At 55.9% G+C, this 143,860-nt stretch overlaps 2 protein-coding genes across 2 annotated transcripts; one reads left to right on the top strand and one right to left on the bottom strand.

The window, feature by feature from the left end:
* The first annotated feature begins 1,397 nt into the window (after positions 1-1,397).
* LOC122391014 (14-3-3 protein epsilon-like) lies at positions 1,398-56,769 on the top strand. Its single transcript, XM_043384535.1, has 6 exons — positions 1,398-1,586; positions 14,291-14,490; positions 23,252-23,358; positions 25,104-25,241; positions 52,349-52,563; positions 55,012-56,769. The coding sequence occupies exons 1-6, from the start codon at positions 1,526-1,528 to the stop codon at positions 55,074-55,076; spliced, it is 786 nt and encodes a 261-aa protein (XP_043240470.1). The 5' UTR covers positions 1,398-1,525; the 3' UTR covers positions 55,077-56,769.
* A 903-nt stretch (positions 56,770-57,672) lies between these two features.
* On the bottom strand, positions 57,673-100,937 carry LOC122391228 (protein prickle-like). The gene is made up of 7 exons (XM_043384942.1): positions 100,691-100,937; positions 80,206-80,425; positions 65,209-65,322; positions 62,348-62,488; positions 61,379-61,582; positions 60,620-60,818; positions 57,673-60,051 (listed from the first exon to the last, which is right to left on the bottom strand). Exons 1-7 carry the CDS (start codon positions 100,867-100,869, stop codon positions 57,857-57,859), a joined length of 3,252 nt encoding a protein of 1,083 aa, XP_043240877.1. The 5' UTR covers positions 100,870-100,937; the 3' UTR covers positions 57,673-57,856.
* Between the last annotated feature and the right edge of the window lie 42,923 nt (positions 100,938-143,860).

Genomic DNA, 143,860 nt, shown 5'->3' on the forward strand with positions numbered 1-143,860 from the left:
AGTGTGGACTCTCAGAAGCCTGCTTATGGATCCCGGAGATCAGCGTGGATCACCCCAAATATTTACGTGTACCTATGTGGTGCTTTAGGGCTTTCCGAGCCCAAGGTGGGACCCTCAGAAGCCAGTGTTGGCGGCGGGCGCTAAAAGACTAGGCCCATGGGGTGAGCCTGGAACCCTCATACAACAGTGTGAACCCTCAGGGTCTGTGTCGAGTCCCTAAGGACCCTACGGAGGGACATAAGAAGCATGTGTTGCGGCCCTCGAGGGACACGTGAGTTGTGACCCCACAGATGCCGACTTGGGGTTAGCAAAGTCTGTCGCCTCAAAAGCTCGGCTGAACTAGGTATCAGAGGCTAGTTAAGGTTCCAGAAATTTTCGAAGGCATCCTCAAAGATTCGTGTGGCCCTTCAGAGGCCTACGTACGTATAAGGTCCTCAAAGATCCCTGTATGGGCCCTCAGAGAACATGAATAGGCATTAGTGGGACTCTCAGAGGCCGGTTTGGGCCCTCTGAAAGCTTCTTAGAGCTCAGTGGAGCTCCTTAGGAGCCTGTGTGAAAAGCAAGCTCATGAGCCCTGCGGCACTTGAACGGTACCTACTTGAGCCATGAGACATTTGACGAGAATCGAGAAAGGCCCCGAATATTTCGTGTCACGCTTTGAAAGAAAAGTATGTGTCAGCAGTCCATACCTTATGAAAATCAGCTATAAAATGTAATAAAGAACAAACTAGGAACATGGATTGAACCAAAGCATTGACATTTGCGAGGCTGGAGTTGGAGTCTTCAAGATTTTGGCGGCTCCGACTCGGTCTTAACCGCATGGGCTCCGACCGATAAGGAACATGAAATGAATATATAGGAACATGGAATGAATCACAGCATTTAGGTACATTTCTGAGTCTGAAGTCGGAGTCTTGGAGATTTTGGCGACTGCGACTCCGACTCTGGTTTGAACTGCACGCTCCAACCGAGTCTGACCTCACAGGCATTCTCAGAAAGGTACCCCCATTTTTCCCGACTTCAAAATCTCATCGGATCTGTGTCGATCCCAGGGGGTGCCCGGTCCGAGGTTGGGGGGGGGGGCAAGCTGCCCCGTTGGCCGTTTGCCCCCCCCCCCCGTGGCGACGCTAATGACCTTCTGCCATGTGCTGTGGTCCCAATTTCACGGATGCTGCAATGAAGGAATGTCGGGAATCGTGAAGGAATTCTCTTGGGGATGACCTTGGATCTATTTTACGTCAATTCAAATTAGCAAATATTTCGAGTCGTTGAGTCACAGTTTTGTAGAATTCAGCTGCATGTTGTTTGAAATTAAGTTGTTTATTACACAGTATATTGACTTGAATCGTTGAATTGAATAATCATATGAGTGTTTCGTGATCCCATCTGGCATCTCTATTTGGTAGCCCTTTACGCAAGTTGTGTAGATTGCGGCATCGCCGGTCAATACTTTTGTTTGGTTGTCCGACTTTGTCTTGAAACTTCGAAATAATTGTATTTAGAAGGCATTTTAATTGTTTCCAAGATGGAGAGGGAGGACAGTGTTTATAAAGCGAAGCTAGCCGAGCAAGCGGAGCGCTATGAAGGTTTGTAAACCTCTAGAACGGGCCCTGCGAGGCTTATGCTTTATCTGCGCCATTTACGTATTTTACATTGCTAATGTATTTTCTCGCATTTCTTAGCATATATTTTGCTATTCATATATCAGTTGTAGTATTCTTCTTCGTAGGCCACTCTGGAAATTATTTTTTTGTGAAGAAGCCTAGTACCTCTAGAAAGTGGAAATGATACGTGCTTACACTTAAATCACTTTATTGGTCTACTTGACATTAATATTTGTGTCCTATTTTATGTGTTTGCTTACTTTTTGATGTTCTATTTTGATTTTACAAATGCTGTTTAATTCATTATTCTGTGAGTCGAGGTATTTGCCACAAATTGTTTACCTATTATCAGCCATTGTCTTATTTCGGAAGCGCAATTCAAGACAGGAATTCCCTTTGAGTTCATTTTTGTGTGCATTGATATGTTTGCCTAATGTGTCATTATTTGTGCACTAGGATAATGCCATGGAAAAGCAATGTCAACCAACAATCACAGCTATCTCTCGTTTCGTCTCAAACCATGCAGGTGTATAATGGATCAGCGTTAGGGATCGTTTCAGAATTCCATAAAGAAATTTGGTTTTAGAATAGGATACAAGCTGATTGTAGTACTTGAGTGTTCTTTGATAATATTGCTTCAGTTAATCATTGTTATTCATTTCTCAGTATTTCTTGAAATGAAAACCCACTTTGAAAATTGAACAAATTATTCTGGAAGCAAGCATGTTTTCTTTTCAAGTAGGTACCTATCTATGTAAAATGCATTAAGTTCAGGTAAATTTCTTTGCAGTATTTTGCTTCTGTTTTTTCTTTTAAAGTCAACAATGAGTGACACTTCAACTTGCGATTTTTGCAATGCACTACTGCGTGTTCTTTGCTTGATCACTCTGTTTTGCCAAGACTATGCTGCCATTGTGGTTTTTAATAATCAAGCAGGTACATTTGGATAATCCTCTTTATAGCAATTCCACATTTAGGTATGAACCTACCAGCAGAAGTATTAAATGCATCTGATTTTCAATATTATCATCGCTCCAATGGAGCTATTTAAAGAAAAAGATCCAATCTGCAACAAAATGATTCTTTATAAGCTGTGTTTAAATTATCAGACAACCTTAAAACAAAACAAAGAACATAGCAAATAGCATGTATTAGGTATTCCTTATTAGGTATACTTCATCCATGCAAATAGGTTGCACTATTTGCTTCACCAATGTTGCTAGTTATGACCTCTATTGCCTACTGGTTTGTATTTAAACTGGAATTGATTTATGCACAAACAACTGCAACATGCTGCTCAATTGGTATGCATGCCATTTTGAATGGAGCTATCAGCATCCCCTGCTGGCTTCTTTGATCTATTTAATCATATTAAGTTAAACACTTATTTTTCATTAAATTTTTTAGTGTTTCCAGACCATTGTTTAATTAATTTGTACAGGCATGCCAAGTATAGGTATGTCATATGGTACAGTATAGGTAAGGATAGGTATGTCATATGGATATTCTGACTGACAAGAAAGGCACTACCAAATGATGGACGTTTCATTGTAAGAACAGCTGTGCGAGGTGCTGTACACAGCTGATGGGCATCACAGTCAGGCTAAACCCGTCACTTTCGATTCTCCTTACTACGTTTTAAGAAGCCCAGATACGCTCTGCTTGGTTCCGACTGCGGAGTTCGGCTTGGTTCTCATACTTGCGAAACTTAAGTGTTTTCGTGACCCTTATTCATTGTTTTGATATCTCTAGCGAACCGGCTGACTTTCTCTTCATTTGTAGGTTAACCTTCCACTCTGTTTTCGTTCTCGTCTGCGTATTTCTGCGTAGGAAGGCCGGCCGGCGGGGTGGGCCGCGGAGCTGTTTTTCGCGGTGCACAGTTTCTCCCGGCACCCTGACCTCGGGCCGGGCTGCCTATCCGGACCTGCGAGCACCGTTGCTTCTGTCGCGGCGCCGGCGGGCTCTGTGCGTTTCGTAACCGCTCCGGAGGGCGGCTAACCAGGCCAGCGGGGCAACCAACAGCCCGCCGTCGCGACCGGAACGGGGGTGGGCTTCCTCTCCGCGCGCCGCCGCCTCCTGCCGCCCCCAGGGACTCGCGGCGGAGCACGGGATGCGACAGACTCGGCGGTGGCAGCGCCGACCTCCCCCCTTTGTCCGGCGACACCTCAGGACTGTCCGGGATTCTTTAGTATGGAGACTGCCGCGCCATGTGTCGGCTTCCACACATCAGCGGTAGACAGACCACAAGCTGTCTGGGGAGGGGAGACTGGGTGGCGGCAGCGGTGGCTGAGTTCCGTGCTCCCCGACCGCTGAGTACCGTGCTCCCCGACCGGGCCCCGCGACAGCTGCAGACAGCCTGCAGACAGCTGCAGACAGCTGCAGACAGCTGCAGACCGGGCCCCGCGACAGCTGCAGACAGGCCAGTGTTTGGGCATCCCATTGACGGCGTGTTGATAGGCCTCGTCAGCTGGCGGTGGCGCGTCATGGTTGATGATCGCTGCATTCCTGCCCGCCAGTTGTGACGCTGCCAGGGGTGCAGCCGACCTCATCGCCGAGATCAGATTAGCTGCACTGGATAAACATTTATTTTGCCGGAGTGATGCTCCCACTTGGTGATGAGACGTCAAATCAACTATCGCTTTTGGATGTGTTTGCTGAACAGCTCGTTAAAAATTGACGAGAGCTGATGACGACTGTTTGGATGGCGAAGAATGAGAGGACGATCCACGGCAAGCGGTCTGTCACGGACCTGTGCCATTTGATAACCTCCATGCTGTGTCTACGTATGACAGGTGCGGCCGATCGGAGGTCCGCCTGTGTCGGTGACCGACCGGTCCACCCCCGTCAGTGGGTGTCCTGCTGCTGTCCATCCTGCTCCTGTTCCCTCAGGGACTCCCCGGCCACCGCTGTCACCGCCCCGCACCGACCGAGCCGCCGTCACTCAGCCGTCAGACCGCAGCTGCTTCTGGAGGCTTCCGTGGATTTAGACATCAAAAACACAAACCGGCCCGGTGTGCTCTCTGAGACATTGCTGTTGGTGAATTTACGACACCGCAGCTGCCTCTGTTGTACGCTGTTGGGAATGCACACCTTGTTTGAGGGAGCGGTGCAGACCACAGCTCACCTCACGGGAGTGGCACCGGACAGACCGCAGCTTTCACAGCCCTGTGCAGAACCTGTCCTCGAAGCCTGCAAAGCTCGTTCATCGATCGGCCGGGGGGAGGGGGAGGGTTGCCGTAACGCTTACTCCTCGCTCCGGTAACGGGTGTGACTCAGCTCCGTGATTCAGCGCGCCACGGGGCTCCTGTCGGTCACGCACGCGCTGCGCCCCACCCGAGCTCACCCCCGCCCCTGAGGCACGCACAGCGGCGCCGCGTCTGACGACCGGCCCCACCTGGCCGTCCCGTCAGCGGGCCGGGTCGGCCACGTGGGCCCCCGTCGGACAGCGCCAGGTCGGCGGCGCCGACGGCGGGCTGGGCGGCGGCCAGCTACACGGCTGGGGCGGCCGTGGGGCCGGGCCTCGCCGGCTCCAAGGCAGTCCAAACAGCCGGCCAGGGTCTGCAGAGGGGCTCCGCGGGTCCGAGGCCGCCGGCGCCGGTTAAAAATGGTCACCGCCACCCGGAAGAGCCCGACTGTGGTCCAGAGTAGGGCTGTTCTGATCAACAGCCCGACTGATTGAACCCGCCATTGATTCCGGGGGCTGTGGCGCGACAGAAGCTAGCACGCGCCGAGCCGAGGCCACTCCAAAGTTCCGCGAAGCCAGTCTTCAGATGTGGTCTTTGGTCGAACCAGCGACCGTCTGATGGCTGAAGTTGACGCCGAGTTGGGCGGATCTCCTTGTCGCTCGGGGATCTACAGGGTGTCCCATAAGTTCGTTCTCACCTAAATTTTACGTTTTTAGGCTCTCTTGCTTAAAGGCACGCCGAAATTGGTTCGTAACTGAGCTTACGTGGTTGCCATGGCTGGTAGAAATATGCTCCACAGTAGCTAATTTCTGTAGACAAAATAGTTTTTGCTAGAGAGCCCGCTTCCTACAGAGACGGCTAACGCCTCAACATAGAGGTCTCCGATACGGGTACGTCTCATTATTTAGTCAGCACGTGACCATTCGCGACGATTGAGGGTGATTGAGGCCTACCAGTCTGTAGCCAATGTCCATCGCTAACTGGACGCACAGTCAGCAAGTGATGCCGATGATTTGTCGGGAGTCAATCACTGCAAGTTTATCCTCTTTCCAGTCAGCCCTCAGGAGTGAGCCAAGTGGCCAAAACTGTGTGGCGCCAAAGTGGCCATCAAAAAGGTCAAAGGGTTAGAAAGTTGGTAAGCAGACTTTTCAGGATGGATTACCAGCTGTCTAAGAGTGTTCTTTCGGGGTACATAACTCAATGTGACTTAAGCTTTGCTTACCGGAGGGCACAAAACAGTCAAAAACGTCTTAAAATGGCCAAACATGCGCTTCATTATGCCTGAGGCTAAACAAAACTAGATGGCTGATGACATCAACCAGGTCATCTGGACTAACTAGTCCATGTTCGAGATGAAACACCCGTCCAAACCCGAAAACAACTCCATAAGGGCGAAAGAGGAGGCCTCCGTTTCGTCCCGTTATGTTCCTATGCAAAAGGCAAAGGTCACTGTGTTGTGGGGTTATAGGCGTTCTGGAGTTGACCAAGTTGCAAGTGGCAAACCCAGAAACAGTTTTGGGAAGCAGAATGCTTTTCCAAGAACATCTAGGAGGAGTTTCAGCCCTCAAGCTGAACTCGAACCGCGAGTATGAACACATTTATAGAGGAGAAAATGGCATCCGGGAGGTCGTAGGCCCATCTTCAGGCAAGACAGTGCATCAGTGCACAGGTCAAGCAAAGCTTAAAAGCGGTGCAAGGAGACTGTGACAGGCGTTTGTGGCAAGATCACATGCCAGGCACCTCATCGGATCAAAATTTCATAATAATTTGTTGGTTATGCTGAAATTGAGGCTCGTCGAAGCGTAGCGCTGTTCCAGCCTCGAGGAGCTCACGGCGCATGTCAAGTCAGTCTGGGTTAACTTTAAGCCTGCTATGCAGCCAAACATGCCGGTTGGCATGCCGCAGCATGTATTCATGTGTTTGCCTATTAAATGGGGAGCACATTGAGGGGTCATAAATATATCAAAACGCAATGTACTCTGTTTCACATGCAAACATAATGTGAGAACGAACTTATGGGACACCCTGTAGATTAAGCGCCTTTTGTCGCCGAACGGGTACTGGAGTGAACGGTTTGGCGTCCTCTCGGCCGAGTGACATTGAAATGTATCACCGGGGCTGGTCCGTGTTTCTGTGCAGTTACCGCCGAGCTATTGTTGTATGAGGTGCTAGGACGAGCTGGTCGTGATATACCTAATCCTAGGCAAAGCTCAATCCTCTGAAGACGGCGCCATGATTATCAAGTCTCATCAGTGGGACGTAATGCAACTCTGCATAACGACTGGGCCGCCGGCGATGGGTTCTCAGAGGTAACCGGTCGGATTGCCGTGTGGAAAACTACTCTGGGTTCAGGAGGTACGCTGATGGGCTGAGCCCCGACTGCTCTGTGGTGTTTGGTCTGCTATCTGACCAAGGCCGGGGGCCTCCCGAGCTCGGAGCTGAACCAGGAAAGGCTGCGGGCGGCGGTCCGCGGCTGCGGCCAGACTCGGGCTGCAGCTCTGTCCGTGTACGGGATGGGCCGGGCGGGGCTGCAGAGGCACGCGCTTCTGGCGGCAGCTGCCTCTGCAGTAGGCCCACCCACCCATACACTGGTCCGACTGGGAGAGGTCCTGCGGCAGGCGGCTCTTCAGTTCGGTCGGTGATGCATGAAAACTTGACTCATTGCTCATCGGAACGCTGGTTGCTATGAAATTTAATTGCTGCTGTGTTCTATTGTGCATATATATTCTTATATGTACGATGCACATAGTGTTTGTAGGTTTTCGCACATCCGTTCCTCTGATGCCCATGCCAATAACCAAAGTGCCGCGCCGACGGCCATCAGCGTCAGTGGTGAACAAGAAACACGGTCCAATTTGAGCAATTGTAGGATGAAGCCATTGCAGGACCCAACTAGCTTTGTACAAGATGCCAGAAAAAGATCAAACACTGAGAATGTCATTGTGTGAATGTAAAAATATTTTCTGAATGCTTTCAGTGAATTGCATTGCGGACTGTTGCGATTTATTTGCCTCACGTAAGCTGCTGGTAGCGCTCCAGTAGCCGTGGAATCGGTGTTACCTATGTGACCGCCGTGCCTAGGAATGGGTTACATCACCCGCGGCATGTGCTGCTCGGACTGGGTGCGTGTTTGGCGCCAACCAGTGGGGCAGTGCGGGGTTGGACGACCCAGCCGCGCTCGGCCACCCATTACGAGTTGCGTCAGACGTGTGCCGCTGCCGCTCTTGAGACACGCACAGCTCCTCGGTCACTCCGTGCCGCTCCTGGGACACGCTACATTTTGTGGGCTACATTTTGCCTCTGCCAGGCCAATGTGCCATCCCCTGGCCGTTATGTGCTGCTCTTGGGCTATTCTGAGCCGTGTCTGGACCATTCTGCGCCGCCCGCGATTCGGAGCGTTGACCGCTGCGCGCCGACCATGGCCCCGATCGAAATCACGGCCCGGCCCGGCGCGGCGCGGCCGCTGCACACTGGGCCGATCGCCAGGTCTAGCACGACATGGGTAAAAAAATCGAACGTTGTGTATGTGCAATGAAACCTATACCACTTTGTTCAAAAATGATCATACTACATTGCTGTGGTCTTTGTTTTCCAACACAATTGCTATTTCATGGCGAAAACTCCGCTTAAACACGAACTTCGGAATCGTTTGGACCGAACTCGTCCCCCGCACTCTTCGACAACGTATCTTTGATCCACGAAAACAATCACAATTTGAGGAGGAATTCCACATTAATATACATCAAACGATAGCTCCGGGTCTGCAGAACACACATAACCACATGAAAAAGGCGAGCTCTTACTTGGTTATGATGTATTTGCACCGCAAAGATTTAAAGACGAAAATATAATTTCACATCATTGATGTCACACACAAATAGACTTTTAAAAAAAGTACCGCAGAGTACCGCTTCGAAAATCTCGCTACATGTCAATGAGTCATTGCACTACGAGATCCAACAATCATTTCTTGCGACTTTTTGCGACTTTGGATGTCAGCAGCCAAACTTCAACCCGCGCCGGACCGGTGCTTGGCGTCAAACGCGCCGGGCCGGGAGGTGTTGATTGAACACTCCCCTTCTAACTCGGCTCCTGGGCCACATAGCGACACGTAGTAAGTGACATTTGAAAGAGCGCCCAAAATTCCAGATAGAGTAATTAGTCATTTCTAGGTCAGGTCAAAGGTCACGTCACCAGAGGTCATCAAAGGTAAAATGTTGCATACAACATTTCTCGAAACACCGGCCCTTACCTCGGGGACCAATAGAGCTACATCGTCGCGGAAAAGTGCATTCAATTGCTTTTTTAGCGGTCTTTTTGAAATGAGCCCTCAGATTTGGCTTAACCCTCGCCCCTAGTGGTGTTTGTCCAGCCGCGAACGTATAGAAGGGATCCGTTGGACCCCCTCCCCCCCCCCTGCCGTTTCGCCACTGATCGAGCTAAAGCTTCGCGGAAAAGACGAGCGTGTTGCCCGTGACAAGAGGAAGCTGATGATACCCAATTGTAAGGTCCTAGGTCATCGGTTGACCTTCCAGGTCAGGTCAATGATCCAAAAGTCGGGAAAATCGGGACCTGTCAGAACGTCGTAAACGGTAAAGGGTGGCTGCTATGGGTTTTTTGGGTGCTGATCACGAATATAATGTTATTCATGATCATAGATGATGTCTTCATACATTTAGGCCAGGTCGGGTCAGGTCAGGTCAGGTCAACTAGTAAGGGCTTTGCCGGGTATTTGTAGTAGGTGGCAACCGCCTCTGACACCTTCGTTCGTAACATGTTACCAAGGCACCAAAGCTACATAGTAAATGTTCAAATGGTTTCTAGATTCGAATTCAGCTCCAAAAACTAGCCTATAAACATGTAAAACTCGAAAAAGTGAACCAAGGTCATCAAAGGTCAATGACCTTGCCTGACCTTCCGGTGACCTTGACACCCACCCTTATGCATGGGAGCAACATAATATCTCATGTTTGAACGCTTTAAACCACGAAAAGACTGCAAACTCGCGGCTAATGCGAGCAGACATACGCTGAATCGCGATTCCGGCCAAACATGGTCTCAAAAGAAGGTCACAGGTCAAAGGTCATAAGGTCAGTGTCATGAAATTTTCAGGCTAGCTGTGAAATTAATAATCGCGAGGGTACTGAAAGTTTCGTTGCGATCGGCCGCTTTTTACGCGAATTATTCGCGAAAAACCGAGGGTTCCGTTCGAAGATTCAGGTCCTGTCGCGCTAGAATGGCATATCGGCCCACTGTGCGCTGGTGGGGGCGGCGGCAGATGAACGCTGAACGGCGCGCCTGCAGACGGGCCAGAGTGCAGCGGCCTGCAGACGGCAGCGTGCGCTGACCTGAAGGGCGTTCCCAGCCGGGGAGAGCGGGTCAGGTCGGCGGCCGGTCAGCGGGCTGGTTCGTGTTCGCCGCTCGGTAATATCTAATGGCTCAGGGCGGCACGATGGCGTGTGCTAGTTCCTCCTCTCGTATATCCTATAACCTTGATTGGGTGGTCCGCGCTGTGCGCTCACAGTTTCCGCTCACAGTCTCACACTGTGGTGAGCGTGGGAGCGCCGTGTCCCGACCGGCCCGCTCCCGTCGGCCGCTCGGCTCGGCTCGGCTCGGCTCCAGCGGTGTGAGAAGTCGGGAGGCGGCTCGGGCACGGTCGTGTGCGTCAAACAGTTCGTCTGCGGTCAGTGCGCTGGCGGCCCACATTAGGGTCGCAGCCCGAGAGCGGCGCTGCGGCGGTGGGTGCGATGCTGACGGGTCATGGCGCTGGGTAGATTGGGTGCTCCGCCGCCGAGCCGGGCCCAGCGAGGCCCGTCTCGGGTCGTCAGCTGATCACAGCGCCGCCTGGCGGCTCGGCCGCGCTCTGCGCCGAGTGCCATCTTCTGTGGCTCCAAAATGCATTCTTTTTCTGCCATCCCTGTAAAGTTCTTGCTTTAGTATTGATCGCAAGGGTGACACGTGCTTTTTTGTCACGTGAGCGCAAATTGCTGGCGGTCAAACTGTCATGTAAGCCTCATATTTGTGTGACATTTGGCACGATTGGGCTTTGACACGCCGTGTGGTTCAAAGGGTGACATACCACTGTACCACAGTCATTGACACGTCATCATTGCCGATTTGTACGCTAAAATATTCGACGCGACGCCTTGTAGTGTCAGAACAGGGAAATCCGGTTATATGTTTAAACAAGGAACATACGCATACATGAGGCAGTATTTTTAGGCTGGCTTTTTGACTAACCGTCCCACAAATGTTAGTTGACATGAAAACAAAACAAAACTTCACTGTCGAGCGCGCTGTTGACATTACATATCCATCTGTTTCGGCTTACTTTTTGTTCCGCGCCAATCTGGGCAAACCTCGCTGTGACTGTCGACGGCCCACTACATCTGAATGTGTCGGTGTCGTAGCAGGCGATCGCTTGTAATCGATCCTGGCGTGTCAGCCGACCGGGAGCCGACATGGTTATGCTTCTCCATAAATGAGGCAGGCCTGGCGTGACGATGGTCGGACCAAACCAGACCTGAGCAGTGCGGTCCATCGACACTGTACCTTCCGGGCTGACAGCCTCGTCTCCGGCACGGCGTTGAAAATTCGTGGCGGGGGGGGGGGGGGTGCTGATGCGGGGGAGATTCGACTTGTGCGATGAGCCGGAGCTCCGGTTGGTAGCTACGGAGATCTGACGCGATACGTGCCGTAAAATTGAACCGTTGTGGCGTCTGTGGTCCTCAGTTGACGCAATTTACCTGCCTATGCGAGTCCAATGCTAATTCCTGTTTTTCTACGCCATGATGTCAACCTTGAGCTAACCGAAATATTTTGAGGTTTCAAGGTCACCTCCCGGCCCGATCGATCTATCACTATGTGCGCGGTGTCAAGCGGCGCGTCCCGCTTCCCCCGGCCGCGGCGGCCGGACGCCCGTAATGGTCACAGGACGTCCCGAGCCGTCAGCGCGCAGGAAGCGCCCAATCCCCGCGGGTGGTGGGCGGGCGGGCCACCGGCGTCCCCCACCCTGCGGTTGCCCTTCAGTCGACCCGTGGGTATGTGGTTCAGTGGTACGCTACGGATGGATGCCCCAGTAGGTCGCACTGTGATCAGTCGGACGGTCTCAGATCGGCGTGGATGTCGAACTAATGAAATCTGGAGTGTTTGCGGAAGCACCGCTGATTGATTGCTTTGTGATAGAAGGGCGCTATCGGTTTCTAGAATGGCCAAAGGGCGCCGGTTCGGTTGAGATGAATTCATTGATCGAACCTCTTTGTTCCTCTTGAGCCTTCATTAGAACTGCATTCATTACACATCCCTGACCACGGCCCTAAAGCCAAAGCAAATAGCCGCGCCTATGCGGCTGCTACTCCCGCCGACAGCCGTTTGATACGAGCCACTGCAGGCCAGACCACCGCCGTGCCGTGTTCCGGCAGACCGCGTTTACAGCGCGGCTGACCTCACCGGTAGCGCGAACGGTGCCGGTCTCTGGACCCGCCGCCCGTCGCCCTCTGCCACCAGCAGCGGCTTGCAATTCAAACGGCGCTCGGCCTGCCGGAACCCACACGGTACAGGTGACGGCGTGCCCCTCGGCGGCGTCCGTCCGGCACGGGGCGGGGTTCCGGCCGACGCCGGAAGTGTGTCCGTGACGCGCTCCGGAGCGGCGCCGTGACGCCGTGACGCCGCCTCTGCCGCGGCCGGTCCGTCTCTCCGTTACGGGCGCGGCGCGGCCGGTGGCCGTGACGCGGCTCTCACCGGAGCGTCACGGCCGGCCGGTGTGACGCTGTGACGGTTACCTGCGTCGCACGCGGCGCGGCCCCGATGAGTCACCGCCGTCACAGGGCCACGGCGCACTGTTCGGCCCTTCTCTGGGTCATTCGACGGGCCACCGGCCAATGACGGTTAACTGCGATGCAGGGAAGTGGGAAATCGCCACATGACATGACTTGCTTGGGCTTAGATACATTTAGAACGCCATAGTTAATACCTTTCCGGGAAGACCGAAGGGTGACGATGTCGCATTTTGTATGACTCCTTACGACAATTTTTGTTCCAGGACGTTCTTATTCCTGTTGCATTTTGGAGCTGCTGCCTGGGATCCCGAGCCGTACATGAGCCAGACCTTGTCACCGGTTGCCTAGTTGGGCTCTGTTCGCCTTGAGAGCCGGTAACCTTGGCCTTCACAGCTAGGGGTCTGTCGTTTCGCAGGCGCGCTGTCGGGACGCCGGGGACGTGCGTTCGACGGAGCCGGCACCGGCGCATCCTTGACGATACGTCTGCACGCGAGAGCTGTGAGTCGGGCCCGCTCAGTCCCGGCATCGTCCGTCTGTCCTTGTGCGAGTGCCCGGGTGACCCAGCCGCCACGGATGGCAGACAGTCTGCGCGGCCACAACAAACGTGCGCTATCTGGGCGGGCGCAGTTCGGGGCGGCGGGCCGGAAACTGCCGGCTGGCCGAGCGGGTGACATTGAGACGGATTTCTCCGCGGCTGCACGGGCCTGCGGCGTGCTATTGTTGCTGGAGGCAGCCGCTGAGTCAGCCCTCTCCCTGCAGTGGCCAGTTGTGAGTCATGGCTGCCGTCTGAGCGACTCAGTGGCGTCAGTTTCCGATCTCGGTGCAGCCGCCGGGTTTTTAGATGGCCAGCACTGATGTCCCTGGACGGAGAGAGATGGGGCGGATGTGCGGGGGGGGGGGCTCCCTCCTCCCCTGTCGGCGGCAGGTGCCGTGTTTTCGACACGACTGGCCTGCCCGCTGGTTGTACGGCTCTGTGGTGTAATGAGTGAGACCTTCGTTCGGCTCTGTTTGGCGAGGGGCGGTACTGCCGCGGGGAGGACCGGGCGCAGATCGATGTGGCGTGGCTGTGATAGGACTGAACGGTGGCCCTGTGAACCGGATCCTGATATGGTTTATTTTTAGCAGTGATGGATGGTACCTACTTCATAACGCCATGGTTAGGTATCTCTAAACCTGTAATTAGCCAACCTTGCACAATGCGCCAGGTGCACAACACTACAAATCTTCTTCAGCGACTGGATGGTCCTTGTAGCAGCCTCCTCACAATACCCGGACGTGAGATGCGGGCTGACGTTTAAACTTGTCGCTCTGATAATGATTTACTGACGCCTCGTCTTTTTTTTTACTGGGGACTGACGTTTCGCCAGGCCGTTACTGCAAAAAAGTACTGACGTTTCGCTGTGTCGTTGTGAAAATGTGCTGACGTCTCACCGCGCCGCTGATGCAGTGATGTACTGACGTCTTGATCAACCTCTATCCCAAAGATAGTCTGCTGTGCGTGCTGCTCTCTGACATCTCGCCTTACTTTTATCACAGAAATGGTGGAGGCGATGCGGACACTCGCCTGTCTGTATGAGAGCTGACTGTACATATATGACAGACATACACTGACGTTTCCCCTGCCGTTACAGAGATGGTGGAGGCGATTCAGACGCTCGCCTGTCTTATGGTATCTGACGGTACACATGACAGACATTTGCTGACATCTCCCCTGCCGTTACAGAGATGGTGGAGGCGATGCAGACGCTGGCCTGTCTGGACGTCGAGCTGACGGTCGAGGAGCGCAACCTGCTCTCGGTGGCCTACAAGAACGTGATCGGCGCGCGGCGCGCCTCGTGGCGCATCATCTCCTCCATCGAGCAGAAGGAGGAGACCAAGTCGGCAGAGGAGAAGCTGGAGATGATCCGCTCCTACCGCATCAAGGTACACAGGCTCGGCCGCCGGCCGCGCCTCTGCACTCGCTGGGGCACCGCCGTCAGCGGTAGCTCTTGTGCCATTCCCCCCAGTATAAATGGCGACTTCGCCTGCTTTGGTAGGATTGCCCCCTCCCCAACCCGTATAAGTTGTTACTCTGCTTATTTGGGGGAATTAGTGTTTTCCTTCCTTCTTTGAAACAAAGGAAATCCAAACAGCCACACTTAATCAAGCCAAGCTACCAAACCAGTGAGAAGGAAAACTTTCTAAGATATTCGTTATATATGCTATTGCTGAATCACCTCCAACACATGCTGATTGTCTACTGTTAAGGACAATTCCAGTCAAAATTGAGAAAGGGTGACTGTTTCCAAACATCATACTGCTTACCGCAGGCTTGATCAGTCATTTTTCCTCGCCGAGATCTGCCGGCCACTAACCCTCCTTTTGCAACTCCTGCGCAGTTTGATTGCAATCTTTCCGAGATGTTCTGCGATAGGCGCTGTACAAACGGCGTCATTCGTCTCCACTAACGATGTGCCGTCGGAGCGGCCACACAGCCGACTGCCGTCCGCTTACGTCAGAATTGATCGGCGTCTGCAGATGACCCGACCCGGGACGGTCTGTCAGCCTGGACTGCTGTGTAACGCTATCCTACATGTAACGCTATGCGCAGGGTGGCTTCTTGGTATGTCTTCTGCATACATAGGGGGCATTGGTCCAAACCTGATTGTGCTGGGATCTTTGCTTGGCTCTGATTTAAATGGATTGTTTTTTGCCAACTTGGGTATACACAGTTCAGCTAGAATGAAGTTTATCTTTCGAGTACAGATTGCTGTCATAACTAGTTTGTTGCAATCCTGCAAATAGTTTCTGACTGTGGAGCACGTTTAGTGTTAACAATCTTGTGCATGGTTTGTGTCCTAGTTGGACTAGTTAAACGGCTCAGGCCGAGTCCGGGACACCTATTTCTGTCCGTCTCAAACATGGTCACATCGAGCTGTTAAACCGCTCGCAGACCTTGGGACGGTGCAGCGGTGCTGCTATCGCAACAGCCAGCACTTGGGCCATTCCACACGACACGATCTCAGCTAAGATGCTCAGTCTGATACTTCAGCGACATCGGTAAGGCCGGTTAAGCCCTATTTGAAGTGGCTTACGCCAATTTGCAACCATCAATTCCGAGCGCTGGATGCACGAATGGTTTCGGTTTAGATCGTCTTATGGCGATGGTGGAGTTTGGGGTCAGCGGGTCCGCCGGCTGACCTCTGCAGGCTGCTGTCCTTCGGGAATATTGATCACTTCATGAGGTGCTGAGAGCCGGGGTGGGGTGGGGGGGGGGGGGGGGGGGAGCCCCGCGGCGGCGGCTCAACTCCACGGCGATCGTCACAATAGTGGCACTGGCGACATGTGTGATGTTACGGCCACGGCACGCTATGCCGCCCCGTCCACCCGAGTTAGCTCGTTGTTTACACCGCGCGCCCGGCGTAAAATGGCCCTTATCACAGCTGTTCATCAGTGTGCACTAAATCGGCGCATTCACCCGCCTAAGACCACAGCATTTGGCTGTCAAGGACAGGATTAAGTCTGACTTTGTCCTGATGGCAAGGCGATCTGGAGCCGCCGTGTTGGGAATGCCGTCTGGTGATGTTATTCTCGGCGCCATGTTCGCGGTTCGGCGGTGTAATGCCGATGTGGCGGCGTTCCCCTGTTCTGTCCCGGGCCTCTGATCTGTCTCAGCCCCCTGTGCCGCGCGGGCCGGTCTCTCCGTTTGATGTTCCTCTGTCTGAGGTCGTCTCCGGGCGGAGGACACGTCTCCCGTCTCAGAGCCCACTGATGGGATTCGCCGTCTCGGTCGGCCGAGATCCAATTAGTGTGTGGCGCAGTGGCCGCCGGCACCGGTCTGGTCTGCGCGAGCTCTCTCTCTCTCTCTCTCTCTCTCTCTCTCTCTCTCTCTCTCTCTCTCTCTCTCTCTCTCTCTCTCTCTCTCTCTCTCTCTCTCTCTCACTCACTCACTCCTCACTCACTCACTCACTCACTCACTCACTCACTCACTCACTCACTCACTCACTCACTCACTCACTCACTCACTCACTCACTCACTCACTCACTCACTCACTCACTCACTCACTCACTCACTCTCTCTCTCTCTCTCTCTCTCTCTCTCTCTCTCTCTCCTCCCGTTCTCTTCCCTTCTTGTCTTCTTCTCTCCTTAATCGTCTTTCTTCCTTTCCTCTCCTTTCGCCATCTCCCTTCCTGTCCCCTCCCCGGTCGTTCTCTCATCTTTCTCACCCTCTCCTCCCTCTTGTCCTCCTCCGCTGACATCACTCCTGGCGTTCTCTCTCGTTCCCCGAATCCTGCTCGCTCATCTGTCGATCTGCTATCAACTAAATCCGGATATGGTTGCAGGCCGAACCGTGAAGTCGTGACTGATGTTTAACTCGGTGCACGATTCCTCTGATGTCACCATCCGTCTACTCCGTCGCGCCATCCGTCTACTCCGTCCGGATCCCGCCCCCCGGTGGCTTTTTGTTTCGGCCGGATCGCGTCCAGTCGGGCTGTTAGGCTAATTAGTTTTGTAGTCAGTTGTCACGCTGCCCGCCAGTATCCTCTTAATGAGAATTACACGGGTGGGAGTCCGATGCTACAGGTGCACAATCCGTGCGATGCCATGTCCTGTGTCCGACCGGGCCGGCCAAGGTCAGGGCGCCGTCCAACTAGAGAGCGCGGTGACACGTCACCTGCAATCAGCGTCACCGGATGACTTAATGACGCTATTCCCGGTACGACTGGCCTGTGACACGGACCGCGGGCGGCGCTCAGAGTGTCGGGCCGTGTTTCATGTGGGCGCCTTTCCTGTGAGGAAGTGTGATAGTGTCGCCGGGTGGCGGCTGATCGCCTGGATACCGGGGGCCCGGGCAGGGCGCCGGTCAGTAGCTGAGGTGGCACAGCGTGAGGAGAGGATTCGGGGTTCTCGGTGTTAGGAGAGGGCCGGATTATGTTGTGTCACGGTGTTCGACTATCAGCAGCCAAAGAGGTAGCGCTGGCTACCAATGCTCAATGAGTATTGCTCAATGCCCATGGTCACGTCCAGGAAAGTGACTTCATTTAATAGCCAAGAAAATGCACCGTTCGTTTATTTCTGAAAAGAACAGCATGGTCGTATCCATGGCAGGTGATCAATCCCCACCAATTTGCTATAACAGTATTCAATGTTTTCCTGGAGAGTGCGGTGGAAATATTCCCAGGTGGGCGTTGTTTTTAATGTACGCCCCCGCACCTGGTGCTGCCCAGCCCAGTTTCGGTCTCTGTTCTGGCGGCTGTACCCTCTGAGGACGACCGCGTCGGCCCGGCGGTCTCTGGTAGCATGCCCGCGGCCGTCGGCCTTCATGTGGCCGGCCGGCCGACAGTCAGCCATCGACCGCGGTGCCGCGCCGGAGCCGCAGTTTGAACCGCCGACGGACGGACTGACGACGGGGGGGGGACGACTTCCGGTACCCCCTCTGCCCAGCCGTCTCCCCGGCTCTGCCTACGTCCCAGCTCTGTCCCCAACTCTGCTCCGTCCAATCTCTATCCCCAAACTCTGCCTCCGTCCAATCTCTATTCCCAAACTCTGCCTCCGTCCCAACTCTATCCTCAGACTTTGATCTGTTCCGTCCCCGTCACCAACTCTCTCAGCTGCCCCAGTGCTATTCCAAATCTGTGCGGATTTGCCATTGCTCTGCCTCAGCGCTGTCCTAGCTGGGTCTTCAGCCGTATTGCAACCATGATATCGACCATGGACAGTACACCGGTCGTTACATTGTTTGTCCGAGTGGTGGACTCGGCCGCGCCTTACGATATGCGTGTGTGTACTGATTTAATCTGTGGAACTTCCGAGGCCATTTCAGTCCTCCGATCCGCCGGTGCTGAGCTGACTGCGCTGCTGAGCTGATAGCGCCGATGAGCTGACCGAGTTTTGGGTTAAGCTGAGCTCTCTGAGTGACCCTGTGTTTGAAGTCGAGGTTCAGAGATCTCGCAGAGCTGCTGTCAGTGGTCTGATGTCTGTTTGTGACTGCCACTTTCATCTGGTGAATTTGGGAAGGCCAAGTTAGAATGCTAATTATTTTGATTAAAGACGCATCTCGCTGCTCTGGGCTGCTCAAAGTGGGATTATTCATTACCATCTAACACGGCGTTTGTATGATAAACTAATGCACTAACTATATGACTGATTTAATTATATGCTTCTTGCACATATTGCGCCGTAGATATCCTCATAATTTCACCTCACCAATTTAGCCGTGCACTTATCTACCGGACATGTTATGTAACCCGTCCTGTGGCCTTCTACATAGACTGAAAACCGGCTCTGAATTGCCTGCTAGCCATCATTCGTCTTATATAATGGCGTTGTGACCTTTCTGCCACCCGTCCCTGTGCGGCGTCTGCCCAACATATTGCCAACACGACAAACATTCGCGGGCCTTCTTCGTTCTATGCAAGAACGACTAACTGCTCTGGCCAGTCGGGCGGCACAGGAAAGTGGTGGGCTGTGGCGCACACCGGGTAGGGTTCGGCGCCGTGGGCCGTGGGCGGTGCAACGTTATGGCTCGGCTGGCCTTGCGCTGGCACCATGAGGTGAACGGGTACGTTTGCTTCATTGGGCGCTTCCGCCAGCCCTCAATGCGGATGCCCCCACAGGCTGCGGATAGTTTTGCTTGTCGAACTTCAGTTCATTGAGCTGTTTTGTTATCCTACTGGACTTTTCTCATTTTCTGTTGTTTAATGTTTAGATTTTGAAACAGTTCACCGTTGTTTATGTGTGTACTTTGTTTCATGTCTTGATAGACGTTTGAATCTTCATGAATGTTGATGTAGCTTATCCTCGCAGTGTTTTGGCATTGCAGACAACCCGTTGCATTTTATATATATCACATGTGCGTGTTGTCACAGTGCAGTGGGGCCTGCTCCGCGCTGTCCCTGACATATGCGCTTATGTCATGGCATATGCCCCTACCGGTCTGCCATCACAGTTTAGCTGTGCAATGTGCATGGCTGTACCTCTATTAAGGATACCGTGCAATGAAAAGGACCGGCCTTCTTGCCTTCTTGGCCCTCTGTTCCGCCCGTTCTGACCTAGGCCAGGCAGCTCGGATCGTTTGACAAAATGACCGCACGATATGCATCATACATTCACGTATTGCGGTACCGATTTCGGCCACCATTTGGTCTTGTCGGTAGTCAGGAAATAGATGCGCAGTGTGGACTCCCTCCCCCTATCGTAATCCACTATCTGTTTGGGTCATTGCGAAGCGTAGCTGGCGGCTGTGGCGTGACTCGCCCCCCTCGTATTGACGTCACAGCTGTATAAACTGACTGATGTAACCTTCCACAATGTGCACCAATTATCAACACTGATGAAACGTTCTCGTTACGGAGAGACGCGGTATGTGGCGTGCTCAGACCGCGGTGCAGATTCCTCTCATCGGAATAAGGAGAAAAATGAGGGCACAGCTGGCGTTTCCGCAGTGGCTGGGCGGTGGCCTGTGTCTGGATCCGACTGTACCCACGAGGACAGGGGTACTGGCCGCGGTCTACTGATGGATAGTAGCCGCGTCACTGACCATCAGCGGCCTGTGAGGGACTAGAACGGTACCCACGAGCCACGAGGACCGTCTGAGGTCCACAGATGGACAGTAGCAGCCCGCCAGACCCAGCAGTGGCCTGTGTGTGATTCAGACTGTACCCACGAGGACAGCAGTACCGAGCCATGGTCCCGTACTGGCCAGTACTGTCCGCGGTGAGCCGCTTCACGGCTAATCGGTGGCCGTCTCACCGCGGCCCGGCGCCAGAGGGGGTCAGTGGCGCCCGGAAACTCAGCTCCGACTCTGTCGTGGCCGTGGCAGTGAAGCTGTGGCGAGCTGTGACCGTAATTTAGTCGGGCTGTCCCCCCCCCCCCTCCCCCTCTCCGCGACCCTGGGAGCTCGCCCAGCGACAGGGCTTCGCTGGAGTCGGGCTGCCGTTCGGCGACCCTGAACAGTCCAGTTTTCGTTTTGTTTTACATTAGTGTTACTGCGTAATACTTACATCAGTCGGGCCGAGACAGATTTTATCCGATCAAGGTCGCGAGAGGCGGGGCTTAGAGGTTAACTTGGGCTCGGCTCTGATGTTAACCAATGCTCCGTGACCTAGGAGGTAGTAATGGTCGGTAATATGTAGAAAAGTGTATGCTGTTTTCAAAGACTTGTAAACAAAACACCGAAAGAAAAACAAAACAAGTATGCGGCCTTTGGACTGCTTTTAAAATCATCTCCCTGGCTCGTGGCATCACATGACCGATAGAGCTTGTTATGAGCTTATGACCCAGCAATCTACACGTTCCTTGGGACCTGATGTATATAGCTGGGTTGGTTATTTGCTGAGCTCTCGGGTCTCCTTGGCAGCAGTGTTGCATCAGCCGTGCTCTGGGCGCCGCTCGCTGTCGACTGTCGAGCTCAGAGGTCGTCCCGGCCCGAATCGTTTCCCGTGTCAACAGACCCGGCCGGGCTGCCGGGTCGGACCGTACTGCCGTACTCGCCGTATAGCGAGCTCGTGCGTCACTGCGCTTCCGAGCATCGATCACAGAGTTTATCTGGCGACCCCGACACATGATCTGTCGGCTGCCGCTGACGTCTGTCCACATACGCGGCCGAGCATCAGTGCCGGCCGGCGGGCCGCAGGCGCCCGCTTGTTTGGGGCACTCTGTTTAAAATGGGGAAGCTGCTGGCGGTGCTGCTTTTATGGACTTCAGATGAGGCGGGGTGGGAGTGTAGTGCTTTGGAGCATTTAGAAAACCAGATGATTTGTTTTTCCAGTCATTCGGTACTTGAGGCTCCGACGGAAGTAGCTGATCAACGACATTCTGAGTTGAGTGAGAACTAGCCGTTCCACACAATCGCTCAGTGTCGCTCCACACAGTCGTCGCTGCTCCACCACTGCGGTCACCGGACTCGAACTCCAATAAAACTTTGTAAATAAAACAAACCAGTGGGCCTCTTCGATTGTCTACCCTCATTATTTTTACCAATCAATCACTTGGGTTCAAGGGCGGCCGAGTAAAATCATTAAGTACGCAGAAGACGCTAACAAATACGTAGAAAGGCATTTGAAGGTCACTAGACCAGCCAAAGTGCGGTGGGAGCCGGCGGCCTGTTTTAGTCGGAAGATGCCGCCATATACGCAGAAAGACGCCCGGGACCGGTTTTGCGCCACACCCCCGGTTCTGTCGCCTCTCCGAAGGTCGGTCGAGTCGTTCTCGCCGTTTCCAGCTCCTCCGCGTGCCGATAGTGAGTGATAGCGAGCCGGCGGGCCATGCTACCCTCCTCAGTAAGAGCCTCATGGGCACGGAGGAATGTCCCGGCCCGCGGCTCGGCCACGTGGGACGTCCGGCCGCCCTCCTCTGGCGCGGCGAGCTGCGGAGGCGTAGATAGGGGAAATCGCCTTCGACACTTCGCTGATTCGCTTCAGCGCAATTTGGTGTATTTCAAACTAGGTTGGTGATCGGCTAACTTGTCAGCGTTTGAAACTGGGAAGTCATTCTAAAGGCAGTTATGAGCTAAGAGTTCTGCTTAAATTTGATTTCCGTCGAGTTACCGAGATCTGTGACATTGTTTCTGCATTGGATCTAATCTCGTTGGTTGCAGCTTCCCGTAAATGCGGAAGTCAGTTACTGCTGAAGTGGAATTAGTAATTGGCGCGGCATGACTTCTGGTACCGTGACCCGCATTTTAGCGCCGAGAGCTCGGCCTTTGGACTGATGTTTATTCCCATGACTGCTGTTTATCTGGTGATATGACACTTTGCAGTGTCACTCTTTGAATTTTTATTTGTAGAGGCTTTTATACCTCACAAACTCTGTTCAAATTTAGCATGCCCGTACTCTACCACCCGAGTCCCCGGCGGCGCCTCAGGCTGTATTGTGTTGTTCTTGGTTTGGTTATTTTCAAGCTGTCGTTGCTGGACGCTGTTTGTGCTATGTGAAGATGACATCGTCTGTGTGTCGTCTGTCGTTGTCGGTTATGTTCTGATCCGCCGGCAGGTTTTACATCTGACGTCAGGCCAGTATCCGTTCAGGGAGTGGCCGTGCATCCTCCCCCTGCCCGTCCCACCGCCGGCCCGTCTGCACCAGGACATGAGCTGGGACGTGTATCAATGCTGGAACACAAACGGGTTTTATCTCTCCTCAGGCACACCATGAAACAAATAATCCGAGCTGCCGCGAGACCGCAGTGCAGGACATTTTCCAGGAAACATCACCAAACCCAGCCTGACGGGACATCAGATTTGCATATCTCCACCCAGCCGGGTGCCTTTGATGGTTTATCCATTCAGTCCCGGCAGTGTGCTGTTCTGGAAACTGTGCGCTGTACATCAGGGCTGATTTCCTCGCAGCCAGCCGGGGCTTTGATGTGCTGTCTCGAGGGAGATGTCTCGTGTCTCGCGTGGTCGTGTGGTGCTGGTACTCTGATTTGGTGGTGAGTTTGTCGTGATGTGTGGTCGTGACTGATTGGCTGCGCCGTGACTCACGGGTGGTCGTGCGATTGTGTGACTGCGACTGTGAATCGATTATGAATGTGAATGACTAACTTTGACTCTTACTGTGTGTCGCACATGGCGATCTGTCTCCCTATGGCAATGGCACGCTAGTGTGACGGCGTGTGACATTTTGTGATGCTACTGTGACGTTCGGTGACGCCGCTGTGACGTTTTGTGGCGCCGCTGTGACGCTCCGTGACGCCTCCGTCGCCAGGTGGAGAAGGAACTGAAGGACAAGTGCGGCGAGATCCTGCAGCTTCTCGACTCGCACGTCATCCCGTCGGCCACCACAGAGGAGTCCAAGGTGTTCTTTCACAAGATGTGAGTCACGACGCCCGGGCAGGGAGGGGCTCTCTGTCTGCACAGTGAGTCCACCGTTCAGGGTCCTGCTGCCATTTCTAACAGAGGCGACAGTACGCAGCTGGGTACTGCCGCTCTGCTAGAAATGGTGGGCGCCACCACTTGGGACATATATCACTTGCGGTAAAGGTTTTCGGGCTTAGACGTCGCATCATATAGGCCTGTCCAATATAATGCTATTTCAGAGGCGCTAATTAGTACCCACTGTGTGAACTTTATATTCATACAGAATGGCGCTGTGTACATAATGTTTGCAAATGCTACCAAATAAGGCTTATGACATGGATATTGTTGTCATGTGGTATGCTGCTCGATGGTGCATTGTGATCACCGTATGCACGCAAACAAGGGATGTCCGAGCAAGAACAATAGGTTATTTGTTGTGGCATACATGGTCATTGTATTGCATGGGAACTGACTAGCGGTTCCTGTGCTATTATCACACCCCGTACCCTCACAATATCGGGAAACTCCAACCGGTTTTGTCTCTCCGACATTTTATGTAAGCAGTGCCATTTTCCGACTGTACGTCAGCTCATTTATACGACACTCTGGGTCTTCTACCTTCGTCAAGCCGTTTTCCTTAAATTATTGTTTTTAATTAGTGTCGAACGGTCCGCCGGCCGGTGTTCAATGCCCGTGATTCCCCACTTCTGACGCAGTTTGCCCCAAGTGCGGGTATTCCGCCAGCAGAGCCGTTTTCTGACGCCGGACAGCGGAGCTGCAGGAGTCCCCCTCACGGAACTCTGTGTCTGTTACCACTCTGTAACACGCCCGGTCCAGTATCGAGGTGCTCCCTGTTGGCTGTAGAAATGACGGGCTGCTCCCCCACCTGCCCGAGCTGATGATGACGATAGCCGTGCACCCCAGTATCGTCCCGCCCTCTCACAGAGGGGGCGCGCGGCGCACCTGTGCCCGTTCCACCGGCCCGCCCGGCCGACTGTTCCGACTGTCATCTATCAGTTTCAGCGGCGGTGCCCAGTCATCGTGGACCGGGCGGCGCCCACCGCGGGGAGAGGTGGACGGGGAGCTCGCCGTAGAGGGACAGGGGCGGCGGCCAGGGATCACCATAGTGGGACGAGGCGGCGAACGGGGGTCGCCAAAGAGGGACAGGGGCGTCAGCGACCGAATGTGACAGGACGGGTCGCGGGCGGACACGGAAGGGGGCTGTAGGGCTTGGGATTGATGGCATATTGGGAGTTGATTGGAAGATGTTTATGGTAGGGATTTGTATTTTTGATATTGCGCTTTGTTAGTGCTATTTTCGATCACCCAATGAACCTGTGTCCGCTTAACGTTCAAACAGTCCTCTCATTCACACCCGAATTGTAAAAACGTCTGTTCCCTTGGCGCCAGCAGTTCGTCTGCGGACCACAGTGGCAGTGTTTGCTGGTGCCTTTTTGCCGTCCCAGTGCCCTCCGCCTTAGTGCCGTGCCCGTACCCGTGTGCCGTGACTGAGCTCCGCGGCTCCCGAGCCGACAGCCGCGCCATTGTTTACCCCCCCCCCCCCCCCGTGTGCCCAGCGCCGCTCTGCGGCATGTACAAACCGTTTTTATGTCGACAGGAATGGATCCATGGCCCCGTGTGGCGTGCTTGTGGGTTTTTGCCGGTCGGTTTTTACGGATCGCCGGCTGACAAGGAGTCGGGTTCGGTCGTGTCACTTGGCTGCCTGCTCTGACGGGGCGTGTTTATGTTTGCGTGCGCAGGAAGGGCGACTACCACAGGTACCTGGCCGAGTTCGCCACCGGAAACGAGCGCAAAGACGCCGCCGAGAACTCCCTGCTGGCCTACAAGGCGGCCACGGACATCGCCATGACAGAGCTGCCGCCCACACACCCCATCCGGTGAGATGCTGGGACTAGAGAGATACTGGGGGACCCACTGCCGCCCACACACCCCATCCGGTGAGATACTGGGACTAGAGAGATACTGGGGGACCCACTGCCGCCCACACACCCCATCCGGTGAGATGCTGGGACTAGAGAGATACTGGGGGACCCACTGCCGCCCACACACCCCATCCGGTGAGATACTGGGACTAGAGAGATACTGGGGGGCGGGGCGTGGAGATATAGGAACGGCTGCCGGCCACACACCCCATCCGGTGAGATACTGAGACTAGAGAGATACTGGGGGGCGGGGCGTGGAGATATAGGAACGGCTGCCGGCGACACACCCCATCCGGTGAGATACTGGGGAGGGTACGGGGTGAGATACTGGGGGACCCACTGCCGCCCACACATCCCATCCGGTGAGATGTCTGAGGGCTCTGGTTAGATACCTACTGAGGGATAAAGGGGGTACAGGGAGAGCTGTCACCCAAACATCCCATCCATTGAATTGTAGTAGGTACTGGCGAAATGAAGGAGGCATACAAGCGGGTAGCGTGAGAAGACTTTGTCACCTCGAAAATGCAGGAAGTGTATTACCACACATACACCTCATTTGCTAACAAGGAGACACCATTGTGTTCGGCAAGATATAGCCTGAGACACACCGTGCTTGTGCGTTTCAGGTAGCAAGGGGGACGAACCGGACCGGTAACGCCGTCCCATGTTTGACGAGAATGTCTGTTCGCCTTATATGGCCGGACACGTTCCGACTGACTGCTGTCGTTACTCTTATCAAATGCACAAACTTCTCAAGCGCCACTTGTCACCGTGGTAGGGAGCACTTTCACGAATAGCCCTACATCCGACAAGAAACTTGTCCTCCTCGTTACGCTGCTCGACTTTATGGAGCGAGTAAAGCTGTTTAGTAGTAGTGGTCAACCTTGTCTCAGTGTTATGCGGACAGCAGATCAAGGTTGTCCACTTAGTTAAGGAGGCAGACACGCCAATTTATGGCTCATAAAGCTGACCTGGTGAGTGTTCGGAGAAGGTTGGGATATCTGGCCACTCACTGCTGTACCATTGACGGGTCGGGTCGGCGGATGCGCTGTGCCGCCACAGCGGTGGCCGGGCTGACTGACAGTGCCCCGTGCTGGGCGGACGCGCTGCTCATACCCTCCAGCGGCCCCGTAAGGCGGCCTGTGACCGGCTCTCGCTGTTCTGAGCGGCCCGCTGCAGTGATGGGCGTGATCTCATCAGTGACCTCTCCTCTCCTGGCCCGGGCGCCACCCTTGCCGAGTTGTCCTTGATCCACTGCGGCTCTGCTCCCGGAGTTTGAACAGGGCCGACGGGAGGGAGGGAGGAGCCCCTCCGATCAGAGCTAACGGTACTGATCGTCCCACACCAACCGGGGAGAGGGCGGGTGTATGATATGGAGATTGGCACATAGTTATACTGTATCGATTGCAGTTTTGAGTTGAAAGTCAGCTGATGTCGGATCTGTATAGCTATCCCAATAACAAACTTATTTTTTGTAAATAGTTACGCTATGTCTGCCCTAAAGATGTCTGAATGCGGGATTATTCCGCCACCAACGTTTAGACTCCACACTCCACGCGAACTCCTCTCTTTGTTCCCTCTCCTCACCTCCCGGACCAATGGTCCTTTCCCTTTCTATCGGGCCCATAGCTCAGCCACAGCTATGTTTTCAGTTTCACCGAGTGTCTCACGGGGACGCCCCACCTTCCCACACGGTGTGTGTTGAACCAGCCACAGCTTGGACTGTGTGTCTGCAGTCATATCCCGGGGTGCCCCACCTTCTCACACTAGTAAGTACCGCGCCGGCCACAGGTTGGACTGTGTGTCTGCAGTCATATCCCGGGGTGCCCCACCTTCTCACATGGCGTGTATCTGACTCGGCCTCAGGTATTGGGCAGTGACCCATCCCCTCCGCCAGCCCCAGGGGCCGCTGTCCGAGAACCCACGCGCCGTGCCGCAGCGTCGCCGACCGTGACCTCAGCTCACCTCTTTTTTGCCCCCTGGACGAGTCCGCCTTCAAGTGGTGGGGGGTGTGGTCGCCTGCGACCGCCGTCTGCGGTGGACAGCCGTGGACGGAACGCCAAACGGACTCAACTTGCCTCTCTTCCTCTGCGCGCGGCCGCTGCCGTGGTGGCACGTACTCCATCTACCGACTCTTCCTCGCCGAGGGTCGTCCGTCGCCTGGGCAGCGCTCAATGCCCCCGCGGGCCTGGGAGCCGCGCTCGCAGCGCGGCCCCGGCCCGCTGAGTGATTAGCGCGCCGGCCGCGCCCCCCTCCGTCGCCGGAGGAGGGAGCACCGACGGGGTGGGGACTGGCAGTAGGCGCCGCCTCAAGAATCGCCGCTACCGCAAGAATCGGGCCAGGAGAAGCCACGTGACGCTTGTCTCATGGAATGCCGAAGGTTTGCGCACCAAGGTGCAAGAACTGGGAGGCTGGCTTTCCGCGATTAAAGCAGATGTGGCGGCCATTCAAGAGGCTCAGCTGCCGAAGGCGGTGCCGAGCATACCAGGGTTCCAGCCCCCCGTCGTAGTGCGCAGGGCGCGCGGAAGACAGACCGGCGCGGTGTCGGCGAAGGGAGGAGACGTCGCAGTGTATGTCCGAGCTGGACTGCACTTCTCACCTCTCTCCGACCGGTACCTGGCGGCAGCGGACGACACCACGGAGCTCTGTGGAGTCCGTCTGCTAGGACCGCAGACACTGGATGTGCTCAACATCTACAGACCGCCCATCCGGGCGACGGGTGACGACCGTGAGGACCGCTTCGACCCGCGATGCCTCCCCAACAACAACAAGACCATCATCATCGGCGACATCAACGGCCATCACCCCAGCTGGGACAGGGCCTGCGAAGCGGCCGACGCGGTGGGGGAGAGGATGGCTGACTGGATGGAAGCGGAGGGATGGGTCCCGCTCAACAGCGGAGAACCCACCTTCGCGAGCTACCGATCAGGTGCTCAGACGGCCCCAGACCTCGCCGCGTGCAGTGCCCCCCTGGCCCGCAGGGCAGTGTGGTCTCTCGGCCCTGACCTTGGGAGCGACCACCTTCCCATGGTGGTGGAGGTGAGGTCCGAGACGGCGCCCCCCAGGAGGGTCCGCAAGACCAAGTGGGCGTTCCATAAGGCGGAGTGGCAGGCGTTCGCGGCCGACTGCGAGCAGTCGCTGGCCGAACTGGAGCCGGACCTGACGACTCAGGTATTGGCGGACCGGTTCGAGTCGGCGCTGCAACGGGCTGCAGTGCGCCACATCCCGCGAGGCGCCAGGGCGGATCCTCGCCCGTGGGCCTTGGACCCCGACCTCCAGGAGGCGATCATAGAACGGCGCGCGGCGCGCGCGGCCCTGCGCGATGGTGACACACCGTCCCGGGAGCGCTGGATCGCGGCCAAGCGACGCGCGGCCGAACTGGAGAAGAAGGCCACCATCGCACACTTCAAGGACTTCGTCTCCACCACCTTGAACAGGCCAGCCAACGTCGGCAGGGTCCACAAGACGCTGAAGAAGTGGGAGCGATGTTGTGACGATGAGCCCAGGGACGGCCAAGCGATGCTGAAGGGAGACCGCCTCATCGTAACTGACCGCGATAAGGCAGAGGCCTTCGTCCAAGAGTATGCGAGGGTCTCGAAGCAGGTGCGTGTAGCGCGGGAGGGCTGATAGGAAAGTGGGAAAAGTGGAAAAGTGAAGTTGAAGGGTGAAATTGTAGTTAGAAATGAAGAAAACCGCCACCTTTCGTCAGTACTCCCTCGATAGACGGTCAAAGAGGAAAATGAGAAGATATAATAGAGGAAGAACAAAGATCGAGAAAAGATAGAAAGTGATGAAAGTCCTCCCTTGCAGACAATATTGCATCTGGTGAAAGTCGATGCTTTATGTTATTTGAGGCTGGTCATTCTGGTACATTGAATCGGCTTTGCGAGGTTGAATGTCCTGTTTATGCTTAATTTCCTTATGCCCTCGAGTGTCATTTCATACGATCAATCCGGCTGAGTTTAGCACACCTCTTACTGGTCCTTAACCTAAGATTCATTCGTCCCCATTCATTATGCCCTTTCACGTCTCCCATTCTAGTTTCGTTTGTGCTACCCCCGAAAGTCTCCCTCCAGTAGTGCCGGTGACCAAATGAAAGATTGACTCCCAAGCTGGATAAATGTCCATTAAACTGCATACATTCTCGCTAACAGGGTCTTAAGTGTCGTCTTCTGTCTGCTATCCGCCATCTAACAAAGAAGCTAAATAAAAACTCACCGGAGGCTACCCTGCTGTCCCATCCCGGGCCTTCCTCAATTTAGGGCCCGTCGGCCTGCCGAGTCACCACTAACACAACAACATACCCTGTACCACGTCACTCGACGTCACCACATCTCGGCCTAACTTTTACGGGGGAGCCCGTCGACTCCGAGGACTTAACGCTGCGTACCCCGCTGGCTACGACTTACCGGCCTCACTAACTTTTACAGGGGCTCAACTACCTTGACTACCAAAATTATCGGAACTACCTACATACCTCTCAATACTTCGTTTGCTTACCCTGCAACTCCAACTCAATCCACCTTTCCACCTACTGACAAACCTACCGACGTCACTACCTCACGACACTACGCTACGGCCCCTACTCTCGGTCGAAATAAGACGTGCAGACATTGTTGACACCGCCCTGACAATACAGACCTCTCGCTGTACGCACTCAACTGTACAAAAGCCATGTTGGTAGAAATATCGACATAGAAGCCGGGCACACAAGCCGTCTAACCTCAAAAAAAAAACAATTGCCCGTACGATAACAAAAAAAAAGAAACTTCCCGCCTCAACCTACTCTCGACTCCCTTACATTTCCCGAGGAATTCCTACCCATCGCATCAACAACACATCGCCTCGGACTACCTGCCCTATTCCTACTTCGCACTCGTATCCCTTTCCTCACGTCCACTGTATGATCGTAATAGCATAAAACAACGGTTTAACTGAGTAATCATTTCCCGACAAGGCTAACATCCTACTTTAACCCTGCTCAAAGCAACACCTGGCGCTCTTTAACCGTTCACGGAAATTACTTCGTAAAATTATATCCTCAATTATCTCATTCTAAACAACTAACGTTCTTAGCTCACAAAATACGGCTCGGTCAAGGCGAGCACTCACAAGTTCAGCTGCGCGTTATCATTCCTATCTTGATCTTACTGAACCCATACTTTCCTTATTCAACGGAAATCAACGACTATTAATGGGAAGACTGATGGATAATATATTTAGTACCGGGGGTCTAGATTGGGGCTCACCTTCGGACAGGGTACGGCGAGAACTGATCACCAGTAACTCACCGGGGCTAGGTTGGACGCATGGACGGGTTACGACAAGAACTGATCACCAGTAACTCGTCGGGGCGTAGGATGAGCGAATGGACGGGGCACGACAAGAACTGATCACCAGTAACTCGTCGGGGCTTAGGATGAGCGAATGGACGGGGTACGACAAGAACTGATCACCAGTAACTCGTCGGGGCTTAGGATGAGCGAATGGACGGGTACGACAAGAACTGATCACCAGTAACTCGTCGGGGCGTAGGATGAGCGTTTGGACGGGTACGACAAGAACTGATCACCAGTAACTCGTCGGGGCTTAGGATGAGCGAATGGACGGGTACGACAAGAACTGATCACCAGTAACTCGTCGGGGCGTAGGATGAGCGTTTGGACGGGTACGACAAGAACTGATCACCAGTAACTCGTCGGGGCTTAGGATGAGCGTTTGGACGGGGTACGACAAGAACTGATCACCAGTAACTCGTCGGGGCGTAGGATGAGCGTTTGGACGGGGTACGACAAGAACTGATCACCAGTAACTCGTCGGGGCTTAGGATGAGCGAATGGAAGGAATGCAGGGCATATTTTAGTCGTTGATCCCATAAACAAACGAACGGATGTACATCCTAATATCTTTAATCATACTTCCCGGATCCTATCCTGATATCTATGTACTTGGAAGACCTTCGGAGAATTTACAGAAGACCTTCTACTGATTCCGGAACACCGTAACATTACAATGAAAGAAAATCACTCACCTTTCTGGAACCCCTCCGGGCCAGCTCCTCAGCCTCCGACCAGTGCGCGGATGAGTCAGTGTTCGCAGCTACCGTCTTTCTCTGCTGTCGCCCATAATTCTCCCCTGTCCCGATCGTCCCGATTTACCCTCGTGTTCTCCCTCTCTTTCCGTCCCTTCATTTCGTACTGATAACTTCCTACCCTTTCCCGAAATTTCCCTCAAGACTCTTTGTGAAAATAACAGATTGATATATTTGTGAAGCAAAGCAAAGCGAGCAAACGTTAACAATATAACAGAAAAGAAATGGTACGTTTCTCCGCCAACGACGATAAGTCAATAGTGAGCATTTTCCTTTACAACTGATATCCTACTCTGGTTTGCTAATTGTTGCATAACATTTAATCATTCGAAGATTTCCTAACCAACAAAGCTAAACAGATCTTATCATATTACGCGTTCCGGAAACTAAGCCAGTTTCAATCATTGGAAACAGAATATTATCTACGCTGTATGTGCCAGTTTTCTCGCCAACCCACTGAGGTTCTGATTCCTAACGAAAAGTTCTGCCTTTTCCGTAGTAGCTTCTTCCATAGATTAAATCATTTCCCAAGTTACGACGCATTTGCCGAATAATAACCAATCAGGCAAAATCCACACACAATATTCCTAAAAACAGCTTTGGTAACCTGCGTCCAGCCTGTACGGTATTGATATTTAGCTGTATTCGTTACGTGGTTAATTCATAATATAAATTTCTTAAACCCCGTTTAATTTACCCCACCCAGCCGCCAGGATAATCTCAGGGAACTTACATGGTGGGATCGGGCGTGTGTCACTCGGCCGGAGTCCCCCAGGGATCTGTCTGTCAGCCTCCGGCGGCGAGCACTCCTCCGCCGCTCTGATGCGTCATTACCAACTCTTCTCTGATTGGTCCGCTCCCAGGGTACCGTCTGGGATGCAATTTATGTCTTGAAATTTTACTGGTTTCTTGAAGTTCTCTTGTATATTAGCTACGATTTGACGTCCAGTGTTGGTTGTAACCTTTTACTTGCATGTTTTCAACGTCCCCTTCCATTGCTGATGGATTTTGCGACCTCGATCCTGTGCTGTCCCCTGGTGACCATTTGGGGCTCTTCGGGGAGGGGTTGATGACGTACCCTCGCGGCTCCGCCCCTGGGTCGTTGGAGACAGTCACTCGGCTCGGATAAAGCTGCTGAATCTGCGGCGACGGCGGCCGGCCGTTGCTGACTCAGTTGTGGATGAGTCGCAGTGAGGGCAGGCATGTGGCGATGACAGCGGACTGTGGTCATTACGCCACAGCAGCTCATTCGGGGCTGTGAGGTGCCTCTGTCGCTCATCCTGCGGGGTTACTGAGGACGGTAGTCCGTTCTAGACGAGAATTTGCTGACGCTACGGCGGCGGCGGCCAACCGGCTCTCTGTCCCGCCGGCGCTGACACTGGTGGGGATGAGGTGTTGGGATGGAAGGCTTGTGACCAGTGTGCCACGGTATGATGACTGCTGCTGCTGAGTATGGGGAGGGGAGTATGGCGGGCGGCTGGGTCCCGATCTGAAAAATGTTAAGACGTCCCAAGATGTAGCCTTGCTACATCTTCAAACTCTTCCTGACTAAGCTGCGTCCTCGCAGCTTGCAATCAAAGAAACCTTCCCCTGAATCAACCCCTTTTAAAGCAACTTCCAAAACCCGTCCAAGCTGTCAACAGTTCTATCACAGTTACAACATTACGACAGTTCAACAGTGTTTAAAGCAAGTTGAAAATTTCCCTTACTTCAGCATCGCAAACATACACTCGCCTGCGTCTTCCAGACATCTGCGCTCATCGGTGTCGGCTCGGTTCCCGAGTCGATCGAGAGATGGTTCGACTGAAGACCGGTTGCAGGCGTCGGTGCTGTTGATATTGAAGTTGTAGCTGGGTTTGACCATCAACCTTTGGCCTATGGCGTCACAGAAGTGGATGCCGTCGAAGTAGGCCAAGTGAGGTCGTTCATCAGCTCCACACGATTTGAGACCGATACTGTTAAAGCGAAGAACCGGTGTCGTGCGTCAGCCCGTGACGACCGCCAAGAGACTACACCGTTGTAAGCCGTTAATGAGAGCGAAGGCGGCGTCAGCGTGACCATCCGGGTCCAGCAGAAGAAGCAGAAGCGTAGCAAGGTCGTCCACCAGCTCGAGCAGCAGAAGCAGCAACAGCGAAGCAGGGTTGTCTACCAGCACGAAACCCAGCTCGGAACAGTCGGAAGCATGACGAAGCAGTGAAGCAAGGCGTTCACCAGCTCGAACGGTCGTGCCGTAGCTAGCGCTCGCCTCCTGCGCTGCAGAGGGCGACGTGCCAGCAGCGGGCTCGGCAGAGGTCAGCGCCGACGATATAGGCGGGGCAGCCAGCCTCCAGCCTCCCAGACGGCCACTGGGTCGGGCCATGCAGCAGAAGTCGTTCAGCGCAGCGGCTGGCTCGTGCAGATACGTGGGGTGGGTGGTGGGTGTGGGTTAGCATTGCGGCCTTGGGGTTGGGTCGGGGACAGCCGCTTCAATTACTTTACATAAGGTAGGACTAGGATAAATAACACGACCTTCGCCGGGGGACTGGGAAGGAACGAATAGCTTTAAGGACATGTAGGAATTTCCAAGTGAAGGATCCATAATGCCATCTCATTCTGCTCCTCTACCTAACTTGGGACGGATTATAGCCAGGTGGGATATATGCGATCAAGGAATACGATCATAGGCACAGAAAGGATTTTGTCCGGGTTCGGAGGGAGAGGATACTTGCAGTAGTTGTAGTTAACACGAGGGAAATATTGACTGAGTAATTGGGATGTGGCAATTGACAGTTCCGGACCAGAGTACGGAACCGGACCATTTGGGGTAAGGCCCGCAACCCCCGCCAGGCAATTCCTTGCTCAACAAGGTTCTTGAATAGACGATTTACTGGTTTTCCCCGTGACTGCCCATAACATTTAAATTCCTTTTTCTTCCTTCATCTACTTCACATCTCCTTCCCTTTACATAGTGACCATCAATTCTTCAACTTGTCTTTTGATCTCTTCAATATCCCGGCGCACCGCTTCCTCGGTTGTTCGCAGCTCCTGCAGCTTGTCATGATCATTCTTCTTCGCTTCATTCATCTGCTCCAGTTTCTCCGTTAACCGTTCGATCCTGCTTTCCACATCGTTCTTCCCGTTCCCACGTGTGATGACGCTGGTACGGTTTGCTCCATTTGTCCACGCTCCCCGCCTTCCAAAGATGATTTACCTATCTCCTATAGGAATTCCTGCAGTATCTACTGTCTCGCCATTTACTTTCGTCCTACAAAACTTTCCCCTAAAGATGAGTATAGAGAAAATGGCATTTCCCTTACTTTACATCCCAAACCCTTGCACTTATCAAAGAAGCTTAACTGGTCGGGTTAGAGAGGACGACGTCAGGTCCTCGATGCACATCAAGCCAACCATTCCTAGAGATAGCACCTTGTTCCTTTTCCGATCCTGCCTGTTAAAAAAAAATCCAACTGTTTAAACTAATACTGAAGCTGATAGTTCTGCATGTCTGATGATCGATATCCGGGTTTTCATGGTCGTTGAAGTCCTCCATTGTCTTCCTCAAATTCCTGCTCATCTAAAAGCTTGACTTTGCCCATCTGAATTTCTCAATTCTTTTGCCATTGTCACATACTCTCTTCTCAACCTTCATGCTCGTTTCAACCAACTCTTCTCACAACTCCAGAAGCCTCCCGTTCCCTTTGAATGGTTTAAGCGTTTCCTCCATAGCGGTTCATTGGTCTCCCTAAAGCAGCTCGACACTTCCTCTCCCTTTTAACCAACTCCTCTCCATCTTTCGAATCGCTCCAGAAGTGTCCTCGGCAATGAATTAACGAACGCATCTCAATGAACGCATCCCTTACAATAAGAAAAAAAAATTATGGATACCGCGTGCCCAACATTAATCCCAAAAGCCCGTACTGTCTAAATCGATTCGCACTAGCAGATGATCCTTCAGAAATCCGACTTTCCGCTCCACTTGACATTGCGCTATTACATCTTGCCCGTCTAACTCCACTGCTTAAAACGAGAAATTTCTAACCCGACCAGCCGAACGTATATAAAATACGTCATGATGCTCTTGCTACAACCGTCTTCCCTTTCTAAACATATTAACTTCCAAAGTTCTGTTCGTACAAGTTAATCCTTTCAACAAGTCATATGCCGTGCCTTCTTGGGCAGCCCCGTCTCATCAATCAGTTCTCAAACTATCTTCGAATTCAATTAAGCTCAAACAATTTTCTTCTGGAGAACCCCGGGAACCCCGGCCAACGACAACTAACGGAAACGGACGGGGAGGAATTGATGGCGGCTGGGTGCCCCAACCCAAAATATTCCCTTCCAATGCTCAATTGCTCAGTGCCAACCGAATCCCTCTTTATACCCAACATAATAACTCCTACGGCAAACCCTTCTACAACAACATAAAACAACGAGTTCTGCTTGCAAAGCGAATCCTACTTATGCCCTCGACACACGTGAGAGGGAAACGTCCTACTTCACCTAACCATCCTCCCTACCAACTTAACATATAACTTCCTATTTTGTATGGGTCCGTGCGGCTTGCGCCAATCTACCAACTAAGACAATGACCAGAAAGCCCAAAGCCCCACGTTGGGCGCCAAATATTGTAGCGCGGGAGGGCTGATAGGAAAGTGGGAAAAGTGGAAAAGTGAAGTTGAAGTATGAAATTATAGTTAGAAATGAAGAAAACCGCCACCTTCCGTCAGTACTCCCTCGATAGACGGTCAAAGAGGGAAATGAGAAGATATAATAGAGGAAGAACAAAGATCGAGAAAAGATAGAAAGTGATGAAAGTCCTCCCTTGCAGACAATATTGCATCGGGTGAAAGTCGATGCTTTATGTTATTTGAGGCTGGTCATTCTGGTACATTGAATCGGCTTTGCGAGGTTGAATGTCCTGTTTATGCTTAATTTCCTTATGCCCTCGAGTGTCATTTCATACGATCAATCCGGCTGAGTTTAGCACACCTCTTACTGGTCCTTAACCTAAGATTCATTCGTCCCCATTCATTATGCCCTTTCACGTCTCCCATTCTAGTTTCGTTTGTGCTACCCCCGAAAGTCTCCCTCCAGTAGTGCCGGTGACCAAATGAAAGATTGACTCCCAAGCTGGATAAATGTCCATTAAACTGCATACATTCTCGCTAACAGGGTCTTAAGTGTCGTCTTGTGTCTGCTATCCGCCATCTAACAAAGAAGCTAAATAAAAACTCACCGGAGGCTACCCTGCTGTCCCATCCCGGGCCTTCCTCAATTTAGGGCCCGTCGGCCTGCCGAGTCACCACTAACACAACAACATACCCTGTACCACGTCACTCGACGTCACCACATCTCGGCCTAACTTTTACGGGGGAGCCCGTCGACTCCGAGGACTTAATGCTGCGTACCCCGCTGGCTACGACTTACCGGCCTCACTAACTTTTACAGGGGCTCAACTACCTTGACTACCAAAATTATCGGAACTACCTACATACCTCTCAATACTTCGTTTGCTTACCCTGCAACTCCAACTCAATCCACCTTTCCACCTACTGACAAACCTACCGACGTCACTACCTCACGACACTACGCTACGGCCCCTACTCTCGGTCGAAATAAGACGTGCAGACATTGTTGACACCGCCCTGACAATACAGACCTCTCGCTGTACGCACTCAACTGTACAAAAGCCTTGGTAGAAATATCGACATAGAAGCCGGGCACACAAGCCGTGTAACCTCGAAAAAAAAACAATTGCCCGTACGATAAAAAAAAAAAGAAAACTTCCCGCCTCAACCTACTCTCGACTCCCTTACATTTCCCGAGGAATTCCTACCCATCGCGTCAATAACATCTCGCCTCGTACTACCTGCCCTATTCCTACTTTGCACTCGTATCCCTTTCCTCACGTCCACTGTATGATCGTAATAGCATAAAACAACGGTTTAACTGAGTAATCATTTCCCGACAAGGCTAACATCCTACTTTAACCCTGCTCAAAGCAACACCTGGCGCTCTTTAACCGTTCACGGAAATTACTTCGTAAAATTATATCCTCAATTATCTCATTCTAAACAACTAACGTTCTTAGCTCACAAAATACGGCTCGGTCAAGGCGAGCACTCACAAGTTCAGCTGCGCGTTATCATTCCTATCTTGATCTTACTGAACCCATACTTTCCTTATTCAACGGAAATCAACGACTATTAATGGGAAGACTGATGGATAATATATTTAGTACCGGGGGTCTAGATTGGGGCTCACCTTCGGACAGGGTACGGCGAGAACTGATCACCAGTAACTCACCGGGGCTAGGTTGGACGCATGGACGGGTTACGACAAGAACTGATCACCAGTAACTCGTCGGGGCGTAGGATGAGCGAATGGACGGGGCACGACAAGAACTGATCACCAGTAACTCGTCGGGGCTTAGGATGAGCGAATGGACGGGGTACGACAAGAACTGATCACCAGTAACTCGTCGGGGCTTAGGATGAGCGAATGGACGGGTACGACAAGAACTGATCACCAGTAACTCGTCGGGGCGTAGGATGAGCGTTTGGACGGGTACGACAAGAACTGATCACCAGTAACTCGTCGGGGCTTAGGATGAGCGTTTGGACGGGGTACGACAAGAACTGATCACCAGTAACTCGTCGGGGCGTAGGATGAGCGTTTGGACGGGGTACGACAAGAACTGATCACCAGTAACTCGTCGGGGCTTAGGATGAGCGAATGGAAGGAATGCAGGGCATATTTTAGTCGTTGATCCCATAAACAAACGAACGGATGTACATCCTAATATCTTTAATCATACTTCCCGGATCCTATCCTGATATCTATGTACTTGGAAGACCTTCGGAGAATTTACAGAAGACCTTCTACTGATTCCGGAACACCGTAACATTACAATGAAAGAAAATCACTCACCTTTCTGGAACCCCTCCGGGCCAGCTCCTCAGCCTCCGACCAGTGCGCGGATGAGTCAGTGTTCGCAGCTACCGTCTTTCTCTGCTGTCGCCCATAATTCTCCCCTGTCCCGATCGTCCCGATTTACCCTCGTGTTCTCCCTCTCTTTCCGTCCCTTCATTTCGTACTGATAACTTCCTACCCTTTCCCGAAATTTCCCTCAAGACTCTTTGTGAAAATAACAGATTGATATATTTGTGAAGCAAAGCAAAGCGAGCAAACGTTAACAATATAACAGAAAAGAAATGGTACGTTTCTCCGCCAACGACGATAAGTCAATAGTGAGCATTTTCCTTTACAACTGATATCCTACTCTGGTTTGCTAATTGTTGCATAACATTTAATCATTCGAAGATTTCCTAACCAACAAAGCTAAACAGATCTTATCATATTACGCGTTCCGGAAACTAAGCCAGTTTCAATCATTGGAAACAGAATATTATCTACGCTGTATGTGCCAGTTTTCTCGCCAACCCACTGAGGTTCTGATTCCTAACGAAAAGTTCTGCCTTTTCCGTAGTAGCTTCTTCCATAGATTAAATCATTTCCCAAGTTACGACGCATTTGCCGAATAATAACCAATCAGGCAAAATCCACACACAATATTCCTAAAAACAGCTTTGGTAACCTGCGTCCAGCCTGTACGGTATTGATATTTAGCTGTATTCGTTACGTGGTTAATTCATAATATAAATTTCTTAAACCCCGTTTAATTTACCCCACCCAGCCGCCAGGATAATCTCAGGGAACTTACATGGTGGGATCGGGCGTGTGTCACTCGGCCGGAGTCCCCCAGGGATCTGTCTGTCCGCCTCCGGTGGCGAGCGCTCCTCCGCCGCTCTGATGCGTCATTACCAACTCTTCTCTGATTGGTCCGCTCCCAGGGTACCGTCTGGGATGCAATTTATGTCTTGAAATTTTACTGGTTTCTTGAAGTTCTCTTGTATATTAGCTACGATTTGACGTCCAGTGTTGGTTGTAACCTTTTACTTGCATGTTTTCAACGTCCCCTTCCATTGCTGATGGATTTTGCGACCTCGATCCTGTGCTGTCCCCTGGTGACCATTTGGGGCTCTTCGGGGAGGGGTTGATGACGTACCCTCGCGGCTCCGCCCCTGGGTCGTTGGAGACAGTCACTCGGCTCGGATAAAGCTGCTGAATCTGCGGCGACGGCGGCCGGCCGTTGCTGACTCAGTTGTGGATGAGTCGCAGTGAGGGCAGGCATGTGGCGATGACAGCGGACTGTGGTCATTACGCCACAGCAGCTCATTCGGGGCTGTGAGGTGCCTCTGTCGCTCATCCTGCGGGGTTACTGAGGACGGTAGTCCGTTCTAGACGAGAATTTGCTGACGCTACGGCGGCGGCGGCCAACCGGCTCTCTGTCCCGCCGGCGCTGACACTGGTGGGGATGAGGTGTTGGGATGGAAGGCTTGTGACCAGTGTGCCACGGTATGATGACTGCTGCTGCTGAGTATGGGGAGGGGAGTATGGCGGGCGGCTGGGTCCCGATCTGAAAAAATGTTAAGACGTCCCAAGATGTAGCCTTGCTACATGCGCATACCGAAGCTGGACCGCGATACCAAGAGGCAGCTTCGGAAAGAGCACCGCTCCTGCCGCGGGTGCGGCGATCGACGAGAAGGAGCATGCGGTCCCTTCAGCCTGCAGGACCTGGTCAGAGAGCTCAGCGGACTCCAGCTCAAGAAGGCCCCCGGACCAGACGGCATCTCGAACGAGATGCTCCGACATCTAGGACCGGTGGCTCGCAAGGTCCTGCTGACCATCATCAACATGTCGTGGCGGACCGCAGAGGTCCCCAGGCAGTGGCGACAAGCGACGGTGGTCCCCATCCCCAAGGCGGGGAAGGACAAGCGACTCACCGCGAGCTACCGCCCCATCGCTCTGACCTCGCACGTCGGCAAGCTGGCTGAGCGACTCATCAAGCGACGTCTCACCTTCCTGGCCGAGTCCCGCGGACTGGTCCCACCGGAGCAGGTCGGCTTCAGGGCTGGCCGATCGGTCGAGGATAGCATCGCCAGGCTCGTCCAGCAGGTGCAAGACGGATGGAATCGGCCCAAGTCCAGACGTGCAGACCCACCAGAAGGCACCACCGCCCAGAAGTACGTGCTGGTCGCGTATGACTTCGCGCGCGCCTATGACGTGGTGGACCATCGCCTCCTACGTCTGAGACTGCTAGAGCTGGGACTCCCGCGCTGCATGGTGCAGTGGACGTGGCAGTGGCTCCGAGACCGGCAAGTCGCCGTCGAGGTGAACGGAGCGAAGAGTGGCGAACGGGTGTTTCGGGCGGGCCTACCGCAAGGTAGCGTCCTGTCCCCGCTCTTGTTCTTGTTGTGGGCGGCACCCCTCGCACACTCCCTCAAGGCCATCCAAGGATGTACACCGTACATGTACGCCGACGACACTGCAACCCTGTGCGCGGGTGCGAGTATCGAGACGGCCAGACACCGAGCCCAGCAAGCCGCTGACACGCTGACAAGATGGGCCAGGACATCAAAGATGGTCGTCTCGGGAGAGAAAACCCAGGTCCTGGTGCTCTCGCAGTGGCCGAAGGACGCAGTGGACCTGTCCATCAGGGTGGCTGGAGCGAGAGTTGAGGCCCGCGAGACTCTCAACCTGCTCGGAGTAACGCTGGATCGCCTCCTCCACTTCGGCCCGCACTGCAAGAGGATGCGACAGAGAACCCGACCGAGACTGCAACACCTCAGGAGACTGACGGGCAGGGACTGGGGGCTGGAAGAGCGGCAACTCCGCATCGTGGCCAACGGCTACGTCAGAGGCGCGCTGGAGCACGCCGCCGCAGCGTGGCTACCGGCCGCGTCCCCCTCCCACGTGGAAGTACTGGAGAGGGAGATGAGGGAGGCCGCCCGCGTCATAACGGGCTGCACGCGCTCAACCCCCACCGAAGCCCTGATGGCGGAGGCAGGACTGGCTCCGGTGACGGCCCGGAAAACCACCCTGGCGGCGCGATTCCTCGCGAAGGCAAGAGCCCTCCCAGAAGAGGACCCACTACGCCGAGTAGCGGACGCGACCGTCAACCCACGGTTGAAGGCGGTGACGGGCTGGCGCACGGTGGGTCTGGAGGCCTGGCACATGGCAGGTGTCGTGGCCCCGATCGAGCCGGTGCTGCCGCCCAGCGTCGCCCCGTGGGAAGAGGCCCCCCCGGTGGTCTTTGACCTGGGGATAGGAGCCACACCCCCCTCCGGAGCGTCCGCGGAGACCCGCCGACAGGCGGCCGCCCTGCACCTGGCGTCCCTCCCCCAGTGCGCGACCTGGGCCTGGACGGACGGATCCGCCACGGGAGGAGTGCTGGACGGTGGAGCGGGCGGCTATATCGAGTGGCCAGACGGGGAGAGCCACGAGCTCCGCGCACCAGCGGGCAAGCTCTGCTCGAGTTACCGAGCGGAGATGGTGGCACTCCGCGAGACACTAAACTACATCGGCAACCACACTGATCATGAGGAGGACCCCATCATACTGTGTACCGACTCGCAAGCAGCTCTATCTGCCCTACGGAGTGGCCCGGCCGAGCAAAGGACGCAGCTGAACCGAGCTGTCTGGGACGCTCTGGCCCGGGTGTCCGACAATGGAGAGCGGCAAGTGCGCCTACAATGGGTCCCGTCCCACTGCGGGCTGCCTGGGAATGAGATGGCCGACAGCCTAGCCTAGGAGGCGGCATCTCTCCCCCAAGAGCAGGTACCGGTGGACATGCGCACAGTGCATAGAGCAGCGGCGCGAGCGGCGGACGCTCGCACACGAGAGCAGCGACCCCCAGGCTGGTTCCGAACCCTGATGGGGACAACGCGCCCACCCACAGTGTCTGGCCTGGACCGTCTGACGGCTATCGACGTCCACCAGCTGAGAGCCGGACACTGGTCAGGGTCGCAACAATACCTACATCGCATCGGCAAGAGCCCCACACGGCAGTGCGACGCCTGCAATGAACGAGCATGCGGCGGAGCCCTCTGCCCACTCTGTAAGGAGGAAGCCGACACCCCAGATCACATTCTGTTGCGGTGCCCAGCGCAGATGGGGCTTCGGTTCCGCCTGACGGGAAGCATACACGCCCCAACCAGAGAGACTACAAGGAGCACAAGCTACATCGCGGCCGTGGCGGCCGCGCGCAGAGGGATGCTAAGCCGCGAGGCTTCGCGTCGCTAGACGCCGAGAGGACAAACAACAACAACAACAACAACCGTGACATTTCGGACACGATACGGGCTGACAGGGCGGCGTTTCGCCGCGCGCTGACATACACAGCAGAGACGTCCTCTTGTTTCACGGCGTGTCCAGCTCGACTCGGCTCGGCTCGGCTCTACTCGGCTCAGCGCCGTCCGTTGCTGGGTGGCAACGGAAGCCATTGCAGGCACAGCGTTGTGCCGCCATGACGCAAGTTACCGGCCTCAGATATGGACAGTTTTGTCGGGACTGTCGTGTGGGCGAACAGTCGTGACAAGCCTTCATTCAGGTCGAGGATTAGAGGCCCGACTTTCACTGGAAATTGCGCTCCGCCGATTTTTCTGAGTCTTTGTGACCAATGTTGTTTGTGGTGACTGGCGGAGTGGTTCAAAAATGCTCGCCATGAGGTAGTGCGCGGTGCGCCTGGTTTGTTGTGATATCCCTGCAGAGCCCCTCGGCAGAGGCACGGCAGGCCCACAGGACGTCGCTCTTTACCATCGCACACTCGGCGCACTACGCGTCCTTGTATCACAAGTACCCATCAACCTTTCTTTCTGATCGGAACGACCGTGACATTTACCAAATTAGCAGCCTCTGGGGCCAAAGACCGACTGCGCTCCAAGCTCGAACTCTGCGACAGTGCTGGCTCTAGGTGGTTGGGTGGCGATGGGTCGCTGGGAGGTGTTTGATACAGCACGCTTCTGCTATAAACTCTTTACAGTTGGGCTCTGCTCTGAACCCAATTCCTTAACCCTCGCCCGTAAACGGTGTTTTGCCACCTTCGCCCATGCAGGGGGGGGGGGGTTGGTGCGACCCCCCCTGGCGTTTGAAAACGGAGCGTCGTAGAGCTTAGCGGAAAAGACCAACGGATTGCTCTCAACGAGATCTCGCGATTGGTGGTATATTTTTTGGTCCTAGGTCAACAATTGACCTACTTACGACCGGTCAAAGGTCAAATTTTCGGAAAAATCTAACTTTTTCAGATTTCCGCGCCGAATGCGGCAAAACGGTAAGAGATATCGACTTGAAACCTTCACTATCGTGATCCTTGATCAATTCTCTATCGTTTGGTGTGTATTTCGATGTCATAACTCTAAAAATGATGCGTTGGGAGCATCGGAAGTCTGCAAGGTCATTTGTGCATTGGGTCACGTCAGGCGTGTGACGTCACTGACCTGACCCTGACCCAAAATGAACTACAAGAAACAACCGACGATGCCTGAAATGGATATCAAATTCGAATTCAGGGCATCAAAATACCCCGAAAAGGCATACAAGTGCAAGAAGTCATTACAGGTCAACCGAGGTCACTGACCTGACCTTGACCTTTAGTAACCTTGAAAAGGTCAACGGACATTGTGCCAATGTCAAATCATCCAGTTATGATTCTAAAACAATCCATCAGTGTGTCAGGTCAGTCGGCATTTATACCAATGTGAAGCAATCTCCAATTTAGCGTAAATCTGGCCGGAGGTTGTTCCCTTTATGACGTCATAACTCCGTGACCTGACATGACCTTGACAAAAAAAATACCAAAAGTTGCGCAAAGGATGCCCCATAGGGTACTGAAAATTTGAGCAGGCTATCTGAAACGGTTCGGCGTGTAACTAAGAAAACCCTCAGGGGGGGGGGGGTTGCACCAACCCCCCCCCCCTACATGGGCGAGGGTTAAATGAGCTACATGGTAAGCAGCTTTACTGGCTAAAGCAGCTTTTCTTCCTTTGCAGCGTGATTTGGTGGTGATTTACTCACTTCCTTGGTGTGGAATAATCCAGAAACACCAGTCCTTTCCTGCTTCCCATGACACATCGCTGGCACTACCGGCGGTAAACTGGTCAGTTGGCCATCTCACTAGGGGGCTGGATGGAGGATCGGGCGTCGACTGTTATCAGGTAGGGCCGGAACTCGCCGGTGTGGCGAATTTTCACCTGCCGCCTCTGAAAGTCGTGCCATAATGGACCGAGGGTTATAAAGGTCACCCATGGATTCCTCGCTGAAAGTCGGGACACGGCCAGTCGCTTAACCCCGCTCCGTACCGGGAAGCTGGGTGAACTTTATCCCGGCTGTATGGCTGACTGGCCTGATTGAGGCGCAGCTCTGAGAAGCGCTCTGAGGTGCTGAGCAGGCCGAGCGCGGCCACTCCCGGATCCGTCAGCTGGCCCGGGGAAGGGGAGGGTGGGGAGGCGGCAGCCGAACCTCCGGCAGGGGTGCATCAGGTGAACCCAAACACCGCCCCGGTCACAGCTCTGAACTGTGGAACGTTGACGTAGTCGGGATGGTTTGTCCTTTGTATATGATGCGTCGAGCTCAGGTGGATGATGATTTGCAGCTTGTTTGGTTCTAATGGAATGTGTTCTGATAAGGGAGCGATAAGATTGCCTGAATTGTAGCATTATTTCTGGGTTGATTTGTGGCTTTTATGAGTTCCATTAGGCTCGTTATATGGTGTCATTATGTTATTGTGGTGCTGTAGTCAGTGTTTATCCCGGCTGACCCAACGATGCCATGATTTTGACTCATAATTTTATTACACTTGACAATTCGTCTTTAGCTGCACCTCAGTATCTCCTAACAGCAGTCTGCGCGGCCACTGAGCTGCTCCAAGAGGACTTTAAGACGGCTGCACTGGGACGACTGGGAGTAGCTGGGACGGCGGAGGCAGCAGATACCACTGTCCGACCAAGTCGAACCATATCGGATTGTATAAGCGGCGGCCGGTCTGACAGCTAGTGGACGATGATCTAAAAAACCGCCCTCCTGACAGCCGGTCATGACGGATGGCGCTGTCCCACCTGCTGACAGCAGCGCGGCCGACGGGTCACGCGACTCAGCTGACGAGAGGTGACCTCTTTTCGGCAAGTTTGAGCCGATGATTACATAACATAACATAACATATATTGATTGCAACAACAGGCCACTGGTGCCCAACATGGCTGCAACATATGATACATCAAAACAAGAACACTAGCGTCATGGTAAGAACGTCATGACTTCATCTCCTTTCACATCAGTATCATTCACAGGTACATATTTCAGATCATATGCACAACGGACACCATATCATTTCAATTTTATCTAATCGTCAATTGTGTCAAAAATGGTACCACGCTCTATGAAGTAAAGGTCAATAGAATGTTTAAACTCGTTAAGTGAATTACTTGCAATGACCCAGGATGGCAGATTATTCCACAGGTCAATTACTCTGTGTGTAAAAAATGATTGCCGTAGTGCTGTTCTCGCTGACTTTTTAACTAATTTACAACTATGACCTCTAGTTTGATTCGAATTAATTGTAAACATATTTGTGAAATTTAATTTATCTAGTCCAGCGTATATCTTAAAAAGTTCAATTAAATCGCCTCTAATTCTGCGATAATGCAGAGAAAACATATTTATCGAAATCAGTATTTCTTTATTACTCTTTTTCTCTAAGCCAATTATCATCTTAGTTGCTCTTCTTTGGATTCTTTCTAACGATCTTTCATCTTTTTTGAAGGAAGAGTAACACGCTTGCCTGCAATATTCCAAATGTGTTCGTATGAATGCACAGTAGAGCCTTTTCATTACATCTTTGCTTTTGTAACGAACATTTCTTTGTATTGCCCCCAACATTTTCAGAGCTTTCTTTCGTGCTTCCTTGCAATGGTGACTAAATTTCAAATCATCCGTTATCAAAACACCCAAATATTTTTCCTCATGGACGACTTGTAAGATATTTCCATTTAGATTATACGTGTAGCATTCTTTCGCCCCTAAGTTGAGAACTTTGCACTTATTAATGTTAAACTCCATCTGCCATTCTTCCGTCCACTTGGAAAGGGCATTTAAATCTGCTTGGAGCAGTGCCTTGTCATCAGCTGATTTGATTACTTTTGCAAGTTTAATGTCATCAGCAAATTTCCACAGTTTGCTTGTAAGATTACAATCTATCTGGTTTATAAAAATAATAAACAATAAAGGAGCAAGAACTGTGCCTTGTGGAACGCCACTTTTAACTTCAACCCAAGCAGCTTGTTGACCATTTAGCACCACTCTTTGTCTTCGACCCAGCAACCAAGTCTCTATCCATCGAAGGATAGAACCACCCAACCCATGATTTTCGAGCGAAACTAACAGTCTTCTATGCGGAACTTTATCAAAGGCTTTACAAAAATCTAAATATATGACAGATATATTATTGCCTTTATCTAAATGATCTGTAGCAAACTCAAGGAACTCTATTAAATTTGTTAAGCATGAGCGTCCAGTCCTAAATCCATGCTGAGAAGGCAACAATAGGTCTTCTTGCTCTAAGTAAATTACAATGTGGTGTTTAATTATTTTCTCCAATACTTTACACACTATAGAAGTTAATTAAACTTACTGGCCTATAATTACCTATTCTTGTTTTATCCCCTCCTTTAAATATTGGTACTACATTTGCACACTTCCAGCCGTTAGGGATGACCCCAACCTTTAAAGAGTGTTCAAATATAATTTGTAGTGGCAGTGCTAGTTCTTTTGCTGCTTCTTTAATAATTCTGGCATGAATATTATCAGGTCCACATGCCTTATTTTCTTTGACACTAAGCAATTGTTTTAACACGTCATCGACGTTTAGAGTAATAGTGTCCAATTTCCCGTGTGCATTTCCATTACTTTTTATCTTTGGAATGTTTATGAGATCTTCGTCCGTGAATACCGATGAAAATTTCTCATTGAAAGCCTTGGCTTTCAGAACATCATCACGGTACACTTCTCCATTCTTTTCAATTGTCCCGATTCGCGGATCATTTCTGTTAAATTTATAAAAACTGAAGAACTTTTTTAGGTCTCCTTTACATTCTTCTGCCAATCTTATCTCCGCCGCTCGCTTAGCTTTCCGAATAACTCTCTTAAATCTCTTTCGAGCTGCAAAGTAGCTACTCTTATTGTTAGCCGAGGGAGTTGTTTTAAAGATATAAAATGCATTTTTCTTTTCAGCAAAATTGTGTTGCACTTCATGGTTAAACCATAAAGGTTTTGGAGATTTCATTGCACCCATACTTCTCATCGGAATGAACCGATCCTGAGCTTCAGCTAACGTCGATTTGAAAGGCCAGGAAAGATTAGGCCAGATTAGGCCAGGCCAGGAACTGTGATCGTCGGCGTATTACGTTGCCCTTTTGCGTATTACGCATGTGTCAGATGCGTAGCGCCCCGTGGGGAGGGGAGGGACGCCGCCGCCTCGCACCCGGTGACGGTTTGTGATTTTTGTCGAAACTCGACGTCCGCCGTGGGTTTGAAGGTGTCGGGTGACGCACGGCGGCGGGCGGTGACCGCGGACGGCGCGGAAAGGGCAGCGTGCGCGTGGCGTGAGTGTGCGCCCGGGGAAGTGTCGGTGAGGGGTCGGTCGGCGGGGGAGCGGCCTGTCTGCCCTGAGCTGCGCCGCGCGGGGCCGGCTCTGACAGGCCGGCGGGGAGCGGCGCTGAACCGAGCTCAGACGTCATCGCCGCTACTGACCGCTGAGCCGTCTGTATCAGCTCCGTGAACGTGGCCTTGCACGTGAGCGGTAAAGACTTGGCCATGTGTGTTGGCGACACTCACACTGTCCTGAGCCCGGTCTTGCCGACCCCAGCGCCGACCTTCCTCCTCTCTCAGCAGCAGACCACGGCCCTCAGCGGCCCCGACCCGCCCGGCAGCAGGGTAGGCGTGACCCGGGGCTCGCCGAACATTGCCTCATGACCTGGTCCGGGATTAGAGCTGCTCGTGTCACACACTGATCGCTGATCAGCGTGGCGATATCTCGCCAGTCGTGATGACGGGAGTCGACTTCCGCGCCGTGTGTCAGGCCGACCCGGCTCGGTGACGGCTGCCAGTCTCTCCGGGACAGGTCTCCAGGCGTGGTTTTCTCGAGTTGCGTGAGACGTTTCTGGAAATTGATGGCTTGTGCCAACTACGTCAGAGAGGCCGCCCGGGCGTTCCGAGAATTGCGGAAAGACTAGGCGACAGTGTTCGTGTTGTTTGGATGATAAGAACTGGTAAATATTGAGGAAAGTTAAGTGGATGTCAATCGGCCATTGTTTTCTAGCTAGAAGTGAAAAGCGGAGGGAAGTTGAGCTGGCATTATGGCTGATGTGACGACAAGGTCATGACTGGGTACGTACCGGGTCCAGGAAGGACAGCCGGTGAAATTAGGGAAGCCCAAGCGAGCCTGACTGTTTTCCGGCGGCCGCTCTGACCGGTCGGGCGGCTCCTGACGGCGGACCAGCCGCTCACAGAGCTGACCGGTCACTAGTCCAGCCGCTCACAGAGCTGACCGGTCAGTACGTATGTACAGCCGCTCACAGAGCTGAGTGACCGGTCACTGGTCAGTACAGCCGCTCACAGAGCTGAGACCGGTCACTGGTCAGTACAGCCGCTCACAGAGCTGACCGGTCACTAGTCCAGCCGCTCACAGAGCTGACCGGTCACTGGTCCAGCCGCTCATAGAGCTGGCCGGTCACTGGTCCAGCCGCTCACAGAGCTGACCGGTCACTGGTCCAGCCGCTCATAGAGCTGGCCGGTCACTGGTCCAGCCGCTCACAGAGCTGACCGGTCACTGGTCCAGCCGCTCATAGAGCTGGCCGGTCACTAGTCCAGCCGCTCACAGAGCTGACCGGTCAGTACAGCCGCTCACAGAGCTGACCCGGTCAGTACAGCCACCCACAGAGCTGACTGGTCAGTATATACAGCCGCTCACAGAGCTGACCGGTCAGTACAGCCGCTCACAGAGCTGACCCGGTCAGTACAGCCACCCACAGAGCTGACTGGTCAGTATATACAGCCGCTCACAGAGCTGACCGGTCAGTAGAGCCGTTCACAGAGCTGACCGGTCAGTACAGCCGCTCACAGAGTTGGCCGGTCACTGGTCCAGCCGCCCACAGAGCTGACCGGTCAGTACTTACAGTCGCTCATAGAGCTGACCGGTCAGTACTTACAGCCGCTCGCAGCGCTGACCGGCGGTCACGGTCGGCGTTAGGTCAGGGGGTCCACAATTTACGTAACCCGCGGAAGCCAAACATCATGTAAACATTGTTCTGGCGGGGAACTGTGTAGTGTGTACTGTTCAGTAAGCCTCTCATGGGAACGGAATAATAATGAGAAGGCAGCAGCTTCCGATACGGCTCGATATTAACCATATCATGGGTCGATGATCATGTTCTCAGCGTTCATGATATTCATACGTGGCCTTTGCCGAGTTGCCGTGTTTTGTGAACAAATAACATGCTGCGCGCTGTTGCGTGGGATCGACCACTGGGTCCCTGGGCCCGATCATGATTCGCCGGTGAAAGTCGGCAGATAAGGGCAGCTGTAGCTAGTGTGGCTCAGAGTGCACGATCACGCCCGTGGGCAGCGCTCGTCTGCACTGAGCCTGCATCCAGTACATTGTTGTACCCGACTTCACTGACAATGCTGGCGATGCGGGCGGGCGCTCCCAGTTCACCTGGTGAGACTGGTGTCGGCCGGCCGGGCCTGCTGTTTGGGCTGCTGACCTCAGGTGACCCCAGCGGCCCGCGGCCGGAGAGGAGTATCATATCCATTGGGTGTGGCCGCCAGGGGCCCCGACCGAGCGCCGGGCGGCAGCAGGGTATCACGTGACGTGCCACTGTGTATCGCTGGGGGCCGGACGGGGCGGGAAGGGGGGGGGGGGCACGTAACATGACAGCGGCCACAGTGAACTCCAGCGCCCCTCCCCGTCCCCGGGGGCCGGCTGGAGGCCCCTGACACGCCGCGGGGCGTGCCGGCCGCGGCCGGAGCGGTGTTAACATTGCTCAGCATAGCGCGTCATGCAGATTAGCGGAGATTGCGGACGTTTGTTGTCATTGGACGGTGGGGCGTTGCTGTAAACCGCACCAAATTGCGCACCATTGTCGGGTGCCAGAATGTTTGGTGCTGCGCTGCATTTTTTAGGTGTTTCAGCCAACTATTTGACGTTCAAATGTGGCTTGGGTACGTGTAGGGTTTTCACTTCGCTGGAGGTGTGCCGCATTTTAGCTGCTGTACCTATAGACGTTCATGTTTCGTGTATAGTGTATACTGAATATGTTTCAAACGGGCCTCTTACTAAACAAAGTAAACGCTCCTTTGTCATTGTGAGATATGTGTGCATGCTATTTGAGTCATTAGTCGGTTAAACAATACACAACCGACCTTCGTAACCTAGGGAAAAATATTAGCATCACCTCGCTTACCTTGAAATTCTATGCCGTTCCGCGTATGTTTTTAGAGTTTTCGGTTCTGAAGGACAGCCCTCGCTAACCCTTCCCCTCTTTTACCTATCACTCCTCACTTTTGTGATAAGTTTCGCTGAAAATGTGGCGGCCACCCATCGTAATGACGTGCCGTTACCGTTCTGCTGAGGAAGATTTTGTCACTGAATTTGGGCCAGCACCGCTCGGGAAGGTCAGGCATTGGCAATATCCAGGAAAACAGCGCCCTCGCCACCCCTTCGGCACCGGAATGCAACCGTTGGTGTCAACTGGCCGGCGCGGTGCCGTCTCTACCCCATGGCAACGGGCCGGCCGCCGGCGTGTCACCGTTAGCGCCGTGCGTGAGACCGAGTGATGCTGCCGGCGGGACCGTTTTCCTCCACTGCCGGCCGGCCGTGCCACGTTGGCACCTCGGTGGTGTCATGTGGGTTGTAAGCTCCTCTGTCTGTCGCGTGCCACCACAGCGGGTTGTAACGATGCCCTAACACAGCAGAGTGAGGGAAGGGACTCTTGACGCTCATCCCATAACTACAGGATGCAGGAATCGGCGCTATGTGCCGACCCTTTGTGTCCGCCGGCAGTGAGGTCGGCGGGTGACCTCGGCTGCTGATCTATCGCGGACATTTTTGTGATTGCTGTGGCGTGATGGCGGGCCGTGCACGCCACTCTGTGGGGCCCGGTAGCATGACACACGCGGTATGCGGCGGGTGGTGCGCCGCCGACCGCCGAACCGTGCATGAACAGACGGAATTCAGACCGCCAGTGTAGGTCGCCCTGTCATGGATGGTTTCATTATTTTTATTTTCGCTGGCCATTGTATGCGGTATGTCGGCGGAGTTCAGAATGTGGGCCGGTCGTTGTGTGTCAGTGTTCTAAAATTGGATATTGGTTGGGTGTGCCGATAAAGAAAAAAATCCTAGGATGAGAAAAAAAAAGAAAGTAAATAACTGCAGTATTTTTGCAAAATGGTGTAATGCCAATTTTTATGCTAATTGATAAACCAGGATTTCATGTCAGGATCTTGACAGGGTGTGGAACAAAAGGATGTGGGTGCATCAACTGTCAAGTGACAAGTGAACTGGCTGTTGGGAATACATGAAACTCTTTTCAGAGATGAAGTAAAGTCGGTCATTCATATTTTAGGGATGAAAATATTTTCCCCATTAGGTGTGATTTGCCACCAAAAAGGCTGAAAAATGAAACACTGTTGTGTGTTGGTGTTCAGCTCGGTTTCGGTTCACCCCAGCGTATACCCTGCGTGTCGGCTCGTCGATGTTCCTGTGCCGCATGACCTCGGTCAGCCTCGAACGCTAGGAAGTAAATGTGAACAGGCTATTACAGTTTACAGGCTATGACAATGACATGGCTTGAAACATTTTGTTTATCTAACCTGCTCTGTGATGAGGATGTAAACGTCCAACACTCGTTTACCTGCCGGAATAAATCTGTTAGAATGTCTATGTTTAGGCTGTGCTGTCGCTCTTATCGCTGCCTTGCTTCTGGTCTTGTTCATACGTGGCTTGTTCCAGTAGTTCACTGTTTCTCCACTTCGCTGTGCTCCCTCAACTACTGTCGCCCAGCCCGCGCCGCCCCTGACCGCTCTCCCCCTCTCCGTGCAGGCTGGGTCTGGCGCTCAACTTCTCCGTGTTCTACTACGAGATCCTCAACTCTCCGGACCGGGCGTGCCGGCTGGCCAAGGCGGCGTTTGACGACGCCATCACTGAGCTGGACCGGCTCTCCGAGGAGAACTACAAGGACTCCACGCTCATCATGCAGCTGCTGCGCGACAACCTGACGCTGTGGACGTCCGACATGCAGACAGACGGAAAGGAAGGTGAGACTGGGAGGAGACGGGGGGGGGGGGGGAGGAGTGGAGAAAGAAGAGGGGAGATGGATGACGGAAAGGGAGAGGAAGGGAGAGCTGAGGATAAGAGACTGGTAGCTGGCAAAGGAGCGAGGGTACGGGGCAGGCTGGAAGCAGGTGAGTTGTGATGGTTGTGAGAGACGGTCGACGGGTTTGAAGGCAATGAGGTGGTGTCCAGTAACTTGCGATAGTATTGTTCATTTCTGACTGTCCTCTTGATGTGTAATTAGTAAGTACCCGTCAAATGAGATTTGGTTGTCTGGGCGTGGTGAGTCCCGGTTTTCGTTTTGATAGAAGCTTAGGTAATACATTAGGAGTTACGTTCACGCTTACGTGTAGGTTGTACGTCAGCTGACTGTCATGAGGCAAGTGTTATACAACTAGTATGACGCCGGTCTAATTCCTGGTAAAGTTATGTAAATGACTGGGGTGGAGTGGAGGGATCCACCGCCGGCCCCCGGTAGGGGGCCGTGCTCCCCCTGCCGGACCCCGTGCACCCCCTGCCGGCGATCTGGCTCCCCTGCCCGTACCCCGTGCTCCCCTGCCCGTACCCCGTGCTCCCCTGCCCGTACCCCGTGCTCCCCTGCCGTGCCCCGTGCTCCCCCTCCCGGGGACCTGGCTCCCCTACCCGGACCCCGTGCTCCCCCTGCCGGGGACCTGGCTCCCCTTTGACCCGCCGGACGCCGAGCACCTGTGCCTTGTTGGCTACCCTCGCTTATGCGACATTCTACGGTATTCTATGGCATTCTACAATGCTTCACGGTAAATGTCAGAGAATCGACAGCCCCCGGTGCTGTTGTGCTCCACTTTCTGTTATACAACAGCGCTTATATAAGCCATGTTTCTAGTCAGACGGTGGAAAGCTGTTGTTTCCTATTTCTTATCTGGGTTATTGCTCTGTCGTCACGGTATCTGGCCGAGTTTTGCGCTATCGCCGCTAATATCTCAATAGCATTGCACCCTTGCACCACCACCGGGCACTTTCGATTTCGATATTCCCGTATAAGCGTTGTGACAGGACTTTAACGCCACTGTCACGTGCGTGCACCCAAATCACACAGGCTCCTCCGATCCTGAACTCCGATATTGGCCCACTGGTCGTGAGGTTCTTATGTGAGGAAAGTGGACACCACTGCCAGACCCCTGGTGGCCACTGGACGAACTGATCCCGCCACGTCAGGTCCTGATCACCCGACTTTTATGCTCCTGGCTCTAAACATTTCTGTCCTGTTTTCCTGCTATATTTATGCAAAGATGCATGTGTGTATTATATTCATTATTATTGAGTTTTACCTGATCCTATCATAGTTGTTGAATTTCCAGGAATATGCAATGCCAAATCATCATGCACAGTGTAAATTGCACACCATTTAGGGAACTACTTACCAGGAAAATCAAACAGTTATAGAGTGAGGCAAGATGTGCTTATTAGTACCTTTGACAAAACCGTCTCCAATTAACGCATAGCTATGACGAAAAGTTTTCTGGATACCAGTAACATATGTAAAACCAAAATAGCGCTGCCGTTTTTTTTTTTCTAGTGACCACGTCTCGTAGCGGCTGCTCCTCGAAACTGTCACCAGGCAATTCCGCTATAAATAACTTGGCTTTATGCGACCCTCCTTTGGCCTGGGGCTGTGATCAATGTCTCCAGCGTTATTAATCATGGACGGCGGCCGAGGCTTTTAAGACCGAGACGGCACGGTACTGCCAGCCTTTTGTCGTGTTGTTCCGTCTCGCTGGCTTTTTTTTGTCCAATCAATACCCAATCACTAGGTGGCACTGTCCTCTGGGCCGGTCGCGCTCTTTTTCCGTCGTCGGAGGACGTTGACCGGTGCGTTTTTCCCGTGTGTGCTGTCTCCGGGCCGTACCCAGCCGGGCTTGTTAGTGTTGGCGTCGTGTTCCTTATTGTGTGTGTCAGAGACCGGAGGCGTCGGATGGTAGTTCCTTGTTACATCTGTCCTGGACTCACCATTGATCTGCCCCGGCCTACCATTTGGTGTCTCATTGTTAGAAATCCGCTTTGAACGTGGTTGTTAGTTCATTCGACGCTCACAGGCTATTGTGGGTAGCTGGGGTGCTGTGCTATACGCTGGACTCCCAGTCCTTGTTATACCTGAATTAGTACCACGGCTGCCTGTGCTAATACTGACGCTCGCACATTGCTCACTGCCATTGACACCTGCTGTTGTATTTGACCAGTAATTGGCAGTGTGCTGTTTTTGTACCACATTTCGTTAATGTGCCGTTGACTATCGGTCGCTAGTGTTGGTGCCTTTGTACCCCAGCTAGCCTTCTGTCTGAACAGACTGGCAGGCGCAGTTTGTCCTGTTACTCCCGTCCTGTTTGACCCCAGCGACCGTGTTCGGTCAGATATCCGCGTGGCCCCGCTGTCACGATGTACCCCGTCCGTTCCAGGCGAGGCCGGTACCGGTGAGGAGGCGCCCGCCGTCCAGGACGTCGAGGAACAGGACGTGGCGTAACCGGCCGGCCGGCTGCGCTGCGTCGGCGCCGGCCAGCGCCCAGTTCAGTATTGTTGCGGTCACAGACACTCAGACACACAGGCATACATACAGACGGTTTTCACACACGCCTCACCCGGCACACTCGGCGCGCCGGGGGGCCGGCGGCGACCAGCCGCCGATCGCTACAACCGCGCCGGGAGTCTGCGGGACAATTTTTTAGTCGGATGGTTAGTTGGGCCGGTGCACTGTGCGCCGGCTTTGCGCGTCGCCCGTTGTGTCAATCAATTTTCACTTCATTTCTCATTGTCATTGCGTCGTGTCCCCGCGCGGCGGGGCGCTGCTTCGTCTGACCATTTGGCGGTGTGCCGCGCGGCGCCTGGGCGGTGTGCCCCGCCGGCCGGGCTGACCCGGCGGCGGCGGGGCCCCGCTCCGGCGCCTGCCGGCCAGCCGCCGGCCTGTGATGTCTTGTGCGCCGTGCGTGTGTTTTTTATTATGATTTGTTGGGTGGCGGCGCGGCTGTCGCGCTGCTCTCGTTACCCGCGCGCTGCGCGTGCGTTCCTAGTTATGTTTGTAGTGCTGGTGGTAGGCGCGCGCGGGTTTGTATCTCTGGGTTTCTGCCGCCCCCGCCTCTGCGCCGCCGGGTCTGGGTATACTCACCGCCGGATGACCCGGTCAGGTCACCAAAGTCAGCAGTGGGTGACCTTCAGTGTCTGCGGGTGGACCCTTTGGCCATCACGGCGTCAGGCCCGGTAACTCAGCGTTCTTTATGGGGGCATCAAGGCAGCTCAATGCGTCGGAAACCTGCTTAAATGTAACGCTTATTCCACGAGAAACCCAGGGTATGGTAGCACTTCAGTCGGAAAAGTATGCCGTCTTCGGCCACCGGGCGGTCCCAGGGCGGCACTGGCCTGCCCTCTGGTGGCGGCGGCGGCCTCTCTGTGCCTGTGTTCCTATCGGCGGCGTGGGGTGTCGCGTCGACCGTCCTCACGCCGTCTCACTGCCCAGCTCTCTGACCTCTCCTCCTCCACTCCTCTCTCCGCTGCTCTGCCCGCTCTCCCCCCCACCCACCCCTCGCCGGCGCTCCGGCCGGGCCCGCGCGCGGCCCTCGGCTCGTCGTTTGATCTCTTGTTGACATTCCATGCGGCGGCGCCGTGTGGTGCCGCGCGCCACTCTTCGTGATCTCGTGCTACTCGGGTGTCGGCTGTTGGGTTTTGCGCGGTCGGCGTGCGCTGTTGCCTCACTGGCTGTTGCCTCACCGTGTCTCCGTGGCTGTCTCTCACTGTCCCACCATGCCTCACCGGGTGTCTCTGCCTCACAGTATTTACAGACCGGCTCTGTCTCACCGTATCCGTGCTCTCTGTGGTCCGTCTCATTCCTGTCATTTGCTCAGCGGTTCTCACTTTAAACGGCTCTTTGTGGGTGTGATGGTACGGTTTACACGACGCCCCGGGCAGAGAGAATTCGATAACAATCGGTATTTATTCAGTCGTAGCTCTCAGTGTTTGAGGATATTCTGTCGGAGGTACTCGGGATTGGTGTGCCAGCTCTGATCCATCGCTGGCCAGGCGGCGGCAGACTGGCAGACGTGCCCGAAGACAGACAGACAGACTGGCTTTAACGGGCGGGACCCTGCACGCGTCCGACCTTGTTCTGTTTGCCTCAGCCGAGGTACCCTCATTGTCTTTGGAAATAAATTATTGTTTAAACAACGGCCAGTGCTTTGCAATAGGAGACCGAGTTGGGATGGAGGGAGCTGTCAGACATGAGCTGAAACTGGCGGTGTGCTCGGACGAGAGAGCGGGTACTGGTGGCGACCACTAGTGGACGAGAGTGCGCGTGGTGCGGTGTAAGATAACTGTATATCGTGGTCATCTCAAATGACAGCGGCAACCAATCACAGTTTCTCGATGCGGCAACATTTGGTGCTGAATGCCAAACACTGACGCGAATCCACCTGGGTTCCTTACAAGGGCGGCGCCACCGGGGGGGGGGGGGGGGGGGGGGGCAGTGGGGGCAGACTGCCCCCACTGACAGGAGGCCGTGGGGGCAAGACTATGTTTTTGCCCCCACAAAATTTGGCTGATGTTGAAAAGGGAACAGAAGACCTGTGCAATATTCATGATAGGATGGGATGTGATGATGCACACAAGGCTACAAAACTATAATAATTTTGAATGGCAACATCTAGGGGCAAGGTGTTCTTGGATTCTCCAGATCGGAGTATCAGACAACAGTCGGGTCACCTCAAGCTTGCCCCCACTGGCGAAAATTCGTGGCGCCGCCACTGGTTCCTTAGCACCCATTTATGTCATTAGTTTCCAAACCGATTTGTCTGATAGAGCGGATTGAATGTTTCACATCGATCTCAAACCATGGCCTGACTGCGGTCGATGGCGCACCGTATACCGCTGCCCTTCAGCGACGCGACTTCGTGCCCCGCTCAGGGTTCGAACCCGGCTGGCTGGGTCAAGGAGCAAAGTCCTTACCCCATAGGCCAGATTGCTCTCCGTGGTAGGGGTTTCATGACCAGACACTTAAGTGGCACAGTGGCACACGTTTCGCTTTAGCCGTTATGCCCGCATTGCGAGCTCGCCAATACACCAACACACCAATCTTATGAGTCAATACTGTATTCAAATGTAACACATTGGCAGAAGGCATCCGAGTAGAGGCCATGCGGCTAAAATCTGCAATACATAACGCACAATATCAAACAACATTCCTGCAACACGGGATCTCGGTTTGGCCGTGGTTTGTACAGACAGCGCCGGCAGCGCCCCTGGCGGCCGCCGCTGGTATCACGACACGATGCACTTTTCCTTGTCCTCTCGGTGCCGGCGCCGGCCGCCGCCGCTGCTCGCCTGCCGCTGGCGCGCGTACGCCAGCGAGTCGTTGGGCACGTACGAGATGCGCACGCCGCCGTACGCTCTCCGCGGCGGCAGCTCGTACGGGAAGTCGTCCTCGCTGCTGGACGAGCTGCACGTGCTGCACGAGCTGTGCCGGTCGTCCTCGATGGGCGCCGCCGCCGGCGCCGTGAACACGTCGCGCGCGCGCGGGTGCGCCGGCGCCGGCCGTGCGCGCGGGAACGTGCCGTGGCGGCGGCGCGCACCGCCGGCCGGGCTGCCCGAGCTGTCGGTGCTCGTGTTGGGCGCGTCGTCGCCCTCCGGCGGAGACGCCTCTCGCACCTGGCTCGGGTCGAAGCGCACGCTGCGGCTGCGCGCGCCGCTGCCGGACGGCGTGCGACCCTCGCGCAGGTGGCGCGCGCTCAGGCTGGACTTGTGCGGCTGTCGGCCGGCGGCGGACGGCGAGGCCGGCGCGGCGTCGGCCGCCTCCCGGCGCAGGTCGGGCAGGGAGGCGTGCCGGCCGGCCTCGGCGCGCAGGCTGCTGCTGCGGCGCACCTGGCGCTCGGCGCTGCTGCCGAGCTCGCGCAGCAGCCGGTCGCGCAGCTCGCGGCGCACGATCTCGCCGAGCCGCTCGGCGTCCACGTCTGTGAGGCTGATCTCTCGGAGCACCTCGACGCTGCGCTCGGCCACCACCTGTTCGAGGTTCTTCTGGTGCAGGATGCGCTCCAAGCTCCGCTCCGAGCCGAGCCGCTCGTCCCGCAGCGCCGTGTCCAGCGCCTTGTCACTGGCCGACCGGCCGGCCCGGTAGGCGCCCTCCGGGGACGCGCCGGGTGATGCGCCGGCCGAGGCGGCAGGTGCGGATGCCGCAGCTGCCGCTGACGGGGAGGAAGACGTGGCGGAAGACGAGGTGGGCGGCGCGCCTCCCTCGGAGGGGCTGAACGGCGCCAGCGGCCTGCGGCCCAGTTTGGGCGAGTGCTGCAGCGCCTTGCGGCCCATGATGGGCGAGGCTCGCCGCGCCCCGGGGCTGCCCAGCGGGGTGGGCTCGCCGCGCGGCCGGTGCACGGGCGAGGCGGACGGCGCCGGAGACGGCACCGGCGCGTCGTTCACCTGCGAGGCCGCCGAGCCGGTGCGCGGCACGCCGCTGTCCACGCTCGAGTCGGCCGAGAAGGCGCCGCCGGCGGCCAGCTCCGCGGCGGCGCGGGACACCACGGCCGCGCTGTACGCCGGGTCGCTGGTCGGCAGCCCGTGCCCGTGCCCGTGACGCTGATCGTGCCCGTGCCTCTGATCGTGCCCGTGCCCGGACTCGGGCGGCGGTGGAAGACCGATGTTCCCCTCGGAGGTGGGCGGCAGGCCGTAGCCACCCATCCCGGGAGTGGGCCGCACGCCGTACGTCGGCCCGATAGAAGAGCAGGTCCGGCCGTAGCCGGGGACGGGGCCGCGGCCGGGCTCCGCCGAGCACGCCCGGCCGTAGCCCGGCTCGGGGCTGCGGCCGTAGCCGTGCTCGGCGCCGCCCATCAGCCGGCCGTGACCCTGGTCGTGCCCGGCCGCCCGGCCGTACCCCAGCTCGGCCGAGGGCGGCGTGCGGCCGTATCCCGGCTCGGTGGAGGCGGACCGTACTCCGTAAGTGGGCTCCGCGGGCCGGGGCGTCCGGCCGTACGCTGGCTCGGTACCGGCGGAGCGCGCCCCGTACCCTGGCTCCGGGCCGGCAGAGCGCGCCCCGTACCCTGGCTCGGTACCGGCAGAGCGCGCCCCGTAGCTGAGCTCGGTGCCGGCAGAGCGCGCCCCGTAGCTGAGCTCGGCGCCGGCCTTGCCCGCTCCGTAGCTGGCCGTCTCGGTGGTCTGGGTGCCCGTCGTCTCCGGCGGCCGGCCCCGCTCGTCCAGGGAGAGCGCCTCCAGCATACAGTCGGCGGCCGGCGACTTTGGGGACGAGTAGAGCGCCTCGGCCTCGGGGGGCGGCGGCGGCGCGGCGGTGGCGCCCTCTGCGTCCGCAGCGGACACCGCCGGCGCCTCGCCGCGGCTGCACGGGATCGAGCAGAAGATGGCGCCGCGGCGCGGCAGGAACGGCCGGCCCAGCAGCGACGTGCGGCAGAACTGGCACGAGAAACAGTCGCGCGTGGCGTGCCAGTGCTGACCCTCGTGCGTCATTTGACCTGGGGACGGACACTTCAGTCAGTTTCGGCAGCTACATTTCACATACAGACGTCCGAATCGCTATGTGAAAGCAGCTCGGTTTTACACCACACTAGCTACCGTATCAACCGGCCATCGACACCCAAATAAATGACATCGTAAACGGACGCACAAAAACGTGCACAGAGCGTACAACACCGGCAGCACCGGCGCCTTTCTGGTGGGCACATCGGTGACACTATCAGCCCGCTGTTAGTACTCCCGGGGTGTGTAAAAAGCCGCCCAACCGGTCTGAAATGTCACCTTTCGTTCAGCGAAGACGCACCTGGACCTTTCGTCATAAAACATAGCTTCTAGGAAGAAGCTGGCAACTAGGAAAACGTAGCTTCTGAATAAGTCTGCCGCCAAACTGGGCTATCTAAATACACTGATTCAATAGCAACAAACATGAAAGACATACGGCGTGGAAGGTGCTTGTGAGCATGCGTCAGACATGACACAGCTGCCGACCCCCGCACTATCCAAAGGACACTATAAATCCCGCTCCCCACCCGCAGCCCATCTCAATTCGTCTCTCCCTCTACCCACCTTGGTCGACGCCGATGGACTCTCCGCAGGCGTCGCAGTACTCGGCGAACATGGCGTCGAAGCAGCCCAGGCAGTAGGGCCGGCCCTCGCGCATAATGTACCGCTGGCCGCCCAGCTGCTGGTCGCACTCGAAACACGCAAAGTGCTTCATGTGCCACGCGCGGCCCTCTGCTTCTGTGCACTCGTCCGCAAGGATTATCTGCCGGAGGAAGGGGTCGGGTCGGAACAGAGCTGCCAGTTTATACACCAGACAAACACACTGACCGTCTGTGAGCATTATTGTCAACGCGAAGTCGTTTGTAAGCTCCAAAAACTACATTAGGTGACAGTAACAAACCCAAACATCTGGTACATGCGGCAGTTCAGCAGACGTTTTCGTGTCAGGGACAGCTAACAAGACACTGATAGCACAGAGCGAGATTTCAAGGCACGAGCGAAGGACAAGATCAGGTACATGTGGCTAAAAAGCGTATATAGTCAGAAATGCGGCCCTCGTACTTATCCCGCGGAAAATCTCACCAAGGACATGTGTAGTTTGACACGCGACGTGTGAAAATCCATCAGACAATCAAACGCATGACATCGAGGATAAGAGAAACCGCTCGAGCGCGCACGCAAGGCCTCCGTATCTGATGCGGGCCTCAGAGCAGGACCTCCCGGAGGACGGGCTCCCGGAGGACGGGCTCCCGGAGGAGCGCCTCCCGGAGGACCGACTCCCGAAGGACGGGGTCGCGGAGGACAGACTCCAACTTTCCTCACCTCGTCACAGGCGGCGCAGCGCGGCTTCAGGCTCTCGGCGTGGTGGCGGCCGCAGAACATGCGGCCCTCCTTGAAGAAGTAGATCATGTCGACGAGCAGCTCGCGGCACACGCAGCACGTGAAGCAGGCCGGGTGCCACGAGACGTTCGGCCCGGCGCGGGACGCCTGAACGCACATATCGGCGCCAGAGAACGGCTCCGAACACTGCCGGGAGCAGACACAGGGGCGGGTCAGTTATAGGTAAGATAGGGAACAATGAGTCACGGGCCAGTGACGGAACACCGAGTCACAGGTCAGTCACAGCGACCGGCAGCGGGAGCGAAAGGGTAGCCCGTGCCGGCAGCTCGTCATACGGCATAAGTCCGAGAGAAGTTCCAATAGCCAATTATTTATGAAGATCCGAACAAGCTACCAAACCCGATCATCTATCTGCGAGAAGTGCAAAACGGCACCCACAATCAGCCGCTGACACTAATGCTCGTCCGCCAACGGTACTCGGCGCCATGAACAAACACCGGTGTAGCATAAATCTCCGGGCGCATAAACACGCCACAGCGGCGGCCATTACTACCTGAATTACATACATATCGATTGCCGGATTAAAGCCCGCTCCACAGCCAACAAACAAGTGCCGGCCCGGCTCTCGCCGGTGCACAGGCTGGTCCGGGGACGGGAGGGTATCGGATAGAGATGGTGCTGACGATCAGGAGCTCGGCTGGGGAGCTGAGTCAGGGGCCGTGTCAGGGTGTCAGGAGCTGTGTCAGGAGCTGTGTCAGGAGCCGCGTTACTCCCATTGGCGCAGTAGACCGGCGTCTGCAGAGTGAGCGGCAGTTGGCGGGCCGTGTCAGAGGTTAGTGTCAGGATTAGGAGCTGTGTCAGTTGTGTCAGGACTAAGAGCTGTGTCAGGAGTAGTCTCAAAACTAGAGCTGTGTCAGGAGTTGTGTCAGGATTAGGAGCCGCGTTACTCACGCTGGCGCAGTGAACCGGCGTCTGCAGGGTGGGCGGCAGCTGGCGGGCCGTCCCGCGGCCCAGCGCCTCCCGTTTACGCTGAGCAGAGAACAGCCGCAGCTCCCGCTTCTCGTCCTCGGAGAGACTGTTACAGTACCGCACCTGGAGACACACAGACATACAAACGGGAGTTAGTTCTCGTCTCCTGAGAGACTATGACAGTACTGCACCTGGCGACACACAGACAAACGTGAGTTAACCGGGTGACACACCGGCTATGTATTGCGAGCACTATGTAGAGCACCTTGGTGACGGAAACACTACAGGTCCACACATCAAAGATCAGCGACTTCATATTGCCTAATCCAAAACCTACTGTGGGCTGATTGAGGGAGTCGATCTGAGCTTGGCCTAAAATTAGTCCTATTTGATAAGCCGTCACTGAGCTCTCTATTGAGCTGACATTCATTTGCATTTAGGTAATCTCCTATTTCGCATAACTCTGTGGAAGCTGTGAAAGGCCCTTTCGAGCGTACGCGAGTGATTATCCCGTGGTCGAGATTACACCGTCAGTGAAGACGTCATTTATGAAAGCACCCCACGGCCCACAAGGTCCGTCGAGGATCGGGGAGCGGCACCTATAGCACCGTCCCGACGGCCTACACTGGGCAGACACAGACATCAACCAGTGACACATAACGCCCAGGCGCCGCCTTATGACAACCACGCGACCAGACAGACACCTGTGCCGCCGCGGCGCTTATTCAGGCCGGGCACGAGCGGCGCTCTCCTTATGGCCTTGATAAGCCTTGTACGCTCGGCGTGAACACCTCTTAGCGTGTTACAGCGGCTCCGCCAATGCGGCCATATAAAGCACGGCTCACACTAGTCTGGTGGGCTGGAGTGGACCCCACACTGGGCCCACTGAGTGGCCCGTGTTTAGAGATCCGATGCCGGGCCGCGAGTGTGGCGGGCCCTCCCCGCCTGGTGCCACCCTGGCTGTGCGCTCGGCGAATATGCTGCCCGCGCGGTCGGACAGTCCCTCCGCGCCTCGCACCGGGCCCTGGCTGTGTGTGTCCTATGGCGGGGGGAGGATGGCAACAGGCCGGACCCGCCTGCCCGTATACCGAGCCTAGCCGAATACAACGTTCCCCAGCAGAGCCCGTAGACCTGCATGCAGTCCTCCCGCCTCGCCCCGCGGCCGGCTCGCACGCCGCGGCCGGTCCGTGTCGACCTCTGCAGTCCTCCCGCCTCGTGCCGTGGCCGACCCGTGTCGCCTGCCGTGGCCGACCCGTGTCGCCTGCCGTGGCCGGCCCGTGTCGCCCGCCGTGGCCGGCCCGTGTCGCCCGCCCGGCCGGTCCGGCACGTCCCGGTCGTGTTCTGACGCGCCGATACCATCCGAACACGCAGTATTCGTCTGAACCGGTTCCGTTCGGCGCGGCGGCGGGCTGGTCCTGGACGGCTGTCGGCCCCGACAGTCAGGCGTGACTGTCGGGGCCTCCCACTCCTCCCCACTAGGTGTCCTATGTCTGACTCGTGCACAGTTAATTCGTCCGGTCCCTGTCTGACCTCTTGTCCGGGTCTATCGTGCCATGTCACATCCTGCTGCAACCTGGCCGTCACCTGTCCTGTACGAGTATTCAGCCACCGGTCTATGTATAATGAGCGGTTCGAACACGACCCTCCGCAGCATGAGCGGGCTACCGACAAATATGATGACGTGCTCAGCTTGTTAGCCGTTCTCAAAAAGCTTGCCCAATACGACCTCTTAACGACCCCTGGACACATGATTCACAGCTTAACGACACCAAAATATCGGCATATTAATGAGGGAGCATGTCGGTGCACAAGGAAAAAGAAACCAAACAAAATCCGATACGTCAGCGTGGCCGTGAGTCGTGACCTCCAAGGTCGCCATCTTGCCGATGAAGTGATTTGCCATTGGCACGGCTGATCACGGGCCGTTTCGGTGAGAGCGGGCCGCCGTTCCGGGTCGACTGCGGTATTACGCGCCGCTCCGGGCGGCCGTCACGCAAACAGCGCCGGGCAGCCGCGCGCGAGCTCGGCCCATTTGGCCGGGCAATCGCGCGGCGGCGGCCACACTCGGCGACTGACCGTCCGACCTCGATACGGCCCGAGAGAGAATGTGAGCGAGCGCGGGCGGCAGCTCTCACACGTCCCCGACACGCAGCGGCCGACTCCGCGCCCTCTCACAAAACCCACAGCCGTCATGGAGGCCGCGCCGCGGCGCCGCCCCCGTACTCCCTAGTCCGCTCACGCTTCGGTGAGTGACCAACTGACCAGCTAAACGCTTTGTCTGCTGTGACAATTAACAGGCGGCTTTATGGCGCATTGAACACAGGAAAACCGGCTATAAAACGGCCGAGTGCGGCGCCGCGCGGCCGGCCGGTCGGCAGTTCCTCCCGCTCCGCGGCTCACACATGAACGCTAGACAGCTACACAGCACGCCAGAGAGCGCTAAGACGTTTGTGTTTGCACAGCGAACAATGCAGCACGCTTTCCGCGTGATTCCACGACGCTGACTCCATCACAGACGACACAGTCCGGCGGGGAGGGGCGGGCGGCGGGACGGGGCAGGGGACGCCGCGACACCGAAATTCCGCGACGATTCGCGCCGCCCAGTGATATGCCGCGTACGAAACATTCCGCAGCGCCGCTGGAGTCCGCAGGATAACACCGAACAGGGCAGAACCGCGTACGGAACGCGACAGGAACGCTGCGAGCCGCCACCGAGCAAACCGGCGGCCTAATGGGACTTGGGAGCTATCAGCCTTAGTGCCGACCTGGGCCGGTGGTTCTGCGGCGTCGGTGTGGTGACGAGTGGTGACCGGTACCGGTCACCACCCGGCGACAGTTCTCACCTCATTATCGTGCGGCGGGAGCTGCGTGATGAGCTGCTTCACACGGTACTTCTCGCCCACCGAGTTGACGTAGGGCACCTTGTCCTCTGGCAGTGCGCAGAAGTACAGGTGCACCTGAAACGGGACAGAGTCGTTACCGTGGGCTGCTGGCGTGGAACCGTGCAGACACAAAAGGGGCCGACCGACCGCCGCGGTCCAGAATACGGATACGGCGATCGGCGCGGCTCCCAGGCGGCGATAAACATATGCAGCGAGGTGACCAAATGTGGCGCAGACCGTGAGACTTATGGCGCGGCTCAGACGGCCGGGAAGGACCGGTGGCGTCCCCCGATCAGCAGGAGACAGGTCTCCGCCCCCAGACGGCGACTTCAGAGGGACCCTGCCGCCAGCCGTGCACTTCCCAGAACATAAACGTATACCCAACAACCCCAGAACAGCTCCTGAACTACAAACAGATGATCTTCAGATCGGTATGACGCCGCCCCGGAATGCCCTCCCGGCGGATCCTGACTCCATGTGACACCTCTGCTGAACACTGACCCTATGTGACACCCCTGCTGACACTGACTCTGGCTGACACCTCGGCGGGCCGCGCGCGGTAAGGGCAGCTGACAGCGAACAGCGGCCCCGCACACCAAGATGACAGGTCTGAGTGTGACCCGCGGCGCGTCTCGCCTATACCGAAATAACACCCCGAGACAGAAGCACTGCCCCTGCCGCGGCGGAGCGCCGACACTCGCACCGGGGACGGTCCTCTCTCACAACCGTCACAGCCCTCTCCGCCACCCGGAGACAATCGTGACAGCTCCGCCAGTTCCCACCACCTCCTCCCGCGTCTCCCGGTGACTCGCAGTCATGAATAATTCGCACGGGACACAGCGCCGCCGCCACCGCCACTAAAGCCGTCCTACCGTCTCCAGAAATTGCCCGAGGCTAAGTTACGGGATCATTCGTCATTCTGACGGTGGCAGCCACTGGCAGCTTTGCGGCAGCTCTAAGGCAGCTCCACAGAAGCTCTTGGGGTCTAGAGACGGCTCGGGGCGGCTCGGGCGGCTCAAGGCGTCTGAGAAGGCGCCAAGTTGGGCCCGGCCGCCGTGGTGTGAGCCGGCGGCTGCTTAGGCCACGACTCGCAGTCCATCATAGGCAGAGAGCTGTGCCGCCCCCGAGCCACTGGCGAGAGACGGATGTGATTGGAGAGGCGCACTGCCCGGCTGACACGGGAGTCGACCGGGCGGGCCGGGGAGGGGCCGGGAGGGACTGGGGAGGGGCCGAAAGATGGAAGGAGGGCGGACCGCCCGCTCCTGAACCGCGCGCAGCCGCACACCTATGATTTGTCGGCCCGTTATAGCTGGAGGAGCAGCTGGCGGCGACAGGGGACTCCGATCGACCCGAGCTCGCGTCGACCGGCTGACACCATCCTCTCCGCACCCCGGCGCGGAGCGGACCTCGGTGGGCGGCCAGCTCCGTGCAAAAGTGGCCACTCCATCACACTGCAACGTCACCTCAGCAGAAACGAGCAGCACGTGAGACAACACTCGGCCGCTCCTGACACCACTGTGTCCACAATAGGCGGCCACTCAAAAAGCGTCGACAGCTTTTTGTATGCTCGTTCGTGCGCCGCCCGTTTAAACACGGATTGAAAGCGCTCCAAACTGACGAAGCACGCGGCCGCAGAGTGCGACACGAGTCACTCCGCCGGACACTGCACGGTTGTTTGTGCAGACTGATCCAGCGACGCTTGACAACAGACAATTACACCGGGTCACCGGCATTCCGCGCGGCCTTTGCAGTCACGAGAGCAGCCGCCGCCAATTGTCTCAAACCGCTCTTTTATGTAACAAATTTGGGCTGGCACGCGCCCGGTGGAGTATTTCGAGCGGTCGCGTCTGTCGTCGCACGTGAGCTCGTAAAGGTGACCTGCACCGGACGAGCAGCTCTGGTAACCAGGGGCTCCCCACGGACCCAGACACGGCACGGGCTCCAGTGGTGTTGGTCGACCTGTTACCACGCGTGGCACGGACCACCGCGGACGCGTGCGCTCCAAAACCGCACATCATCGCAGTCGGCCGAGCTGGAGCGCCGAAAACGTCTGGTTGTGTTCACGGCACATTACAACAATGCTGAGAACCGAGGGCTTTTCTAATATCCGAGAAACATCCGTGCTCGCCGTCAGGCCACTCTGGTTCCACCAGATTCGCCTAACGCCAGCCAACGTCAGCCCGCCCAAACGGCCGTCATTCAAGCTCCTAGACCAGCCGGGGGCATCCGTCTATCCAGGGGCAGCTCGGAGACGGCCCCGGTGTGTGTAAGTCGCGCCACCCGCCGGGCGCGGCATAGCTATTCAAATCGACACCGGAGCGGCCGCGGTGATCGCGCATACGTCCCGAAGGCGCCGCGGGACACCGGATTCCTGTGTCTTTACGCGCGCGCGCCTATTCCGGGGCGGAGTCGGGGACGAGTCAGGGAGTCTGTAGGCTGAGTCAGGTGTGTCGAATGACTCAAATCAGGAGAGAGGCGAGGCGCTCCATGGGGCAATATTGAATTCTGCGAGGACTTATAGGATTCGAGGAATGATCGTGAAGCGAACTCGGGGTGAGAGAGGGCTCGGTCAGAGGCCAGGTGCCACAGACACTGAGGGCAGTGGAGAAGGTCGGCACCGTTTGTTCCCAGGGTACAGACGACTGGCTCCTGCCGCACCTGGTATTCACAGCAGACACTAAAACGACCGATAAAAATGCTATCGTGCATCATTTCACTAGACTTAGAACGAATTCACAGCGAGTACAGATGCTTGCTGTGCATGCTTTGAAAAAAAATGTTGCGGGATGGGACGAGCCATGGGAAACGAAGTCCAGAGAAAGCAAAAGTCAGTGAACTATCGATGTCTAGCGGGACCAACGGATTACGAATGCACGGCCTCCAAACCGGAATCCAGCGACCACCTCAGTGCAGCGGCCGACGGCCGGCCGCACCGTGGCCGAAAAAAATGGTCACAGAGAAAGCAGTTCCCATGAGGATAAAAATTCCGGATCAATGCTCAGTCCAAATGTCACAACTACAAGGACGTGAGCCCGATCTCCAGACAGAGCGGCCGTATGGCGATGCTCTGAGAGGCGACAGGATCAGTGTACGGGTGACTCACCGCGTTCCGGCGCCTGCATCGCATAGCGACGCATCCAAGGGCCGCTACCCGGTATGTCTTACGACAGTTTCCCCATGACGTGTCCTGCTGATGTGATTTGGTGTAGGTGGCGGAAGGTCGCACCTCTACGGGCTTAGTCACCCACACAGCCAGTTCTCGTACAGTCTGACCTCCGTGACTTGGCCACTTTGGTGGCTATAAGAGTAACGAACTCTACGTGTGCCTGCCGCCATGGAAGACCCGGCACTCAGTACGTCATCAGGGGACCGTTCCCGTACCCTGGGAGGCTGAGAGCCGGGACGGCCGCGGTCCCTCACATCACGGCTCGAATGTCGCGATCCCGGCTAAGCTGCCCTATCCTCCGCGCCGTCAGGTCTCACCGGCCGCCGAGCCGGCGCGTCCCGCGCCGCTGTGTGCGCTCAGCTCAGCGCCGCGGCACGCCGACAGGCACGCCCCAGATGAGTAATCCCGCTCTCCGGCCGCCGGCGACCTCCCGAGGCCGTGGGAGGGCGGCCGCCGCTTCCCTGAGGTGCGCACCACCTCTGGAAGGATCCACTGCACTGCGGGGCTGCAGGGGTGCTCACTGCTCAGGGATTCCAGGAACATCGTGCATGTAGCGATGGGATTGGGAGCGCTTATGTGCAGTGCCAGGGAGCTCTGAGTGCATAAAGGCTGCAGGAGGAATCTGAGAACGTAACGCTGCTTCGTAATCTGTGTGTAAATCCTCGTAAGTAGAGAGTTACAATGCCCTGCGCGATTTTGAGCTCGACAACCTTCCGACTTCGTCCTCCAGACGACCTCAGGAGGTCTACAAATGACGCTGTAAGACATCACCACTGGGACCCGCCCTACTCGCTCTGAGATGGATTTCCGACAGTAGAGTAGGGACAGAACAGGCCGGGGGAGGAGCTGTCCGTGTCCCGGGGGACCTGTCGTTGTCCGGACCGCCGACCGCGGCCAGAGCCGCCGTGATAGGGGCACGCCCGGCCCGACCGCCGCCGCCTGCGGTCAGGGTGGTCATTATGGGCCGTGTTGCGTATTTTACATGTATTTAGTGGTGCTGTTTCAGTACGATGGCGGCGCGGTAGGGCAGTAGCGGCGCATTAGCTGGAAGGACAGATTGGTGACGAGGGCCAGGAGGAAGGATCATGGCGGACCGATGATGTTTTGGTCCTCAGTGTGCTTGATGTTTGAAGCAGAATATGTTTGGATGAGTGATGAATAGACCGGCTGTTTCCTCCAAATCTTTTTACGTGCTCGGGCCTTGCTGACTCTGATTCCCCGACATTTTGGTGCCGTGAAACCCGAGGATTTGGTTGGAAAGGTCACAGCCAAGGTCAATCACGATGTCTGAGGAAAGAGCAAGAAAGGCAGCTAAAGGGTGGCTTACCCGTGCTGGTAAGAAGCTGCAGGATCTGCTTTCTGTTCCAGCTGAAAACAGGAAGTCTGAGTGGCGGCTGGAAGCGTCTAGTGCGCTCACAGAGTTCGGCAAGAGGTTGGATGCGTTTGACATTGCGCAGACAGCTGTTGAGGCAGTGATAGATGAGGATAGCCTCTATGATGACATTGAGAAATCTGGCCTCTTCCGCGATGAGCAGATTAGGCATCAAACGCGTCTCAGCCTGGCAGTTTCTGATGCTGAAGCTGCAAGTGAGAGTGATGGAACTCAGGCCGCAAAGGTGAAGCTGCCAAAACTGGACCTGCCTGATTTCGATGGGCGGGTGGACAAGTGGCTCTATTTTTGGGAGTCGTTTGATGCATGCGTCAATCAGTCTGCACTACCTGAGGTGCAAAAGTTCTCTTACCTTAGAGCTCTGCTGAAAGGCGAAGCAGCTCGCTCAGTAGCAGGACTGAAAGTGGCTGCATCAAGCTATGCTGCAGCTGTCGAGATTTTGAAGCAAAGGTATGGGCGGCCCGAGAAGCAGATCTTTCATCATGTGCAGGGGCTGCTGAATCCTGAGGGCGGTGACCTTGGTGCCCTCCAGGACTCCCTAATGGCTCACATTCGTAGCCTGGAGTCTCTCGGTGTAGACAGGGACAGGTATGGGGTGGTGCTAACACCTCTAGTGCTCTCCAAGCTACCAGAAGAGGTGCGGCTCGAATGGGCGAGAACCTCTGAAGGGAAAGAAGGGGATCTTACACACCTGCTGACCTTCCTGAATGATGAAATAAGTCGTCGTGAGAGATCTGGACATTGTATGGAGCTGGCGGGTGTACCAGCTGCTGTTCCTGCCCTCTCTGGGACAGGCGCGACTCCAAGAAGGTCATCTCGGCAAGCTCCTGAGGCTCGTGGCCCAGCTGCTCCTGCCACCGGCTCATCTTCAAGGAGCTCGAGGGATCACAGCCTCCGTCAACCTGCTGCAGCTGCCCTGGCTGCTCCCACCAGGGAGGCAGTGGCCTGCTGCGGCTTCTGCCAGCGTCAGCATCGAACAGATAGGTGCCCAGACTGGCTGATGCTCAGACGCAGAGACAGGTTCCAACAAGTCAAAGTAAGTGGACTCTGTTTTGCTTGTCTGGGGTCAAGGCACAGTGCTCGAACGTGTAAAGCCAGGTGTGCACAGTGTAAGGGGAGACACCATGTGACATGCTGTCTGCAACTGGAGAACTCTGATGATGTGGATGCAAAACCTGCTGCCAGTGTGGCTGTTGGGGGAGTGGGTTCAGGGGTAGGGTTTGTGGGCCCCAGTCCCTCCCAGGGTGCGTCCTGTGTGACCAACCCTGCACCCAGTGTGGGTTTTGGCGGAGGAGGTACTAGAAGGGAGGGGTCAGGGGTGGGACCCTACCCTGGGATGGGCCCCAGTCCTCCGCCAGGGATGTCCCTGTCATGTAACACCGGTGGGAAGTGTACATTCTTACCAACTGCCACTGTTGATGTCATGTCTGAGTCTGGGCCTGTGAAGGCTCAGCTGATATTTGACTCTGGCTCTGACCGGACCTATGTCTCTGAGCGGCTGATGAAGAAGGTGTCTGGTCAGTGGAAGGGTACTGTTGAAATGACCTATGCTGCCTTTGGGGGTGGAAAGTCGAGTGGTGTATGTAACATGTATGAGCTTGAACTGACTGGTGCCAATCTGTCTGTGCCTGTACTGCAAAGGATCCAGGCTGTGGAGGTGCCCGTGATCAGTGCTCCTCTGATGCGTCCAACTGTGGAGGCGCATCTCCTTCAGTCCTTCCGACACGTGGAGATGGCTGACGACTTCTCGGCTGAGACCCCACTCCAGATCGACATCTTGATTGGTCAGGACTGCTACTGGTCTTTGGTGAGAACAGGGCTGATCAGGAGCCCAGAGGGACTAGTAGCTCAGGAGACGGCATTTGGTTGGGTACTGTCTGGCCTGGCTGAAGGGTCTTCTGGTGTCACTGGGCGAGGAATTCCTACCTGTCAACTGCTGACAGTCACTGATGTGCCTGGGTCGCTGAGGAACTTGTGGTCACTGGAGGGCTTTGGTATTGATGACAGTCCCTGTGCTGAGTCCAGTGTACTAACCGAGTTCACAGACAGTGTCCGCCAGTGTGATGATGGTAGATATGAGGTTGAACTACCGTGGCGGAAGGATGGGTCAGTGTCCCTCCTACAGGATAACCGTGGCGTCGCTGAGTCGCGCCTGGCCAGCCTCTCTCGTAAACTGAACAGAGATCCTGGTCTGAAGGGCAAGTATGATGCTGTCCTCCAGGATATGGAGGAGCAGGGGGTGATTCATGAGGTTCCCCCAGAGGAGATGGCGACTGACAATCCTGTCTTTTACCTGCCCCACAGGCCAGTGGTTAAAGCAGGGAGCACCACCACCAAGGTGCGTCCCGTTTTCGACGCTTCAGCGAAAGGCTCCAATGGTCTGTCTCTGAATGACTGTGTAGAGATCGGGCCTCCGCTGACCCCCAATGTGCTGGATGTTCTGCTGCGCTTCAGGAGATGGAAGTTCGGCATCTCTGCTGACATTGTGAAAGCCTTCCTGCAGATCCGGCTGGCTGAGAAGGATCGGGATGTGCACCGATTCCTGTGGGATAGGAATGGTCAGGTCAGAGTGATGCGCTTTGAAAGGGTCACCTTCGGTCTGGGGTGCAGTCCCTTCCTGTTGAATGCCACGATACAGCACCATCTGTCGCAGTATGAGCAGTCCCCTCTCATATGTGAAATGAGAGAGAACTTCTACGTTGATGACTGGCTCTCTGGCTCCGACAGCGAGGTGAAGGCGCAGGAGATGCTGCGCGAGGCGACCTCAGTCATGAAGGCTGCCAGCATGGAGCTTGCGAAGTGCCGCTCCAACTCCACAGTCCGGTTCAGTGAGCTGGAGGGTGGGTCTGTTGATGAGAGTGTCAAGGTGTTAGGCGTCACATGGCGCCCGGATGATGACACGTTCTCGTTTGTCGGCCAGCGTCTTCCTGACGGTGTGGTGCCGACAAAGCGTCTGGTGCTGAGCCTGATAGCGAGGATGTTCGACCCGCTTGGGTTTCTGACACCCTTTTCCATGGTTGCCAAGTGTCTCTTCCAGGAGTTGTGGGAGAAAAGGCTGGATTGGGACGATCCCCTGCCAGCTGACTGTTCTGAACTGTTCTGCAGATGGATGGCTGACTGTCAGCTTCTCGAGCGGGTGAAGGTTCCCCGCTGCTTCACAGCTGGAACTGCCGCCGACTGGACCTCATCGGATGTCAAGGAGCTGCATGTCTTTGCTGATGCCTCTCCTAAGGCGTACGGCGCAGCCGTATACATCAGAGTCCTGCAGTCTGACGGTACGTTTTCGGTGTCCCTAGTGATGTCGAAGGGACGTGTGGCACCCCTGAAGCGGTTGACTCTTCCGCGGCTCGAGCTGCTGGGCTGTGTGATGGCAGCTCGCCTGATCCAGCATGTTCGCAAGGCTCTGCATTTGCCTGCAGACACTCGCTGTGTTTGCTGGAGCGATTCCATGATAGCTCTGGGCTGGATCAGAGGGCGCCCACAGCGGTGGAAACAATTCGTGGCGAATCGGGTGCGAGAGATCCAGGATCTGACGAGTGTGGAGTCCTGGTTCCACTGTCGGAGTAGTGACAACCCGTCAGATCTGACCACTCGGGGTGTTCTTGCGGAGGCGCTGATGACATCGATCTGGTTCCAGGGGCCACAGTGGCTCACGCAGCCTCCTGATGCGGGTGCTGAGACGGTGCCTTCGGCTCTCGGCCTCACTGACTCTGACGTAGGCCCTGCCGAGGAAGACCCTTCAGTGGCCGCAGCTGACGCCGCAGATGAGACGGCGACTACTGAGACGCTCAGTGCACCAGGCGAGGTCTGCTCTCAGGAAGCAGGCCTTCTGGTGGGCCCAACAGGTGATGAGTCAGCCGGTGATGGGCGGTCGTCCTGTCTGGATGTGACAAGATTCGGGTCGTTTTCTAAGGCCACCCGTGTCATCGGGTGGATGGCGAGGTTTGTACGTAACGCTCGCCGTCACGATCGATGTGCTGAATCCGATCTCACTTCTGACGAGCTCGCGAGTGCGAGAGTGATGCTGTTTCGTCTGGTGCAGGCGGATAGCTTTCCTCGTGAGATTGAGACATTGAGGCAGGGGAAGGCGATTCCTGCCAGCTCTCCCATTTACCGACTTTCGCCCTTCCTGGCAGATGACGGATTGCTGCATGTTGGTGGTCGCTTGCAGTTTTCCGAACTGTCATTTGAAGCCAAGCACCCTGTTATCCTACCCAAAGGGCACCTGGCTGGCCTCCTGGTTCAGGAGCAGCATCTTACGATGTGTCATGCCGGTGTCGCAACGTTGATGACCGCTGTGCGGTCGGAGTTTTGGGTAGTTGGTCTGCGGACCATTGCGCGTCGTGTGGTAAGAGGCTGTATCGCCTGCCGCCGGCAGGATGCCCCGGCGTGCTCAGAGCGCACCGCCCCTCTGCCTGAGGACAGAGTGACTCGGTCCCCGCCGTTTGCTGTGTGTGGTGTTGATTTCGCGGGACCTGTTTTTTCCGTGGACTCTCCACGGAAGAAACTGTACATATGTTTGTTTACGTGCGCAGTGACCCGCGCGGTGCATTTAGAACTGACCGATTCTCTTTCCCTGGAAAGTTTTGTGATGGCCCTCCGTCGATTCGCTGCTAGGAGAGGGGTGCCATCAATCGTCTATTCGGACAACGCGCGCACCTTTGTCGGCGCGGATGTTCTTCTGAGGCGGTGCTTCGGACGGCTCGCACCGCAGTGGAAGTTCATCGCTCCTCTCTCCCCATGGTGGGGAGGATGGTGGGAGAGGCTGGTCAGGTCAGTTAAGACTGCGCTGCGTAAGACACTCGGTACGCGATGCCTGACTCGCATCGAACTCGAGACCGTCCTGTGTGAAGTGGAGGCCTGTGTGAACTCACGACCGCTCACCTTCCAAGGTGATACCGTAGACTGTCCCGGACCACTCACTCCGAACCATTTTCTGAGTGGACACAGCGTGGGGTTCCAGGCCAAGATCGCAGAAAGCCCGACATCTGTGAATCCTCGAGCGCTGTCTGAGAGGGCACGCATTTGTGAAATGCGTTTGAACAAATTCTGGGATGTGTGGACCAATGACTATCTCCGCAACCTGCCGCCGGCAGTGCGCGGCAAAGCTCATGGTGACCTGACGACTGGCTCGTTAGTCCTGGTCCATGAGGAGAAGACCCCTCGGCTCTTATGGGAGACGGGAGTCGTCACCCGTCTGTTCCCTGGTCGAGACGGACGGGTCAGATCCGCTGAGGTGCGAACTGGTAGGGGTCTCAAAACCAGAGCCGTACAGCGACTCCACTGCCTTGAGCTTGCTCCGTCCTATTCCTCTCCTTAGACTAGAATGTGTAGGCACGCTTGGTATTGCCGCTTTTCGTTTGATTCGATGCATTCGCGTTTGATCTGTTGGAGTACACTGGTTCATTTCATATGTTGTCGTGACGTACCATGCGCGTCTGTTGACCTTTGCTGACATAAGTTAGTTGGCTCAGGTATTAGGTACGTACCTGCGCCAAGGCGGCCGGGGAGAGTGTTGCGTATTTTACATGTATTTAGTGGTGCTGTTTCAGTACGATGGCGGCGCGGTAGGGCAGTAGCGGCGCATTAGCTGGAAGGACAGATTGGTGACGAGGGCCAGGAGGAAGGATCATGGCGGACCGATGATGTTTTGGTCCTCAGTGTGCTTGATGTTTGAAGCAGAATATGTTTGGATGAGTGATGAATAGACCGGCTGTTTCCTCCAAATCTTTTTACGTGCTCGGGCCTTGCTGACTCTGATTCCCCGACAGGCCGGTTGGCGGTGCGTCCCACGGCGGTCACGGCGGTCAGGGGTGGTCAGGGGTGGTCGGGGGTCCCGGCGGCTGCGGTCCGCGGGGCCAAAGGGCTGCGGCCGGGCCGGGGCGGGGCTGAGGGGTGGGTCGGTTCGCAGAGACCACCAATCGTCGCTGCCCGGAGGCCTCATTACAGGAGGGAGGACACGCCACGAGGTACCCGGGCGTGTGTGACCGAACTGCGGACACGGTTAGACGGGAGACCGAGAAACCATGCAAACGGACGCCGTCGAATTATCGAGAACGGCCCCAACAGTGGAGGAAAGAAAAGGGAAATACCCACGGGCTGGCGGAATGACTTCATGGTGAGCACAAAGCTGCGCGTCGAAAGGGATTATCACTTCATGCGCAGATGTTGGTGGGAATCAATTCGGTTTCATAGCAAAATAACGGTTTCTGGCGAAACTCCGGTTTTACCAGGTGAGGGTATTAATTTAATTAGAAGGTGATTACCAAGCCTGCAGATGTAGATGATTTGATTTAGGCGTGTTGAAAGTGCTCAGCTCTACCGTAGCCGTACAATGTTCCACCCACTCGCAATTCGCCTGCACGTCACGTTTCGCAACATTTCGCCGCAAACCGGACGAGACAGCGCAATTACGCAACGTGCACCGCATACGGGTCGGGCGCCACTCTCTGCTCATAATAAAGATGCATGTCGCCGTTTGGCGAGCAAACAACAGCCGCGCGACGACGCTGTCCGCCACTCGGAAGACATTTCTCACGCCCGAGGAGCGCTGTGGGACGGCTGTGGACGCCGGACCGAGTCCAGACACCCAGACACCACGGCGTGCAGCGCCGGGTCGGGCCGCGCCGCGCCGCGCCGGGCCAGGGGTCAGCGGCGATTGCAGCGCCGTGACCTCGCCGGCTGGGCCCGCCCAGTAATACTCGCTGCCGGGCATCACAAACCAGCGTCGACAAGCCGGGCTAATTGCCGGCGCGCCGAAGGTCTCCTCCGGGAGGGGCGCGGCCGTCCCTGGCCGGTCGCCGGCAGGCAGCCCCTTTGAGGTGCGGTGCCCGGTTTACGGGAAGGCGGGCCGACAGAGTGAGAGCACAATGCGCACCAGGCCCTAATGTGCGCGCCGAGAGGGCCGGCAGCGGCGGCGCCGTCGACGCCTCGTTTGAGGAACATCCCTATCGCGGCTGAGCTGTGTAAAAACTGCGCCCGGGGCCTGGAGGCCGGCCGAGAGCGGCGAGAATTCCTGGCGATGACTTATTGCGGAGGGGCGCTGTTCGGCCCGCCGCCGGCGCCGGTCAGCCGCGCCGAACAAAGGAGTGGCGTGCGGCGGACGGCCGCGGCCGGCGGCGGCGCTGCGGAGAGCGCTGTGCACCGGCGAGCGCCGGTCCTCCGCGGCTACAGCGCTGCACCTCACACGGCACTACGCTCAGCGGCCTCAGGATCCAGATTTCCTCTCCAACCGTCACATTATTTCCCAAATTTGTCTTCAAGAAGCATCCCGAACATCCGCTGCCCTCTGTGGCCAGCCCCGTCCTTCATTCCTTCATTCCACGTCCCTCAGACTTCATCCCCCGTTCTCATCCCTCAGCCGGTTCGCCAAGACCACCTGGTAGGGTAAACCAAAACAGATCGAGCCCGATCCATGCGAAAACAAGTTTAATGAGAGCAGCCTGGTGCATATCGGAATTATGCGATCTTAAAACAGACTTCAGCAGGACACGGGACACATCCTCGCGCTATCCACGCCGTCAATAAGGTAAACAAGACGGTCGTGCAAGGCTCACGTCTTCTGTGCTCACCCGTTGAGCGGTCCGCGCGCCTGGGTGATGGATCACCGTCCGACCACATCCGAGCAGCGACGGATGGCGCGTCACTGGCGCCGCCGCTGTGGAGTGACGTCTGTCGGTCGGAACGTCAGACACCGGAGCGATGCAGGTGGAGACAGACGTCAGATACCGGAGCGGGGCTCGGTGAAGACGTCAACACCGGCTGACGGACAGTTGGCCGCCTGACCGCGGTCCGGGAATCACTCGGACAGCTGACCGCGGTCCGAGGGTCTCGGCCGTCCATCACGATCACTCCAGGAATCCGGTGAACGGGTTTCAGCCCGATTGAACACGCCCCGTTTCTGGATCGCTGAGCTGCGAGAATTTAAACCGCAATCGCTCGATAAAGTGGGGCCATAACACTCGAATAAAATTCCGGCTCGATAAGATACCACTCCGCATCAGTAACGCACCAGTGAACTCACAGCGATCAGTTCAGGTGTGGCAGCCTAACACAGAAGGTTTACATCACGCCCTGCACGTCACCGCGAGTTGGCCGGCCGGCAGTGAGGCCGTCCACAGTCCTGGCTTCATTACTGCGCACTGTGGGCGGCGGCCTCCGTCTGAAGTATGGGGTGGTCCGCGCGGCTACACCCATTACCGAGCCTTCGGCCGCCGGCCCAGCTCAGTCCAGCCTAGCCCAGCTCTGCCCAGTGCAGCTCTCCGGGACGGGCGGCGGCCGAGAGGAGAGGAACGCTGCCCACCAGGCCGCCGTCCCAGACCACTCGAACGCCGCCCGACCGGAGGGCGTCTCTCCGCCTTTACTGCACACCTACGGCCGAACACGAGCGGCCCAGGTGATAAAAACATTCCTAATGCCTTTACGGCATGACAGCTCCAGTGCACTTCGGCGGAGCCTTTGATAGATGAAAAGGGTTAGGCCAGTACGGTAATTAGTGTTTACGATTATCGTAAACGACCTTCGACCGTCAATCCGTTGACAGTTAGGCGGGCGGCGGACCGGAAAGTTTGAACGGAATCTGCCGGGCCATGTCAGTCACCTGTCAACTGGTTCACAGAGCACAAAGGGCGGCCGGGGGAGGCCGACCGCTCCCAGCGAATTCACACCTGACCTTATCGGTCCCTGGGCCGACCCCCGACCGGCAATACAGGCCGCCCGGTGCGCCGGTCCGCTCGTATCGGCCCATCGGAGGAGACACTGACACCGCACGCCACCAGCACGTGCCGCGCAAAAACCGGAGCAGCGGGTGACACAGCCGACCGACTGCAGGCACCCAGAGAGCAGCTCCGAGCTGGGGTCAGATTCTGCGGGCGCTGGGTGGGAGATGGCCCGGAGCTGGGCTAGCCCAGCCGCCGAGGCACCAGCGGCCGCCGTACCGACGCCGAAATTTGACGGAGCCGCTCGTAAATTGTGCCGCTCCAGCCAGCCGAGCCCGGACGAGGCCGCGATGAGGCCATCTTTCCAGCTAATTCCTGCCATAAAGTCAAAAGCGGCCGGCCGGATGGCTATCCTGGCCGCGGCCGAAAAGGTGGAACGATCGGCCCGCCGCGGCGGTCCCCGATACGTGTCCGGTTCGGGCGGACTGACCCAATGGTGGGCTGTCGTCCGCCGTCCGCACCCATCCATCTCTCCAGTGTCCGGGACGGACAGACGGACGGACAGTCTTCTGCAGCTCCGCCCCGAGACCGCTGGTCAGGGGCTGTTTGAACGCCACACAGGTGTTCCCAGGACAGAACAGGCTATCGAGAGAGCATCGCACGCCAAACACGTAAAAGACAACATCGATTCCGCCGGAACGACAGGCGCGTACAGAACGCCCGAAAACGACCTGAAATCGGTCTAGATTTCCAGCGGAATCGGTGTTTTCTGGGTGTGCGCCGGACGCGTGATTAGCATATTCGGAGCGCCGGCGTACCCGCGGCTATGTGCTCGGTGGCTCTATCTGCGGATCAGAGGAGGCGCGCTCGGGCCCGGTCCGAGCGGAGCGGTCGTCTCGGACAATGTCATGCCGGCTGTCGCACCGAGCCATTGTCGGTGTGTGATGACATGATACCGCGATACAGGAGAGCGATACACCGACCCGGTGCGCTCTGAGAAAGTCGTCCGCTCACCTTCAGAACTGGGTGACAGAGCTGGGAGACAGCATTCAGTCCCCAAGCAACTACAGCTCAACGGTTTAAAATGGTGCTCGTATAGTGTCAGAGGATAATGAACTCAGCCTAAGCCTCAAGTCTTTGTGCGAAAACAAGTGGAAGAACACGGATTTTCAGTTTGTTGACCTGACCTGAACAGCGCCTCAACATACGACGCAAAAAGGCCGACTGAGCACAGCCCGGACACGGAAGCTGTGCGCCGCGGCGGCACGGCCGAGCGTAATACCGAGTACAGGCTGAGTACGGGCCACTGAGTGAACCGGGCCGGCACGCCACCGCCCGGAAGGGGACCGCGCTCCGCACGCCCTCAGCCAGCCCCGAACACCTGCACTTAACCAGCCGAAACTACCGCCTCAAATCCCGACAACTATGCTCAAAACACCGCCGGAATTCAGACCACTAGCCTTGCAGTCGCCACAAAACAAAATACTCGCTGCCTGAGAAACATACCTGAGCGCGCGCGTCATGTAACATTTAGTCCTGTTGACGCCCGAGTCATGCTTGGTTCCGCTGGTACGGCAATGCGGATTCAAACCTGGGTTCCTGGTCAAAGTAATCTTGTGTCTGCCCTCTAATAATGCACGCCGAGCCTCAGTCGCCCTTACAAGCCGCCCCGTACCCATAACTGTGCAGTGTGCACTGTGCAGTCCCCTATTATCTCAGTGCGCCGGCAGCCGTCCCCGACTGACCTGTTCGGGTTTGAGGCCGCTCGGCACCCAGGTGTACTCCTCCAGCGCGCAGCCCGAGTCGTCGTCGCTCTGGCTGTGCCGCTGCGGGTCGCTGCTGCGGCCCGGCAGGATCTTGGCCAGGGGGCTGGGCGCCGCCGGCACGGGCGGCAGCTCGCCCATCGCCGCCGGACTGCACTGCGAGTGGTCCTCCCGTGGACATTTACAGTTGCGGCACACTTTCCTGCGGACACAGAGAACGGGAACGTCAGAGAGGCGCGGGCACGGAAACACGGCGACACCGGCCGCTAGACGGGGGGTTTACTACAGCGGCGCTGTAACTGGTACTGGCAATAAAACTCTGTATTACAATAGCGACATTACAATACCTGCCACCAGCATAAGTGAGACGTTCAGTAATAAGCGCGTGATTGCTCCCCTGAAGGTAATTTAACACCTCCGGACTCTTGCGCAACCGTTTTGAAATACGTAGAAGCGTGGTGCTGGCGCTACTTTCTACCAGCGGGAGGCGGCCATCCGGCTGGTAATGGGGCACGAGCAGACTGGGTTTGACGGTGCGTGCGCAGTCCGTCGGCGGCGCTCGGACCGGATAATGTCTGTCTGCAGTATACGGCGACGGGTTACACCAGGGGGAGAAGCAGAGCCTGCGCAGCACCGGGCGAGGGTGAGCCCACACCTGCGTCCTACCAGCACCGGGCCGCCTCCTCCGCCGGCCAGCGCGCTCCCACACCGGGCTCAGAGAGCAGGGGAGAGAATATTTACTGCCGCCGGTAATGTATTCAGCGGTTTTTGTTCCTCGCAGCGGTCATTGCTCCTGATTAAGCCCTTCTCTGCGCCGGGCTTCCGGAGCCGTATCCTGAGCTCGGAGCCGACGCTCAGGGCGGTCCGCCAGCTCCCCGGTCTCCGGAGTCGTGCACAAGTCGCACTACTAGACCGAGCACCGTTTTTACCTGTGGCTACTCGCTCTGACAGGAAAATCATACGCCGGCCAGCCGGCGGCGTGCCGTTTTTGCCAGAGCACGGCGTCACGCCAGGCCGCTACCCCTCTCCCCGTCCCTCATCCCTCCTCCAAACGACGGACGTGTCTATTGAGCGGGGGCAGCGGTAATCGGTCGAGCGGGAGAGTTTTATCGAGAGCAGTTCTTTGCGCGGGAAGTGAATGGGCTCCCCGGACCGGTAGCCAGCTCATGGGTCGGATCATGGCCCGGCCGGCGTCTCTCGGACCGCGAGACCCGCCCGGCAGACAATGGGCGCCGTCCGCGCACCGCGCCGCCTCCCCAGGCCGGTAGCGCCGCGGTTTGTCGGTACAAACGCGCCCAGCAGCCGCCAGAGGCGAGCTGATGGCCATCTCCAACACCAGACGGCGTCAAAAAACCGGCCCCATATTGTATTCAACGTCGCCTTGTCTCTGTCTTCCAGGAACAAAAGGCTGCCATGGCGACTCGCGGCGAACAAAAGAGCGCTGTGACAATTAATGTGCCGACTGGTCCGATGCGATGGCTCGAGCACTCGAGCCGTATCCGAATTCACCGCATCTGCGCCAGTTTCGTCACCGTCGCTAAGAGCGCGGCTGCGGGAGCCGGCCGGCGCTTGGTCGGCCAAGCGTTTTATTAATTGGCCGTGTCTCCTAAACGACGCGCCGTTAAATGAGGTGTGGATAAACGAGCCATGTGGCGACGGACGGTGATGGAAGAGCCGACCAGACGAGCTAGCCAGCCAACCGATAGCCGACCAGCTAGCCAGCTAACCGACCGAAGACCAGCCGCAGCCAACGGGCCGACCGTGCCACCGAAGACCAGACGCAACCGAGGCTACCAGCCGATATCCGACCAGCCGGCGCCAGCCAGCCCACGCCGACCAGGACCATCCGTTCGACCAACGCGACGTGCACTGTCCATCGGGACCCACTGGAACGCGATCGGTCTCGCAGATTGGTTCAGTTGGGCATCCTCGAACACTCGCAGACAGACCATCACTCTGGGATCGGTATCGGCAACAAATGACCACCAGCAGAGGGAATAACTGGGAGGAAACACATCGATCGAGTGGGCTCCAGAGCGCCCTTCTCCGTCTCGAGGAGGAAGGACACGAAGTCGGTGGCGGCCACAGTCGGGACAGGAGCGATGTGAGCGGGCTCACAAGGTCCGGGCAGGCGACAGCCACCGCTACTGAGCGGATATGGGTGGAGCGGTGAGAGAGGGGACGGGGAATGGCAGGGGAGATGTCACACGACCGGGGCACGACCTCACCACCGTGGTCGGACACCATAATGACCGGTGAGCGGCTGACAAATGACAGACAGTGTCTGACGAATGGCGGACAAACGGCCGTCAAATGGCAGAGCCAAGGGTGGCGAACGACGGACGAGCGGGACGGCAGTCCTCGAGCTGGGTAGTGGGTGGTTCTACGAGTCAGCAATTAGCACCAGTTTCCTCACTAAACTTCACACTGGCTCTGAGGTCCTGGCGCCCCATGAACCAGGCAATCGATCAGTGGGATTCAGACATCCCTGATCGAGGCAAAAACAAAATGACAATGTAGTGACTTATTGACGCGGACGAAACACCAATAGCAAACGATATTAATCGCATATGTTTTGTATCATCGATCCACTCAATGTCAAGACGGATGAAAGATATCATCGGAAACACATTATATGTCGTATGACTTCCTTTCACTGAGGGAGTTAAAAACTCATGCTACGACGGCAAGTCGTCGCTTTTTTTCTTCCCACCACGACCCACCACCTCCCGACAATGGCTCATGGTTCGAAGTGTTCTGCGTCGATAATTTTCGGTCGGTCCGCATTTCACCTTCAAGGGCAGCGGCCGGTCCTGATTTGGGAGTGAAGCCATTAATAGTTGTCTAATGATGGCCTGCTGGCAGTGAAGGGTTGGCCGGAGCTCGGAGGGCAGGCACGGGTATGCCGTCCGTCTGTCGGAGGGTGCCTCGGAAGATATCTACCAGATACTGTTCACTGGCTGAGGTTTCTGTCCACTACTGGCCAAGTCTGGTAGCGAAGTGAACAGCTTGTGGCCTCCATACGGTGAAAAATGTACATATCACTTAGCACTAAAGTCAGAAAATGTATGAATTTTCTAAGCATCTAATCGGTTCAGTGTCCTTTGTCTGCGCTACTCTGGCCGATAAGAAAACACCCGCCGTGTCGAAAGGCGGCGTCCGATCAAAACAGCGGCCGTCAGACCGTCAGCAATCAGGACGGGACAGGGCAGCGCGCGTGCTGCCGCAGGGCACTGCCGCGGCCCGCTGGACCACCCGCGACGGTCCATCGCCGCCCCAGGGACAGCCGCCGCCGCCTCTGGAGTCCCGCACCCGGCCGGTGAGAGGGTTAGAGCGGGTCACAGCCCCGACAGGTGGGAGGGCTTCGAGAAACGACCAGAGGAGAAAAGTACAGGCTGCGCCCGAGCTCCATTTCCAATTCTAAGAGGGTGACTGAACAAGGATAGAAACTGGACGCGCTGGCGGAGGATCACGTTTTTTCCTCGGCGCTGAATCGGATTTATACCGGTTCAGTGTGCGTGAATTGGCCAGTGTAATCGCCACTCACCAGGGGTCATTGAGGAAAGGACCCGTCGTGCTCCAGAAAACAATGACACTCAAGGACAACACAGACCAGCGTTGGAGTCCGTGCGCTCGCCGACTCAGCAAAAGGACCGTTCGGCGAGGTCAGGCGGATCAGCGGGGTCCGGCGGGTCGTGGGCCCGGTCAGCATTGCCTCACAGGTCGGCCAGCGGGCCCACGGCTGGACGGCGAGTCCCACGGGCCCGGCTGACGGCACCCCCGCGGCGGGTCAATCATACGCCCCCGTGCGCCGGCCGCCGCCGGTCAAGCCATGAATTTTTCGACTGTGTGAGATGATGAATGGTTCCAATGAAGTGATATCACGGGAGTGGATCGGAGTTTGCCGCTGACCGGCGTGGGACGCGCGGCGCACACGCGGCGCGGCGCGGAGGAGAAAGTCCCCGCCCGGCACGGGGAGGAGGGAGGCGGACGGAACACAGGGTGTGACTTAACATCACACCGCGACAGCCCATGGTCCGACTTGACCAGAGGCACAACACCAGTACAACACCATACAGGCCGCCACACGACCCGAGCTGGCCGGGTCGACATACTCTGCAGTTTCAGCCTTACACGTTCCCGACCGGACCGCGATCGAGCCGTTCGGTAAGTGACTCGGCTGGGCGGGTATTGAACCGCACACCGCACGCCAGAGCCAGAGGTTTCGAATTACGCGACATCGCATCTCTGAGGTATCCTGTGACTTCGATTCCCGATCGCCGCCCCGATAGACGCAGGTGATGAACGCAGAGCTCCGAGGAGCGTCCGTGACGCATTCAATCGGGGGCCGGCGCGCCTGGGACACCGCCACGGCGGCCGACGCTCCGCACGCCAATTGGAATTCAGTGTGTGCGTTCGGTGTTCGGTACTAATATCACGCCGCCGCGGCGCCTGTCCACATATGGTATGTTTCATTTCGCATAGGACGCCCCGGAGTTCGGGCCATTTCCATACAGACGTTGGACGTGATTTATTTTAGAGAAACGGCGGCGCCGTGCCGAACGGTATGGCTACGTGTTTGGAAACGAACAATGCTTTTCAGTCTCCTGACATGAAAAAACGAGCGCAGCTCAGTTAACGATTAGTTTTGCCGTTTACAAATGAATTTGGAAGTTGGAGCTTTTCAGGTCACCAGCACACAGCATACCAGTAAAACGCCTTTTGGGCGAAGAACGAGCGAGCGAGATAGTGAGCCCTGCACGTGCGCAAGGGCGAGAGGGTACTTCCAACAGGCTTGTGCAAAGCACCCTTCTAACCGGTCGCTAGCGGTGTGCCAAATTTGAACGCAATCGGCCCAGCCGTTCCTGAGATCTGGAAGCGGCATTCTGCACGTGCGCACGTGCAAGCGGGGTCCAAACTGACTTTTGCACGGCACCCTACTAACTGGTCCCCAACCGTGTACCAAATTTGAGCGCAATCGGCCCAGCCGTTCTCGAGATCTGGGAGCGCCCCCTGCACGTGCGCACGTGCTGTAGCACCCCAACCTTAACACATGCAGATGAATTATCTGATGGAGACCTAACTGTGTACCGAGTTTCAATTCAATCGGCCCAACCGTTGTGCCGTTATTGAGGTTGCAATTTTGGGGTTCTTAAAAAATGTCCAACTTTACCACGCGCCACGTGCGGTGGTTGGCAAGAACGCATGGTGGCCATCACACCACAGAACTTTTACGTCCAAGTGACATTCAGTAAAGAAGACCGCTTGTGAATCGGATGTCCCGTTCCTAAGATATTAGCTTTTGAAAAGCGTCCCCACGGCCGGCCGGCCGGCCGCTCATACACTGTAAAAAAAGTTTAGCACCATAGAGGTACTTTTCATTTGACTAATTTTCAGTACCCTAGCGGTGCTAAGCTAAGCATTTTATTCGTACTTAACTGAGATCTAGTTTAGTATCGAGGTGCTAATATAAGTACACATATTTGTTTAGCACCCGTGTACTAATTGTAGTACCCTACACCTGCTAGACCAATTTTCAGTACCCTAGCGGTGCTAAACTTTAAAAGGTGCTAAGAATAGCATGCAGTTAGTACCTTCCGTACTCACATATGAACCGTTTTAGCGCTATTGTTACCCCACGACAAGTAGAATAATGCTAACGAAAGCAATGGGGCTGAAAGTAGAATATCTATACTAGTTAAAGCTGCTGCATGAAAAGTTCGCAAAAACTGCTTTCTTTAGCAGCATATACTTTCACTAGTTACTGCAAAAAGGACTCATCAATTACCAAAAAGGAAATTGTAAAAAGCCGAAAAGGCGTGCAAAAAACGGTTATATCCTAGATCAGTGATAACTAGTCTCAATAATTGTGTTTCGCATTCTGCAATATTCCCGTGTAAGTGCATCTTTCAAGCATCCAAAACATTCTAAAAAAGAAAAATAATAATAGAACATTTATTAACACTTCATATCATCTGCATGAAAAACAAGTGTAAATATACACACAAAACAAACGCACGGGAAAGAACGAAAGGTCGCTCATATACCTGCTCACTCGCAGTATGAGTGACCGACGATTAACGCGAGATCGACTGGGGGAGGCGGGGGGGGGGGGGGTCGCTGAACCGACGTTCCGTTCATGGCCATGAGTTCGACCCCATCCACGACCAGACGCCGTTTAGTGGCAGACGGTACCGGAGACCCCGTGTTGTTGTCGTAGTTGTCCTCCATTGATAAGTGACAGTCGACGGAAGAACTGACCAGGCCCCATGTCTGGAGCAAAAAAAAAAAACTGGATCAGTTCCAATTTTTTTTTAGCTATTTTCACAAACAACACAACTTTCCTTTCAGACAAGAAGCGCGATTTGCCAAAGTCGGAATATGAAGCACTTAAACAATATAAGATAATGTCGAAAGATATAATGTGTCAGACTCACCAATGTCGGTCAACGTCGGTGTCGGTGGCATGTGTCGGTGGCGTATGCTCATGTACCACCCGGCCCCGGAGCACTTCACTTCACTTCACTGCACTGCTGCACTGCTGCACTGCACTTCCCTCCACCTCACTGCATTCCGGAGCAGGGGCATGCACTCCCATGCCACGCACAACGGATTCCACCGATAATAGCTGATTTAAGCTATCATTCCAGAGCTATCACTCGGTGGCATGTGCCCGGAGCACTTCACTTCACTTCATTTCACTTCATCCCGGAGCACGTGCACACACTCCCACCACGCGACCAACGGACTGCACTAAAATGGCGCAACACCTGGCCGGAAACAGCTGGCACGCGCATGCGCATATCGCTCTGCGCCGTCAAAACGTGCTAGTGTAAGACTCCCAGGGATTTGTAAAGAATGGCTTAGCTACTTCCTTTGGCGCCAATTTCAAATTTAAGCATCTTTGGTTCCTCTGTAAGCATGTCCGGTTCTTTTGTGATACTAACGTAAGCACCATATTCAGCATTACCAACTTCTAAAACACTTAAAATGGTTCTAATTAGAAATCCAGCTTGAAAGAGCACTCACTGATGCACTGGGTACTAGCAGAAGTAGACGTTAAGCTCAGTAGAAGAATAGGTGATCTAAACTTATAATATTTCATGGGAATGCTAGCTATCATTAGCACAGTATTAGCACCATGCTTCTTTGTAAATACGTCGTAGGGTTCTTTTGACGCTAAAAGGTGCTACGAATAGCAGCCGTTAGTACCCCAAATGCTAAACTTTTTTTACAGTGTACTCGGGATTTTCCCTTAATTCAGTATGAACTCGCTCGCTCGCTGCGCTCGCTCGCTCGTAACAAGGGCGTTTGTTCATGCATTGTAGATTGAGCGAAGAAGTCTTTCTTTGGTACCTATCACAAATACAAACAAAAGTCGTAATAAAATATCAAAGCCGTATATCATAGATCAGATAAGGATGCCTATTAGGTAAAATTAAATGAACATGATTTTTGGTGGCTAAAATATTTGTCTTACGTGCGCTCAGCATCTCTGACATAGTAAGTGGACACTGACAATATATATGTATGCCATTTTTAGGTGCACAAACGTGAACATTGGCGCCTTGCATCGGCCTGCAGTTACAATCACATGAGGCTTCTGTCCAGCCATAAACAGGGCAGACCTCAAACGAGTCACAGCGTGTGGCAGCACATACCGTAAAATTCCCACTACAAGGCGGATAATGGTCTCCTCACAGTCTGACAACGTGCAAAACCTTTGTGAATGACAAATTCTTTGGTGGACCAGCACTATAAAAACAACCGAACGACAAATTGTTCGGCTCGGGAATCCAGAGAACGGTAAAATAAGTCTTGACAAAACGGTTTCCTGGTAAGTCACACTAAAAATACACAATTGTAAAACGTCCCAAACAATGCACCTTATCCGTGGCCCCAAATAAGCAATAGTTCGATCTCCGCTGTACGATTCCCACGGCCGACAGCGCATTCCCACATTAGACTGATATTGTGATCGGTCGGTGACGGACACATTCCAGCCGGGCCGATCAGATGAGCAATCCATCAGATGTCCCAGCCGAGGCAAAGCCGCCTCTCCGCCAGTTTTTATCCCGCCCATCCGATGTGGCCAATAAGCAGCCGCATGTCATCCCCAGGCAAATATATTGAGAAGAGTTGATTGACATCACGGCAGTCACGAAAAAATCAGCGCCTTTATGCGACATAGCTGCGTAAAACATAAGTGAAACAAGTCGATAAAATGGATCAAACATTTCACATGGCATCTCGCTTTACCAAGAAACGACTAATTTAAATCACCACACTGTTCGACCGACGCATAAGTTCCAACACTCAAATATCTAACTATAATAACTAAATTAGCCTATGACTAAACGTTCCAGTGGTGCTCTGGCCGTGTCAGTTTTCAGCAGAGACCCATTTTCGGGAGTAATCTGGCCGTGTTCCGCCACGGTGGACGACACCTACATTCCGGCGGTCGCGTTATGTGGCCCGCGTGTGTGTGCCTGGGTGTTCTGTTTGTACTGGGTGACGGAGACGACCACGGCCCGGCGACACGACTCACAAAAACGGCGGCAGGGTAACGGGGACCGACGGCGACTCTGATTTACCGCCGGCGGTCACACCGCTCACCGGCCCACGCGGCGCGCACACGGGCGGAGCGCACTGCCGGCCGCGACAGGGTGAGGCGCGCAACACCACCGGGGCAATGGGGTGGGAGGCAGCAGAGATGTCCTGAACACACTCCGTGATTCATATGCCCGGCGTGACTAGAAATGGCACTGAGTAGAGGTGCAGAAAAGAGACATCAACGTATGAGCCTTCAGCTTGAACGGCAGTCGTTCGGTCGTACAGGCCAGGTCATCGCAAGTTGGCACAGTCAGGAATAATCTGATGTCATAAAGCGGACACGTTTTATGAGCCAGCTCGCCATATACATACATACCTAGATGAGTGAAATGTCCTCGCGCCCGTGCACCATCAGCCGCGGACGAAACCGGAATACCAATGCCGGATCCAGAGCGCCCCGCGTGACCCCCTCCCCTCACACAGCCACCAGGAACCCGGTCGGAGCGCGTCCCTAATGCATTGGCACTATGTTCAATCAGCACGACACGCGCGACACTGGTTCGTACAGCGCTGGTGATAAGGCCCGCCCCGGCGAGCGGCGGCACCCGCCCGCCCGCCCGGCGGCCGGCCGAACACCGTCCGACACTCAGCCCCACACAGCCGACATGCAACGCCATATGGGACAGCGCAGGATAATGCCGAGTCCGGTACAGGCCCGGCACAGGCCGTTCGTGTGCGATCGCTGTTTTATTCCATGGTCGACGCGTCATGAACAGGCCGGGAGCTGTGCCGGTGGCCGGTCCGGCACTCTGACCGCGCTGCGGGATACCCGCCGGCGTCAGCAGGGCGCCAGCATAGAGTGAAAAGTCTGATCAGTTTTTGGCGTGAGCTGTATGCAGTTCGCAGTGAACTGACAAGTGTGTCGATCGGGTAAATTTACAGGCCCGGATGCCGGCTATGAACCAGACATGGGCTCAGAGAGCTGGTCAAGGATGAATGAGTGAGCAGTCCATTGAGGCTTTGGACGCCGCCCTGGCTGGATACTGCATAGTGAACTGGCAACCATCCAGAATTGGCAGTCACCAGGGCGATAACAGACCGATCCTAAATGACGTCACCACACTTCACAGATCCAGTAGCCACACCTCAGTTTTACGGAAAAACATACACAAGCACTCCAGTGATGTGGAACGGATTGGAGAGGTTATGGAATCAGCGATTACACCTAAGCCGACAAAAATGGTCGGGTAAAAATTACCCGCACGAGCCCAGAATGGCGTCAGAGACAACATCCGTTCCAGTCACGTCACCCTCTCCAATGACGTAGCAGCAGCGGTCCGCCTTCTGACGTCAGGGCACCATCAGTGACACAAGTGCTCCATCACTGACCCAGGAACGCCATCAGCGACACAGGTGCTCCACCAGTGACCCAGGTACGCCATCAGTGACCTATCCTCTCCAATGACGTAGTAGCAGCAGCGGTCCGCCTTCTGACGTCAGGGCACCATCAGTGACACAAGTGCTCCATCACTGACACAGGAACGCCATCAGCGACACAGGTGCTCCACCAGTGACCCAGGTACGCCATCAGTGACCTCACAGTGACGTCACCGGAACACATCATTAGCGTCACGGGATGGTGACGTGGGCGGCGGTGGGCCGGCTAATGGCTGCGCGCCGACAGGCTCGGGTCATTTGCAAGGGCCACTCGGGCCGGCCTAATCACATTTTCATCGGGCCGACTGGGCGCGCGGCGGTTGAATGATGGTGTTTTGGCGTGGAGGTACGCGACCCGCACCTGTTCGACGTCCCAGGTCACCTGTTCAGGTCAGTGACAGGTCACCTGTCCGGGTCAGCGTTATCTGTTCAGCGCGACACGGAGGCGGGGCGAGACAACGCGGTTAGCCAACGGCGAAGAACCTCATCAGCTGATAACTGACCTCGGCATCGTCAGTTGACGCGCTGAGAGACACTCGGTGTCAGCTGATTCGTGACCGGTATAACCTCGGACGACCAGCCGGCCAGCGGCAGGCGGCGGTGCTTCAATAGTGGCGCGCGTGAGCCCTTTGCGGCGCGTCAGAGGGACACCGCCGCCGGTTTCAGCACTCACGACGCCGAGAAATCGGCGGAGGGCTGCGGCGAACGGTGGCGACCTCGACAGCCGCTCTCGCCGCCTCTCGGCCCTCTCTCTGGCCACTCGCTGACCTCAGAGGGACCTCTCTCTCACGATCTCTGTGTAAAAATGTGCCTCTGCGGCGGCGGGCCGGCTGACGCCGCAGCTCATGACTGCAGGTGGCACCAGATACGGCCACCAGTCCACGGTAAAAATACCTCATCGGCGGCGGGGTAATTAATTGGACCCGTTGACATGTCTCATTAACGATCACGTGTAACCGATTTGTTAGCGGAAAGAATGCGGGATGAATTATAGAAACAATCCGCGACAGATTGGATTGTGACAGATGGATATTAATGCCTGATGTCGCATTACACAAGCTCCGTTTTATCATTGATCCTGAGCAGGTGGTTGGTGTGATAACCCTTGTGCCTACCCAGCACACCTGGGGAATTCGAAAGAGTTGGTTAGCGCCTTTATCCGTAATAACATCGATACTCAACTTTCCCGCTGAGCTCATCAGCTTCTCAAACGAATCGATCAGTTTGTATCTGCACTGCATGACCGATAAATATCCGTAACGAGGATCGAAGAGTGCACTCTGACACCCAACAACCTCACACAAGAGGCGGCGGCCCATAGACCTGAGCACTGCAGTCGTAACCCGATGGCACCGTGTGCACTGTGCAGACTGTGCATTGTGTGCAGTGAGTCAGTGCATTGGTGCATCAGCCCGCACCTCTCGTCCCCGGTCGGTCATCCACCGCCGCCGCTCCCGACCCGGTGTTGCCTTGGACGCCGCCACCATTCCCAGTCCGGTGCCTCCCCAGACGCCGCCGCCGTTCGGGGGCCGTTTACGACGCCTGCTGGCTACCGCTCGGACGCGAACAAAGGGAGCTGGCCGGCCGGCGGCGCTGTGTCGATACCCGCGGCACCTGGGCAGCCGTGAATCACCAGGTATCGGCTCCGCCCCCGGCGGCCCCTCCCGCTGGGCCGGACCCGGTAAGGCCTGCAACAGGTCGGCAAAGTGATGGACACCATCACCGACCGCCCTACTGGAGCGCCAGACAGGCACTCGGCAACAGCGGAGCTCTGTTCCAAAATGGCACACTCAGAAGGTAGTGAGTAGGACAGGTCACACAGAGCTGAGTGATGACCCACGATAGACTAACGGACGACGGTCAAGGTGGTGACTGTTAGCCACCTGCAGCTAAAATGAACTTGGCATGCATCTGCAGACTTCAGCCTCACTGCTGACATGATTCGTGAACAATGCCAGACACTCACTCGCAGCTGAAACGACCGTAGCAGCCGTCAGACTCGGCCGGAGGGTATTCCAGCGACTCCAGCGCAGGCGGCCGACGGCCGGGTCGCCGCCGCTCGATGGGCCATTCCGGGCACCTGAGCCGTACTATAATCCCGTCACGCGTCTCACATACCCGCCGGCAGTCGATAGCACATGCATATTCCAGCCGATTACAGGATGAGCACAGCCGACCGCACTAAATTCACTGGCCGTCAGCGCGGTATTTCAGCCGCTGAAAGCACTGCAAATACGAGGGGGTATCGAAAAGTTCTGATCATCACCATGAATTAGATGTGATAGAAATTTGATTTTTTTACATGATGTTCATTACTCCTTTACAAGTCACCACACACGACCGCAAACTTATTGCATCGTTTCTTGAGCTGCCTCAGGCGGTCATTGTAGGACCTTCGCACTGTCCCGTAAATCACTGCTCCACCTCATCAATGACGTCATTTCTGTCCTTAAATCACCGGCCATACTGTGGATTCTTCATCTCCCGTAATAATTAAGAGTCAGTTAACACCCGGTCAGGTGAATTTCTTAGATGCGGTAGGATTTAATGTCCACATCATGTTGTTTCTTCAATCGCAGCTCAGGAAGAATGGGCGGGGGCGCTGTCGGTGCGGATAAAGCATCTTTCTTGGGCTTTTTGGCGGCGATTCTGCTTGAGGCCATCTCGCAACTTCTTCCAAAGTGTGCAGTAGTGCTTGCTTATCATTATCCGACCATCATCAAGACAGTCGGTAATGACTATCCTACGCCAGATCCACAACACTGATAGCATTGACCTTCCATATCGGCTTCTGCATCTTCGCCTTTTAAGAAGGACAGATGTGCCGTGCTTTAACTTCTTGATCATCTTTTTGTCTCTGGATCATACACATAGACCCAGTATTTGTCACAAGTCATCAAATGATCGAAGATTTCTTCAATTTCCTAAAAAAAGACCTAGCTTTCATTTCGAAAGGCCAAGACACATTATTCTCTTGAACAAAGTAGACACACGAACTTCTAAGCGGGCTGACTCCTTTATCGGCTATAGTTCTTCGCTGATAATATTTTCAGGTACTGCCAGCATTGAGACCTTTCTGTTGCACAATCATCCGATTGTGCCACACGACGATCTGTAAGGATGAGGTCCTCCACTTCCTTCACAGTCACCACCTTGTCAGTCACTGGTAGTCACTCACTTCTAGACTCCCCTGCAAGGGCCATGCAACCAAGTTGAAAATTATTTCTTCATTTTCGGTAAGTGCATGAGATGGGCTTTCCTCGCCATAAACTAATTTCACGTTCTTGATGTATTTTCTCAGTGTGATACCGTTTCAAATGCATTAGTTGGATGACAGTTCGGTCCTCAATGGGCCCAATACTCATCGTTTTTACTTCTAAGTCTCTCCTACATAAGATAAAACCACTTCTCAGGATTCTCTTTGCGGGAGCATTGTTCTTAAGAACCAAATATAATACCAACCAAAAATCATCAAAATCGGTCTATATCTTCTATGTGATGATCAGAACTTTTCGATACCCCCTCGTATATAGCCCAGTGTCTTCAGTTCCATCATCCTCGCCATGGTTTACGGAGTAGTTCGCTCGTGTCTGCTTCACTGGGTGGTTGGCTGGGACTGCTGCCCCGTTCTCCGGCACACATCACATGCAGATGCTCCAAGCGATAGTGTCGGCGTTTATCCATCCGAACGCCGCGCCTGCTCGAATAATCCCACAAATATTCGGGCACATCCCACCACGAAAAACGGCCCTGGGACAGGCCGGTCGGGTCGGTGGCTGTACCGGCCGGTGGGCGTCTCAGCGGGCCACCTCGAACGTCAAACATGCGCCGTTTTTGTCTGGGTCGCCTCCTGCGCGTCGCCGCGGCCGGGGGTCGGCCGAGGTCGGGTGGGTCTGACCTGGGCGGGGGCGGCGCCGCAGGGGAGGGTGCCGGCCGCCCTCCCGGCCCTCTCTCCCTGCCCTCCGAGCGGCGCGGCCCTGTCAGCGCCGACAGCCGCTCCGCTCCATCGACTGAGCAAACATGAAATGCTAATTCGACGTCGGCGAGCGGCCGAGCTGACATTGTTTTTTGGCCGGCGCGCGCAGCTCCGAAACAAATGAGGCGCAGCGCGCGGGAGGCGGCCCTGCCGCGCCGGTGAGCGGGGCGGCCAGGGCGGCCGTGTGAGGACCAATGGGAGCGGAATGGTGTCTGTATGCAGACCAGGTCCGCCCAGCACCAGCCGAGCTCCTCCCGTGACTCAATGGTGACCCCGGCGGTATGTACCACCGCCCGCCGCCCTGGCTCAGTCTAGGTCCCTTAGTTTCCTCTCACCCTCAGTCCCCGTCCCATACAACCTCAGCCTCCTCCCCAGACGAGCCAACAGGTTCCACTCGGACAGACCCGTCACCAGTCCGTGACCACAGATCAAACGAGGCGGCACACGATGGCGGGGACCGAGTGCCGTCCAGTGGAGTAGCGTTACGTCACAGCGTCACGAGGGACGCGTCACGTCCGGTCAGAGGGGAGGAGCGATGTACGTGACGGTGATAACACGGCTGACTGCAGGACGACGACGGAACAGGGGGAAGGACTGCAGCAGCGAGTCGCAGGTGTCTGGGTCAGTGGCCAATGAGACATTGCTAAGAGAGCACAAGCAAGCATAAGGACACATGGTGTTTTGACTTTTACTGATTGGATTCGTTTCACCATGCGGTAGGTATGCAAAATGTCTGATCGGTACCGTTGGAACATCACGAACAGAATCTTGTTTGCATTTGTAATCTTACACTGGCCTTATTAGCGAGGCTGAAAGAAGTTCATTGACACTAGGATCCGTCTTGGACCCGAACCTGCTAATCTTATGTAAGAACAGTGTCTAGCTGTAGAATCGTAACATAGTAACCAGCTCAAACGGCTCAATCCAACAAAGTCAGCACAGCATCCGCCTGAACGCCTCAGAAATGCCAGTTCAACGCGCTTGCACGGCCGTGTCGCTGCGCTAGCCTAAAACATCACAACCAGTTTATCTGCATAGATATTCGCCGTACATGAAAACCGCCACCGATTCGGGCCAGCTGAGTCAGCGAGTTAGCACTCTGAGCAAACCAGACAGCGAGCTGTCGCAGCGCCGGCACGCGAGCGGGGACCGGCAGCCGCCGCAATCGCGCCAGGAAATCAAAATAAACGCCGCCGTCTGCGCCCCCACCGCCGCCACACAATGCTAAGATCGACTTCACGAAACGACCCAAAAGTGTCCGTTGATAGTATTGCCCATCGTAGCTAATGCGTAATTGTGACAAGTTGTCCGGAAAACCCGGCCAGGTCTGCACGTTCGGAGCGAACACCTCGCGGCGCCGAGCGCAGTGCTGACGCCACCCCCAGTCACCAGTTCCCGGGAACGTGTACCGCCACAGGCTCGGTCAGCCTGCAGACAGGACTGGGCCGGCGCGGCGACCCGCACCTCCGCCCGGCGATCGGACCCAGAGCGGCCGCTGGATGCAGCCTCCTCGGCTGATACGCAGTCCAGCTGCATGAGGGGACAGGACCGCTTCGAAACATATCACCTGTCTCTAAAGGCTAGCAAATTTGAAACGGCCTATTCAGAGAATATCTCCTGTCACCCAGAGTACATCTTTTCTTATTCAAAGAAACCTTACTCATCAAAAGAGCACCCTGCTTCACCTATCATCTTGCTGAGAGGACCTCCTTTACCAAGAGGTCATCTCACTTCACCCAAGGTACATCTCACTTCGCCCGCTGTCCGTCTCCGCTGCCCCCGAGGCCGTGAGAGTCCGCTGGCGACTAATCGGCGCCGCGTGTCGCGACTCGGCCGTCCTCACATTCCAGTTGGCTAACGATCCTGTTGACGGCCGGTGCCCGGTTGTTTTCGTTTGTGTTGCCCGTTGGGACGGCCCGCGACATGTCGCTGAGGGCCGGTATCGGCCGCGGATCGGTCGACGGGGCCGCTCGGGGTATAGGGGGATGTGGACTCGGGGATTGGACGCTTGAATGCTCGAGATCGGAGCTGCTGGCGGATCTCACCGGCCCACTCACATGCGGGGCTGATTGTCTATAGTCCAGCAGCTGCCAACAGCTCCCTGACTGTCTTCCAACGTCCACAGCCTACCTCTACCGCCTCCTAAGTCCTAGCGTCCACCGTCCACCGTCCACCGTCCACCGTCCACCGCCCACCGTCCACCGCCCACCGTCCACCGTCCACCGTCCACCGTCCACTGTCCACCGCCCACCGTCCACCGTCCACCGACCACCGTCCACCGTCCACCGTCCAACCACCGTCCACCGCCCACCGCCCGCCATTCACCGTCCAGCGATGCAGCCAGTCAGGCGACCGGCCAACACGCGCGATGACAATGACAAATACAACGGGCCGGACAACAAAGGCGCTGACAAAGCCGACAATGGCGCACGTTTACGGCTCAATTTCAAGGGCATTTGTATTCATTTGGCGCCGGCTGACACGGGTAATGCCTTCCCGGACAGGTATGTAAACAGACGTGGACACCGAATTTGCCGCTCACTGGGCGGCCATCAACACAATGAAAATGGCACACATCGAGCGCTTAGTTACACCACGACTAATGCACAGGATTATCCCGAAGTTCTCCCGGCACACGAGGCTCTACCACCCCTGCCTCTGCGCAGCCCTGGTACGCCGAGGGGCCGACTCAGTACAAACAGGACGGTCATGCCCGGACTGCGCCCGGCCGCGCCTCGAGGCACGGCCTCCCAGCCGTGTGTTGACCCGGTGCAAAATCCGACGGCCGCCCTCGCCACGCCGTGTTGACCGCCGCAGGGCCTCCGAGACGGCACGACGCACGGTGACCTGCGCGTGTGCGGCGCACGCAAACGCGTATGTGTGCGTGTGGACACAGCTTGTGTATCCGGTGTACACCTAAACGGTTTACCGAAACGCAAAATGTTAATGAGACATTAATCTCACGGGAAAAGGAGGGTTTGCGAAGTCAATGACCGTAGCGGTCCCCTTGTTAAAAGTTCTTACAACATTTACCAACAAACGGCAGTATCTCTACTGCTAAATGACGCGCTGCCAAACATTGAAACCCATTCAAAATTGTGTGGATTAGAGACCTCTGTCTACTGCAGAGCGCTATTTCTGGCTCCCGTCCCCACCAATCTCTCCCTGTTTCCGGTGCTCTCTCCACAGACGTTGTCTGCTTCCGGCAGCGCGCTCCACAGCCGCCGTCTTTCGGCATGTGTTTGTATGTGTGTGTGCGTGACGGATCGGCCGCCGCGGCCGGTCGGCGCCGGACAATGCACGCTCTGTCGGCCGGCGGCGGTGGCGGCGCACAGGCGCGCCACGTCTGTCGACGGCGGCGCGGCGCACGCTCCGCCGCCGTCTCTGAACGGCGCCTAACGACGCGGTCACACCCAACAAAGACAGGTGGGTACGCACGTCACACAGGGACCAGCCGGGAGCGGACGGACCTCTGCAGGGCCGACGGAGGCTGACGACCGCGCGGGGACGCGCTGAGGAGCTACACACCGGAACCGCACGGCGTCACATGTGTGAGAGGCGGGAGCAGCTCACAGGGACGTTACGAACGTTAGCTTCCGCGGACAGCGCGGGGACACGTCTGAGAGACGGAACGGAACTGATCATATTGGACCACGAGACGTGAAGATGCGACCCGCAAGAAAGGTGTGACAGATATCGTCATATTTTACGTGTAGGATAATGCCTTTAATAGTAATCATAAACACAAAACATCAAACGTGAGTAATGCAATGCTGCTTTTGTGATTAGACTTCTACATCTGGCTTATATTGAGCGGTATTTCAGCCAATATCTCTGATTCTAGCCTATGACGTCAGTATGCTTTTAGCTGTCGATTTTCTCTCGTTTGGCCGCCTATCTGCTGTCGCGTGTCTGATCAGGGCTCCTCTATATGCGGAGTGGCGGCGCTGGCCCAGCCCCGGGGCGCCTCCTCGCGGGCCAATACCGGCGGCGATCGATATCGGTCCTCTCCCCATACGGAGGACGGCCGTCAGTCAGCGTTTCTGAGCAGCCTTCACAAGGCAAAATGGCACTGATGTGTTCGACGGAACTTCTCGGAATTTAATGGGCTTCGCGGTAAAATATCAATGTAGGAGCTAAGTGATTTGAACGTCAGCCAGGCGACATTATGTTCCTTGTGGCATTGATACAGTACATTCAGAAATAAATACACGAAATGATAATTGGGTTACATTCCCGCTAACTACGCACCTGCTCCAGCCGTGTGCCGGGAGGCAGCTGAGGTAGGCCACCCCAGATTTTCCCGTACACGAAAAGACCTGATTTCGACACAGTCCAAACAGGAACACAGCGGTTATCACTAATTCACGCTGCACAACACCGTGCGTCCCTGCTTTCATCAGCATTAACACGACTTTAAGGTATTTCGAAACGTATCATTGTCTCATCATATCTCAGCAGAAACGTAACTTGCGGAAGACTTTATGTCAACAAGAGTCTTAGTAATACTCTGGTGAGCGCAGACTGGTGATGGCTAATCCGCCCTGGCCAGTGATTTCCTGCCGTTAATAATCGTCACCTCGCTGCTTAGCATTCGCATTCCTATGACCTTCCTTTAACCAGACACAAATAAATTAGCTCTCCGATGTTAAGCGGCAAATGATGGCGCTGAGTTGCATTTCGTGACCGAGCTGCTCAGCGCCGGCTGTGCGGCCATACGTCCTCCTGACGTCACCGCCGCCCAGCCGCCCGTCCCTCCCTGACCCCCGCGGCGGACCGGCCGCCCCAGAATCCCACCACGTGACGTCATTGCAGCGCCGGGCTGATCCCTCAGCGGACGACCTTCCGACGGGACAGAGGAGGACCGCGGCCGATCGCCCACAAAGCGGCACAATCAGCTCGCTCTGTACGGCGCGCCTGCTATGCCAATAACTCAGCGGACCGATTCAGTGTCTGACGGCGCTGCGAATCGCCGTCTGCCGCTGACGGCTGCGGCCGTGGGACGGTCACGGTTCACAGACGGCGCGCGTGCATGCTGCAGCTCAGCCGTGGCGCGCACCGCAGCCGCCGGCGCTCGGCTAAACGGGCTACAAATGCGCACACAACGGCCGCCAATACCCCCTGCCGGGCGCGGCGGGCGGCGCCGGCCGATTTTATAGACGCCGATAGCCAGACGATACCGGTGTGCAAGTCACTCGGCCGGCCGGCCAGCAAACAGCGGCGGCCCGGCTCTGCAGCGGTTTTATGCCACTTTGACAGGGTCTTTATCGGTGATCGGGCCAATCACAGCCCACCGGGGGTCCCGAGCGGACTGAGTGCCTCCGACAGCGCCCCGCGCGGCCGACAGCGAGCCGTACCGGCCGGGCCGGCGCCGCTCCCCAGCCGGCGTCACACGAGCGTGCAGCGCCGCGCCAATTATCTCCGTCATCGCAGAGATGATAGCGGCCAGCGGGGCCGGCCGATTGAAACATTCGTCATCGCCCGGCACGCCGCCGTTCGGCCCGTCCGGAGCCTATACAGCGGCGGAGGCGCGGCCGGCCGGCTGGCTGGTGTTACCGTCCACTGCCCGACTGCAGTCTCCGATAGTGTTATGTTCGCCGAGTGCAGTCTCCGGCGGCCGGCCGGTCGGCGCGGCGCGGGGCCTCGCCGGGCGGGGTTCGCGTGCTCAGACCACCGCTCGGCTCTCACCGTCCGTCGGCAGGCTCCACCCATCTCCAGATAGGCGATCGGCGTGCGCGAGCCCAAGACACCAAGGGCAATTCGGCACGTGGCCTGACGGACAAAAAACGCCCGCTTGTTGGCGGTTCGTGCCGATCGGACGCGGCGGCAAGCCTCGTCACCGACCACCCCCGCGGAACGTCACGAGCCGCGCACGGCCGCACTGGCCGCCGGGAGGTCACGATGACGGGGCAGCCGAGCTGCTCGCCGTCCGGCCGTGTTTACGCCGTCCCCGAGCCAGCAAACACACGGCCGCCGACTCTCTTTTCTCCGCGCTCTGCCGGCGGCGGCGCAGCGCGGCCGCCATTACCGCCGCGCCGCCAGATGAGAGTGGCGTGATTTCCAGACTATAATTTCCTGGGACGGCGGAGCGGCCGGCCGGCGGCGGCGGACGGTGCTGCACCGGGCCCTCGCTGGCCGGCCGGCCGCCCAGCCACGCCAATAAAACCATATTCTGTCCGGCATGCGGCCGGAGTCCGGACGGCGCGGCGCGCTGCGCCCGGAGCCGGCAGCGCCGGGTCAGCGGGTCAGCTCGCCGATCAGCCGGGTCAGCTCGCCGATCAGCGGTGCCGACTCACACCGGACCACGGAGCGAGCAGGCCGCCGATTAGCCGATTTCCATACAATGCGGGCCGCGCCGGCCGCGTCTGCATGCCAACTGCGTAACAACATTATTACTGAGTCGATCAATCAGCAACACAAAGCCGGCCGAAGGCTGTCCACATACCGCTTACACCGACAAACGACATCGCGGCGGAACGCAGCTGTCGCGCTGGTACTTACTCTTGTACTGTCATCGACGCCTCGCTGCGCGCGTCCAATCCGCGCAGCGTCTGGATCTTGGTGCGCTTCCCATAGAGCTGTTTGTAGTATTTGTACTGGTCGCCATACACAAAGCACACTTTCCACCACTGGCGGCACATGAGCCGGTTGCCGTCTTTCGGCGACGGTTTGGCCGCCATCGCGAGGCCTGGGAACACTCCGGCTGCAGCCTGGAAAAAGTCGGCGTCGTTCCATCAAACTGCCGGGTGACGGGAGTGGCGGCGGCCTGCTGAGGTGACAGACCCGGGCGGGTGTCTCCGGCGGCCGCCACCACACCTATCACTCCATCGGAGCTGGCCGGCACCGCGGCCGGCACACAGAGATGTCCTACCGTTGCTGAATTATTTGTGAGCTCGCCGGCGCGCAGATCGGTGTAAATCTGGCTGTGCCAGACGACACATACAGGCCGAAAAAAACAACATTCCACCGGCGTGACATCACAGCAGCTCTGAGCGGGCTCCCGCGCCCTGCCGTGGCAGCACGGACTCAGTCCGCGCGTCAGGGGCGTTCCTTTGGTAATGGAGCAGGCAGACGGCGCTCACACACACGGTAAATATGTTGTTCCGCTCAGCAGAACAAACCGGCAACAGACGGGATTATTTGTACCGAGAAGAGGGTAGCTGAAAGCCGGCCGCTCAGTGATAGATGGTGGCGTAAATTTCTGTCCAACAAACAGCTCCATCATGAAGCAGGTGCCGGCTGACGCACGCACGGCGTACGGCATACGGAACTGAAGGACGACGCGCGGCGCTTTTCATGAACTGGGAAACGGTTTGTTCGGGTCAAAACAAATCGCCAGTCATGGCACGGCTGCGGCAGAAAACGGCGGCAGAAGCTGGGCTTCTGAATGGACCGTAATTAATACATTTATCAAAGCGACCACCGTGTCCATTGGTGGCATCGCGTGGATGGTCTTGTAATTTGGTGGCTTTGGATAAAACGGAAGGAGATTTTAGCGAAAATGTTGCCCTTAAACGTAGGTACTTTTAACTCCATTCAACTGTCTGCCAAAATATAGAGCCATGAACCTCTGTATAGCTCGTTATAGAGGTCTATGATAGACTGAAAACATCACACCGGTGGTAAATTTCAATCAAAAGCCAAAGAAGCATATCCACGGAATTTATAAAAAAAAAAAAAACATTTTTTAAGGAAGAAGAGCTAGGTAATGACTACTAACCTCGGTCTCTCCACAGCTCCACCAATCACTCCCACTGGGTTCCGCGCACCTGCGGGTGCCACAGCACGTCTCTCGCACCAGGGGCGGCGGATTCCGGGGGGCAGGGTGGGCAGCTGCCCACCCTGAAAAATCTCAGGGTGGGCAAAACTATCTTTTTGCCCACCCTGTTCTGGGTGGAGGCCCTTTGTTCAGAATAGAGGGCCTGCGGCCCTCTATTCCGCTTTTTTTAGGACCAGCCATGCTTGAAAGAGGCTAAAGGCTTCCGTGCAAAAATGTCACTTTCATGCAAAAGAAGGTTCCCTGAGGGTCTACAATGTTAAGACGAGGCTCTGTCGTGCCAGGAGGCCCTCCTAGTCCCTGCAAAGAGAGGCCATTCCAGAAACGGAGGATGAACTATGTGTACGCAGGAGGTCCCCGTGCACATGGGAGGCCCTCCATGTACAGAGGAGGCGCGTAGTATACAGAGGAGGCCCCCTGAACGGATGAGGAACTAAACGTACGCAGGAGGCCCCCGTGCACATGTTAAGCCCTCTATCTAAAGCGGAAGCGTGTCGGATACAGAAGAGGCCCCCGTTCACATGGGAGGCCCTCCATGCACAGAGAAGGCTTCAAGGCGCGTAGTATATAGAGGAGGCCCTTCCGAGTACAGAGGAGGCCCCTGAACGGAGGAGAAACGAAACGTACGCAGGAGGCCCCCGTGCACATGGAATAATGGGTTATTAACCTGATCACCTCACTCGACGTTTTGTAGTTTCCACTAATTATTTCAGTCCTCCGTCCTCGGAGATCAGGCAACTGTTGTATTACTGCTTGTATTAAGCAAAATATAACTACAATTTTGAATTTTGTTTTCGTTGAGTTGGCAGGCGGGAAATATATGCTTGTAGATGTAGAGTAGATTATGCTAGTTGGGTGCATGGGCGTCGCCACCGGGGGAGCCAGCAGGGGCCGGGCATCCCCACTTTGCTTGAGTGTGTGTGTGTGTGTGTGGGGGGGGGGGGGGCTGGCCCTCCCAACTTTTTCGGGTTCTGATAATCAGAGCGACACCAATGAACTGACTATCCGAACAGAAGCCAAGTGCTTGCCTTTTTCATGACGATTTTTTAAAGAAACGCATGGGGAAGGGACAATCTCACTTATACAGGGTGAGCCATAAAGATTTACCCATCGATAAATTCACTTTATTTCCAAACGGGTTGGCGTAGGTATGCCATCTTTTGCATATATGTCGCAAATTTGTCTCCAATCCTGACAGTGTAGCTCATTTTGTATATGCTCGTCCACTGTCTCTGCTACGCTCCTGAAATGCGAGGTCGTCTTAACGCACATCCGCCGCCCCTGAAATTCAGGAATCCCCACTGAGTGTTGGCTGCTGAACACTCCTTGGTCTAAAGAATGCTGGGCAAAATTTATCTCCGACTTAAGCCCCACGGGCTTCGCAAACTGAAATATCCTGAAAACCCGACTCTACCGAGTCCCTGAAACACCGCAAATGACATACGGCGCAGCATTGTTATAGCATGGGTGATCGAGGAAAATAAGTGAAAAGACGGTGCGGCGGCCGCGTGCCATAGTGCTCTTGCGTCTCGGGCGCGTAACATAAGAAGAATGCAAGCATACAGAAAACAGACTACATTTATTAGTTAGGAGATGACGTTGTTATATGTATGTAAAAGATGACATAGCTATGTCAGCGCGCCTTGAAACAAAGTTAAATTTTCGATGGGTAAATCTTCATGGCTCACCCTGTACTTCAGTCTGCTAATGTTGTCTCCCCCCCCCTCCCAGGGCCTCGTCTAACATGTTAACGGGGGGGGGGGGCAAAATCCTCGCAGTTACCGGCCTGCCCCCTCCCCCAGTCGGAGCAAAAATGCTACCACTGGAGGGCCGGCAAAAGCGAAAAGGCAAACGAACTTTTACTGCGAGTTGTCAGTGCACATAACAGCAAATACGTAAACGAAACATGGATGCGATGTGAGCGCATTGATATAGGTGCCCGATTACCTGTGGCTGTTTTCACTTGTTTATTTTGTTAACCCGAAACCATTTTTTTTCGCTCAGCAATGCGTTACATTTCGTCTTTTCGGCGACCGACCTCCGTGTCCCGGATATTCTCCTTTACGTATCAATCTATTGTTTCCGTCCCCGGGGCGTCAAGCTGTTGTTTCTACCAATCGTCGTCCTCACTACGCGACGTCCAGCTTATGGCTGGACGGCTATCCGTGTGCGGCGAGAATAGTTCCTAATCGTAATGAAGCAGGCTCCCATTCTGGGTGATCGTAAGCGCATCTTGGTGGTCTGTCTCTAGGGACGGGAACGTATAGTAACATTAACTGACATCTGGGTTATCTAAAGAAGTCGACGTGGGGTTTCGGAAGGCATGTCAGCCACTTAGGGTCCCAACCGGCCTAAATTGCACTACTACACTGGTCCCTGATTGTCTCAGACTAAAGCCTCTGACAGCCAAGTTTGTGTCCACGGTAATTACGGAGAATTCACCTGAGAAGCCATCAGTCTCCAAGTTACCACACAGGCATTGTCCTGGTCTGAGGGGGCCCTACGTGGGAAAAATACGGTCTCCACTCATACTTGACCCTCAAAGCCTGGTATGGATCATCAGAGACCGGTATGGGACACCAGAGGCTGACGTGCGTCCAGAAGCTGGCATTGGCCCTCAGAGCTCGGCACCGGACGCTCAGAAGTCGGCGGGGGCCATCAGAAACCGATGTGGTTCGCAAAAAATATGCGTGCGGGCCCTCGGCATCAGGGCAGGAGCCGCCCGCCAGCCGGCGAAGGCCCGCAGAGGTAGTCTGGGACACTCAATAATCTAGGTACTTGGGACCTCAGATACCAGTGTAGGGTCGTCGGAGAATGGCGCAGGGTCTTATATGGTCCTTACTCCTTACAAACCGGCATAGGCTCTCAGAGGTCGGCGTGGTGCCCAAAAAGGCCAGTGAGGCTCTTCTCCGTCAGGAAACTACGTGGGGCTCCCAAAGGCTGGCATGAGCCCTCAGCTATCAGTTGGCCAACAGACTACAGAGGCTGATTTGGAGCCGACAGAGATCATAGTGGGCTCCTCCGATTTTCAACTCCGATTCTCCGATTGATCGATTGATCCGATTGATTTTGAACTCCGAATTTAAACTCCGATTAAAGCCTGAAACAGACTCTTTCCGCAGTCAGGAAATCGCATGCGAGAGCCTATTCAAATACATGGAAGCACGCTCGCATCAATCGCACGCACCTCCCGGATGCGATTGATGCGGGAAGAATTATAACGCATTTGAATAGGCTCTCGCATGCGATTTTCTGAACGCGGAAAGAGTCTGTTTCAGCCTTAACGGGAGGCTAAAATGGCAAAAAAGACCGACTTAAAAGAAAAGGTGTTGTGGGTTAAAAAAAACTACGGTTTCTTTCTTTGTATTATTATTACTGTCTGGTGTGGCAATGTGAGGAAGTTACAAACTAATGTAAAAACATGGATCGGATGGCCTATGTTCTTTCTTTTTTTTTAGATAAAAAAGTTAATGGTGGCATGACTGTGATGAAAAATAAGTGGCCTAAATCCGGTGAGAAAACAGGACTTGGAGGTACCGTAAAGTGGGGCTATTTGAGACAGTGGGGCTATTTGAGACAGTACTGCAGTGGTTTAGTAAAATTGTTGTACCATGAAAACCGTTTGATATATTTGTATCATTTTTTTCTCAGGCTGATGTGGAATTGAACGATGAATGCCATGGATAAGGTGTTTTGAAAATTTTGAAAAGTTTTGAAAGAAATTTGGCATTAAATGAGAAATACAGTCTAAAAACACAATTTAACCCTCGCCCGTATTGGTGTTTTTCCAGCCGCGAACTATAAGGGGGGGGGGGTCCTTGCCGTTTCGCCCCTGATTGAGCTAGAGCTTCGCGGAAAAAAACGAGCTTGTTGCGCGTGACGAGAGGAAGCCGATGATACCCAATTTTAAGGTCCTAGGTCATCGGTTGACCTTCCAGGTCAGGTCAATGACCCAAAAGTCGGGAAAATCGGGACCTGTTAGAAAGTCGTAATGCGTGGCTGCTATGGGGTTTTTCGGGGTGCTGATCACGAATATCGTGTTAGTTTTGATCACAGATGATGTCTTCATGCATTTAGGCCAGGTCGGGTCAGGTCAGGTCAGGTCAACCAGTAAGGGTATTCGTAGTATGTGGCAACCGCCTCAGACAGCTTCGTAACATGTTACGAAGGTGCCAAAACTACTTCGTAAATGTTCATATGGTTGCTAAATTCGAATTCAGCTCCAAAAACTGGCCTAGAAACATGTAAAACTCGAAAAAGTGAACCGAGGTCATCAAAGGTCAGTGACCTGACCTGACCTTCCGGTGACCTTGACACCCACCCTAATGCATGGGAGCAACATCATATCCCATGTTTGAACGCTTAAAACCACGAAAAGACTGCAAACGCGCGGCTAATGCGAGCCGACATACGCCGAATCGCGATTCCGGCCAAACATGGTCTCGAAAAGTAGGCCACAGGTCAAAGGTCGTTAGGGTCAGGGTCATGAAATTTTCAGGGGCGGTGTAAAATTGATTAACGCGAGGGTACTGAAAGTTTCGTCGCGATCGGCCGCTTTTTACGCGAGTTATTCGCGAAAAACCGAGGGGGGGTCCGTTCGACCCCCCTATACGGGCGAGGGTTAAGTTATACAGAAAGCACACTTATCTGCAGTTTAACATGGTTGAAGTTTTAAGAACTTTGCAACCGAATATATCGTAACTAACGTTATACTTATGGGTTAAGTACATTTTTTCATGAAGACATCATGTGTTGTTAAAGGGACTATCCCACCTTCTAAAATGTTGTTAAAACCAGTTAAATTGTGCCCGACTTTATAGATTGGATGACCAGGAACACGGTTCTGGCATTCATTTTTCATTAAACATCTTAGGCTTCCCATATTCCAAACACAAACTTTCAAATATGTGACGTCACAGCCCAAAATTACCTCCTTCCCCAGGCCACATTACTGTCATAAAGCTGATTCTTTTTACTCTGTAGGCACCACAACAAAGTTCAGACCAAGTTTTAAGCGATTTTTCAACGAACAAACCCATTTAAATCAGAATGACTAAACGAGGTGACGTCACACTAACGGTCGCTCCATGTTGAAGATATGGCCTTGCACAAGGCCCATTTTCAAATGAAGGGAACGAATTTCTTCAACACCAAGAGGCCGCGGGGGTTGCAACCTAGATAGATAGTGGTTTCTGAACCTCGCCGCAAACTTGGCTATCTCAACTCAAACCCCATGTTAAAGGTGGGATAGTCCCTTTAAGGGTAGTGACGATTGTGTAACCCAATGTCTCAGAATCTTGATGATACCCAAATCGTCAAACTTCAACATATGCCAAATACAGCTGATGGTTGTGATGTCAAGGCCCTAAAACAGGTGATATTATGATGCATCCGAAAAGACATTACCGCTATCTGATAAAAGTGCATCAAACGTTCGACCTAATAAACACCTGTGAATCGGCCATGGGTTCATGGTACTTTAAAGCAGCAAGCAATATTAACACATTGTCACGTTATGACCATCCAGCTTGTGACGATATTAGTTACTCTTATGAATATGTGCATAAAATATGTTTCATCAGTCACTGACGTGGTCGGCAATCGATCCATGTCTACTATGGTTGACGAGAAGGCGCCATTAAGGTTATTTGACATACATACGTACTGTTAGGTCAGCCTTCAATGTACGTGCTTAATGCAGTGCGGTAACCGGCCCTTTGATACAACATGCAGTGATCGAGGAAAATCGGTATAAAATCAAAACCGTTTGACCTTTTTTCTGTCATTTCTTCACAGGTTGATGTGAAATGGAACAATCGATCATGCAGGCCATTCATTCAACCATTTTGGAAACTGTTCTCTCTTTTTTGATGCATTACGGTGTGTTTAATGCAGTAGCGAGCCTGTCTCAAAAAGCCCCACCAACTTTCGACCTATATGTTTTACGCCGCCAAAGTTAAACATAACAACTTGATTTGAAAACTTTCACTGTCGTTGACTAGAAAATAGTCCTATATTATCATCCTTTGATTTTCAAAGCATAGGGTCACATCATATTATGACAGCCCAAGCATATATTAATGCAATTTTTTAGCAGACCGAAGTGCTATGTCCAACGAAAAACGAAAAATTTGATTATAAGGGTGATGTGACTGTATTTGAAAGAAATACTTTTTGCTAGCAGTATCAACATTTAATTTCCAATCGCATAGCAGTAAAAGAATTATCCCTAGCTTGACCGATTTTCTTCAATTTCCTTGCAACTAAAACTGTCTCAAATAGCCCCACACTATGGGGCTATTTGAGACAGGTTTCAAATACTAAAAAACTAAAAAAAAAAATTAAAAAAATTTCAACTAAAAAAATATATATATTTATTTATTGCTACTAGTTGAACCAAAATCAGCCTATCTGAAAGCAGTTGCAGAGAACTACGTTTTTGCAAGTTACATGCTATGAGAAATATCAACCGTTTTGAAGGGAGAGGCCAAAAACGGTAAAATCCGTTTCAAATAGCCCCACTTTACGGTACCCTAGGCTTGGCTCCTTGAGTCTCTGCCCCCCTCCCCCTCCACCACTCGAAAATCGGTGGCGACGTCACTGGTTAGATGATATACGTTTACCCCTCCGTCCATTCACTCACCAGATCTATAGGAGGCCCCTATACACAAAAGGCCCTTTTTCACCAGGAGGCCCCCACGATATCTTGCCCACCCTCTCCGAAATGCAATCCGCCGGCACTGTCTCGCACACGCCGCGCGCCGGCAGGCGGCACCACGCTCCGTGTCTCGCCACGTTCGGCTCGGTACTGGAGGCCAGGCGGCGGCGCAGCGCCCGCCAGGCCGGTCCACCGGCGGCGCGCGGGGGAGGCCTTCGCCGCGCCGCCGTCCGCCGCTGGCCGAGCAGCCGGCTCACACCGCCGCCAGCAGATGGTCCCGAGATGTTCCTTCACGGACAATCAGGCCGGCCGACGGCCCTGATTGGATTATCACGGCGTTTCTTGCGATCAGACTGCTTTCTATGTCGATAAGACCGTGAACGTCCCGGGCGAGGAGCTGGACGTAATGGTGAGCTATTGTTTGGCCAGAGGGACCGTCGCTCGGCGTCCGAGGCCCGCATGCGAACCGGCTAATGAGCAGGAAGTGCAGCCGATGGCGCGGACCGTGCCTCGGATCGGTCACAGGCTGATGTGCGCTCTCTCATACCGTCGGAATATTCAGCGGCAGAGCCGTCCGGCTTCCATCATCATCCATAACTTCCGTGGAGGAGGTAGGACGCCGTCGCGATGATGGGTCTATCGGATTTCGCTCTATCCGTATTCTAAAACATGCGTCTTGATGCCGTAGTTACATCGTAGCAAACTGCATTCCGTAGTAGATCGCAAGGGACTCTTCAGGCGAGGTTAGTCACCCCGGCAGCCGGCAGCGACCACCTCCACCCTCGCTGCAGTCTTACCCAGAACGGCAATTACCAAATCCCGCCGCCTCGCCAGCTGCACGCTCTGAAACTCATCATCATCAGCGGGAGGGCTCGGAGCGGCGCGGGCAACATAACGCCGGTATGACCCGCCGAGTCTAGCTGAGTTTGTCAGTTTCATTGCCGCGGGTCGGAGGCAGTGCACACTCACCCCACACTCGCCACACCACCCACTCACCATACGTCTGACCCGCGGGCGCCGAGGTGTGCCGCTGAGCAGAGATGGACTCTGTCAGTGCGACACAGATAAAGGTCTCCCAGGACAGCCGTCAGCGTCACGAAGATGAAAACTCGACGACCAAAGCTCAGTGATGAGCTGCAGGAATCAAGACATAAGTTTTACAGCAAATTGAATGGAACCCAGAGACAAAAGTGGCTTATCGAAAGCATCCTGTCCTTGGGTGTTGTGAGCTTAAAATCGCAAACACATTTCTACTTATTGTGTATTTTTCGCAAACTAATCCAACTGGTTCAGAAAGTAAACAAGGAGCATACTCTGCTTACTTTTCCGTTTCACAGGTCTTTGTCTAATTTATCGTAGCCGACCAGGAGCAGACGGTTGCCAGCTGGCGGTCACGATCATTGGGGCGGCGGCGGCTTGCTGGAGGGGCAGGGTTTGGCCGCCAGACAGGAGCGCAGTGGCAGAGCTGACAGGTGGTGGCGCTGCGAGGTCGCCCCGGGGCTCGTATCGCCGGGCCTCTGGGACAGCTGGCAGTCGGGGCAGGGACTATAGGAAGGAGGAGCGCCGCAGGGACTGGGAAGGAGGAGCGCCGCAGGGACTAGGAAGGAGGAGCGCCGCAGGGACTGGGAAGGAGGAGCGCCGCAGGGACTGGGAAGGAGGAGCGCCGCAGGGACTAGGAAGGAGGAGCGCCGCGCACCGCAACATGTGGGTTAGACGGAAATCATCACAGATAACAGACGCGACGCGCAACGGAAACTGTACGAAGAAAGTGGTTTGCCGGCCCCTGAATTGCAGCTGGTTGTGCAACCTGGATAAATGAATGGAGGCACTCCTTACGTGTGTTTTACATACGCCCTCGTATTCACATTGCGCAATCGTTCCATGGACTCATGGCTATTATGATTCACATGTCATAATGACGAGAGAGATGATAAAAACACAGGCACGCACATAACATTCCATTCAGTCTGCGTCCGACAGCCAGCTAACCGCTGCTATACTGGTTTGTTATCAGGTGATCTCGAAGGTTTGCTCTAAACTGCCGCGGTCCCATATCTCGGAGACATTGCGGCAGGGTATTATACTCCGCGACGGCGGCGAACAGAAACCGCCGGCGGCCAGACTCAGAGCGTATCGCGGGCCTGTGGAGCTGGCCGGCCTGCCTGGTGTCACGGTGGTGAACATCACCGCGCGTCACCAGACTGCCGTGCAGCTGCTCTGGCTGGCCGGTGGACAGCATCTGCTTCAACAGGGTCATCGAGTGGTACCTGTACATGTTGGCGGCTGACATCCACCTCAGGTCCCTCAGTACGTCACTAATATGGTCGTATTTCCGACGTCCCGAGATGACACGTGCGCCAAAGTTCAGCAGCTTCTGCAGTCGAGCTGTCTGGGTGATGCCGCATACACCGTACACACTAATACAGTATCGTATGGCGGATAGCACGAGCGACTGTACAATGGTGATGAGCGTGTTTTGGGGGAGGGCGTGTCTGCTGTGGCTCAGTCCACTGAGTAAGCCAGTACAGCGCCGCACCACATCGCTGACATGCGCCGAGAACGTCATACTCCGGTCGAAAATCACGCCTAGGTTTTTGACCGTGCTCGATTCCGTAATAGTGGCGCCCATGAACTCCACCTGTATCTCGGGCATCGCACGGAGGTTCGGTCCAGTGCCCATGACAATGAGCTGGGTTTTGTTCGCATTCACCTTAAGTCCATTTTTCCGAAACCAAAGTGATAGAGCTGCCAGATCTAACTCTAAGTTGCGGACCATCGCGCCACTATCTCGGGGACTCCCAAACACCGCCATCTGTACATCGTCGGCATATTGCACTAAGCACCTGTCGTGCGCGACGTCTGCGTCCAGGTACAGGGGCATGTCTGCCGCATAGATGGTATACATGAGGGGCCCCAAGGCGGACCCCTGGTAGGTTCCAATGGGGTTTAACAACGGCTGGGAGAGCGTGCGACCTCTCTCGGGCGAGCAAATGACAACCTGTTGGTAGTGGTCTGCCAGATAGCTGTCGAACCAGCGTGTGTCCACATTATACTGCTGTAGCTTGATGAGCAGACGGTCATGCGGGATCACATCAAAGCATTTCGACATGTCTAACAGGCACAGTAGCGCCACCTGTCGGCTGTCCATCGCCTCGAATATGCGGTCGGTCATGGTTAACAGCGCCGTGTCGGTAGAGTGCAATGTCCTGAACCCATGCTGGCAGGATGGGAATAAGTGGTGGGTTGTAAAGTACGTGTACAGCTGCTCGTACACAATACGCTCGGTTATCTTGGCTATGGTTGGGAGAATAGAGATAGGGCGGTAGTTGGATGTCTCAGTGGATTTGGGTGTCTTTTGGATAGGATGAATGTAAGTAAGTTTCCAAGAACTAGGCACAGTGTGGGAAGCCAGACTGGAATTCACAATATGGGTGAGTACATGACAGATGTACGGCATGCACAGCTTCACGAACCGAACACACAGACCGTCTGCACCAGATGCTGAGCTGTTGCTCATCTGCGCCACTGTCATCGCCAGTCTCTCCGGCGTCACCGTGTGCACCGTAAACCGGCCGGTAGTCACGCGCGGCAGGCGCACCGGCAGCTCAGGCCCGGATGAGTCCACCTGGCGAGCGGTCCGCGTACCAACACTCGCGAAGTAATTGTTCATCGTGTCGGCGTCGGCAGTGGGCATAGGCCTGGATGGCTGCTTAGCCGAGATCACAGGCCGGATGGTGCGCCACAGCGAGCTCCGTCCCGCTGCCGCGATGCGCCGTTGTAGCTCCTCGCTGGTGTCTCGGCGGATGGCTGCCTTGACACGACGGTTCAGGTCCTTGTAGAGTGCCCTGTTACCGTCACGGAGAGCGGAGCGCCGCCGGCTCATCAGCTCCTTCGTAGCGTCGGTCACAGGCGGAGCGGTGGGATTGCGAGCCCTGGAGCGCTTGGCAGGAGCGAGCCTGTCAATAATCGGCAATGTCACACTAACAAAATAGTCCCACTGCGCCTCTGGGTCGGCACTCTCAAACACTGGAGTCCAGTCGGAGCTCTCCAGGAGCCTGCCAGCCTCAACTACGTCTAGTTTACGCCAGCACCTTGCCGTAAGGCTACAGTGCACCGGTCGAAAGGTCGGCACCGTCACGATCGCTCGCGTCCACCGGTGAGGGCTGAAGTCGCAGTGAAGTGACCCAGAGCGCACAACACTGCCGTTGCTGCAGATCACGTCGATTGTGGATCCCGACGGCTCGTAGGTTGGACCACGAATATGCTGCTGCAGTGAGTAGGTGGAGAGCAGCTCCCTGAACCTGTTGGATGCGGTGCTATTGTTGTTGTCGGCCATGTTGATGTTGACGTCGCCGGTCAGGAGTATGAGTCCGCTGCGCCGGGTCAGGATATGCTGCACCTGCCGCTCCAGCTCGTCTAGGTCGGCAGAGATGCGAGCAGTTGTCTGTACTGGAGGTCTGTACAGAGAGCACAGCATCGCCTTCCGCTTGCCCACGCGGATCTGGACCCATAGTGTCTCCAGCTTAGATCCCTCAGTTTGACAGTCCGGGCTGTCAATCACCGTCACATCGAGGGCGTCGCGCACCAGCACAGCGACTCCGCCGTATCCACGTCCGTCCGGCCTGTCATTCCGTAGAATACGATAACCGGGGACGGGAATCAGTCGGTTGGGTGTGGCTGGCTTAAGCCACGTCTCACTCAGTGAAATAGAGTCAAAACCATGTTGTTCGATATCGTAGCGTAGTTCCAGTAGATGTGGCTTCATCGACTGCACGTTAATCGCGGCCACATACAGTTGCTCCGAGCGTGGTCGCGTCCTCCATAGCTGGCCTCCTCTGGAGCCGCGCTTGCGGCTTCTCACCCCTCGCCGGGTAGAGCTGGACGCGCCTCTGTCCTCCGCCCTCTGTCCAGCCGCCGGCGCGAACGAGGTCACCGGCCGGCCAGTGCGCTCCGCGGCCGGCCGCGGACGGGCGGGCCGGGTCTGTGCTACGTGTCGCGGCAGCTGCGCGTCTCCGGCTGGATAGCCGGAGCGACCGGCCTCCGGACCAGGGCGTGTCCGGGCGTACGGAGCAGGAGCCGGCGTCGCCGCAAGCAGCAGCAGTCGAACGACCGCCAGCGACACCAGGCACCAGAGCAGGTCAGGATGCATCGCAGTGTCAATCCAATCGTCAGGTGACTGGGTCCCAACTCGGGACGCGTCGCAGTGCGCACGCACCACGCCACTCGCTCGCACTCAAAACATTCACTCGCAAACACTCGGATGAGGTTTACACGCACACTTGACAGGTGAAAGAAATCACCGTCGGACGAGGGGAGGAGCGAGTCCCGCGCACGTCCGGCCGCTGGCGCCGCGCAGCAGAGACTGTGATCAGAGACGGCGATCGTCAACAAAGCCATCCATAAAGGCTGGGGGCCGGCTGCCAGTTCATTCATTCAGCGATTGAGCGGAAGTCGACACGCATCACGCGAGCACGCATTAACCACGTGACGGCCCATTCCAACAAAACCTATAGATCCTAACCATGACAGGAAATGCAGCCTTTTAAGCCGCAGACACGCAACGCTTTGTTCACTAGCCTTGACCAGGTCAGACAGTCTCAGACATGAATGAAGCGACGCACTATAAAGTCGAGGGTTCAACCGTCACCATTGCCTCCTGCCAGCTCAGACCACGAGTGTGAGAAGCGAGTTCGCCGCCTCCTTCGAGGAGCCGTGGGAGGGGAGCACGTTCAGGAACTCCCTGCGGGGAGACCATCCTACATGAGACGAGCAGATCAGTTACTCTGATGGCGGTAAACATGGGTGAAACACGCAGCAGTTCAGCTAGGCCGCCGTGTGTGGCATCCTCAAGTGGTCCCGTGGGTAGTTTGAACGTTCCCAGTGCACTCGGTATGGTGCGCAGGCTGGGCCAGGTGGGCTCGGTACACGGTCGTTCTGACGTAACTCGGGCGTTCGGACCCGTTTCGGGGCCGTCCCGGCTATTTCAGTATGTGTGAGCTCAGGCGCGTGGGCTGCCCACACCTCCACCGCTCGGCTGAGATGCGGCGCCGATCTGTGCGCGGGGGAGGGGCGGCGGCGACCGCCCGCCGGCGCACGTATCGCGTTCGACGCTGTCACACCGGAGACGGATGGTGGCCCCTCTCACGTTGTCGTGGTGACATCTCGACAGTCTGCGCCAATGACGGACGAGCACCGGCCGCCCATACATCTGCATCTGCTCAGCACTCCGCAGCCGGAGCCGGAGAGGACGAGCGTGAGGGGACAATTAGCCGGGCGACCACACCTGCCGCGGACCAAACAACGGGCCGCAGCCACAGACAGACGGGGCTGCGTGTCACACGGACACAGCCATGGGCTGAGCCCGCACTTACAAACAGGAAAGAGGGGCCACGACGTCTTAGAGGAGTTTTCAAGCCGTCCAGTAAATACTTCATAGGTTTAGGGGATTTCGTTTCGGGGCACGTGTCGAAACAGAGAAAAGATATAATTCCTAAGTCCTGCTGATACCTTATCAGTAGGACAATTTGTCGCCAAATGACTAAAAGAACTTCGAGACTATCTGCCCAAAACGAAACGGATTTAGCGACAGGGCATACGGCGGTATGCCATTCAACTGGAAAGGCCGGTATACGCTGGAAGCGTTTAAGCAGAAGTTACACCGCTCTTTAGCAGGCTGGCCTTATAGGGGATCAGTGGGTACCGCGCTCGGCCCGACGGACGTCACACTTCAAAGGCGCAGGGCTAGACGTCAAGAGCAATGGTCGGCACTAATCTCGAATAGTAATGCACGCTGAAACCCTAAATGGCTTGACCGATTTACTCCGGTTTGGACTTCAAAGGCTTAGCTGGAGAACAGCTAAAGCCAAAGGCGTACGCACGACAAATGCATTCAGAATATTCACTTTCAAATAGGGTCAGCCCCTTCCAGAGATCTCTCCTTTACATCAAAAGTGACCCAACACTGTAAAGTTACGTTCGATAAAGGATGTCACTGGAGTATAATTAGCGACTCTATGTTGTTACTTCATGCCATAGGTACAAGTGGTGATACATGGTGGCACATTATCACTTCACGTGAAAATTACAGAATTTGCAAAACACATTTGAGCTTCCAGGACCGCAGGTAAACCTGACACCCGTCTGCCGACCAAGAGACAAGGCGTTGAAAAATAATCGCCACAGAAGGGACGGAGGTCGGGCTGTCCAAGGATTGATAGTCATGGATAAACCGTCAGCAAAGTTAAGCTGACATATCTGACCGGTGCGTCCCTCCGTTCCCCAAAGACAAACAATGGGACGTCGGCACGATGTTTATCGTTCAATGCCAGCGGTGAGGGAGATGGAGACACTCGATAAGACGCCGCACAGCCCGCTGGTAGCCGCCTGGACTCGTCAGCAGCAGTGTTTTACCTTTGACACATACACGGATGTGTTACAACGACTCACGTTAATGGGTTTTTGGAATCATAGCGGCCGCCACGCGGCAGATTTCGGCGCCGATATTTCCTAACCGTATTGCAAGTTGAAACATTCTTTACAATGGGCACACGCAACAGGCTTCTGAACGAGGTCTGTTGGTCGTAATGGCTCGTGCCCGATGTACTGAGCGTCCGCAATCCAGGCCGGGCAATATAGCGCCGGTGGAAATCCGCCGGCGAGGCCGCGCGATGTCCGGAAATGAGGTGACAGACAGCGGACACGCGGAGCGCCGGCCGACGGATATTGCAGCCGACCCAGCGGCCATCGCTGTCAACTAGCCGTCCGACCGCCGTCTGGCCGCCGACAGCCCGCCGACTCCACCGTCTGACCGAGTGACATTCGCGCCGTTTTCCGGTCTCGTTCGAGCGGCGCTCGAGCTGCGAGTGGCCGCCGGCTGTGAGTTCTGTCTGACAGTGAGGGTGGGAGAAGCCTCCATCTCCCAGATCCCGAGACGGGACGAGCCGTCAGAGTGAGACTGCTATCGGTAACGGGACCGATCAGCCTCCGGCCCCAGGCGTCGGAACGGAACGCGCGCGCGAGCACACATATTCCGTATGCATTAATCTGCCTCTTATGCATATGCAGAGTGACATTTAAATATTGGCCGCGGCAGTGGTGTCGGTCGTGGTGGCGGAGCGGCACTCGGAGAGGGCCGGGTCGGGTCGGCCAGTCGGTCGGAAAGGGTCGGTGCGGCGGGGTCGGAACGGGTCGGGCCGGGTCGCAGATCTCTCCCCCGCCTGTGACCGCTCAGAGGGCCTGTATAAGACCAGCCGCGGGCCAGACTGGGAGGCTGAACGGACAGGAAGCGGGTGGTTATCCCTGGTTATACACGGCCGAGCCCCAGGGCAGGCAGATGCTCGCTGGAAGCTGAAGAAGTGGCCGGCAGGGTCGCGCAGCTGTTACCGGCTGAGCCGCCACGCTACCCACACCACCGCCGCAGTCAAATTAACTGGGGCTTTCATGGCGTGTAATCGTGACAGCCCACACGGCTCGGTCGGAGACTGGGCCCGTTTCGGCGTTCCCATTTAATTGGGACTCCGCCCAGCGAGAGGAGCGATCGACCGCCCCACGTCCGCCGGCCGCGCCCGTCCGCCCTGTCCCCGACCCAGCCGACCCGGTGTTATTCCTTCTCCGTCTCAGAGCGGCGCTAATCGGAGCTGAATCGGTGCCGCGCACGCCTTCCAGTTCCATTCTAATTGAGGACTCGCTATGGAACGCGCTCAGATATTGACGTGTTTGTTATTGGTCACGCATGATCTAACTTGACACCGCGGCCCGAGGGAGATGTCGCCTGGGTCCCGGCGGGGCGGGGACGGGGGCGGGGGCGGGGGCGGCCCGATCCGATCAGAGATACACCACCCCTCCGTCGTGGGCGGCGGCTGTAAGCGCGCCGCGGGGACCGGATGGAAATAAAAAGCGCGCCGGCCGGGGACGGATCAGGAGCAGGGCTCGGTCACCGCCGGCCGCGGGAGGCGTCTGTTTTCATGTGCGCCGAATATCTATCAGCGATCGGGTCGGCGGAGGTGGGCCGGCGGCGGCGACCCGCCTAATCACGCCGGCGCTGAGCATCCACTTAGTGCGCCAGCCGCCCCCGCGCGGCAGAGCGGAGCGCGCGCGGCCGGAATGTAAGGAGCCCCGGGGACAGCGCGCGACGCTGACAGACTAGAGGCCGAGTTCCGTCGTCATTCAGGACTTGATCCCGCCTGTAACATATTTATACCACCATCCCCCACACAGCAGCCAGCCCGGGGCTGAAATTCCGACCCCATCAGCACACAGACTCACTCTCGCGCTCGATCCGAGTTTCCTCCCGTCAATGGACCACAATCACAACGTACCCAGCTTTCATCCAGACCAATTATTAGAAATCGGGAGCATTAACGGTGTCGGGCATCATTAATTCTGCGGGGCTGATATCGGGGGGCACGGGGTCAGTGTGGGATCGAGTGGCCCAGATTCCGGCGGCCGGCCCGGCGAGTGGGCGGCCCCCTCGGACCGAGGAGCGCCACAGAGCGGGCTGGGCCGGCCGAACGGACGCACCGAGTGGCCGAGACGCACCGCCGCCTCCAGTCTCATCTGCTGAGCGCCCACCTAATAACGGGTAAACCGAAATCAATTAACGGAGGCGCCGCTGTAAATCGCCGCAGAGAGACTGCCGGGGCGCTTTCGTGTCAGCCGGGGCGGCCATTTTCGGTCCGGGTGGCGACCCGTTCCGACCCGGGCACGAGAGACGCCGCCGCCGCTCCGCCGGAGCCGGGTACTCATTACCCGGTGGCTTTTGTTCGCTGCGGTAATGGCTGACCTCCGGGAGCCCGCCGAAGGACGGTTGCAAAATGGAGACGCTCCTCTCGGCTCCCCGGCGGAAGCGCCCGCGGGATCGTCATTAGCGGGCGCGCACCGCCACCGGCCGACCAGCGGAGGGCGGCGCGGTCAAACGAGAGCGTCCGGCGCGCGGCCGCTCTCGATCAGACGATTGGATCAGCCGCCACGAACAGGGAAAGTAATTTACGTTTTCTCCGAACAATAACTCAGCTTAATTTCGGACTGGGCCAGATATGATCTAGATCTGACAGCTCCAAGGGCTTTTAAAGCGTTTAGCGTCGAAAACACGTGTTCGTTCACCATGCCCTATAAATACATTTTGAGAAGATGCCACTGAGGTATTTTGACATGCATTCAGTTATAAATGAGATATCTCTATTTGTGTGGTGATTGAAGGAAGAAGAAAAGATATCTAAGGTGATGTCAGTGAAATCGGTTTCCGTTTGGTGAAGCCCAAACTGCGTCAATTCGTTTAGCAGTCTTGCACAAAAATAAATGGCACATAATGGAGACCAGGTAAAGCTTATGCATAGAAACCAACACTATTGAACAGTTCCGCTCGTACGCACATGTATTACATAAATCGCTTAAGCCCTTAGGGAATGACAAACCTGAGATTGTATCTCTCAAGGTCTGAGCCCCTACAACTGATAATTGGCCGAGATCAGATATCATTTGACCGCAGCTCTACCCACTTATGGCACATAAAGTGCAGGCAGTGCTCATGTACTACATAAAGCCACGCACACAATTATGCATAGTAGCCGCACGTGTAGTAACTCATGCCTTATAATCGCACACGTGCACTGGCCACCGCCGGGGGCTGCCACTGTCCTGATACGAGCGGTAGCGGGGAAGGTTTATTGGCCGCTGAGGGGCAGCGTTTAGCGGCGGGTCGGCGGGGGTGCGTCTCAGTCGACTGGACGCCCGATGGACGGTCAGAGACCAGTATCGGTCCGCGTTATCGTCCCGCCGCGAGCCGACAGAGGTGCCGCGCCGCCGGTCTGATCCGACCCGATCAGAACCAATGGCGCGCGGCGGCACCCAATAACCGCGCCGCTCATCAGCCGCGCGGTAACGGAGACCGGTAACGGCGTGATGGTAACGGCTGATCGACCGGGAACGGCGTGATGGTAACGGCTGATTGACTGGTAACGACTTTATGGTAGGTAACGGTAGTTCAGGCCGGAACTATACTCGCGAGATTGGGTGTAGAGCAAGATCTGAATCGGTCGATGCCCACTCATTGAAATCTACCCATCATATTGCTTCTATCATAACCCACCTCTGAGGTGAAATACAAATATACTCAAGAAGTGCTTTGGACCTTTTGGTGGTCCACACGACAACCGTCTAGTATCTATCCCAACACCCTGCTACCCGCCCCGTGAGCCGCCCGTGCCGTGTGCCAGCCAGTGAGTTACCACCGACCACCGGCGCCGCTCCCCGGCAGCCGCCACCGCCGCCTTTCAGCGGCTGCACACCGCCTCTTAAGCCGGGCGACCGGCACGCCATTTAGCCGGCATTCACACAGTCACATTCATCAAACGGCCGGTTCCTCTCGGGAAGCCACGGCAGCGACTTGTGGTGAGCGCATGCCGGCTCTCTGGTCGTCTCACGGAGGCGGGGATTTCAATGGGGCTGCCTCTAAAGCCGTCCAGTAATCTATGAAGGTCCAGCGGGTAGAGACAGTGAGGGTCATTAGGCGTCACCCCTCTGTCACCCAGCAGAGGCGGTGACATCCACATCCCGCTGAGCTGAGCCATCGTCCTCCGTCGGTCATCACTCTACTCACAGCCTGTCGGCTCTCTCTACTCACGTACTGTCTGTTCTGTACGATCCGCTCCACCGTCACCGCATCAGCCACCGGCACGGTGGCAGCAGCGGACCAGGCACGGAGTCGCTTACCTGGAACAAATAAACGAGATGTTATCAGGCGGACGTAAAACGTGCAGTTTATGCAGCGTTCTTCGCGAGTAACGGCTGCCCCCGGGGAAGCAGGGCGGCTAATTTCTGCTTCCAGCCACTGCGCTGGTGAGCGGGACGCCAGCAGAATTCAGCGTGCAAACACTCGGCAGAAATTACGAGATTTTGCAGAGCACACTCAGTAATACAGATATGTTTGTTATTCATGCTGGATGAGCTCAATATTCGCAATTGAGACTTGAGAGAGAATGAGGACGAATGCGAAATTGGAGCTGATTGCCAATTTCGGACAGGAGCCGGCACAGCTAGTCCAAGGAGAGGAGCGGAGAGCGGCATTACGGAAAGGATATCAGCCCGATTCAACAAATCAAACAAAACAACAACCCAGGGCAGCTGCCCAGTACCAGAGGCAGACATGTCAAACGGATTGGCGCGCGGCACGTGGCCCGTGGTCGGCCGGCGGCCCGGTCAGCGGCTGCCCTGCTCGGCGAAGGCGCGGCGGGCGGCTGCGCTGGCTGTTTTGATAGTGTCGGCGTGCCGGGCCGGCCGCCCGCGGCTCGCGCCGCCGCTGGACTCCGACCTGCTATCCTCCCGTCCGATCTGGAATGTGCAGCACGGCAGGCGCATTACCGCCAGCAGACAGACGGCCCGGCGCGCCGGCCGGCCGGCCTCGGAGCGGCCTGCTTCGAGCAGACCCGGGCCCAGACGGCTGGACACGGAGCGGCCTGCCCCAGCTGGCCGGCTGGACCCGGGTCCGGCGCGGCAGCACAAGTTTGTATCTGCCCCGACCGACCGTCTGCGCGCGGGTAACCACGTTTCCTGTTCCGCGTCAGATCGCATGTCGTCCTATAAAATCATACCCATTTTCCCAAGATAATCTGACGTCATTTTCCTTGGAGATAGTTAACCGCTCACAAAGCCTCACGGAATTCCTCGATACCCTTTGAGCCTGAGTCACACCACATACCCATAGTTCGGCATGTCTGAGTCTCCACCGGACCCATCACCAGCGGTCCACGCCGCGGTCAGTTCGGCCGCCCACGGCACACTCCCCCGCGTCGTCGCTGCTATGATCTCCCCCGATCGTGACTGGGCGCGGCCTCAGGGGCGAGCAGCCGCGGCCAGCGCGGCCGAGAGGCACTTTCCCGTGCCGTACCGTCCACCGGCGCCCCAGCATAGCGCGGCGGCGGCGCGGCAGCCGCTTTCAGACACGACCCGCTCGGCGCTCCGCGTGGCGGCCATTACAGGCACTGATCACTGATTAGAAAACAGCCCACCTCCGCGCCCGCCATGCCTCGCAACCAATGTATTCGACGCTCGGCTGATCAAAATACGAGATAATTCCCGGCCCTGTGGTGTTACTAACATTTTTACGATCAAAATAGACGCGCGGTCGGCGCGGCTACGATCGCCGCCGCGATAGGACGCGCCCAAAGGCGGTCACGCGGTTAACTGGTTGATTAAATTGCGTCAAACAATAACGGACACGCCTCAAGTGGTCTGAGCATCGGTAAATAACAGCACGACCGAAGCCGGAGGAATCTATAATGGAATCGAGCGCGGCCGAGCGGCGAGCCGCGGGAACGCACAACACCGCGGCGTTGCAGTCGCCCGCCGGCCGCGAGCCTGGCGCTGTAGGCTGTGCCGCATAGCACGCATCCCGGCGACGACTCGCGGCTGGGGACTGCGACGCTGCACTGTCACCAACACCAGCTCGGGACATTCACCGGTCGGACCGGCTCACTTTCCTCGTGCACTGAGTCAGACGGCAGCAGCGCCGCTACGAACGGCACGCTTCAAACCAGCCCGGTGAGAGGCGCACGTAAATCAGCGGCGACAGGGCCGTCTGCCAGCGCCCCCTCCCTCCGCTGTCACTCAGCGCCCCGCCCGTGTCCGACCAGGTAACACGGTGTCGCCCGTGTCGGACACTGGTGTCGGCGACGCGCCGATGAGACCCAGCTGACCGCCCACGAGTCCCCCACCCCGACTGACGTAACACAGAGCGCCCATAGACCACCCTATCGCAACGGAAAACCGATAAAACTCGGCGTGCAGTTACAGGACAATGACTTCATGTCATGAAATCAACACATACCGAAAACAAACAGGGCGTCATCGATCTGTATCAATACCTGGCAGTCGCACCAAAGGTTCATTGACTTTTACCAGTCACCAGTAAAATATCACACCTTTTTCTGTCATTCATTGGGCACCGGAAATTAGACCGCTATCTTGTGGTGGCAAAATCCCGACATATCGTCATCGGTTCAGTCATCAGCAGCAGTTCATCTGCTCTATGAAGGAGAGTAATGTTTGCACCAGTACCGGGCCTGGTTGGGCTCCATCATGATTCCTTGCCGGACGGGTGACAGTTGGACAGGGAGGCCCGCGGCGGCCGCGGAGGCAGCGGAGCGAGACCGGGTCAAGGGGCGATGGAACGGACTGCAACGCGGGTCAACGGGGTCGCAACAAAGTGGTGCAGGGCCGCCGAGGTTACCAGGGGTCAGGAGAGGAGCTGGAAGGGGAGTGGGAGGTCTGGTGGGTCTGGGGAGTCGGTGTGAGGGCTCTGGGATGTCAGAGGGGATGAGGGAGGTCTGGGATGCCTGGAAGGTCTCAGGGTCTGGATGGTCTCGGGGGTCTGGAAGGTCTGGGAAGGGATGCCCACGGGCAGGCCAGTGAAGTGGGCGGAGCGGCCAGGACCGTCCCCAGTCCCGCACACTAACGGGCCGGCCAGCCGATGGCTCCCGCTGATACGGAAGGCAGGCAGCTCCGACATCTGATGGGGTTAAGCGGCCAGGATGAATGTCGGGGCGGAGGAGCGAGACACAATTACCGGCGGAAGGAGAGCAACGGATGGGGGTCACATACAGCTGAGGCTGCTATGCACCGGGTAAAATATTCACAACGTTTGAAAGTTGATGATCTGTGTGATAAGAATCTAACAAACATGAGATAATGCAATGTTGTCATATAACTCTTCGCCAACAAACCAGACCTCACAAACATATCCCATCACAAGAAAAAGACCCCTTCATGCAATCCCGACAACCCGTGTGGCATCGGTACCTAATGCTGCAGATGACAGCCGTCAACCGCAAGCAATCGTTCCTAACAAGATCAGCCGCTGGACATATGCTGTGGCGCAACACCACTTAGTCCGGCGGCCCTAAGACGACAGGCGGCAATCTATCGACATTGCACATGATATGTGTCCGCGGATCAGCCGGCGCGCAATGAGACCGAACCGGTGTCTGGTCAGGGCGGCCTCTGCTAACGGTATGGGACATGTCAGGAGGTGTTGGCGTCATCGGCTAGTCTAGTCGGGCTCGAAGGGTCGCGCGACCACCGTGAAAAATGTCGGGCAATGCCCCCTGTTGAGGTGGTCAGCGATTTGTAACCCAGCTGTATGCACGGACACTTGCAGGCGTCAAAAGCCATGCTTGCTGTCACTACAAACAGCCTTGATGAGACGTTGACGGTTTTTCCATGTCACCGCGACTGCCTCCTTGGTCAGTGATTGGAGCGTTCCGGAGCCACAGCACAGTTGCTAGTCAACATCACTGATGCAGACAGTAGATTGGTGGGCAGTACCAACACATTGAGCTACCCCATTTCGGCCAGTACTCTGCTGCTGAAGTCCGTAATTATTGCACGCCACTCCGCACCCTGCGGTCTCTGGCCGTCGCTGGGTGACCACTGGTCGGCCTGGTCGACTGCGCTGGCGGTAGGGTGGCTCGGACCCTGCTCAGCGAACTGCGCTGGCGGTCCGGCTGGCTCCGCGCCGCCGCGCCGGACTGGTCCTGCCTGCCGAGATACATGGCCAGATAGTGGCGCCGGCCGTGCAGCGCGGCGCTCAGCCCTCGCGCCTCGGCCGGTCGGAGCGAGCCTGCTCACCTGCCCGGCTGGTTACCCGACCGTCCGACCGGGGTCAGGCCAGGACACCGGCCGACTGCGGGGGCACAGAGGAGCAACGGCGAGACAGTGAATCAGCAGAGCCGAGCAGCGGAGCAGAACGGGCAGGGAGCGGCAGAGCTGCGCACCAACTGTTACCCAGTCGGTAACAGGACACTGAGTGATGTGACAGCTCAGAGAGCGAGATGGACAGTGGATGTGACAGGTCAGAGAGCGAGATGTGCAGTGACTGATATCAGATATGACTGGTCAGAGATGACAGGACAATGACTGATAGTGACTAGAACAGATTAGTGACTGCGGTGACAGTCTACCGTCAGAAATGTGTGACAATCATCCTTCAATGTCATTCAGCGTGTCCATTTGGACATCGCTCAGATGCATCAAGCTCTTTCTGCTGATAGGTTTGAATCAGTGGAACTTAAGCTAAGCTCACCCAGTTTCGACCAGTTCAAAGTTCCTACATCACCAAATTATACCAGCATCCAGAACGATCAGCGTCAGAGCCGGCCGTGACTGTCGGGGTCGCCGATCGCCCACTCCGGCGCCCCATTGAGTCATTGACGCAGCCTCCGGAGGGCGGGTCACCTCTCAGGATTGACCGTTTCAGCCGCCTCTGTCCGCTCGGCACGGACAGAGGCGGCGTTTGGACGTTCAGAGGCGACGTTTGTACGGTCGCAGCCGCCGGCTATAGCCCTGTGGCCGGCAGCACGCCCCCAATTACCGCCGGTCGGCTCACGCACGAGCTAAACGCCTGCTGCCGGCGGGCGCTGTGAGGGCCCGGCGGCCCTCGGGACCCGGCAGGTGCTCTGGAGATACATGTGATGGCCACCACAGGGCAGCCAGTGGGGAGTTTACAACAGGCGCAGCTCGCGGCCATTACCGCCAGAGCGGCCAGGGCGGCTCCAAGGTCAGTCTCGGCCGGTGCACCTCTCCGCTGGCCGCTCTCCGGCGCCCGGCCAGCGGTCAGTGCCGATTGCGCGCCGGCCGCCGCCCTAAGTGGCCGTGGATCAGCCGCCGGCGGCGCGCCGGTGCGCCGAGATGACCGCCGCTGCGCCGTTTTTGCCGCACAGCCGGTCAGCGCGCCGGTAATGGCTCATGCCGGCCGGCAAAAACGACGCAGCGCTCAAAACGGCGCGGTGTAAAAAGCTCGTTACTTGGCCGCGCGGGCCGTCCGAGCGGCGGCGAGCGAGCTCGCGGCGCAGCTGTGACGTCAGCCGAGATCACAGGAGCTGCCGCCGCGCCGCCGAGGGTGACCAGGTGGTCAGACACAGCGCCGCGCTCCGGGAGACTCAGAGACCGACCCCTGCCGGTCCCCTCAGCGAGCTGTAAACGACACCGGCCATTTCACCCCTCCGGGTGATTGAGTCGCCTCTCAGCAATCCAGTTTGTGCGGTGGGAATACCAGGGCCTTTCCGCGATGGACCTCGTTCACCCCGCTCCTCGGTACTCCGATACCCTCTCCGTCCGTCCATTGTCTGACGGGGCCGACTTCCATCTCCCTCTGCGCGGCCACCCAGTGACGGACGGCTAAATAATGACCCTGCCGGCGCGGAAGTGGCGAAACCGGCTGACGATTCATCAGAGGCACCGCGCGGCCGTTAATTCGCCACATAAACGGGGCGCCGGGCGGGTGTTTGAGCAGCGCGCCGGACCCGTAAATCACCGGCGCTACCGCTGTCGGCGCCGCTACCGCCGCCGCCGCGCCGCCGCGCCGCCCTCGGCTGGGAGCGGCGCCATTTTGCCGCGGTGACCTGTGACCTGCTGGGAGCCGCGGCTCGTCGCGTGAGTGACACCTCTCCCACCGGCGCCTCCCACGCGCGCCGCTGTGGCCCCTCCCCGCGTCCGTCTGTCCCACCGCGGCCCTCGGCGCGTCCTTCCCTCAAACTGCGGCCTATCCCACCGTCCGTCCCGGCCCGCCGCGCCGGCGGCCTCGCCAGTCGCCAATGACAGCTCTCTGTTATTCTCCCTGTCGCCGCCAAATGATACGCTTCACGTGATCGGAGAAAGGCCAGTGGGCGCCGGACATCGTCCTTACGCGCCAAATTACTTTTCGGCACGCACAGTGCGCCCCTATCTGGCCTCCCTTCGAGCGGAGCTGGTTTGAGGCCCGCCGGCGGCGCTGTTATCCGGCTCGGTCATCTCGCCGGAGTCTCTGATCGCTCGCCGTTCCGGCAGCCGCGCACAGCTCGTGCTGCAGCCTCCCCCGGCAGCCCGCTCCGTCATCGGCCCGGCAAAACGGCGCCATAAAGATCGCCGCTCAACGGCGCGGCGACATTTAAATCTGTCTTTATCGACTGGCGGTCGGCAGCCGCGCGGCTGATGTGATGCGAGTCTGCAGCGTTCATCACCTCCTGGGGAGGGGGTGGGGGATGCATCGGTCCGCAGCTGCTGACGACTTCGGCGGAACGCGGCAGCGTGGGCGCAGCGTAGCTGACACCGCAGTTTTGGAGGTTCGATCACTCGACTCACTTTTCAGTCAGCAACTGCAGCCAGCTGCGCTCATCACCTGCTGAGCACATGTAAGACAGGCTGTGTAGTAGTATGTAGTAAATGCAGCCAGCTGGAGTGAGTGGACCCCTGCCCGTCCATTGTTCTCCGCATGAATGACGAGGCCGTTTGTAGTAAACGGTCTGACTGCACTTTGGAGAGGTTCACGGGCAGGTCAATGGTGCGATGCTGAAAGCCCGCGAGACGCGGCAGATGAATGCCTCGGGATTCATTCAACTTCACCTTTGGCGTGTAACTAAAACGAGCTTTGTTAACACCTACCCAATCACGAATCTTGCATGCCGGTACATACCAGATAGCGCAAACGCTAGAGCTCAGCAGCATGTTAAAGCTTTAAACTTACCCCGCGCATCCCTCAGCCCTGCGCTGTGGGAATGTCCCACCCGAGCAGCTGGGACCCCGCTCTGCAGCGTGCTGCATCTCTGAACGACCACCATGGCGGTCCGCCCGCAGCTGCAGCGCCCCGGGGCCAGCCGCATGGCGCAGGGTCCGCAACGGCCGGCTAATTACACACAGATAGCCATCGGTGCATGATTGAGCGCCGGCGTCGTGACCTTACCGACACGGGTCCGGGGCACACTCTCTGAGGAAGGGCTGAGTGGCTGAATGCCGAATAAAGGCTGGAGAGCAAAGTGTCTTTGAAACAGGGTGATGATACACAATCCCTAGACAAATTCAGGAGTTGTGAGGAGCGTAAAAGAAAAAAAAAGACTTGTAAGTAAGAGGTTTAGTACAATCGGCAAAACTTCAAGTCGTCCCATGCATGACGAACTTGTTGGATAAGGCCTGTTAAAGTGCGCCGTGTTAAAGCGTAAAATTACGCATGAGCTCGAGTCAGCTCAAATAAATCGAAATGACAACCTTGGCCAAACCTGTATTTCCACAGGGTACAAATGCTCCATTATTTATGGTCGAGTCGCTGGTCCCTGCGGTATAGTCAGTTTTCATCTAGCGCACGTGTCCCGATGGGACATGTCGGCGAACGCAGTCAGACACGATTACCTTCATTCCGTTTATGGAAGGCGCCCACTTAGCCGGGTCAAATAAAATTGAGCCGACCCGTAACAAAGGCGGCGTCTCGGTCGGACGGCCCGGATTTTCGAGGGCCTTAAAACTGGATGGCGGCGAGCCGTCAGAATCCAGGTAATTCGGAGTGCGGCACTCGAGAGATGAAATGGACGAGATTCGACACCGCACGGTGGCTCAGGAATGGGTACAAGGCGACACGACGACCGTGGTTCAGTAGGAGTTCAGCAGAAATGAGCCCATACAGAAGTTTTGTCCGGCAGTACAGCTGATGCACCGAATTCCACAGTGAAAGTCATTGCACGCTTTCGATCGACACCCAAGAATCACATAACATGGTGGTCATATCACAGAACATGGTAGCCAATCATCGTCACAGACGAAAGCACAACTAGTTTACACGGAGACAGCTGCTCGCCAGCTGAGTTCCTTTGTTCCAATGTCCACTGCGACTGGACACCAGTAGGCCGTGAGTTGGTAAACACCATCTGATCACCTCTTCGACACCCCTGCAGAGCAGACCGGTGGCCAGGGGCGCGGGAACTACTTTCCGACTGGGGGGGCACACCATAATAGAGATCAACCTAGGGTACCCCCAAATCTAGTTTTCTCACCGGTTTTAGGCCACTTGTTTTTCATCCCTCGGCTTTTTCAACAAAAAAGAAAACATTTGCAAAAAAAAGTGTGGTATTCCGCCTCAAAGCTGTGGGGGCACTGCCCCCACGGCCCCAGAGTTGGGGGGGCAAGCTGCCCCCACTGCCCCCCCGGCTCCCGCGCCTATGCCGGTGGCCGATGTACCGGGCATTCCAGGGACACCAGCCGATCACCACGGCGCCGCGGCCATCGCCGGTCTCTGCGGGGTCCTCCCTCCCTCAGACATAGGCCGAGAGGGTGCATCACTAAACGGCTGCCCGCAGGCGTGCGTGCCAGCTCGCTCCGGAGAAACCTGCGCAGAACGGGCGAGGCTGCGGCCGTGTGTGGTCCAGCACGCGGCAGCGCTGTAGGCGCTACGTCGCACAGCCGTATGGCGCAGAGCGTGACCTGCGGCCTCCACCGTGCCGTACCGTAAACGGGGAGTCGGGCCATCCGGTGCCGCCTCACACTGATATCCCGTCCCAATCCGTACCGTATCATGTCATGCCTTACCCCGTTCCACAGCGTTCCACCCCGTCCTCCGTCGTTCCCTGTCCCGTCCTCTGCCTTACTCTGTCTCGTCCTGTGGTTCTCGCCCCGCCCGTCTGTCCCGGTTCGTGCCATACGGTGCCCGGACCGGTTGTCGGTCTGGGTGCCGGGACCGACGCTCGCCGCGTCGCCCGGGGCCGCGACAGGCGCACATTACCGACCGGAGGGACCCGCCTTCCGCTGGCCTGTGCAGTATTTGATTAGGGCCAGCGATCTGAGCCGGCCGCCGTCATGAATCCGTAATTAATCGAGGTTTTATTAATGCTTGGAAGCGGTGGAAGGTATGCCCGTCGGCGGTCTCCCAGGAGAGAGCGGGCAGAGGGCGAGAGCGAGCGGAGGAGGGAGTGCGTGACCGACAGGCCGGTGATCGGCCGTATTTGCTGACCGGGCCACTGAGCTCAGCTCCTTTCTGCGCTCAATACAGATCTTGTAGAAGAAATAATTACATGCCGAGAGATGAGTAATCACTGAAGGAAGGCACCGAACAATTAAAAAGATTGAAGGCATCGGTACAAACATAAAAACGGTCGGAACAGCCGTAACTTCATTAGTTTTGACCATTTATCACTGGGTTCTTCTCCGAAAACACATTAGAAGAAACAAATGTCTTGCATTACGGGCTGGGTGCCGGCAATGGTAATTGCTGGCGAGAGGTCACGCGCATCAAATGTATATTCGGCCAATCCCAAACCCCAAACGCTAACATCTGAGCACATAATGTAGGCCAAACACGGACCCATTTAAGCGATGAAACGTTAGGCATGGGCAGTGAACGGGCCACTAATTCTATCGACAACCAATGTTATGACAGTGATGGCTTCGTAAGCTCATTAAGTGGTGTTTCAGGCTAATTTGATGCTAGACAATCACTAATTTGACACCAATTATGACGGTAAAACAGATCTGTTAATTCGGATCACACATCAGGAACACACACAGTTGTTTTCTTATCATGTAACAGGCTATTGCGTGGTTACAGCGTCCAGATACAGGACAGGATAAATAAGAATATGTCATGTGTTTGTACATGGAGAACATCGGTTAGCACTTAAGGATGTGTAATGTATCCTTTTTAGGGACCGTGGCATACAAAATAAGGTCAGCTAAGTGTGTGGCCAGGGCCTCGCCTACTGCTGGAACATAAGAAAAATACCAAGTGGCAAAACTTCGGGCTCACGACCAAGCGGCCGCGAACAGAATCAGCCAAGACGATTTAAACTAAAAAAATCATGAATAGCAATCCAGCAATACCCATTATCGATTTGTATTTCCAAATGTCACTTTTCCTCCACAGCTTTCCTTTATGGCATCAGTCATTCACAAAATGCTGATAAAATCCGTAGCCATTGGAACAAGGAGTTCTTCACAGTGCGGTACACGGCCTTCGTATTGAATGACTTGGAAACAAACAACCATAGCATGTGATGACGGGCAAAACCCGCCGCTCACATCGCCGGCAGGGCGCCGGACGGACCCAGGGGCGCTCCAGCCCCGGCCTGAAGTCCCTCTGGGCCGACCATGGCCGGGCGGCGGGGGGTGGGGAGCTAGCAGCGGCGGGACCAGTTCTCTGCGTGCCGTGACGCCGCCAGCGTCACAGGGCGGCCTTCCGTGACGCCCCCGACAGCCGTGACGCCGGCGGCGGCGGCGACACGGCCCGTGACGGCGTCCCGTGACGGACAGACGTGGGAGCCGTGACGGCCGCCGTGGGAGCCGTCACCGCTGGGCGTCACACCGTGTCACCTCGGCAGACGGATCTGTCCGGGCGGAGCGAACAGCCGCTGTCGTGACGCCGTTTGGGGAGACAGACACAGGCAGACAGACGGAAATACAGACAGAACGGGCGGACAGCCGGGGAGGGACGAGGAAACGGGCGATACCGGTGTCGGTTATGGCAGAATCGCTCACAGCTGTGTTCCCATATCGGTCAGCCACCGATGCCCTTCAGTCACCTTCCAGACACCGATCAGTCATCAGACATCAGTCGTCATCAGCTGATTACCGATCACCGGTCAGCGGTCTGTGGTTACCGAACGGTCACCAGTCATGTGCTACCGAACATCGGTCAGGCCGGTCACCGGTTACGGGTCACATGTCACAGTTGGCTGCGCTCGGACCACTAAATTAACAAAGATGACCGCGCGATAAGACAGAGACCGAACGCCACCCTTTTGTCCTCGGCGTCTAACGGGCTCATCCCGCCGCATTTTGTCGACTGCACCCGCTCAGTCCCGGGCTGGGCCCGCTCAGACAGCCTGTGGTCCGCCCACGGCCGCCGCTAGCTATTCAGACCGGTGAGTGCCGATCTGTTCTGTGGCTGGTCCGTCCTGGTGCGAAGGATGTCAGGCAGAAGTCAGAAGGGTGGGGTTTAATGCGGACTGACCCGAGCCAACCACTAACGCCAGCAAACTCCGGTGACAAAAGCAGCGTAAACCGTAAGATACGCTGCACCGTCAGCAGAGACGACGTCATATACTTGATATAGGCAGCTCGCAGCTACACGAAGACTAGATGCTATACATAAGGTCATGATGAATAAACCATTTATATCTGGCGAGTTTGAGGAAATTGGTCGCCGAGCTTTGATCCCAGCCAGCAGCTGTCAGCAGGCACACATCCAGAGCTGGTAACGGTTTGTTTCCGTCTCACGAAGTGCCATGCCTACAGACGGATGTGCCTTCCAGCTGTCAGATGCTCATGAATAGTCATCTCGAGCAGCTCTGGAGCGTGACCAGCTCGGCTGTCTGCTGAGCTACTCCGCAGTTCTGTCTGCGGGCCGGCCAGCCGCGGTCACCACGCCACACGCCGGAACACCGCTCGTAAAGCAGCTTTGACATCAACTCGTTTAAACTGAGCCAGCAGCGCCGCCCCGCTCCCAAGCCAAACTAATTGGACTCATAAGTTTAAACATTGCCTCGCTAGCCCGAAGGCTGAATTGAAATATACCCACGAATATTTTACATCCCAGATGACTGGGTTTTAATTTACGAGCCAGGGAAACTCACGCATGCGTTTTAAATTTGCAGCCAATGCCGTATCGGGTGAACAGGCGAGGATATTTACTGTCATGCAGGGCGACCTTGGGCATATATCATCTGAATTTATCGATTTTCAGGGGTGTTTGTGCACTGCTACAACAGCAGCGGAGCAAAACACCAACCAGCGTATGAGCCACACCTCGATATCTGAAAAACACACCGTCGTCTCGCGTCGTACGCGTCGCATTTAGCGCGACGACTATTGCATCCAACGACAGACGACACGCAAAACCCCTAACTCACCTATTGTTCCCACAGGTGAATGTGGAGCTGGGCCGCGCGGTGTCGCGTTCTGTTCGGGTCACAGGTCATGTCAACACGCGGCGGGCAGCGCCGTCGGGGCCCTGCCTCTCTCCGCCGGTCATAAAAACCGACCCCGACCATCGTCTCCTCGACAGTGACGGCTGTCCGACACTCTTTACGCCTCTTGTCCGACGCACATAAACGCCTTGTCGGGGCCGGGTAACGCACAGTGCTGAGCCGGCCGCCGGCCCTCCGTACTAGTGATGTCAATTACGGAAAATCGGAATACCGATACCAAACCAAATACCAACCAAAACCATGGGAAAATACCGAAACCAAACCAACTTGGGAAACTGAGGGAAATACCAACTTTTTACCGATTTCTTAGCCTCTTATACATTAGTGAGGGCTTATGATACCAACAAAATACCAAACACATTACGATTGAAATACCAAATACCAAGTTGGTATCGGTTTGGTATCGGTATACCAAATAGTTGGTATCCGATTGACATCTCTACCCCGTACCGTATCGCCAGCTGGACGGGGTCGGGGGAATGGCGGAGAGCTAAGAGCAGGCGGTGTCGGGACGGCGCTCGACGTATGGCGGCGGCGACCGGCAGAGACGCTCCGCCGGCAGCGTGGGCGGCGGCGGCGGCAGCGGTAGCGGCGCGTCCAATGGCCCCCGGCTCGCCGAATGGTAATGGCCAGAGAGTGCGTCTCTGGCGATGGCCGTGGGGTCAGCCAGGAGCCATTACCAGCCGCGTCCGATAATGGTTGTGGTCTATCGCTCTGACCTGGTCCGGCTGACCCGGGACAGACCTTTCTCAGGCGCCGACCGCGGCAGAAACATCACACTGGAATGGAGGACTGTGGCCGAGAGCATAGGCATCTATACAACGGGTCATAAAAGACACTCTCGGAAGTACTTCACTGATCGCTTCGACCTTCGCCACACCTTTTCAGTTTCTTGTTATGGCTTACACGGTGCTTAGCACCATACAAGTTCCAAATACCCGACAATAGCCATTTCCTCTGAACCAATCGAACCGATCATTCTCTCCGGATCAGAAATCGCTCCAAGCATTAGTCCAGGGCCTACGGGCGCGGCCTCTCTCCCCCTGGCAGCCGTATGACCTCGCGTCGGACACCGGACCTTCCCACCGACCGGCGGTCAATCGCTAACGATACTCCGATCGTCCAGTCCGCCACCGAGAGGTCACTGTCATTTAGGCCCATCGGAATTAATCACCGTCCCACTACTGTAGCTGATCGTGGGAGAGTAAACAGGCCTAAAGAGGCCGACGGCGCGCGGGCGGAGGCGCAGCGCGGCCGGCCGGGGTCGGGCCAGGTCAGCCGAGGTCACTGGAGGTCGGCCGGCGGTGTGACCGCCCGGCGGTCCCGCCTGCTTCTGGGAAGGGCGGCGCCATTGTCGGGTCTGTATGGACGACTAACGGCGCCCCGGGGCCGTCCGAGCCAGCCACAAACGGGCCGCCTGCAACCGGGCCGCTGGGAGCGAGCGACCGGCAGCCGTCCGGACTGCCGGACGACACTGCCGGAGAGACTGCTGCCCATCAGACAGTGCAGGAGAGCCTGGGGACCATCAGACACCACAGGCAACCGGGCCGCTGGGAGCCACCGACAGACGTCCGGACTGACTGCAGGGTGGCACTGCTGGAGAGACTGCTGGTGAGACTGCCAGAGAGACTGGTGCCGTGAGACACCACAGGGTGCCTCCTAAGCTGCTATCCATCAGACAATGCTGGAGATATCGCTGTCCATCAGCTGCTTACCATTGGCACCGACACTGGCGACTCTGGACATTGGACACGACGACTTCTGTCCGTAAGAGATGCAACCTCACGAATAGAGGTCAAATGACAAATGCAAGCAGAGAGGGAGGACGCAGCCAGCAGAGGAGGCTGGATGCGGTCCTGCCTGCCTCCTCCGCTGCGCACACCTTATACCAGATATACCCCATATACCGGGAACGAATACCGCCGTCTCGTGATCTCCGGCCGTTTGTCCGGCCCGATAGCTATTGCCGAACGCCGACAGAGGGGATCGTGCGCGACCCCGGTGGGCGTTAGCAGAAATGGCCGCGGTAAAAAGGCTGTTCGAAGAGGCTGCTTAAAGCCCCGAGGAGCGCCGGGCTGCGGGAATGGTATGCGGGCTGGGACTGCAGCACACCGGGTCACATGGGGCCACACCGTGGGTAACAGGGGTTCCTGGACTACATATCCATAAGCAGGCATAATATTAGGGGTCGGTAAGTGCATGAATTATGTGAGAACGATGCAGGTAACAAAAAGCACTCTAGCCACGACTATGTCCTTCACGGAAAAGCTTCAGGCGCGCCGAATAGCCAGTTCAGACGTAACATACCGAGCTCCGGCGACTATCAAAACAGTCAAGCTGCCGGTAAAAAATAGTCCTACGACAGAACACAATATCTCAGCATGTGTAACGTTGTGGTGAGCGACGATAATATACCAAGTAGCCGAGAACCACCAGCCTCTCATCATTCGCTTTCACCGACCGCGGGCTTCATAGCCGCTCGGCGCTCGGGTACTCCGTCGTCTCAGTCTCACTGTCCTACTGTGCCCGCTCAGACCGCTCAGTCTGCTGGTCCGGGAACCATACCGTGCAGCGGCGGCCACGGCAGCAGCACGGCGCTACCCGCCGTCCTTGAATCGAGACGATTTAGGGCAGCGCCAGTGACGCCACGCCGCCGCTGCCCACTCTATTCAGCTGCAATATAGCGGCCAGGATTAGCGTGATGAGTCGATAGCGCAGTCGTGCGGTCTGCCTGCCCTTGTTCGCCACACGTCTTAGGTGGCGTCCCGGCAGCAGGGACTGTAGCGCACCTAAGCACCACCTAGCGACAGGAAAACGAACTGATTCTCAGGTGCTACTAGCGACACCTGTAGTGCGATTTTCACGGCGAGGGATGAGCTGGTCGTGGTGATAACAGCGCCATCTGCCCATGTATTTAGTATGCCTGCCTCTGTCCAGGTGGCAGCACCTACCACTCAAAGTCGTCAAGTGGGGACGACCCGTGCGGGCACGCCGAGGACCCGGTGTATCGAACGTCCGGTCATAATCACTGGCGGTCCCAGGGGGGGCCACGGGGGCCATGGCCCCCCCTTTGGTACTGAAAGGTGGGGCCATACTATCTTTTGGCCCCACCTTTCAGATCGAACAAAAGTCCTAGAAAAGCTTTTCGTATGTTTCATTTTCTTTCTTGCGCCATCAAAGGACGTAAATTTCACTCATGAGTGGGCTCAGTTTCGCATTCTGTCAATTTGGCGGTCAGCGTCGCTGGCACCGGTTCACGAGTATGGCCGGATCTTATATGGAATATCAGCGTGGGTTTACTTGAGGCTCTCGTAGGCCCAGCAATGGCTGGCATGAGACCCTCTTCGGCAGTGGTGGGTGGGCCCTGCTAAAGGAGATTGGCTCTAAGACACTAAAGTAAGACCTCATGGGTTGGTGCTGTGTAGGTACCTCAGAAGCCCGGTGGTGACGCCGTATGCCGGCTTGGTTTCTTAAGGATTAGCGTGGGAACTCCGGGGCCTGCATAGAGTTTGCATGAGCTAGTATGTAATCTCAGAGGCATGTGTGTAATGTGTACACAGTGGCGGTCGCGGGGGGAGGGGGCATCAGGGCCATGCCCCCCCAAGGTCAATAAAGGGGGCCATCATATCATTTGCCCCCCCTCAAACAACCAATGGGCCCCCATATAGGTGTATGGGGCCCTGGCAATTATTCGATCGTCACGAGGCTCAAAAAACCCACGCCCAGCTATTAATATAGCTCCCACACCGGTCTTTGAGCGTCCTACACTGACCTCTGAGGGAACTTCAGTGGCGGTCAAGCGCCCACGTTGGCCGCTAAGAGCCTACATCAACCTCTGAGACCCCACATCTGGCCTATGAGGGCCCCTAACCGGCCTCAGGGGTCCCAACCGGCGTCTGAGGGTCTCACACCGGTCTCTGGTGGCCTTATTTCTGTCTGTGGTGTCCCAAGACGAACCTTTAGGTGCCAATGAGGGCCCCGCACTGGCTGCTGAAGACCCGACGCCGGCCTCTAAGGGCCTGCATTGGCCTCTGAGGAGGGCCCATCTTGGCCTTTGAGGGCCCTCTGCTGGCCTCTGGGGTCCAACGACGGCTCATGCCGGTCTTTTAGGGCCCCACGCTGACCTCTGAGGGCCCATGTTGGCCTGTAATGACCCACGTTAGCCTCTGAGAGCCCAACTCGGTCACTGATTGTCTCAAACTACTGGCCTTTGTAGTTTGCAGGCCCTGTACTGGTCTCTGAGGGCCCTAAACTGGCCTCTACGTGAAAACATACATGGGTGGGTTTCTGAAGATCAGAGGGCTCACGCAGTCTCCGGCACAGCCTTACGTTGGTCCTGATCGAGATTACTTTACGTCCTGATGGTCCCGCGCAGATTCCCTCATATTTCGACGTCGGGACCCCATGAGCCGGTGTGGGTCCTGGGGCTGGCAGAGACTGATGAAGTCCTTAGGGCTCAGGGCCAGTCTTTTTAGCAGTAAGACTAGGCAGGTTGAGTGAGCCCCAATAGAGCCGTTGCGAAGCCCCGCAGGAGTCGCGCGCGGCCCTCAGATGCCAATTTTGAAAGCTCGGAACCTGTGGGGGGTCTCCAGAGGTCGGTGTACCTACTCTCTCCCGCCGCCACACAACTAGGTATGTTACATATATGGGTAGGTAAATGTCATAGTCTGAAAATGCTCTCTGGGTTTCACATGCTTGTTCAAAGCAAGAGGTATCTGTACTTTTCCGAATTGTTTTATAGTGGTAAAGTCATGAATCCGCGTGCCTGACCTTCCAGTAAACCTATGCTACACCGATCCGTCGTCATGGTGCAGTGGGCCGACCGGTGGAAGCACCGTGGGACGGGAAATGGAACTGGTGATTTTGCCTTAAATTGAGCTTAAAGATTTCACGCAAGAATCAGATGGATGAAGCATAAGTAATGCCAACTGCGCGGCACCTCGTGGACGTAAAAAATTAGCCGATCACCCCCCCCCCCCCCCTCCCGGTGACGGATAAATGTTATGTCCCGCGAGTGTGACTTTGGCCCCCCCTTTTGCTAGCGGCTGCGACCGCCAGTGGTCATGATTGAGTTTACCGAGAGCGGATCTGGTGTGTGACCGTATAATTACGCAGGAAGCGGCACGATACTAGTCGGCGGCAATCGACCTGCATTGCAAATAGCGCTAACGCGACAGCATTAGGCTCATTACCGAGCGTTCTTGGCAGACGGGGAGGGAGCGAGATATCTAACGCACGACACGACAGTGACAGAGCGCGCTAATATGCGACAGCGGCGAGACGAGGCGCGATAGCATCAGCACACTCTGAGTGGTCCCTGGAACGGTCACTAGCGTCCCCGACCACCGCGCTGCACACAGGATTTATCTAACTCATGTCCTGCAGCTAACGGCACAGTTTCAACTGAAACACGGCCACGGGCGGCTATTGTCCTCGGAGCGAGCGAAATTGCGCCGACCCCGCACATTGGCGGCGTTCTGAAAGTCACGACAGATTGGGGCGATTTTCCTCTGCCGGCTGCGCTGTAAGGTCACGGAAATGTCAGCCGGCGGCCAGGTCTGGTCTGGGACTCTTGATTATGAGAGCTGGAAGCCGGCCCAATTCAATTTCAGGCTCCGGCTCGCGAGCCATGCGAGACGACTGCACAAACAAGCTTTGATCGATCGCAGCTGCCGAACTTTGGTTCGGCGGTGGCAGTTCTAGAAAGACGCCCTGTCGTCTGAGGTCCACATCACCAATAGTTCAATGGTCCATCGTCAATGCCTACGATTGATGGCTATCCAACTTTGAACTAAATACGTATCTATAAGTATCAGTTATTTGATTTGATTGCCTAGGTATAAATAATAAGATCCAATAATACACATTTTATTGACATATTACGGTTCATGCTGGAAATATGTACCTTCAGCTGACAAATTTATTTACACAAAAGCTCGTCGTACCTCAATGAAAGTAGCCCCCTCTCATCTCCCTCTCTCTCCTGCACGGGTGAGCTCATCCCCGACCTCGCACCGTCCCGGTTCGGGAAGGGGGAGGGGAGGGGAGGGGAGGGGAGGGGCGGAGGGACCCGATCGGCACCGGCACGACCATCAGCTGACGATTGGTGACGTCACTCATCCTATGGTCACGTCCGGCGTCGGGCGAGGTGACGACATCAGTCGGTCGTATCTCGCTCATCGCCAGCCCCACCGGCCAGCGAGGGACCAGTATCGGCCGCGGAGGGCCAGGAAGAAAAACGGCACACGTCACTGCCCTTGGAGCCAGCATGGGCAGGAGCTGACAGCAGCCAGTTACGAGCTGCCGGCCAGGCGACGAAAGTGAAACGTTGTTATGATGATGACCTGCAGTCTCGCGAAATACGTAAAACATGATGCTGAAAATACTGTGCTAAATGAGATTTGGAAAATCCAGTAAGGCAGATGCGTTACGCCCGTGTAGGCATTTAAATTTGTAAACAGTCTCCTACAAGGCATGAGGCACATGACAATAGACGCGTTTACATAGGGTTTGTTGCAAGCTTATATCTCCGTCCGTGATGTTGCAAAAGATGCCAATGGTGCTGAACAATTTACAAAATGATCCCCTCTAAATATTTGAAAACCACTGCATCGAAATTATCGCCAAATTAACGAGCTAGATCCTCGTCAAATATGCTATGTAAACCGGGTTAATGTCGAGCCCAATGTTTTACTTAAACTGGTTCTCAGTAGAGTCGATTCGTATGTCTCATGATTGCAATCTGCCAGGTTCGGTTGATGCATTTTCTGTGTTTGATGTGTGGTCGCTGGTAATGTAGGCGGTCAAACCGCTGGCCAATTTTGTTGTCCGGCCGCCACCAAATACGATAATACCCCATACGGTGCTCACGGAACAACTAACTCGGCGGCGGCACCGGCCTCACACTCATCACAGAGAGTTACGAGTGTGGTTACGGGCAATAGCCGCGGCGCTGCTCCGGCGCGCTCCCATTCGCCGGCTGGGCTGACTGATATTGGAGCAGCACGCTCTGCTCTATGTTATATTGCAGATGGTCACTGGGCCTCTGTCTCGCCGAACACTCCCGCGGTCAGCCCCGGAGCCATTAGCCGCAATCCCGACCGACCTAGCCCGGGAGCAGCCGCCACACTCCCGGTCGGCCGACCCTGTCCTCGGGAGCAGCCGCCGCACTGCCGGCCGACCGCACTGCCGGCCGACCGCACTGCCGGCCGACCGCACTGCCCGCACTGCCGGCCGACCCCTGCCCCCGGGAGATGTCCCGACAGATAATTAGGACGGATGCGCGCCCGCCGGCACAGTGACACGGGTGTAGATCAGTGCCGGTAGGGGTGGCTCGCACTGCGTGGGACCGGGCCGCACCCCTCACCACCGCGGGACGGACACAACGTGCCAGCCAGGGCAATTAGACCACCGGCCAGCAGCGCGCTAACAGCCAGTAAACGCTGGAAAACCCAGAGCCATCAATCTGAGAACAATATCACCTTGCATGTTGCACCATGCAATAATGTTGGGCTGAGCATAATCAGAGTGATAAGACGGGGCGGCATTTTCCGTTACGGAGCTGAAGAGATGTGCGATTTCCTTATGTCGCTCGCCCACCACCAGACAAACACTGAAAAACGGCTCTGTTCTAATTATCGGGGCCCATATGAAGCGCATTAACACCGTATAGGTAACATTCGGGGAATTAGCATGAACATTGCAAGGATACGCGCGGCTCAAATAACCAACGTTTTTAAAGATTCGATATCGATATCCGTATAAGAGTACAGACAAACTCTTTGACAAACAAATTGGTCATGCAATGCAAAACGAAGCCGCTAGGCCTCTGCGCCGATCGGCGGCCGACTGTTCCAGAGAGGAACGTCCGACACTGGTGCGCCGCGCGCCGCCGCGGCACCGGTAGACCCCGGTACACAGGTGAGTCCCGGCACCAGTGGACCCCGACACAGTGGTGAGTCCCGGCACCGGTGGACCCCGGTACACGGGTGAGTCCCGGCACCCCGAACACCCCGCTGTGGCCAGCGCTCCGCGGTCGCGTTCACCCGAGCGGGGGTCACCCCGGCCACCCCGGACGGCGTTTTTACACACGTCCTATCGCCTCATCTGGCTTGTCGTTATATAATTCGCCACACATGCAGGACGCCGCTTCTTTTTGTTACACAATGCACTCGGCGTGGTGCAGTAAGTCTCTCGGGCCGCTCCGCCGGGGAGAATTTACGACGGGCACGGGGAGGGGAGGGGAGCACGCGAGCCGGCTTTCTTTCTCCTTTTGTCCTCCGGGATGGGGTTAAGTGGCATTCCTGAGATGGTTTGCTGAGGACAATCCAGACGACCTGTTCCTCGTAGACAGGACACGAGCAGATACCTACGTCTCTGTTCAGGCCGTCACTGGAGATAGATGTTGTAAGCACTCCGTCCAACCATCACGCAGCCTGCCTGCGTTGGAGCGGTTGGAGCGGTTGGAGCGCACGAGCCACGCACCGTGACCAGCTAAGGCACACGCGCATCTAATGCTAATGAACACGTGCGGGTCTACGGCAGACCCGGGTAGAGATGGACACACCCCGCCCGGCCGGCGCTAAACGTCTCAATGTGGAGGATTACAGCGCCGCCGGCCGGCCGCAGGACCCGACTGACCGAACGCCACCGGCGCTGCAGTGACATGGCGTGGTCGGTCGTAATTCCCCTAAAGTGTTTGTTCACGTGCATCGGGTAATGCTTTTCCAGGTGCTCATTCGTATGCGGAAAAACTGCTGGTTATGGCAGTGGAAGACACGGCATTACGGGTATGGCACCTCCGGGCCGGAGCTCGGGCTAGCGGGGCGATCGGGCCGATAGAGGAACAGCCGTCTGTCAGATCACATCTGAGCCCTACACTCCGGCTCAAATCGTAGGCAATCATCCATGAATTATTCAGAAAATTAACAGCATGCACCTTAATGCGCACAATGCCATTAAGATAGAAACGCGATACATACGATGGAACAGGATAAAATAGCACAGATGGAGCCTGACGACAAGGTGGCCATAATTTGGGCGGCTCAAAGAGCGACAGAGTGACGAGAGACACTGATCGGAGCACATCTGGCAGCCCCAAATCTGGCAGCCGAGCGGCGACTGTTACCTCATCGTCAGCGAGCTGAGGCACACCTATCCACTCTGAAACAATGTCACTCGCCAAAATGTCCTTCCTGGTGAGATTGGCTCTCTCTTGGAACGATTTCATTTGATAAATTTGTGAGGCCATCCGACAGCTGGCATGCAGTCATTCCATGGCCAGGTGCTCGAATGCGAGGAGGGACCAGGAAAGACAAAAAGAACGGGGACGAGGGGAAGGATGGTGGAGGTTGCCGGCAGGGCATGACAAGAGTGAGATGGAATGGGGAAGGAAAGAGGAATCAGTGACACTAGTGACATTAGAGGAGAGAGAGAGAGAGAGAGAGAGAGAGAGAGAGAGAGAGAGAGAGAGAGAGAGAGAGAGAGAGAGAGAGAGAGAGAGAGAGAGAGAGAGAGAGAGAGAGAGAGAGAGAGAGACCTATTGAGAGACACACACACAGAATGTTTATTAATCAACACGTATTACAAAAAAGAGAAACATAAGTAGAAAACAAATAGTTATACAAGGCGTTTCGAAAAAATAATAGCAGATTGGTGCAAAAGCGCCAAGCGCTTAATTCTAGGCACCCCTCTGTAAAGGAAATGAAATTAATTGCTGCTAATCACACCGCCGCCCGGTCACCGATGAGCGGTTGGGATGAATGCAGACCGCGCGACGGCCCGCGGGGACAGCACCAAGGTCACAGATTGAAAATCAATGAAAAACTAAGGTTGATTTTAAAGAAAGTGTTATTGTTGACTAAATCTGTTTGAGTTAATCAAGAATCTTTGGAAGTGGTGTGCCACCCGACGCTTCCAAACGGACGTCGGGAGGTTGCTACCGACGAAGACGGAGGAGGTTGCTAGGTGGCCAAGAGCACAAGCCCAAAGTCGAGCCCGCCGAGACAAGCCGTTTCAGAGGCCAGACAGTTGGCATGGGAGCATTAGGCAGCCAACACTGCCCAATGATCCGAACGAACGCTGCACGTTTTCAGAGAAAGAATTCGCAGACGTCATATGTCATCCGCGCTCGAATGAAGAGCTTGGCAAAAGGTTACAAAAACAACATCAGACTCCAGTGAGGGACGGTGCCTGGAGGGAGACACTTGGCCAATAACATCGTCTGGCGTCGCGAGAAGTCAGATTTACCGGCGCCAGCGGCATTCGTCAAGAGACACCGGTACTGCCACGGTTCCGCCGGACTGCCCAGTTATCACTTATAGATCGTGGAGGCAGCGTCTCACTCGTTTATCGGAGGGACCACCGTCCCCCGACTCCTTCCTTCCACTCACCGTTCGCGGAGTTCAAGGCTGCGCCTAATCGGGCGGGGAAACAGTCACGATCTCAGTCAGATTCGGCTCAGTCATCGTGCTAGTCGACCGGCCGTGTCTTTTCTCTGGAGCGAGTCCAAAGGCGATGAGCACACGCTCCAGGCACGGTCCTTGCTCTGCGCTGCACAATCTCGTAGGACGGCTGGAGTTTCGGTTCTCAGAGACAGCAGAGCAAAAGGCCTCCATCCTATAGCCCCGCGCACGGAAAGCTGACGGAAGTCTGGAGAAGCGGCTCGCAGAGACAGCGGAGCTGACCGCGGCTGACTCAGCTTCCGACAGGACCGGGGAGGACCGCCGGACACGGAGATCGATCCGACTCGCACACTCGACTGGCCGCGGCTGACAGAGCCAGGCAGGGTGTGGAGTGGGAGGAGGCAGAGGGACGGGAGGAGAGAGCAGAGGGACGGGAGACGTCCTCCGGGCAGTCACGACTGACCCGTAACGGGGAGAGCTCGGCCGGCTCCCACCCACCACGGGAGAGCTCAGCCGGCACCCACCCACCTGAACTCCTCGTAGACGAAGCTGCTGGAGGGCGTCAGCGTGCGTCGGCTGCCGCTGACGGAGCGGCCGCGCCGCCGGTACCGGACTAGAGAGGCCATTGGCGCTCCCCTGTTACCACCGTGTTACTGTTGTACCCCGCTACACCATCGCAGTGTCCAGGGAGACAGCCCGCGGCTCACACCGGATCGCACCGCTACATGACCGGCCGATCGCTCCCCGTGGCTTCACACCCCTTTCCGAGCCACCACCTCTGTCACTGCTCTGTGACCGGCGGACGCCACTGAACCGACTGGCACTGCTACCGACCACCTTGGCAGGCCGGGGGCGGCCGCTGGCAGGACGGCCGCGGCCGGTCGGGGTCGGCCAGACCCACTACCCATGGGGAGGGGACCAGCGAGCTATTTATTCCGGGACGCTTCTGTTTGCTTACGGCCTGGCCCGGTGCAATCTGGCATGGGGAGGCGCCCGGTCAGAGACCGAGCGGGCTAATGGAATGCTGTCGGAGTCACCATTCCATGGTATGGTGAAACGAGTGACTCAGTTTTGATGGATGATCATAAATATTTCAAAATTGTGACGATTTTTTTTTAG

The sequence above is a fragment of the Amphibalanus amphitrite genome, unplaced genomic scaffold (genome assembly GCF_019059575.1).
Source record: "Amphibalanus amphitrite isolate SeventyFive unplaced genomic scaffold, NRLGWU_Aamphi_draft 000021F_arrow, whole genome shotgun sequence".
Taxonomy (NCBI): domain Eukaryota; kingdom Metazoa; phylum Arthropoda; class Thecostraca; order Balanomorpha; family Balanidae; genus Amphibalanus; species Amphibalanus amphitrite.

Coding starts and splice junctions, on each gene's coding strand:
- LOC122391014 (XM_043384535.1), top strand. CDS start 1,526: ATGGAGAGGGAGGACAGTGTTTATAAAGCGAAGCTAGCCGAGCAAGCG. Junction 1,587..14,290: donor GCAAGCGGAGCGCTATGAAG/GTTTGTAAACCT, acceptor CTGCCGTTACAG/AGATGGTGGAGGCGATGCAG. Junction 23,359..25,103: donor AAGGTGTTCTTTCACAAGAT/GTGAGTCACGAC, acceptor TTGCGTGCGCAG/GAAGGGCGACTACCACAGGT.
- LOC122391228 (XM_043384942.1), bottom strand. CDS start 100,869: ATGGCGGCCAAACCGTCGCCGAAAGACGGCAACCGGCTCATGTGCCGC. Junction 60,819..61,378: donor GCTGCGCCGCCTGTGACGAG/GTGAGGAAAGTT, acceptor TTCCTCCGGCAG/ATAATCCTTGCGGACGAGTG. Junction 60,052..60,619: donor GTCCATCGGCGTCGACCAAG/GTGGGTAGAGGG, acceptor GTCCGTCCCCAG/GTCAAATGACGCACGAGGGT.